The 116,531-nt window shown below is 43.6% G+C and overlaps 1 protein-coding gene across 1 annotated transcript; it reads right to left on the reverse strand.

Annotated features, from left to right (window-relative positions):
* Window positions 1–27,434: 27,434 nt before the first annotated feature.
* On the reverse strand, window positions 27,435–105,801 carry LOC146782704 (extracellular calcium-sensing receptor-like). Its single transcript, XM_085637193.1, has 6 exons — window positions 105,614–105,801; window positions 85,678–85,969; window positions 83,716–84,546; window positions 73,522–73,749; window positions 28,463–28,586; window positions 27,435–28,348 (listed from the first exon to the last, which is right to left on the reverse strand). The coding sequence occupies exons 1-6, from the start codon at window positions 105,799–105,801 to the stop codon at window positions 27,435–27,437; spliced, it is 2,577 nt and encodes an 858-aa protein (XP_085493319.1).
* Window positions 105,802–116,531: the final 10,730 nt, after the last annotated feature.

Consider the following 116,531-nt stretch of genomic DNA (forward strand, 5'->3'; position numbering starts at 1 on the left):
GAAATCACCAGAGCAAGACGCAATAAATCTCTGCCTATAATTCTTCTATGCACACAGAGTCATGTTTTCACATTAGTGCCAAAACGAAATTTCTTTGCCAATTTGAAAGCACACTTACTGCTCTTTTTTTTTCGGGCCAAGTGAAAATCACTTTTACAGACTGACACATTATGAAACCACCATGTGTAACTACAACAAAAACAATTCCCATTTCTATTATTCATTTCTTAAGTTACCACATACATCCCCTCTCAAACTGTAAACTCACCTTTAAAATTAGTTAGTTGTGAAAGAAATGTGACACTCAAACAGCAGAATATCAGAGCCAGGATCTCTGTTGTGTTCACCTCTCTCCTCTCAGCAGAACCAGATAATGGCAAACTTTCCCTCTATTTTTCCACACATATACATGTAAGTTTCAAATCTCAGTGCTTCCCCCTTTTTTTCAAATGTAATGACACATTTCTATTGGTTGAAAACCAACCCTTTTCCAAAAGTACCCTGCCCCCAACTTGACTTCTGCCTAGTACCCTTCCCCCAACTTGACTTCTGCCTGCTACCATAGCAACAGCTCATGGAACACTGCTGTGTGCAGTTAGGTCAGAAGTTCGACACACAATGTTTCAATTCCACAGAGCAAGAGTGCTTGACTTTTCAAACCTAACAGCAAATCCATAGTACTGTTCTTTGGTTACACATTTTTTTGTACCAATACAAAACATGCTTCTATTAATTTTCACATACAGCCTAGTTTTTTTTCTAGAATGGTATGAAACAGCCAATCAGTTCTTTTTGTTTTGTAAAAAATATGTATGCCTCCATTTCCAAACTGTCTTTCTTTTCATATTGCCATTCTACTGAAAGACACCTCCTGAGTGCATCCAGTTCTCCTTTGAAGATGTTCACAGTGTGGATTGTAGGGCACAGCTATGTCTTCTGGAGTGAAAAGTTTGCAGAGAAAACAGATATGGTGAGAGACCTTGCTTTGCCAAATGTAGACATTAAATGGATTGGTCAGAGAGGGTTAAAGTGGCACCAATTGATGCCATTGGTGAAATCCTTCATTCAAATCCAACACCCTGACCTCATAATAGTGCACTGTGGTGGCAATGACCTAGGCACTTTGACTGGGGTAGGTCTGGAAATGCTTATGAAGGACACCTTTGCACAACTGTTTACACTTTTCCCTAAAACTGCCTTTGTGTTTTCCAACATATGCCAAAGGCAAAAATGGAACTGGTCCAATCATTTCTGTCCACAGATTGACAAAGCAAGAAAGCACGTCAACAAATCTGTTTCTGCTTTCCTCCGTGACTATGGTATGGGTGCCATTTACCACAACAACTTGCGTTACGACATGCAAGACATTTATAGAGGAGATGGTGTGCACTTCAATGATGAAGGGAACAGAGTCTTCCTCTTGAACCTTAGACTCTGCATCGGTACTTACTTGTAGGTACCACTAAAAAAATGACTCCATAAACACAACAGCTCTTTTTAGAGCTCCCTAATTTCTAAACTCTTAAATCTGCTTTTCATTTATTTATTTTTATTTTTTTTACCGTACGCTTACCGTAAGCTTACCGTACGCGTACCCCGTGATTTTTTTTAAAATCAATAAATGTTTTTTTTGTACTTTTCTGTCCTTCTTTGACCCCCTTACAATTGTTAGGGGGTCTGTAACTCTCCTCATTGCCCCCTTTCCTTGTTTTCACTCTTTTTTTTCAGAGTGAAATACACAAAATGGCGGCCGCCGCTTCCTGTTAGGCCGATTCGAATGTTTACTAAGATCTAAGAGCCAATCAGAATCGCGCTCGCGCACGCCACCGTACGCTTACCGTAAGCGTACGGTAAGCGTACCGTAAGCGGGCTCAGATATATATATTGATTTAAAGGCTATTTTCTCAGAATCTACTGAACAGATTTACACCAAACCTACAAAAGGCACTTCCTTGACCTAGGGACTACCTCTCTGCCAAATTTTGAGTAATTCTGTTCAGCCGTTCAGGCTGTAGCTCGTTCTAAAGGTCCTATGGAAAAATGCATGGGAAAAACGCGTTTTGGGACCCCCCTTTTATCTCAGCCCCCGCTTGACGGATCCCCCCGAGACTTTCAGGGTAGGAGCGGAGCGTAGCGCCCCACCTATTTTGAGAAATTCGCGAGGATTCGTCGACCGGCGCCAAAGTTATTCAAAATAGAATGTTGAGGTTTTCCTATGGAAACGTGGTCCTAACTATAACTACCTACTGGCGACCGCCAGTAGGTAATATATATATATATATATATATATATATATTATCTACTGGCGGTCGCCAGTAGATAGTTATAGTTAGGACCGAGTTCCCATAGGAAATCTGAAAATTCTATTTTGAATAACTTTGGCGCCGGTTGACTTATCTTCATGAAATTTTCAAAACTAATGGAGCGCTCCGCTCAGCTCCTACCCTGAAAGTCTCGGGCTGATTCGTCAAGCGGGGGCTGAGAAAAAAGGGGGGGTCCCAAAACACGTTTTCCCCATGCATTTTCCCATAGGACATTTAGTCGAAGGTACAGCCCGAACGGCTGAACAGAATTACTTGAAATTTGGCAAAGAGGTAGTCCTCAGGACAGGGATGTGCCTTTTGCATATATGTTGTCAATCTGTTCAGTAGTTCCTGAGAAAATTGCAGTTAAAAGTACATAAATATCTATATGCGCGCACCGTGCGAGCACCGTGCGCACGCCGTGTGCGAGCGTAATTCTGATTGGTGGTTAGATGTCAGTCAACATTCGAATCGGTCGAAATCAGGAAGTGTCGGACGCCATTTTGTGTGTGGCAGTGAAAAAGAAAGGTGGAGAACGTGAAAAGGGGGCAGGGTAGTGAGTCCCTGATACCCTAGGCCTTCTCAGGGGAACCATGAAAGACCTCTAAGGTCCCCCCCCCAAAAAAAAATGTTATAAATATTGCACGGTGTGCGCACGGTGCACGCATGGCGGCAAAAAATTCATAAAAAAAATAGAATCAAAAATCAAGTTTAAGTGTTTAGATGTTGGTTGGCTCCAAAAAGAGCCGTTGTGTTCATTGAGTGTTTTTTTGTACCTACAAGTAAGTACCGATGCAGAGTCTAAAGTTCAAGAGGAAGACTCTGTTCCCTTCATCTGTGAAATGAAAACCGTCTCCTCTATAAATGCCTTGCATGTTGTAACGCAAGTTGTTGTGGCATATAGAACCCATACCATAGTCTCTGAGGAAAGCAGAAACAGACTTATTGACGTGCTTTTTTGCTTTCTCAAACTGCGGACAATATTGGTTGGACCAGTTCCACTTTTGCCTTTGGCATATATTAGAATATACAAAGGTAGTTTGTGGAAAAAGTGACATCAATTGCACAAAGTTGTCCTTAACAAGCATTTCCAGACCTACCCCAGTTAAAGTGCCTAGGTTATTTCCACCACAGTGCACAATTATAAGGTCAGGCTGTGGGAGATGTAGAAAGGATTTCACCAAAGGCATTAATTGGTGCCACTTTAACCCTCTCTGACCAATCCATTTAATGTCTACATTTGGCAAAGCAAGGTCTTTCACAATACCTCTTTTTTCTGCATACTTTTCACTCCAGTAGACATAGCTATGACCTACAATCCACACTGTGAACATCTTTCAAGGAGATCTGAATGCACTCAGAAGGTGTCTTTCAGTAGAATGGCAATATGAAAAGAAAGACAGTTGTAAAATGGAGGCTTACATACTTTTTTTTAATGAAAAGAGCTCATTGGCTGTTTCAGACCATTCAACACTAAAAACTAGGCTGAATGTTTAAATTTTTAAAAGCATGTTTTGTATTGGTTCAGAAAAATGTGTTCCCACAGAAGATTACTTTGGATATGCTGTTAGGTTTGAAAAGTCAAGCAATCTTGCTCTTTGGATTAGAAACATTGTGTGCTGAACTTCTGACCTCTCTGCTCACACCAGTGTTCCATGATCTGTTGCTATGGTAGCAGGCAGAAGTCATGTTGGGGGTAGGAATCATTTGGAAAGGGTTGAAATTTGCAACCAATAGAAATGTGTGTTTCCATTTAAAAAAATGTGGGAAGCAATGTGATTTGAAGTTAACATGTATATGTGTGAAAAAAGAGAGGGAAATTTTGCCATTTAGTGGTTTTGGTGAGAGGAGTACAGCTGGCCCTGATAATCTGCTGTGTGAGTGGCACATTTCTTTCTCAACTAACTACTTTTAAATGTGAGTTCTGAATTTGAGAGGGGATGTATGTGGTGTATTTTGATATAAATAATAGAAATGTGTTTCTTCTTTTAAAGTTGTGTTTTACATTTTATGTTTCGGAAGATATTTAACTGCCTTGAACTTGTAAGATATTATGGAGTATGTCTTCACCATAAGTTAAGGTGTACTGGTATCACCCAGGAATACTGTTTTGTGCCTAGAATCACACCATGAGTCTGTGTGCACACAGGAATTGTTGTCAGAGATTTAATTTGTGTTGCTCTTGTTCTGTAAGACTTGCACTCGTAGGAAAGGGGCAGCTTGTTTTCTTGAACTGTGATGGTTAGCATTCAGCACAAATCACTATCTCACAGATGGGAGACAAATGCTAACACATTTGTAAACAACAGGGTAGATTTTCCTTCCACTCCTGCAATGGGTGAGGTAGTTCCTACATGTTCAAAACTTCAATTAACCCTTACCACAGGTGATCTTACATACATCTCTGCAGTCTTCATGCAGTTGTGCAAGCGTCCATGCAGATCTCTCTTGCACCTGACAATACACAGTCTCCAGAAACACACTCTTAGCACACAGCCAGCTGCTTCTCCTGCACTCCCATGCTTACTATTCAGCACTGTGTGGTATTTCAGATAGCAGTGTGTAACGCTAACACATTCAACATCACCAAGGCTCATTTCCTTTGCTCTAGTCTAATCACTCACCCAGGTTCCACATGCTCATGGTCTCAAGTAGCTGTTAGGACATGTGCTCTTTTCTGCCTCTCTAAACTATAAGGAAAATGTGTCAGGCTGTTACAGTAATTATCAATTGCTCTACCACAGTAGTAAATGTGCTTTGAAATTGCCAATCAAATATTGTTTTCTGCCTAGAATCACACCATGAGTCTGTGTGCACACAGGAATTGTTGTCAGAGATTTAATTTGTGTTGCTCTTGTTCTGTAAGACTTGCACTCGTAGGAAAGGGGCAGCTTGTTTTCTTGAACTGTGATGGTTACCATACAGCACACATCACCATCTCACAGATGAGAGGCAAATGCTAACACATTTGAAAACAACAGGGTAGATTTTCCTTGCAGTACTGTAATGAGTGAGGTAGTTCCTACATGTTCATAAGCCCAATTAACCTTTACCACATGTGCTCTTACAGACATCTCTGCAGTCTTCATGTAGTTGTGCAAGCGTCCAGGTAGATCTCTCTTGCACCTGACAATACACAGTCTCAAAAAACACACTCTTAGCACACAGGCAGCTGCTTCTCCTGCACCCCCATGTTTACTATTCAGCTCTGTGTGGTATTTCAGATAGCAGTGTGTAACGCTAACACATTCAACATCACCAAGGCTCATTTCCTTTGCTCTAGTCTAATCCCTCACCCAGGTTCCACATGCTCATGGTCTCAAGTAGCTGTTAGGACATGTGGTCTTTTCTGCCTCTCTAAACTATAAGGAAAATGTGTCAGGCTGTTACAGTAATTATCACTTGCTCTACCACAGTAGTAAATGTGCTTTGAAATTGCCAATCAAATATCGTTTTCTGCCTAGAATCACACCATGAGTCTGTGTGCACACAGGAATTGTTGTCAGAGATTTAATTCGTGTTGCTCTTGTTCTGTAAGACTTACACTCGTAGGAAAGGGGCAGCTTGTTTTCTTGAACTGTGATGGTTAGCATTCAGCACAAATCACTATCTCACAGATGAGAGGCAAATGGTAACACATTTGAAAACAACAGGGTAGATTTTCCTTCCACTCCTGCAATGTGTGAGGTAGTTCCTACATGTTCAAAACTCCAATTAACCCTTACCACAGGTGATCTTACATACATCTCTGCAGTCTTCATGCAGTTGTGCAAGCGTCCATGCAGATCTCTCTTGCACCTGGCAATACACAGTCTCTAGAAACACACTCTTAGCACACAGGCAGCTGCTTCTCCTGCATTCCCATGCTTACTATTCAGCACTGTGTGGTATTGCAGATAGCAGTGTGTAACGCTAACACATTCAACATCACCAAGGCTCATTTCCTTTGCTCTAGTCTAATCACTCACCCAGGTTCCACATGCTCATGGTCTCAAGTAGCTGTTAGGACATGTGCTCTTTTCTGCCTCTCTAAACTATAAGGAACATGTGTCAGGCTGTTACAGTAATTATGACTTGCTCTACCACAGTAGTAAATGTGCTTTGGAATTGCCAATCAAAGATCGTTTTCTGCCTAGAATCACACCATGAGTCTGTCTGCACACAGGAATTGTTGTCAGAGATTTAATTCGTGTTGCTCTTGTTCTGTAAGACTTGCACTCGTAGGAAAGGGGGAGCTCATATGAAAGGATTTGAAAAGCTCAAAAAAAATATAGTAATATATTTCAATTACATAACGGTATTTTATATTAGTTTCCTTTAGGTATTGCTGAACAACACTGAAATAAATTAAACATGCCTATAAAATCAAGAAAGAGAAAAGAACAGAAAAAACATCTATATTTGAAGACAACTGGACAACAGAAATTAGTTGAAGAACCTCATTATGAAATCTGTTAATTGGCATTTTGTAGATATAATCACAGTACCTAGTACATTTGAGCAACCTGATGGCTAATGATTGAAATAAGACCATTGATACATCGTTATGCATGAGCATGGCAACAAACAGGATCAAGTGCTACACGCACTTACTAGGGAAAATGAGCATTATGGCCCTCCCAGCCAGCACCATTATCTCAGCATTCCCCTTTGCTCTCACGTCGCTGGGGGGCTTCCCCTAGAAGAGCCACTCATAATGCACCCGTACTTCCCTATTGCATTCCTCTAAACAGTTCACTTAAACAGCAAGAAGAGAGGGCAGAACAACAAGTGCCTCAACATAACAACAGCAGCAACTTCGGCATTCACTGTAACATCCCCATGTTCCGCCCCCCGGCCTGACCCCCCCACATCAACCCCGCATCCCCTTGTGCAGACAGCTCTATTGATAGTATCTTTCTGCTCTCCGGTACCACACCTAGTCAGCTAAGGCCCTTAAGACACCTTTCATGCCTGACTCCCGCTCCGACCTCCACCCCCTTCCTCCTCAATAAGTGGATCCCCAGTGTGCATCTCACAGGGTCCCAGGGTGTCCCCGTCTAGTTGTGTCAGGGTCTGCAAGAGTGCGTTCCACTGGTTCGCTATGGGTGTTCGCCTGAGGCCCATCGTTTCCTCCCTCAAGAGGGCCACGCCCTCCGCTCCCGCCCACACCAGCATTGAACTCCGCCATTCTCGTGCTCGGGGGGGTTCCGCTGCCTTCCAACGTTTGGTAAGCAACCGCTTCGCCACCACCAGGCCCAGGTCGAAAAATCGAGAGGCGACCTTCGTGGGAGGGGTTCTGCGAAACAGGTGTAGCAGGCAGACCGACCACTCCAGCGACCCCAGCCGACCCGTGCAGGTACTTAATGCTTCGTGCACCACCCGCCAGTACACATCCAGCATGGGGCAGCTCCAAAACATGTGAACCAGTCCAGCGTCCAGCACCTTGCAGCGTGGACAACTTGCGTCTGCGCGATGGAAATACCTAATTATAGAGTCGGGTGTGAGATATGCTCTGTATAGAATAAACTATTGGATTTGGCGGAACCGCATGTTTCTGGGAATCCGCGTGGGACCTTGCAGCGCTCTGCTCCATTCCTTGTCAGCCATTGGACGGTCCAGGTCTGCCTCCCATTTACGGCGCAGCGGGGACAATTCGGTCGCCGCATGCGTGCGCAGGGAAGCTGCGAACCAACGTATCATATGTCTCCCCCGCCCCATGACATGCAGATATTGCATTGTGAGTTGCTGTTCTGGTTCCTCTTTAAGATCTCCCCACCGGCTCGCCAGCGTCGAGATAAGTGAGAGGTGACAGAGAAATTGGCCAGTTGGTAAACCCGTCTCCTCCGCCAACAAGGCGAATTGGACAAGAGCACCATCTCGGTAGAGGTCCCCCAATGTGTAAATATCCGCCGCATGCCAGTCTGCGAGCTCAGTCGAGCGCAGCACCCTCCGCCCACTAGGGGAGCCCTCTATCGGTATGGCAGGGGCATAAGGGATACATTTCCGGGTTTGGTGAAGAGCACGGCGGTAGCATTTATAGGCCACTTTAACGAGGAGGGGCCTCGGCTTAAACACCTTTGCGGTCGGATGGAACGACGCAACGATGTCAGCCAGAGGGATAGGGGTCTCCGCGGACGCCATGTCATCTCGCTCTCTGTCTGCCAGCCACCTGGTCACCCATTGTAGTTGCGCTGCTAGATAATAATGTGCGAAGCATGGCATCGCGAGACCCCCTTGGCCTGTGGGGAGGTATAACTTGGGTAGTGCCACTCTGTGGCATGCATTACCCCACACAAAATCCCGGGGCGAACGCTCCAAGGTTGCAAAGAAGGATGCCGGAATATAAATCGGCAGGTTAACAAAATAGTATAAGAGCCTGGGCAGAACCACCATTTTAACTAAAGCGATGCCCCCCGTGACCGGGAGAGGAAGTGTACCCCAAAACCGCATCTGGGTTCTGACCGCTGTTACTGCCCTACCCAAATTGCCCTCTTCTAGATCAGCTGGTTGCCTATATATTTGGATGCCCAAATAACGGAAGGTGTCTGGTTGCCACTTGACTGGCACACCCCCCAAGCAGTACTGCGGATCCAGAATATCAGCCCGGAACGCATAAAGGCACGACTTAGCTGCGTTTACCCGTAGCACGGAGAGCGCAGCAAAGTCAGTAAGGACTCGCTCCAGGTCCCCGGAGATGTGCGCCACATCTTTGATGAAGAACAGGAGGTCATCCGCATATAGGGAAACCTGATGAGTCGCGTCGCCCATGGGAATGCCGTCTGCCAATACCCTCCGTAGGGTAGCAGCTAAAGGCTCTATTGCGAGCGCAAAAAGGAGGGGCGAGAGAGGGCACCCCTGTCTAGTACCACGACCAACCGGGATCGCGCCAGAAATGTATGGGCCGGTTCTCACCCGCACCACAGGGTTTTATAGAGGAGCGCCGCCATTTGGAGGAACCCGAGGCCTAGCCCATAATGCGACAGCGCCGCCACCAGATACCCCCACTCAAGGCAATCAAAGGCCTTTTCAAGGTCCAATACCAAACAGCCTGCCCTTGGCCAATGCTGCGCTCCCTCCGTGGCTACTCGGAAAAACCATCGCAGGTTAAGAGAGGTGTTGCGTTTGGGCACAAACCCATTTTGGTCCTTGTGCACCAACACTGGCACCGTTGGGGTCAGCCGCTCCGCCAGGACCTTGGCCAGAATTTTGTAGTCAGCGTTGAGAAGGGCAAGGGGGCGATAGGACCCCAAGTTGGTAGGGTCACGCCCTGGCTTGAGTAAGGAGATCAGGTAGGCCTCCCTCATAGAGGCAGGCAGGGTAGCCTCCTCAAGGGCCGTGAGATATAGCGCATGCAGCCTAGGCACTAAGGACTCCCGATAGGCCTTATAATACTCCGCCCGAAGTCCGTCTGGCCCAGGCACCTTTCCAGAGGCCATTGAAGCTACCGCCTCCAATGAAGACGCTAGAGGCCCCTCCAATGTGAGCGGGGCCTCTAGCGTCTTCTGATGGGCACCCGGAACCGTGGGCAGACAGGTGGCCTCCAAAAACTGATCCAGATCCTGTGCTTGTCTGCGCCCTGTCGAGGTGTATAGGGCCGCGTAATGTGCTGTCAGTATTTGGTGGATCTCCCGCTGCGTATGTACCAGTGTCCCGTCCGGCCCACGAATAGATTCTATTGGTGCATGTACCGTCTCCTGTCTAATCAACCAGGCCAGTAACCGCCCGCCCTATCGGATGTAGCATGGACCCGAGCCGAATGAGCAGCGTAATTGTGGCATCGTAGTCGCTCCATCAGCTCAGCATGTCGCTTCCGGAGTTGCGCCAGCCGGGTCGAGTCCCGACCTCCTCCTTCACCATGGCGTTCACACGACAGAAGGCGCGACTCCAAGGTAGCGAGCAATAACATGAGCTGCTTACGAATATTCCCCGTCGCCCCCAGGCAGTGTCCTTGCATTGTGGATTTGTGCGCATCCCATTCCGTCAGCGCATCTGTCAGCGCATTTCCTGCCGTTCCCTCGTTTAGGTCGAAGAACTGCTCGATCGCCGTGCCTTGCGAGGCACGAAACTCCGCGTCCTCGAGAGCGGCCGGCTGCAGTCGCCACGTCGGAACAGGGGGTCTTCCCGGGTCCCAGCATAGCCTCAGCTGAAGCGGATTATGATCTGAATGGGTCCGGCCCAAGTATTCTGCCTGAGCTATCAGAGGGGTCAATGAGGGAGAGCCCACCACCCTGTCGAGGCGGACATGAAGGTCGTGCACCGCCGAGTAGTACGAGTAGAGACGGTTGCTAGGATGCAGGGTACGCCATATATCATATAATGTCCAGCGCGTCAACCAGTCTGTTAGATTCCTTGCGTTCGAGACTGCCTGTGTGCTACGGAGTGGTGGGTATGACCTGTCGAGGTGTGTGTCGAGCACTGCGTTAAAGTCCCCACCCAGTAGCCATGGAAGACCCACATACGGTGTTAACGCCACCGAAAGTTGATCCAAGAACGATGGTTGGTCGACGTTCGGGGCATAGAGTAAGCCCAGAAGTATAGGTTGTCTATTGAGTTTCCCCCTAACCAGCGTGTATCACCCAGCGGGATCAACCACCGCGTCTGTGCATGTAAAAGGTGTACCCACTCTTACCCAGATCAGTGTGCCACGGGCATGTGCAGAGTATGTGGTCCCGAAAAGCTGCCCCCTCCATCGAGCACGCAGTTTATCTAGTTCTGGTTGGTTCATATGGGTCACTTGGAGAAGGGCTATGGCCACCCTATGCCGTTGCAGGTAGGCGAAAACAGAGTAGCGGCGCGCTGGCGTGTGCATACCTCTTATGTTCCATGTAACTAACGCAGTGTCTGCCATCGAGGATGAGTAAGGACTGTATGAGGCTCAAGGCCAGGAGCGGGCCAGTCAAGGGGAGGGACTGCAATTACGGTTGTCATGCCTGCCTGTTGCAAGAACATAATGAACAAGAAAACTACAGTGCGTTGCTGAGTGCACCTAACTAAAATCAAAAACTGCAGAACTGTGAGGGCAAACCCCAGAACGGGCATTCGTCCAAACTTATAACTCAGTCGCCTATGAAATACTAGGCCAGGTGTTTGCTAGTGGGTGCTAAGGGCAGAGTGATTGGTCCCGAGTTATTAGAGCCCAATGTTACCCCCGTCTGCGCCTTGTGTGTCTTCTGAGTTGCTAGCTGTGTCAAACACAAACCAGGAGTGCGAATGTGTCCACTACCGCCGCCCTTCGTCTATTGGTTGAATCATGTATATTCCTCACCTCCCACTCCGTGGGCGGGGAAATCCCTGCTGTCCCCCAACCCCCGGGCCATCAGCGAAGCCCCATCCAGCCCGCATGCACCAGCACAAGGGGCCGCACTACATCAAAGAAGAAGGCAGCAAGGTCCACAACCCCGTCTCCCAAAGGTGTTCGGCGATACTCACTTCACCTCCTCCCATCGCCAGTACTTATCATTGTCCCAACGAGCCAGTGTTCACACAATAATGTCAGCTGTTTGAGGCGTCACCACTGGCAACATTTGGTCCTCTGAGAGCATGGCAGCTGGAGAGGAAGATCTGTCAGTCTCAGTATCACTATGTTCGCGGGCTGCCACATCCCCCTGACTGCTCACAGATCCTAGTGTTGCCACCGCCTCAAGGGCTTCCTGGCGTTCCAGACGCATCTTCTCTGGGCTAGGTGCTGCAGGAAGGCTCAGTCCTGCCCCTCCATGCCTTTCCCTCTGCTGCCGTCGTGTCGGCCGCCGCTCTCGTCGCCCTCCAGTGCCCGAGTCCGAGGGTTTCGGGCCACTGTGTTGTCCCGTTTCCTCCAGCCAGTCTCAAACATCAGACGGGGCGTCGAAAAAGTGTGTCCCCTCCTTCGTGACCACCCGAAGGCGCGAGGGGAACAACAGCGAATATGGGATCTGTAATTCGCGTAGCCGGCGCTTCACCTCTAGGTAATTTCTTCTCTGCTTCTGGACCGTCGCTGTATAGTCCGGAAATAGCATGACCGGGCCACCCCCTACCGTCAGGGCATCCATCTTCCTTGTTTCATGGAGTATCACGTCCCTGTTGCGGTAGTTGAGGAGTCTGAACAGAAAGGGACGTGGCCGCGCCCCAGGGACAGGCCTCCACCCCGGCACTCTGTGCGCCCGTTCCACTACAAACTGTGGGGAGAGCACACCAGAGGGGAGTATGTCCCGTAGCCACCCCTCAACGAACTGCTCCAGATGCCGACCCTCCTCACCTTCCAGTAGTCCCACCACACGTATGTTCTGGCGCCGAGAGCGGCCTTCTGCGTCCTCAGCATGGTCTTCCAGAGTGTTAACCCGATCGATCAAGTCCTGTAAAGTTGCAGAGTGGCTGCGCACTACTGGTTGGACATCCTGTAGCAGCTGACACTGGCTAGCAACGGTGTCCGCTAATTTACGATGGTCAGCATGAAGTAAGGTAAAATCCACTGTGACTTTGTCAATACGGGATTCTAATGAAGCTCTAGTTTGTTCCACGGTGTTGCCCAGTCGGTCCACCGCCGCCAGCATGGCGTCCATTTTGGCCGCCAATGTCGACACTGGTGGTTCCGTATCTCCATCAGAGCGACCCGATGCCGGACCAGGGCCCTCCACTCGAAGCCGGCTCTCATTCTGCTTGTTCCGCAGCCGCCCCATGGCCAATTGCTGAGCTGACGACATTCGCGAATCCCAACGAGGTGTTTCAGGTAGGTGTGACCGCGGGCACCACTGTATTCAGGTAGCAAGGGGCCAACTTCCCACCTCCACAACCAGCTTCGGGGAAGGGAAGGGGTCACAGAGTGCTCCTAATCACTATTGTCACCCCTGTAGAGTCGGCTACATCCGATTGGCTCCCCCCGTGGATCGAGAGTGTCGTGCCCTGGTCACATTGGGTGCAGCCCGCGACAGAATCGCCCACCGCTTATCTCTTCCCGGGCCCAGCGATTGCGCCACTCACCAGCAGTGAGTCCAATGACGCTCCACCTCGGTTGTCAGCGCCTAGCGCTTAGGGGCCATCAACAGGGGCGTCTCAGTCCGTTGGGCAGCGCTGGTATCACAGTCTGGGCAGCGCTCAAGGTTCTTCCGCGCCGTGTTCCCCTGACCTTTTACCATCGTCAGGGATCACTCCTCCACTCACCGCCGACCTTGGCCTGTCCCCACCAACCTGTGCCGGTAGGCTTACCGGCGTCTCAGCGCCTCCTGCGGGTGTCAGGCGTGAAGGGAATGGGGTCCATCCGCAGCTATGTGCCTCCCGGGGGTCGGGGCTCCAGGCAGCCGCTCCGTCGCGTAAATGTCCGCAGCTCCTCGTGTCTCTACCGCCATCCAGCTCTAGGACTGCTCCCGGGTGCCAGGTCCCAATCCGCTACGTTTCTGGGATCTGGTTCACAACAGCGCCGTTGAGAGCGTCAGGGCGGCCTGACTCCCCATATTTACATTCGAGGACGCCCAGCTGGACCGCTCTTTCCGCGCTGCACACAGCCTCACCTTCACAGTCTCAGCGGTCCCCCCCCACTTCAGACGACGGTCCCACACTCCTCATCCGGTCACTCCATCAGGCGATTACTGAGGTCTCACCCAGGAGATCTCAGTCGGAGAGGGAGATCTCCTCTGCCCACACGCTGGCCGCCTTAGATCCTCTCCTCCGGTGCCAGCTCCGCCATCTGCAATGCACGTCGCCGCTTTCTGGCGGGGATAACCACCACAGCGAGTCCCACAGCTCCGGTACTTCTCACTTGTGGTGCCGTAGCGTAGTCTACCGCCAGCTCCCCCGAGCCCCGTTGTCTTTTGGGGTGCACGGCTTGTGCGGCCTGGGCCCTTGGTGTCAAGCCGCGGTCTGCAGTATTCCCCTCGGCCGGTCGTCACCGACAGCACGCTTCGTGCGTCGTGCCGGGATAGCCGTCAGAGCTGAAATCTTCGGCGGGGAGCCGACCCCACTTCTTGTTTTTCCCTCCCAGGGCCGCCGGAGTCCCTCAGCCGATAGCGGGCGGCAGCAGCAGCCCAGGTGCATGCCACAGGCAGGAGAAGTGCAGGATAACGGCTCTAGGCTGCGGGAGCCTTACAGGTTTGCAGCCATCTTGTCCGCGCGCCCTCTAGCGCCCCATTAGTTGAAGAACCTCATGTTGGAAAAAAGAAAAAGTCTTCTGGTAAGCAGACTAAGGATTTTAAAAAAAATATCCTGAAACATAGAAAAAATTTACATACTATATCCACTGCAAATAGTGTTTCAAGAAGAAAACAACAAGACAATAGAAAGAAATTACTAAATGCTAATGTAGAATCAGAAGCAAGAAAGAATGACTTAAAAAGAAAAACAGAATTTCTAAACATTTGTAAAAAAATGTTTCAGAGAAGAGTGGTGTTCAATTTGCTAAAGGATGTGAAAAAATATAGGAAGAAAGCAATATTTTATAAGAAAAAGAAACATATTGAATCAACTGTTGCAAAGGCTTTGGAATTAAAAAGAAAACTATTCATTTTAATTCTGAACAGGATCCGTACATTAGATAAAATAGTCAATGTAATGAAGTCAAAAAGCAAACGGAAAAGAGTAGTGAAAAAAAATAACTTTTGTAATGTGTTCTTAGGAGAATGGAAGCATAGTTCAAGTACTGAACCATTTTGTAATGAAGAGAGTTATCTTCAAAGTAATAGTTTGCTGCATGCAGTTGACACCAGTGGTCGAAGTTATGAAGTTAAAGATGGTTGTGTAATGGAAAAGGAGAAAATGGTTCCAAGAAATGAGGAAGAAGTGTTAGCTGATGAGGTTATGGGGAAACATCCTAAAGCCCCAGTGTACACTTGGAATTGTAGTAGTATTTGTACTGTACGACAAGAATCTATTGATAAATTACGTGACTTTCTAAGAGAATATAGTAAAAAAAAGTGTTAAACAGAAGAATAAGGTGCTTCAAAGACTATGTCCATGCAGAGTGAGAAAGAATACTGGTTTGCAAGGACATTCTCTGGCTTGTCTTTCTAGGAAAGTTTGTCAAAGTGTTTTTCACCATTTTAGGATGCTGGCAGTACATCATACTGAAATGAGAAAGTTTGTGAGAAGATTGTATTTTGCTAAAAGTCCAGCACTAAAGTTAAATGAGTTGAATAGTGCTTTGTTGCGTGGATCTGTATCAGATGTAGAGAAGGTTACTGATGATATTCAGTTTTGTTACTTTGGTCCAGAACAAGAAAGTACAGGAAATGACACAGTTATTGAAGAAAATGTGGAAGAGAATGTAGAACCCACTGTTAGTAAAAATTTTGAAGATCAAATGACAAAATTTACTATCATCTCTAATGAAAGACCAAATATTACTTTTATTTGTTGCCGGAGAAGCCATTATAAAACTCAAACAAGGAATGTTGATCTCTATAAAAAAAGTGAAAAAGAAAATAATTATGAGTGGAAGGATTTTGCTACATATTTGTTTCTGGAAAATTGTTTTGATTTGGGTGAATATCAGCGTATTTGTAAATACTGTTATAACAAGTTAGAAGAAAATAAAATGCCAGCTAGAGCTGTATATAATAATTTAGAATTGGTTGATATTCCTGCAGAACTTAGTGATTTAAATACGTATGAGTCTATACTCATTCAATGTGTCCATCCGTTTCAGACTATAGTTCGTATGGAGCCCAAAACAGGTAAATTACCTCCTTCAGATTTACAAAGAGGTTTACAAGGAAGAGTTGTCTATTTGCCATTAGATTTGAAAAAAAATATTGAAAAAATTGATGCAGATAGTTTGGAAACTGAACCATTAGTTATTCGGGTTAATGGTGTACCTACAAAGAATAAGAAAATTTGGCAGGAGCTAGTAGATGTACGAAAAGTACAAAGAGCAAATTTATATTTGAAAATAAATAATAAGTACTATGAATCAATTTATATGGATGAAGATGAAGACGTTTTACTAGCAGACACAGGAATACCATCTGGGCAAATTGAAAAAGTGGATAAGTCAAAAGAAGAAGAAATTTATGAACATTTCAGCATACATCGTCTTCATTCTAAAGAAGTTATGGGAAACACTATTGATCTGTTTCAGATGAAAAAAGCAAAAGGAACTCCCGTGAGTGTATGGGGGAGAGCTTGGAAGCTCGTTGTTTCCCCCAGCTGTTTCCTACAGGAAAAGGTGGACGATATGATGAACGTCCAGTACAGATTCCTGCTTCTGAGTATCGGACTACAAGATTATATGCAGAAGATCCAAGATTTCGTCAAAGTATTCCTTATTTGTTCCATCTTTTATTTGAAAGTGACTTGTCCGCACTATCTTATGCAGTAAATCACATTTTAAAAACTGGAGTACATCTACATAATGTGTCTGCAAAGGATTTTATGAACAAAGTGCAACAGCGAGATGATCATTTGGAATCTCAATTGATTAATCTGATGGCTTGTCAGCGTGGAACTAATGAATATTGGTACCGACGCCATGGAGAATTTAAATGTATGTTACGGAATTTAGGAACTCCTACATGGTTCCTTACCCTAAGCTGTGCTGAGTACGCTTGGGATGATTTACTGGATTTTCTTCGAGAGGCAAATTCAAATATTGAAAACATCCAATACAAGACAGCAGGAGAATTGTGCTCATTGGATCCGGTTAATGTTTGCAGATATTTCAATCATAGATTTGAGGCTATGATGTCCTTCATCTGCAATAAAAAAAATCCACCTCTTGGAGAAGTTGTGGATTTCTTTTGGAGAAAAGAGTACCAAGCAAGAGGTGCTCCTCATATTCATATGCTGTTGTGGATCAAGGATGCAGTTTTATCTTTCATTGAAGAATATGCAACATGTGCTATACCTAAAAGCACAGAAGAAAAAAACTTAAAAGAGCAAGTTTTACGTTTCCAAAGTAATCGGTCTGAAAAATACTGTCGACGAAAGTACAAGAGTAAAGATAAATTCTACACAAAATGTCGATTTGGATTTCCACGACCTGTTCTTTCAAAAGGAAGAGTAAACAGTTTTATGTCAGCTGTGCGACATACCATTACAAGAAAATCTCAGAAAAATAGCTATAACCTAAGATGAAAAGAAGAGTCAAAATATATAAATGACTACAACCCAGTCATTTTATCCATGTGGAATGCTAACATGGATATTCAGTATGTAGCTGACAATTCTATTGCTGTTGCTCGGTATGTCACATCTTACATCACTAAATCTGAGAAAACGGAATTGAAAGAAATGTGGGAAGAGATTTCACACGAGAAGACTGTCAGTAAAAAGATATACAGTTTCAGTTTAAAGATGTTATCTCATCGAGAAATTGGGTCATACGAATGCTCAGATAGGTGATCATCTGCAAGTCTGTACTCCAAATCCAGAAGAATAATTTTGGTAAGTTTAGGCCTTGCAGGAATGCGAAATCGGGTACTGAAATCTATTCGAGAAATTGAATATTTAGCAGAGAACGAACCAGAAAGTACAGACATTTTGAAAACAAATATGTTGGACACATATTACCCAAACAGAAGTCATCATCTTGAGAACATGTGTCTCTATGAAGTGCTGCAGAACTACATTTTTACACGGAATGCCACAGAAGACATCAACAATGGAAAATATAAAGTCATTGGTGAGGAAGGATGTTTGGTGAAACAAACAAAAGGAAGTTTGATTAATCACAGGAAGCTGAGTTGCGACACTACTGACAAAAAGGAATTTTACTACTTAGCACTTTTACGGCTGTTTAAACCATGGCATTCAGAGGATGAATTACTTGGAGATTTTCAGAGCTATGAAGATTCTTTTAATGCATGTAAAGATAGCATAGAATACAGTACTTTCACAAATTATGTACAAATGTTAAATGAAGAAAATGAACAAGAAGCTATAACTGCAGCTGAAGTAGCTAGAGACAGTTCTCAAGACAGTCAAAGTTCTGGTACGCTCAGTCAAGATCCCCTAGGACAACCAATCGTAGAAAATGAAGCTGCAATAGCCATGACTGAAGTGGAAACAGCTATGAATCAAGCTCAGGAAGATTTAATAGACTTACCAAATTTGGAACAACAACTGAATGATGAACAACAACAAATTTATGAAGAAGTCACTAAACAAATTGATCATGGATTACTACATGAAAATAAAGAGTGCTCATGCACATCATTTGAACCAATCAGAATGTATGTGAGTGGACAAGCTGGAACTGGAAAAAGTTTCTTAATTAAAGTAATTAGAAGCTACCTACAGAAAAAAACTGATTCAACTTTGTCTTGTGTTGTTACTGCTCCATCTGGGTTAGCAGCATATAACATAAAAAGGAATTACCTTACATTGTTTGCTAATGTTACCAGTAGAGCATGAGAACAAAATAGAATACCACAAGCTAACAGGAGAAGCATGTTTTGAAGTTTCAAGAGTGTTGAAGAAAATGAAAGTTCTCATTATTTATGAGGTAAGCATGGTATCAAACTTAATGCTTGCCTTTGTGCATTTAAGAATGCAGCAAATTCTTAAGACAGACTATGACGTGTTATTTGGAGGAAAACATGTTATAGTTTTTGGGGATCTACTGCAGCTCACTCCAGTTAAAGGACAACCAGTATTTAATACTCTTGCACATGAAGACACGAAAAAGTCATTAGGAAGTATAGCTAATGTGAACATTTGGTCAAACTTTGAGTACAAAGAACTCATTACCAATATGCCGCAAGCAAATGATGATGATTATGCAAGTATTCTCAAAAATATCAGAATTGGACTACTCACAGAACATGGCAAAAAAGCTTTACAGAGTCGATTGCTATGTAATTTGTTTCCAACAGAACAAATAGTTCCAGAGAAAATATACAAGGAAATTGCAGAAAAAAATACTGTAATCTGCTTAATGCCAACACTACATGAATGCTCTATATTCAATGAAGAACTTTTGAAATTGGAAAATGAAGAGATTATGAAAATGGAAGCCGTGGATAAAATACAGCATGAAGGAATAACTATTATATTGACAGGCAAATTGAAAACTAAATTGGATTCTCTAGAGAAAAACATATCGAAAACAGCTGGTTTAGAAAAGAATCTTTATGTATGTATGAACTGTCGAGTAATTTTAAGACGTAATTTGAATGTAGAAAAAGATTTAGTGAATGGAGCTATGGGTAAAGTTGTGGGTTTTGTTAATTACCAGAAAAAAGATGGAATTGAATTTTTAAAAATAAAATTTGATCAGATTGAAGAGGTTAAAGACATTAGTCGTTGTTCAGTTCGTTTTTTGCTTGTGAAAGACTTATATGTACGTAGGAAGCAGTTTCCATTTTCTCTAGCATATGCTGTGACTATTCACAAATCTCAAGGATTAACTGTAGATAGTGCTTTTGTAAACATTGGATCTAGTGTGTTTAAAGAAGGTATGGCATATGTTGCTTTGTCACGAGTGAAAACATTATCTGGTTTATTCATGATAGAATTTGATGACTCAAAAGTTAGTGCTGATGCAAATTGTGTAAAGGAGTATAATAGATTAAGAAGAAGCTATGCTCCTCATTTAGGTCAGTATCCTGTGTTTGAAAAACGTGTTGTTTGTCGGAAAAGGAGAATTGAGAATATCTGTAATGAGGATGTACAGAAGAGAAAACAAAAGGAGAGTGATGTGATTGCAAGCAAAAAGAAAAAGGACAATGTTGAAGAGGTTGTTGGTTGTCATTTTGAAAATAGCTCTGGTGTCAACTGCTACGCTAATGTAGTGCTGAATGTTGTATTTTATCTTGAAAGTTTGCAAGAGCAGATAATACTAAATCATGAAAAAAGATTTTGTTCTCTGCTGAGTTTCCTTTATGAGAAGTTGAGTAATGATAAAACTAAAATAGAAAGTGCTTCTGATCTTAGAAATCTTTTAGATGTATGTTCTGGATGTACACAGTTTACTCAAAATGTCCAGCAAGATGCACAGGAATTCTTAATGTATATGCTTATGGTACTGGAAGATGAAGGGGTAGAAATAGAAAATATGTTTGGTCTCTCTTATAAATAGGAACATTGTTGTGAAAACTGTATGAACACATGCAGCACTAATGTTGATTATGAAAGGTTCATACATTTAACATTACCAGAGAGTAAATCAGTGACTTTTAGTAAATTAGTTAAAGATGCAAATCACAACATAGAATGTTCTCAATGTAAATCAGAAATGTTATCAACGTTTATTTTTAAAGAAATATGGACGGTATATCATTTTAATGATGCAACGTTGTAGAGCTGATGGAACAAAATTGGACACTTTAATAAAGAAGTTTGTAGGAAATCAATTATCAATATCGGGAAAGACTTTTGTTGCAGTTGCAATAATTTTCCATGATGGACCTTCTATAACTTCTGGTTATTACACAGTTTATCTAAAATGTGAAAAAGGCTGGACACTGTATAATGATTCTCAATTGATTTTCAAGCAACGTTTGCCTGCAGAATTACCAAATTCCTACTTAATTTTTCTAAAACCAAAATTTTAGATACAAATTGCAGCATCTGAAAAAAACATTATTTCGATTTTATAGGATTACCATTGGATATTTCACCTAAAAAGGATTTAAAAATTACCATTTGGCTTCATGGAAAGGTAAATGTTTCTATTGTGGACTTCTTTGACAGATATTATTTTGGTGTATGTGCTTAAGCAACAAGATTTACAGACGTTATTTATTGCAAATAGTTATTGTTCTTAGAAGATATTTTTAATATATATGTTACATTTCTATGAAGGTATGTTTTACTGAGGATAGATTCAGGGCTTTTTTAAACAATCTTTCAGATTGTTTATTTTTTTGCCCGCTGTTAAGTGATGAATGCGATTGATATCACTATTTTCAGTGAAATTCAATATATTCTGAAAACAGCAAAAAAAGGGCAAAAAATTACTTTTTTAAGTATGAAAATATGTGTATTGTATTCTAAAATGTATTGTTAAATATTACTACTTTTTTTCTTTTTTTTCAGATCCAGAAAGAAAATTTAGGAAATTGAATCCATTTTTCTTGTAATTAAAAAAAAACATTTATTTCTAATTAAGTTATTTTGTTGGTCAGGTAAGTTTAAAATATCTGTATTTCTCACCCCTTCACTTTCATGCTCCCTTTTCTTCACTTCTCCTCACTCTGCTTTTCTCATTCCCCTTCCCTTTCTCTTCTTCCTTTACTGCTCTTTCGCAACTCCCTCACTCCTTCTCTACTACTCCCCTAGGTTTACTGCCTCCATCACTATTTTTTCAACCATGTTTCTCTCCCTGTTTTCATATGTCTCAGTCATTCTAACTGCCTTACTCCTTCTCAGTTCCTTGCTCTCTATCTCTGTTTCTGTCTCTCCCTTTGTCTGTCTTACCCTTCATTTCCTTAATATCTCTGTTTCTACCACTCCTCCTCTCTCCATCACTCATTTTCCATCTATGTTAATTTTTTAACCTTCTCCGTCATTCTCCTTCCCTCACCTTCCCTAACTGTCACTATCCTTTACTCATAGTCACTCCTATTCTCCTACTTCACTTCCTCCTGTCTGTATCTCACACTCCTTCATCTTTTCGCATTCTTTCCTTCACTCTCCCTCACTCTCCTTTGCTCATTGAAATCCTGACTCCCTTTCTCTCACTCCAGTTTCCTAAATCCCTCCATCCCCTCACTACCCATCTCTCACTTTCCCTTACCCCCTTTTCTAATCCTCATACCCCTTATCTCACCGTCACTCCACTTCTCTTACTTTCAATCCCTTTACCCTGCTGTACTTCATCCTCTTCATCTGTTACACCCTTTTCCTATCTCCGTCCCTTACTCCCCTTTTCTCACTCCCCCTCCATCACTCTCCATTACTCACTGCCATTCCCTTACTCATTCACTCTTCTTACCTGTATCCTCTACCCTTAGTCCTTTTGTTGCAGTCAGTCTTTCACTTCCCTTTCATGACTGATCATACTTTCCTTTTCTCACTCATTCTGTCTGTCCTTTCCTCCTCTTCACTCAGTCATTTCAATCATTCGTGTATACACTACACATTCATTCAATAAAATTACAACACAGTATATTAGGAATATAGTTCTTTATGGAGAAGTGAAGTGAGCTCTGAAAAGAACTGCTTTTTTGTTTTGTATTTTTTTGTTTTTTTTTTAACAATTTTGTATTTTTTTTTAAAAAAATTTAGAGCACCAAAAAAAAACTGGTAATGAAAAACTGTTCAACAGGAACAAAAAAAAAATGAAAAAAATTATGGGCTGGAGCATGTGTGCTGCTGTATTGTGTTTCAATCAAGTTTATACTGCTCTCACCGTAGCAAATAACAGCATTGCACACATTGCAATGTATGTGCACCTTCTGGAAAAGTGGGCGGATGTCCAGTGGCCTGGTACACGGTGAATCTGCGGCTGCTGATGATGTGCTCGGCTGAGCAGGTGGAGGGTTGTCCCTTAGGGCTCTAGTTGTTTCACGGGCATAACGTACAGGATGCACTGTTTTGAAGTGTCTCAGCATAGAATAAATACTAAAGGAGTATTTTTTGCTGGATCTCCTCTAGATAAGACACTTCCACAAATAGTGCATTTCACCTTCGGCGCATTCACCTTCTTTTGGCCCTCTGGAAAGGTGAAATAATTCCAGATGAAAGAGTGTTTTTGTTTGCTCTTCCTTGGTGGTTCCACAAAGTTCTCCTCCTCACTCCCTGAAGTTGACTGCTGTTCTGCCATTTTCAAGTAAGATTTCACTCGAGTAGCTGTTCAGCTCCTTCTCCCAGGAAATAAGAAGAAATAGTGAGGGGAGTGGGTGTGGTGTTTGAAGATTCTGGAACAGAAACTACTATGAACCAATGAAAAGTGTTGTTTTGTAATCACATGACTTGCCGTGCACGCACGTGCTCGCACGTATGCGCGCACTGAGCGCGCACCATGCGCGCACGGTGCTCGCACGAATGCACGCACTGTGCACGCACGGATCGGAAATGAATTACTTTTAACCCAATTTCTAAAACATGAAAAGGAGGCAGGGAAGACACTCCCTGACCCCCTAGACCTTCTCAGGGGGTCCCTAGAGGACCTCGTAAATAAAATAAAAACATTTCCTTTAATAAAAAAAATTGCCGGTGCGCGCATCGTGAAAAACACTTTAAAAAAAAAACATTTTAAACTGTTTATAAGTTTATAGAAGATATTAACTATGCTGTTCAACTTTATCTAAATTCAAAAAAAAGAGCTGAGCCATTCCATATTACAGGATACAGTCAATCTATAACTATCTACATAGGTAGTTTATTGTAAAATAAATATATAAAAAATATAATAATAAATAGATAAATTAGCATTTAAAAAACCTTTCAAATTCACTAAAAAAAACATAGGTTTCACACACGTTATAGTTAGAAATTAGCATTTAAAAAACCTTGCAAATTCACTTAAAAAACCATAGGTTTCACACACGTTATAATTAGGAATTAGCATTTAAAAAACCTTGCAAATTCACTGAAAAAACCATAGGTTTCACACACGTTATATTTAGGAATTAGCATTTAAAAAACCTTGCAAATTCACTGAAAATACCATAGGTTTCACACACGTTATAGCTAGGAATTAGCATTTAAAAAACCTTGCAAATTCACTGAAAAAACCATAGGTTTCACACATGTTATATTTAGCTGGACATTTCACTCGTACAAAACCATTGAAATTCCCCCGTTATAGTTAGTTCAGCTAACTATAACTCGCGTGACCGCAATCCACTGCTGATGACGGATGTCACATATTACATCACTCATGACATGGTCGGTGACATCACTGATGACATCACTGATGACATCTCAAATGACATCACTGATGACATCACTGATGACATCATCCTTGTGTAAGAGTGGCAGACCTCCTCTTATCCGAATATAAACTTTGATACACACATTGAAAAATACAAACTAAAGTTTTGAAAACTATAGAGATACCAATACCAGTTAGAACAACCTATTCAGTAATTCCAAAATCTACATACGCATCCACTCATTCATCAACACTTCTATATAGTCACTCATACATGTACTCAGTCATATGTACTCATACACCTATACATCCTGTTACACACCTACACTCATACATAGAGTTACTCACACACATACTCACACATGCAAATAAACATCCATTTACTTGCATATACAGCTATACACACACCAGTACACTTACTTCTACAGAAACGTACACATACTTACTCTCTTAAACAATCACTTATAGAAACACATACTTCTTTATACAGGAACTCTTCCAATCTCTCACTCTCATATATCCTCACTTATATACATCAATACTCACATATACTAGTTCAAAACATATGGACTTACTCATAAAGACACTATTGAGACAGTCATTCACTCTCTTACTCACCCATGCACACACTCATCCACCCATACTGTCCTGCTCACATACTGTCTTCAAAATACATACAAACAGTGAGTCACTCATTCATGCATCCATATGCTAAGTAACATCCCTCACTGAACCATACAGACACTCATACTGCTACTCTAAAAACGAACTAATAACCCATATACACACTCATGTAGCTACTCACCAACCCATGCAGCCACTTATACACAAAGTGAGACACTGATACAGATATTTAAATATTTAAACATTACTCACTAATACTTGTATTCACTAAGATACTGTTAATAAGTCAGTTATACAATTAATTTTACCAAAAAAACCATCCATTTAGACGCTTATTTACCCATTTATTCTTCCATTAACCTTTAGATATACATATATAAAAAATATTTATTTTTCAGAAAGACACATATTCACTGGATGATGTCATCAGTGATGTCATCAGTGATGTCATTTGAGATGTCATCAGTGATGTCATGAGTGATGTCACTGACCATGTCATGAGTGATGTAATATGTGACGTCATCAGCAGTGGATTGCGGTCGCGCGAGTTATAGTTAGCTGAACTAACTATAAAGGGGGAATGTTAATGGTTTTGTACGAGTGAAATGTCCAGCTAACTATAACATGTGTGAAACCTATGGTTTTTTCAGTGAATTTGCAAGGTTTTTTAAATGCTAATTTCTAACTATAACGTGTGTGAAACCTATGGTTTTTTCAGTGAATATATATATATATATAACTACCAGGGTCATGTATTGACATTGAGCTTCCTTCACTAAGACAAAAGAAAGAGAAAGAAAAGAAAAGAGAAAGAGCTAGGCACATCCCAAGTAGAAAGGATGTTTTAAGATTTCAACACCCAAGTGCCATAGATGAATAATTTATAGGAAAACCTTATATATCTAATTTTTAATTAAAACCCATCTCAAATAGAGAGGAATATCACCAATTCATGCTCATGTGACCAAAGCCTTTAAATCAAATTATACCTAGTTCAAAAAGTATGACCAAAACATTTATTTGTACCTAAATTGAGCAAACACTCCAGCGTTGTTTCATGAAACATTTAGTAAACAACGTATGAAATGTATATGGGCACCAACTGCAATATAAAATAAATCAAGTCAACAGTTACCAACTGCCCCGTATTCATAGGCAGAAAAGACACTAGTCCTACTTTTAAAGGGCACTTATTAGAAATAAATGGTGTCTGGACATGGTGTAATTAATCCATGTAGGGAAGATTCCTAAGGCGTGCTACATCTATGGCACAACAATTCTAAAATCACTTAATCCAGTCGGTACTTTAAATTGCCGATCTATCGATGCTGCCCGTTACCTGGAAAAAAGGCAATGCATCTAGTGAAACCATGTACATAAAAAAGAAAGAGAGAGTCCATAGCTATAACAGATATTCCATTACTTTCCTTAGCAATGACCCGTTAAAAACATAGAGTGTTATCGAGCAATAATAATGTGCTTATCTGCGTTAGAAAAAACGAGTCCAATTGTATTTCTGATACATGTTCTAAATAGCCCGCAACTACAAGGGACGTACACGCGACTTCGCAAACTGACATAATATCGGTTTACCGATGTAATTATCGAGTGTCATTAATACAGTATTCGTATTGCGCATACACATTATTTAAGTAAGATAGAGTCAAAACGCCCTTCTGCGCCTAAACCGGTATCAGACAGCTTACGTGCAGACGTGTTATAAAAACATTGAATTGATACGTTGTCCCCAAAGAGGAGGAACTATTGCCAATATCTTAAATAAAATGGAGTGTCGCTGGATCCTCCGCTGTGACAGCATAAATAATGGCCTTAACTCTTTGGAAGAATGCCAATCAATAATATTCCGTAGAAAACCGATGTATAATTAATAATGATTACATGATAATATGATGATACTAAGAGCTGTATCACGTTTTTAGGGCCACTATATAGTCTTTATTATTGTTGTGGATCAGTCAATTCCTCACCAACGCTGGAGAAGAAGCAGCAATGCACCGTATCTGATACGGCACATTCCTGCCCTTTTTTCTTGTAGGGCAGCGCAGCAAGAAGGCTTGTAGTGCTGTCCTAAAGCAAAAGTTAGTAAATTAGGTCCTGAGAGTTCTAGGAGCTTAGTGTCTGGCATGTGAACTGACGTCATTGCAACAGAGGCATCAATTGCTTTTTGGCTAAATTTTCCTCAAGGTACAGTCCCCGGTTTACTCAGAATTTAGCTTTCCTCACATTAGAGACCCTTACTGTGGTTGTCACTTAGGAAGAGAATCATTTTAAAGCTCTGGTCATTGTTCACTACCTTATTCATTTCACTCTCCCCACTTTTATTGCAGAAAGGTTATGCATCTATACCCTGACACATTATTTATGTTCTACTTCTTACGGCAAATTACTGTACTTCCTACAGTGTTAAGGGAGTGGTACAGCTTTTCCTTGACCTTCCTTCTTTGAATTATTTATTTCTGAAGGAAATTGAAGACATTTCATTTCTAAATTTTCCGCTTTTTTGTCTGGCTCTGTTGGTTTAGGATTTCAACTTACAAATAGAATATGACATAACATAGCATAGCATAAATAGATTGCCTGCTGTTGCGTATGCACCTTGCTCATTCTCAAGGAACACCACTGTATCTATAGTATTGATGGCAAACTGAATCTCCATAAACCCATGTTCCCAGCTGGTAAAACTGTCTTGTAAATACAACGAATAAGCAGTAAGCTGGCAGGACGCATGTAGACCTTTGTAGAATGGATGCATCACACTACATTTATACTGACATCCAGTTTGCCTAAATCCTTCGGGCTTTTTCTCTGCCCAACAGATGATGCTTTGTGTTAGTCTCTGGTCGCAGAAGAATGATGTAACACTTAGTGAAAAATATGCAAAAAACCATAGACCAACTGGAAGTCAAGATGGCAAATGTCTCCATGGCTGCCATGTACCTGCCACGAGTGCTCAGATAAGCTGGAATAAATGAAAGCCAGACACTGAGAAAGGCGAGCATGCTGAAGGTTATAAATTTAGCCTCATTGAAGCTGTCAGGTAGTTTTCTGGCTAGGAAAGCTACAATGAAACTGATGGCGGCCAGAATTCCAAGATATCCCAGCATGCACCAGAAAGCAACAGGTGACCCCTCATTACATTCAAGTATTATCTTTCCAGGTTGACTGTAGGTGTTATATTCTGACATAGGGGGAGCAATAAGTAGCCAGGTGACACATATTAGAGTTGGAATGAGCGTTCCGATGCAGATAACCATGTAAGATAATTTGGGTCCAGCCCATGCCCTTAAGTCACTGTTGGGTTTGGTGGCATTGAAGGCAATAACCACTGTAATCGTCTTGGCCAAGACACAGGAAACACATAAGGAAAAAGTAATGCCAAAAGCCACCTGTCGGAGAAGGCATTTCTCTGGGGATGGATAACCAATGAAAGCCAGTGAGCAGAGAAAGCACAATGTAAGAGACACAAGTAAGAGGTAGCTGAGAGAGCAGTTGTTGGCCCGCACAATAGGAGTATTTCTGTAGTGGATAAAGAGTCCCAGAATGACTAAAGGGATGGCGGAGGAGGATATACTCATAGTAGCTAGAGTGGCTCCAAGAGAATCTTCATAGGAGAAGAACTCAATAGTCTTTTGGATGCACCGTTCTCTTCTTTCATTGGGCCACTGATCCCAGGGGCATCTTGAGCACTCACTTGAACCTGAAAAATAAAGAATCAATCACTTTGCCAAAGAGTTACAGGTGTTTTTAATTTATTGTCTTCCTCTCTACAAATCAATTACAAGTCCCACACAACTTATGCTGGTCATCTTACCTGTTTCATTGGTAATCTCTCCTGGTGGACAGGTGATGCAGTTAAAGCAGCACAATTGCTCTCCTGGGATGGCTACTTTTCTGAACCCTGGTTGACAGCTCGGACTGCATACCGAAACAGGTATCTGAGAAGGAGATGGCAGGATATCAAGATGCAATGTGTTGTTCATATGGCGAAGAACGAAATGAAGTTAACCCATACATATTCTTGATCTGCTAATTGGCAATAAGTGTATGTTCTAACACTGATAGTATAGAGCTGAACTAACCATATGCAATGATGTTCTATTTTGCTAAGCCTGTAAAAGCAATTGGCTGAAGGAACAGAGCAATTCTACTTCTGTGTTCAGTATCCCTCCATTTGCCAAACTATGGAAAGATATGCAATATTCATGAATCTCAACTGCTTCTCCTCCAGAGGATCATCATGGAATAATGTCAAGGCCTCATCCATCTACCGAAGTCTCCTGCAATTCACTAAGAGTAAACAGAAACATGCTAGGAAGTATAGTAGATACTGACGTGCTTCTGATTGTGTCTCACACAGGACACTTTACTGACCACCAACTTGGAAGTTGGTAAATATACACAAAATAAAATAAGCTCCCTAATAATAGTCTGATTTATATATATGAATGAAAGTATAAAAGCAAGACTTACTTTTATTGAATACATGTCAGATTACCTCACATAACTCAGCATGGGTTTCTCTATCATTTGATATCTTTTTAGTATTGTTTCTGAAAAAGATTAATACAAATGTTGGTGTCTGTGTAAAATGTGTATCTATTTCTATTTTAGAAAATCAAATGTGAAATCTTGTTTGAACACAAACCTTTTGTAACAGGAGTGGCAACAAGAACACACCAAACTTCCAATTGTAAATGAAGAGTTACATCGTTTACAAGGGAAGTCTTAAAAAAACTTGCTTCAGAGCCTAATTTAGCTGTCTAAGACATGAGTTCCTGAACTGTTAATCTCCAGCTTTTGCTACACTTCATGTCACATAAACCTTTCAGCAGATTAGGAAAGCAATTAAACAAAATACAATGGTTTCATCACTTGAAGAAAAATAATTATCTCAAACTCCAAATAGAGCTTCCATAACTTGGGTGTTTTCAAAGCAAGAAATGCCTGTATACAAGCTACTTAAATATCTGGAAGTGCAATGAAGTGAGTATTTTTTCTCCTTGGAAGACGTCTCTGTGGTATATCTTCAAAGAGCTCTACAGAGGCTATGTAATGAGTCAAACTCTCTGTTTGTATATTTGGCTGATGGGAGAGCAAGTTATTGTTTTAAACCTAATTGATATTTCCGAACCTGCCCTGTGCCACAGCCTGTATGCTTGTCTTAGCTGGCTTTATATTGTTGCAAAACCTCATCTTTTATCTTGTACAACATCATTCTGCAATGTTTGACAATTTTTCCCCATGACACTACGAGCCTGATGTAGATCTCGGCTAACGGCTACTCTGTCACAACAATGAGGGGTATCTCGTCCACCGAAATATAAATCGTATAGGATATAATGGAATTTGTTTTTCCGGAAATGGGATATCCATCACCGTTGTGACAGAGTAACCTGTCCACCGAGATCTTAATCAGGCCCTAAGTTTGCTAAAATGTTTTTCCTGCCCTATTCTCTTGATTAACCTGGAAGTTGTTGTTGATGTGTCTGTGACTCTAATAGCTATCACATGAAAAGTAATTGCGAAGGAAATGCTGCAGAATAGGGTAGCCATTGACAAAGGTCAATCACATGCCTTGGGAATTCTTGAATAAAGTGTTTGTCTCTCCCCCAGGAAGCATCAAGCCAGTAGTTTTAACAGACTGTGTTTTACTAATAATGCCTCAGAAAGACACTGCCAGTAGGACACCAAACATGTTACATTAGCAATGCTTAAATGTGCTCGGATTTGTAAAAGGTTGTACAGGTTGTAATCTTTCTTGAAATGGTGACCATGTAGTCTGGCTATCCAGTTGCTCATTCTCCTTGGTGACCGAAATATAAAATAAGATGCATTGTTCAAACATAAACAAATAAAGAGCCTCAGTTCTATATTGTGCAGGCCTTGCTTGACCAAGGAATTGAACAGGTGAAGGAAGAAAACAGATCTATTCATTGAGATTGAATTATACTAATTCCTCATGATTCATGTTTGTAGACTACATACTACCATATTTTCCTAATTAATAATTAACATATATTTCACAGGTATAAAAAGGATTTAAGCATTCTTATGTGCCTGGTTGAAGAGTGAACAGTCAACAAACTTCCATGAGCGGACTTTGAGTTGGCAGCAAGCCACTGATTTAAAGGATTTGTACATGTGACATGACAGTCAAGGGACCCGATAAGAACTCACCGATGAACTATGAAAGGGATGAACAACAAGTTAACATTTACTATCCTTGCTAGAGATGGTGTTTGAATGTACTAATCTATTTCTGCAAGCACCAAATGCCCCTATAATGAACATTTTGTCCTGGCTGGATGTTTTCACACTATATCACAACATAAAGTGAACAATTGTGGGGGTTGCAAATTTTGTCCAAAAACCTGTTGCCAAATCACATTTATTCAGTGTCCCACTTGTCTCTAGAGGATTTTCTGGCTGTCATTAAAATATGCATGTTTTCATTTTAAAGTCCCAGGTAAACATAGGCCAGTTCATCCAAGGCTGAGCGCTCAAGCTGAAAATGTGTGTGAGGGAGAGAAGTATTTTTTCTGTCTCTTATTAGTAGTTTATGTACCTCAAGTAGAAGAATGACACTTCTTGAACAGTGGTCAAGAAAACTCAATTAAGGATGGTCCATGGCTGGAATAATTCAGAAGAGAGAGCAGCAAATGCTTTCCATGATATTGGTTGGTGCCTTGGACATCTGATGACCTCAGAATTTTCAGAGAAATTTCTGCCAACCTGTGTATCTCGGGCCATTTTTCCAAGAAGCATATTTTCTATATTTGATGTTCAGACAGGTCAGTCGCAGGGTGACCCAAGGAGGCAAAATTGAATTTGACACATCTGGTTCAATTCCTACTTTCTTTAGTATGGCTTCTTCTGCTTTTATGTCACAATGAAATGCACCAGGAGGAAAATGCCACGGTGAGCCACCCACTCCCATACCCCCAACATTACCCTTATGTAGAAGGGAGGCCAGGAAAAGCCTTCACAGCAACAACACTTCACTTTGCTCCAAAATGTTCACGCAGCCAAAAAGAATATTGAGGCTTATTTATAAGCCCCTTGCGCCATTGGTGCGTCACGTTGCATGACGCACCGACAGCGCAACCTGCTGCGTAAAATTTACAAGCACTCCTAAACCCACCCGGCATGGCTTTACTTGTGCTCGTAAATTTCGCCCCATTTCACACAACACAATGCATGTTAGGGGCATGACATGGGTGTTGCTGTGGGTGTTCCCATGCAACACCCATATACACTGATGCATTTCCAGATTTACGAGCAATCAGGGGTGGCGTAGCGAGGTGCAACAAGGAGAAATGTTTTCATTTCGTTCTTTCCTCTTTCAATGCATGCTGCCTTCTACGGCACACATTGGAAGAGGAAATGACCTCAAGTGATTGTTTTTGTGCAGGAAGATTCCTGTTTCTGCACAAAAACAATCTTCCCACAATGCAGGCATCCTTGCACCATGGTGCAAGGGTGCCTGCACCTGGGAAACAGCAGCAGTGTGTGAGCCAGCACAGGGAAATGCACATAGATACAATATGTTGCTGTAAATATGTCACATCCCTGTGCCTTGAAACTAACGCAGAGTGGCGCAGCAAAATAACTTGTGGCACTGCACTGTATTAGTTTCCCTTAAATAAGTCCCATTGATTTTTCCATAGGAGCTTTTGGAACGGTCTCGACAAACAACCCCTCAGTCACACTCAGATGAATAATTTTACTGCGTCACAAGTTCACGAGGGGCAAGAGGAATTTATTTTCATCAGGCTAAAACAAAGCATTTGTGCCACGTATATTTTGCACTGTGCTTTCCTTAGTTCCTTATTCCCGTGCAATGAGGAGACTGGTGCTCTACTAGCATTTCATGACCACCAAAATCAGAGAAATAACAGTTATGTAACTGTGCACACTGTACAAATGTATCTACGTTAATTAATGTTCTAATCTATCAGTGATTACTATATTGGCAATTCAATAAATATGATCATCCACATTGTGAATTCAATTTTTGCAAAAATGGGATGAGCAGCATTGCTGACTCCTAATAGTGATAATGGCCGATTGCCCACGTGCGATGTAATGCTCTTAGATTCTTCACAAAGGCCCTCATTATGAGTACTTTGAAAATCAGTGAGGAGACACTTGGGCACTAAAATATCCAAGTCTGGCTGTTACCCCTCCACCCACCAAATTCCCAGCAGTTACAACTGTTCTCCCTGGAAAGTGGAACAACCGTACTGATGGTTCCTTTCCATGCAATTTATCCTGATTCAGACGTAAAGAACTTGACATTTCTGCCAGCTCACAGTAGGTAGAAATCAGTCTTAATGATCAGCATGCGGGGTGTTGGGCCTAGGGCACGGTACATTGGAGTTTAGATCAGGGCAGGCTTGAGCCTATCCAGAGGGAGAACTGTCTGCTCCCACTAGACTGCAGCAGGGACATCACCACAGTCACTGTCTCTTCACTATGTACACCAAGGCCCTTTTTCTCTGGACTTGGAATTATGTGGTCTGTAGTTTGGAGAAACAATAATTCTGGGCCTGTATACACTCGGTGTTGGGACCGAAATGAGCCCTTAATGATGTACAGTTGTGTTGCTCTGCCCTGAGTGCTCAATTGCATGTATCTGGTATCCTGTTTTTTTGGGTCCTAGCCACACGCTAATCTATTGTGTGTCCAGAGACCTAGGCTTGTCCCTTCCAAAGAGTTAAGTCCAGGACCTGTCCTGTGATCTGGAAGGACACACCTAGCGCAGTGTCCTTATGCGAACAGTGGACTACTGTCTTTATAGTGGACTTTGCATATAGAGCAGTTGTGACAGTTAATTGTCCTTTGTGAATCCACAGTTGTGGTCAGTCTTATTTACCTGTTTCACCGGAGTTGATGCCTGCTAGCTCACCTGTTTAAAGTTCTGTTTCTAGGTGCTACCCAGATCTTTCTGTTACCATCCAAAGCATATGTTGTGCTTGCTTGTGTGTGCAGCCTATATGGTACATGCATAGTGTGTGTGTGTGTGAACCAGCATAATGGAGGGCTGTTGGATCCATTTTGAATGAGTTTGGCCAGGCCTTTTCCACAAGATGGGGATAGGATGTTTTGCCAGACAGTAGAAATGTTTTGCAGACATTCCTGAAGCTGGATGGAGGACACTAAAGTGATGGGAGAGGAAACAAGGCTCCTTTCAATCTGACTTTTTTCAGGGGAGCTGCTGATTGGTCTTACTACCATTTGGTAGAAGGTAGGGGTAACATTTGGGACTAGAGCCTTTATTCTTCAAGGTGCAAAGGACACCATAGGTGAGGTTAGCATGTTATCTTTTCCTGATCACTCTTCAATGTGCTTGATGACAGGTGGAGAAAGCTTACAGCTCTCTATTTCTCTTTTGTGGGTGCTCCAGACTGGAGACTACCCTGTTTTGGGGAACATGGCTCCACACAAGGGCTGTATCTAGAAAGCAGCATGAAGAGGACACTTAAAAGAAGAACCATCCTAAACCGGTTGTAAAAGTACAGACAGTGGATCTGCATCTCCTGCTTGGTAAGACTATATATTTTGGAAGCCACATACCAAATTGTTGTTTATGCTCCAAGTTATCTTTGACCAAGGAAGGTACTCAGCCTATTGTACCACTGGAGCTAGTGTCTGCATAACACCCAGCTTTGGGAGGGTAAGGAAACATCACCTGAAGTCCACCCCTTGCTGCAAGACCTGATCACCAGTCCTGGTTGTCTAGAAGACAAACTTCCAGCTGAGAGTGGGAGGAACCCTGCCAGCGTTGCTGGAGGAATTACTATCAAAGAGGAGCTAGGTGCATAGTGACTCCTGTTCGGTGGGCCACCAGGAACAGAGGACTATGCTACTCCTTAGAGCAATCTGTTCACTTCGGTATCAGCAGACTCTCCTGTGATTCTTGGTCAGAACTGCAAATACATGGTATGGGCTAGCTGCAGTGCCTAAAGTTGGTGGTGATGTGACGTGAGCCACTGTGCCAAGTGATTGCATGTGGCATGACCAGTGATTCTGCGAGAAGAAGCACCCAACCACTTTATGACTGACACCCCACTCACTCTGTAATGCTAACTGTTACCTCACTTGCTGACCCGTTGCTGCAACCTTCCAGACTGCAAAGCTGGGCAATGCTGCATCATGCACAACTGTTACCTTGGAGACCCAGTGCCCTCTGGAGGAGTCTTTGATCAATTGAGCAGCCATGAATGCAACCATGAGGATGACCCAACAAGAGCAACCTGCTTGCTGTCAACCACAGAAGCATGGGAGCGGCAAAGCCAGCAGTTCAGCTGCCAAGATTCTGCCCATTCTGTAGGCCTAGCCTCTGTTTCTGGGTGAAGGACTGTTCAAAGACAGAAGCATTGCTATCAAGCGTGCAGCAGTAACATTACACCTGCACTTCTTGCTAGTTTAGGCCTAAGGGGGAATTGACCCACCTAAGTCACAAGAGGGCCACATCAGGGAGAAGCACCAATGTACTCTTTAATAAATGCTGAATATATCTGTATGTAGTATTTAGTCCTAGTTAATCATGAACTAGGGATGTACACAATTCAAATAATTTGATTTTGCATAAAAACGCCTAGTTACTGGAACTGCAAATCTGTCATTTCTTGCTATAATTTACACAAAATGCGTCCTCACATCATATTTTGATGCAAGGATGTATTTAAACAGGACCAGGAACAACAAATGCTCACCTTATGCTGCTCCTGTGCATTTCACCTAAATATTTAGCACAAATAGAGCCATTCGCTGTCAATTTTTACTGCAAACATTCTGTAATCATGCAAAGTGGTGTCAGGGCATCATTTTGGGAATATCATGTAACAAGCATAATGCAAATTTTGAAATTACGTGAAATGTGCTGACATGACTTCAATTTGCCTGTAATAAACATACTTTCTTTCTGAAAGTCAAGTACTGGGTTGGACAATCCTTTCTAATATAGATGTGAATGTCTGAGTGCTGAGCTTCATATTTGCGTGCCAAGCACGAGCATCTCCAAACTATGTATGTGAGAAGTATGTGACTCTTTACCATCGCTATCACTCGGAGTCAAGTGTAGACACAGTTGTACTTGGCACACTTTGCAGTTCCACATTAGAATAGAACTATATTGGTTTATATTTTATGAATTTACATTGATTTATTTTCAATCAGAAATCTTTTGGCTATAGTAACGCGAAGTATGTTTTTTAATGTTCATGAACACTGATGTCTATTTCTAAAGGAATTTGATGTATAGGTAGTTAATCGAAAAAGGCTACACGCCGAAAGGGGTCGTCCTTGATCTCAGTGCACAATAAAATATTTGTGCAGTCTCCTGGTGTGCCGCTCCTTGTCTTCTGCATTTGGAGAATTGTTGAGGAATATATATATATATATAAATAAATATGTATATATATATATATATATATTCCTCGACAATTCTCCAAATATATATCAAAAATCCAGGTTGCCGTATGCGAGATGCCACACAAGTAGAAGTATCTCCTTTCATTTATTGAGGGAGCAGGAGTCAACGTGTTCATCCCTGCCACACAGATTGACATACCGGTTTCGGGCAACACGCCCTTGCTCACTGGCCATGCTCGCCGTTTACAGCTGATTGAACGTAACCTTCAATGTCCCGCCTTTGTAGGTTTACTGATAAGTTGCCTTCTGGATAAGGTAGTTTGTTATTTCCACAGTGGGTGCTGCTACACTGCGTGCATGTATTTCATTCCCCTTAGTGGGTGGCATGGAGAAACAAAACAATGTCATCATGCATTTAAAGTCCCACAATAGTGGAACTGCCACTTCCACATGGCCCCAGTGGTCCGGAGCCGTGGTCCGCTGTTATAGCGGCAGAGCGTCCTAGAGGCAAGGCACACCGCTTACAAATTCCAAAAATCCAGGTTGCCCTATGAGAGACGCCACACAAGTAGAAGAATCTCCTTTCATTTATTGAGGGAACAGGTGTCAACGTGTTCATTCCCCCAACACAGATTGCCATACCGGTTTCGGGCAACACGCCCTTGCTCACTGGCCATGCGCGCCGTTTACAGCTGATTGAACTTAACCTTCAATGCCCCGCCTTTGTAGGTTTACTGGTAAGTTGCCTTCTGGGTAAGGTAGTTTGTTATTTCCACAGTGGGCGCTGCTACACTGCGTGCATGTATTTCATTCCCCTTAGTGGGTGGCATGGAGGAACAAAACAACGTCATCATGCATTTAAAGTCCCGTAATAGTGGAACTGCCACTTCCACATGGCCCCAGGGATCCGGAGCCGTGGTCCGCTGTTATCACGGCAGAGCGTCTCAGCAGCAAGGCACGCTGCTTACAAATTCCACAAATCCAGGTTGCCCTTTGCGAGATGCCACACAAGTAGAAGTATCTCCTTTCATTTATTGAGGGAGCAGGAGTCAATGTGTTCTTTCCCCCAACACACATTGCCATACCGGTTTCGGGCAACACGCCCTTGCTCACTGGCCATGCGTGCCGTTTACAGCTGATTGAACTTAACCTTCAATGTCCCACCTTTGTAGGTTTACTGGTAAGTTGACTTCTGGGTAAGATAGTTCGTTATTTCCACAGTGGGTGCTGCTACACTGCGTGCATGTATTTTATTCCCTTAGTGGGTTGCATGGAGGAACAAAACAACACCGTCATGCATTTAAAGTCCCGCAATAGTGGAACTGCCACTTCCACATGGCACCAGGGATCCGGAGCCGTGGTCCGCTGTTATCACAGCAGAGCTTTTCAGCAGCAAGGCACGTCGCTTACAAATTCCAAAACTCCAGGTTGCCATATGCGAGACCTCACACAAGTAGAAGTATCTCCTTTCATTTATTGAGGGAGCAGGAGTCAACATATTCATCCCTGCAACACAGATTGACATACCGGTTTCGGGCAACACACCCTTGCTCACTGGCCATGCTCGCCGTTTACAGCTGATTGAACGTAACCTTCATTGTCCCGTCTTTGTAGGTTTACTGATAAGTTGCCTTCTGGGTAAGGTAGTTTGTTATTTCCACAGTGGGTGCTGCTACACTGCGTGCATGTATTTCATTCCCCTTAGTGGGTGGCATGGAGGAACAAAACAACGTCATCATGCATTTAAAGTCCCACAATAGTGGAACTGCCACTTCCACATGGCCCCAGTGGTCCGGAGCCGTGGTCCGCTGTTATCGCGGCAGAGCGTCCTAGAGGCAAGGCACACCGCTTACAAATTCCAAAAATCCAGGTTGCCCTATGAGAGACGCCACACAAGTAGAAGAATCTCCTTTCATTTATTGAGGGAACAGGAGTCAACGTGTTCATTCCCCCAACACAGATTGCCATACCGGTTTCTGGAAACACGCCCTTGCTCACTGGCCATGCGCGCCGTTTACAGCTGATTGAACTTAACCTTCAATGTCCCGCCTTTGTAGGTTTACTGGTAAGTTGCCTTCTGGGTAAGGTAGTTCGTTATTTCCACAGTGGGCGCTGCTACACTGCGTGCATGTATTTCAATCCCCTTAGTGGGTGGCATGGAGGAACAAAACAACGTCATCATGCATTTAAAGTCCCGCAATAGTGGAACTGCCCCTTACACATGGCCCCAGGGATCCGGAGCCGTGGTCCGCTGTTATCACGGCAGAGAGTCTCAGCAGCAAGGCACGCTGCTTACAAATTCCAAAAATCCAGGTTGCCCTTTGCGAGATGCCACACAAGTAGAAGTATCTCCTTTCATTTATTGAGGGAGCAGGAGTCAATGTGTTCTTTCCCCCAACACACATTGCCATACCGGTTTCGGGCAACACGCCCTTGCTCACTGGCCATGCGCGCCGTTTACAGCTGATTGAACTTAACCTTCAATGTCCCGCCTTTGTAGGTTTACTAGTAAGTTGCCTTCTGGGTAAGATAGTTCGTTATTTCCACAGTGGGTGCTGCTACACTGCGTGCATGTATTTTATTCCCTTAGTGGGTTGCATGGAGGAACAAAACAACGCCGTCATGCATTTAAAGTTGCGCAATAGTGGATCTGCCACTTCCACATGGCCCCAGTGATCCGGAGCTGTGGTCCGCTGTTATCGCGGCAGAGCTTTCCAGCGGCAAGGCACATCGCTTACAAATTCCAATACTCCAGGTTGCCCTATGTGAGACGCCACACAAGTAGAAGTATCTCCTTTCATTTATTGAGGGAGCAGGAGTCAACGTGTTCATCCCGCAACACAGATTGCCATACAGGTTTCGGGCAACACGCCCTTGCTCACTGGCCATGCTCGCCATTTACAGCTGATTGAACTTAACCTTCAATGTCCCGCCTTTGTAGGTTTACTGGTAAGTTGCCTTCTGGGTGAGGTAGTTTGTTATTTCCACAGTGGGTGCTGCTACACTGCGTGCATGTATTTCATTCCCCTTAGTGGGTTGCATGGAGGAACAAAACAATGCCATCATGCATTTAAAGTCCCGCAATAGTGGAATTGCCCCTTCCAAATGGCCTCAGGGATCCGGAGCCGTGGTCCGCTGTAATCGCGGCAGAGCGTCTCAGCGGCAAGGCACGCCGCTTACAAATTACAAAAATCCAGGTTGCCCTATGCGAGACGCCACACAAGTAGAAGTATCTCCTTTCATTTATTGAGGGAACAGGAGTCAACATGTTCATTCCCCCAACACAGATTGCCATACCGGTTTCGGGCAACACGCCCTTGCTCACTGGCCATTCGCGCCGTTTACAGGTGATTGAACTTAACCGTCAATGTCCCGCCTTTGTAGGTTTACTGGTAAGTTGCCTTCTGGGTGAGGTAGTTTGTTATTTCCACAGTGGGTGCTGCTTCACTGCGTGCATGTATTTCATTCCCCTTAGTGGGTAGCATGGAGGAACAAAACAATGTCATGATGCATTTAAAGTCCCGCAATAGTGGAACTGCCACTTCCACATGGACCAAGTGGTCCGGAGCCGTGGTCCGCTGTTATCGCGGCAGAGCGTCCTAGAGGCAAGGCACACCGCTTACAAATTCCAAAAATCCAGGTTGCCCTATGAGAGACGCCACACAAGTAGAAGAATCTCCTTTCATTTATTGAGGGAACAGGAGTCAACGTGTTCATTCCCCCAACACAGATTGCCATACCGGTTTCGGGCAACACGCCCTTGCTCACTGGCCATGCGCGCCATTTACAGCTGATTGAACTTAACCTTCAATGTCCCGCCTTTGTAGGTTTACTGGTAAGTTGCCTTCTGGGTAAGGTAGTTCGTTATTTCCACAGTGGGCGCTGCTACACTGCGTGCATGTATTTCATTCCCCTTAGTGGGTGGCATGGAGGAACAAAACAACGTCATCATGCATTTAAAGTCCCGCAATAGTGGAACTGCCACTTCCACATGGCCCCAGGGATCCGGAGCCGTGGTCCGCTGTTATCACGGCAGAGCGTCTCAGCAGCAAGGCACGCTGCTTACAAATTCCAAAAATCCAGGTTGCCCTTTGCGAGATGCCACACAAGTAGAAGTATCTCCTTTCATTTATTGAGGGAGCAGGAGTCAATGTGTTCTTTCCCCCAACACACATTGCCATACCGGTTTCGGGCAACATGCCCTTGCTCACTGGCCATGCGTGCCGTTTACAGCTGATTGAACTTAACCTTCAATGTCCCACCTTTGTAGGTTTACTGGTAAGTTGCCTTCTGGGTAAGATAGTTCGTTATTTCCACAGTGGGTGCTGCTACACTGCGTGCATGTATTTTATTCCCTTAGTGGGTTGCATGGAGGAACAAAACAACACCGTCATGCATTTAAAGTCCCGCAATAGTGGAACTGCCACTTCCACATGGCACCAGGGATCCGGAGCCGTGGTCCGCTGTTATCACAGCAGAGCTTTTCAGCAGCAAGGCACGTCGCTTACAAATTCCAAAACTCCAGGTTGCCCTATGCGAGACCTCACACAAGTAGAAGTATCTCCTTTCATTTATTGAAGGAGCAGGAGTCAACGTGTTCATCCCTGCAACACAGATTGACATACCGGTTTCGGGCAACACGCCCTTGCTCACTGGCCATGCTCGCCGTTTACAGCTGATTGAACGTAACCTTCAATGTCCCGCCTTTGTAGGTTTACTGATAAGTTGCCTTCTGGGTAAGGTAGTTTGTTATTTCCACAGTGGGTGCTGCTACACTGCGTGCATGTATTTCATTCCCCTTAGTGGGTGGCATGGAAGAACAAAACAACGTCATCATGCATTTAAAGTCCCACAATAGTGGAACTGCCACTTCCACATGGCCCCAGTGGTCCGGAGCCGTGGTCCGCTGTTATCGCGGCTGAGCATCCTAGAGGCAAGGCACACCGCTTACAAATTCCAAAAATCCAGGTTGCCCTATGAGAGACGCCACACAAGTAGAAGAATCTCCTTTCATTTATTGAGGGAGCAGGAGTCAATGTGTTCTTTCCCCCAACACACATTGCCATACCGGTTTCGGGCAACACGCCCTTGCTCACTGGCCATGCGCGTCGTTTACAGCTGATTGAACTTATTCTTCAATGTCCCACCTTTGTATGTTTACTAGTAAGTTGCCTTCTGGGTAAGATAGTTCGTTATTTCCACAGTGGGTACTGCTACACTGCGTGCATGTATTTTATTCCCTTAGTGGGTTGCATGGAGGAACAAAACAACGCCGTCATGCATTTAAAGTTACGCAATAGTGGATCTGCCACTTCCACATGGTCCCAGTGATCCGGAGCTGTGGTCCGCTGTTATCGCGGCAGAGCTTTCCAGCGGCAAGGCACGTCGCTTACAAATTCCAATACTCCAGGTTGCCCTATGTGAGACGCCACACAAGTAGAAGTATCTCCTTTCATTTATTGAGGGAGCAGGAGTCAACGTGTTCATCCCGCAACACAGATTGCCATACCGGTTTCGGGCAACACGCCCTTGCTCACTGGCCATGCTCGCCGTTTACAGCTGATTGAACTTAACCTTCAATGTCCCGCCTTTGTAGGTTTACTGGTAAGTTGCCTTCTGGGTGAGGTAGTTTGTTATTTCCACAGTGGGTGCTGCTACACTGCGTGCATGTATTTCATTCCCCTTAGAGGGTTGCATGGAGGAACAAAACAATGCCATCATGCATTTAAAGTCCCGCAATAGTGGAATTGCCCCTTCCAAATGGCCTCAGGGATCCGGAGCCGTGGTCCGCTGTTATCGCGGCAGAGCGTCTCAGCGGCAAGGCACGCCGCTTACAAATTACAAAAATCCAGGTTGCCCTATGCGAGACGCCACACAAGTAGAAGTATCTCCTTTCATTTATTGAGGGAACAGGAGTCAACATGTTCATTCCCCCAACACTGATTGCCATACCGGTTTCGGGCAACACGCCCTTGCTCACTGGCCATTCGCGCCGTTTACAGGTGATTGAACTTAACCGTCAATGTCCCGCCTTTGTAGGTTTACTGGTAAGTTGCCTTCTGGGTGAGGTAGTTTGTTATTTCCACAGTGGGTGCTGCTTCACTGCGTGCATGTATTTCATTCCCCTTAGTGGGTAGCATGGAGGAACAAAACAACGTCATGATGCATTTAAAGTCCCGCAATAGTGGAACTGCCACTTCCACATGGACCAAGTGGTCCGGAGCCGTGGTCCGCTGTTATCGCGGCAGAGCGTCCTAGAGGCAAGGCACACCGCTTACAAATTCCAAAAATCCAGGTTGCCCTATGAGAGACGCCACACAAGTAGAAGAATCTCCTTTCATTTATTGAGGGAACAGGAGTCAACGTGTTCATTCCCCCAACACAGATTGCCATACCGGTTTCGGGCAACACGCCCTTGCTCACTGGCCATGCGCGCCGTTTACAGCTGATTGAACTTAACCTTCAATGTCCCGCCTTTGTAGGTTTACTGGTAAGTTGCCTTCTGGGTAAGGTAGTTCGTTATTTCCACAGTGGGCGCTGCTACACTGCGTGCATGTATTTCATTCCCCTTAGTGGGTGGCATGGAGGAACAAAACAACGTCATCATGCATTTAAAGTCCCGCAATAGTGGAACTGCCACTTCCACATGGCCCCAGGGATCCGGAGCCGTGGTCCGCTGTTATCACGGCAGAGCGTCTCAGCAGCAAGGCACGCTGCTTACAAATTCCAAAAATCCAGGTTGCCCTTTGCGAGATGCCACACAAGTAGAAGTATCTCCTTTCATTTTTTGAGGGAGCAGGAGTCAATGTGTTCTTTCCCCCAACACACATTGCCATACCGGTTTCGGGCAACATGCCCTTGCTCACTGGCCATGCGTGCCGTTTACAGCTGATTGAACTTAACCTTCAATGTCCCACCTTTGTAGGTTTACTGGTAAGTTGCCTTCTGGGTAAGATAGTTCGTTATTTCCACAGTGGGTGCTGCTACACTGCGTGCATGTATTTTATTCCCTTAGTGGGTTGCATGGAGGAACAAAACAACACCGTCATGCATTTAAAGTCCCGCAATAGTGGAACTGCCACTTCCACATGGCACCAGGGATCCGGAGCCGTGGTCCGCTGTTATCACAGCAGAGCTTTTCAGAAGCAAGGCACGTCGCTTACAAATTCCAAAACTCCAGGTTGCCCTATGCGAGACCTCACACAAGTAGAAGTATCTCCTTTCATTTATTGAAGGAGCAGGAGTCAACGTGTTCATCCCTGCAACACAGATTGACATACCGGTTTCGGGCAACACGCCCTTGCTCACTGGCCATGCTCGCCGTTTACAGCTGATTGAACGTAACCTTCAATGTCCCGCCTTTGTAGGTTTACTGATAAGTTGCCTTCTGGGTAAGGTAGTTTGTTATTTCCACAGTGGGTGCTGCTACACTGCGTGCATGTATTTCATTCCCCTTAGTGGGTGGCATGGAAGAACAAAACAACGTCATCATGCATTTAAAGTCCCACAATAGTGGAACTGCCACTTCCACATGGCCCCAGTGGTCCGGAGCCGTGGTCCGCTGTTATCGCGGCTGAGCATCCTAGAGGCAAGGCACACCGCTTACAAATTCCAAAAATCCAGGTTGCCCTATGAGAGACGCCACACAAGTAGAAGAATCTCCTTTCATTTATTGAGGGAGCAGGAGTCAATGTGTTCTTTCCCCCAACACACATTGCCATACCGGTTTCGGGCAACACGCCCTTGCTCACTGGCCATGCGCGTCGTTTACAGCTGATTGAACTTATTCTTCAATGTCCCACCTTTGTATGTTTACTAGTAAGTTGCCTTCTGGGTAAGATAGTTCGTTATTTCCACAGTGGGTGCTGCTACACTGCGTGCATGTATTTTATTCCCTTAGTGGGTTGCATGGAGGAACAAAACAACGCCGTCATGCATTTAAAGTTACGCAATAGTGGATCTGCCACTTCCACATGGCCCCAGTGATCCGGAGCTGTGGTCCGCTGTTATCGCGGAAGAGCTTTCCAGCGGCAAGGCAAGTCGCTTACAAATTCCAATACTCCAGGTTGCCCTATGTGAGACGCCACACAAGTAGAAGTATCTCCTTTCATTTATTGAGGGAGCAGGAATCAACGTGTTCATCCCGCAACACAGATTGCCATACCGGTTTCGGGCAACACGCCCTTGCTCACTGGCCATGCTCGCCGTTTACAGCTGATTGAACTTAACCTTCAATGTCCCGCCTTTGTAGGTTTACTGGTAAGTTGCCTTCTGGGTGAGGTAGTTTGTTATTTCCACAGTGGGTGCTGCTACACTGCGTGCATGTATTTCATTCCCCTTAGTGGGTTGCATGGAGGAACAAAACAATGCCATCATGCATTTAAAGTCCCGCAATAGTGGAATTGCCCCTTCCAAATGGCCTCAGGGATCCGGAACCGTGGTCCGCTGTTATCGCGGCAGAGCGTCTCAGCGGCAAGGCACGCCGCTTACAAATTACAAAAATCCAGGTTGCCCTATGCGAGACGCCACACAAGTAGAAGTATCTCCTTTCATTTATTGAGGGAACAGGAGTCAACATGTTCATTCCCCCAACACAGATTGCCATACCGGTTTCGGGCAACACGCCCTTGCTCACTGGCCATTCGCGCCGTTTACAGGTGATTGAACTTAACCGTCAATGTCCCGCCTTTGTAGGTTTACTGGTAAGTTGCCTTCTGGGTGAGGTAGTTTGTTATTTCCACAGTGGGTGCTGCTTCACTGCGTGCATGTATTTCATTCCCCTTAGTGGGTAGCATGGAGGAACAAAACAACGTCATGATGCATTTAAAGTCCCGCAATAGTGGAACTGCCACTTCCACATGGCCCCAGTGGTCCGGAGCCGTGGTCCGCTGTTATCGCGGCAGAGCGTCCTAGAGGCAAGGCACATTGCTTACAAATTCCAAAAATCCAGGTTGCCCTATGCGAGACGCCACACAAGTAGAAGTATCTCCTTTCATTCATTGAGGGAACAGGAGTCAACGTGTGCCTCGGTAGAACCGAGGCACAAGAAAAATAAAAAACAAATGCGCAAAACACGAAAAGGGGGCAGGGTATAAACACCCTGACCCCCTAGGCCTGCTCAGGGGGTGCCTCAAGGGACTTTTTAAAAAAAAAAACGCGGGATGCACAGAGGATCCGTGGATCCGGCCGCGAAAATGAAAAAAAACGAAGCGCGGACTCCTGCGCTTTGTTTTTAATTAGCCCCCAGGTGGGCTAGGTGGGCTAGGTCCCGGGGGCAATGTTGAGATTATAATGGGGGGCCCAAAGGGGCCCCCCCGGGTACTGCCCCCACACTCCCAGTAGAATGCCACCCCCCGGGCCTTTTGTATAAAATTGGCGGGGGCACATAGCCCACCCAGGGTTTGTTTTGAAAAAAAATTAACTATCTGTGTGGGGGGCTTGTACCCCCCCACATGCCCCGGGGACTGCCACCTCCCCGCGGATCTAATTATTAAAAATGGGGGTCCGTGACGGACACCCAAGCCCCTGGGACCACCACTCCCGGGGCTTTGCAAATGTTGGGAGGGGGGCCGCGTGGCCCCCCTCCTGGAGCCCTTGATGGCCCTGGGGACTGTCACCCCCCAGGGCTGGCTCTTGCAGTGTCTCGGGGTGCCCACCCCCAGGACACTGCTGTTTGCTATGGCATAGTGGGAGCCTCGCGGCTGCTCTCGGAAACCTGCTCTCTCTTCCAAAAAACAAAGCCGATTGCTTTTCCACATGGGGAGCTGCATCTTAGCAGCTCCCCATGTGGAAAAGCAATGCCGGCTTCCGTAGGAGGCGGGGAGCTGGCGGGACCGTGGGAGGATTGGGGACCCCTCCATGGTCCCCAACGGAGAGGGCCAGCCCCGGGGGATGGGTTCCTCAGGCTAGAATTGGCCCGGGAGGGGGACCACGCGGCCCCCTCCTCAAAAATGTGAAAAAATAAAAATAAAAAATTAAATAAAACAAAGGGGGCCATAAATGAGTTAAGGAGGGGGGTAATGCAGCCCCCCTCCTATTAATTTGAATAAAAAATGGCCATGCCTCGGGGATGGGGTCCCTGAGGCCGATTATGGCCTCTGGAGGGGGGCCACGCGGCCCCCTTCCAAATTAAAAAATGAATAAAAATAAAATAGTAGTCAGGCCCTGGGGGATGGGGTCCCCAGGGCCAATAAAAGAGGAAAAGAAGGGGTTCTACAAAGTCCCCGTTCTTAAAAAAGAAATAAAAAAAAGACCGGGATCGCGCCGGAGGCCCCTCCCACTCCCTGCAGCACTCTGCAAACGCGCCAGGGGGCACGTTTGCAGATGGGCAACTAATTCCCCTTGAATACTGGGGTCCCTGGGGGTCAACTAGCCCACCAGGAACCTCCAGTATGCACCAGGGAGCTACGTTGCAGAGAGGTGTTCAGAGGCCATGCCCCTTTTTACACCTTTCTGCAAGGCAGCTCTGTGGTGCTTAATGAAGGTACATGGTGGGCTAGTTGCACCCCAGGGACCCTCAGGATTCAAGGGGAGTTAATCCCCCAACTTAAAATGCGCCACGGGACGTGTTTGCTTAGTGGTGAATGGAGGGGGCGGGGCCTGATGTAACATGTGTGCAAACATGCTCTGTGGCATGTTTTAAATTGGGGAACTAATTCCTCTTCAATCTTGAGGTCCCCTGGGGGCCAACTAGCCCACCAGGTACCTTCAGTAAGCATCACGGAGCTGCGTTGCAGAGTGTTGTAAAAAGGGGCGTGGCCTCTGAACACCTCTCTGCAACGCAGCTCCTTGGCGTATACTGGAGGTACCTGGTGGGCTAGTTGGCCCCCAGGGACCCTCAGGATTGAAGAATAATTAATTCCCCAATTTAAAACGCGCTACAGGGCGTGTTTGCAGACATGTCACCTCAAGCCCCGCCCCTTCCTTCACCATTGTTGCAAACGCGCCCCCTGGAGAGTTGTAAGTTGGGAAATGAATTACCCTTCAATACTGAGGGTCCCTGAGGGCCAACTAGCCCACCAGGTACCTCCAATATGCTCCAGGGAGCTGCGTTGCAGAGAGGTGTTCAGAGGCCACGCCCCTTTTTACACCTCTCTGCAACGCAGCTCTGTGGCGCTTACTGGAGGGACCTAGAGGGCTAGTTGGATTTAAGGGGACTTAATCTCCCAACTTAAAAAGGCCTCAGGGTGTGTTTACACAGTGGTGAAGGGAGGGAATGGGGCCTGAGGTGATGTGTGCAAACATGCCCTGTGGCGCATTTTAAGTTAGGGAAATAATTCCCCTGCAATCCTGAGGGCCCCTGGGGGCTAACTAGTCCACCAGGTGCTTCCAGTAAGCGCCACTGCTCTACGTTGCAGAGAGGCTGTCCAGGCTGTGCCCCTTTTTACACCTCTCTGCAACACAGCTCTATGGCGCTTACTGGAGGTACCTAGAGGGCTAGTTGGACCCTAGAGACCCTCAGGATTTAAGGGGAGTTAATCTCCCAACTTAAAACGGCCACAGGGCGTGTTTACTGTTTACACAGTGGTGAAGGGAGGGGATGGGGCCTAAGGTGACGTGTGCAAACACGCTCTGTGGAGTGTTTTAAGTTGGGGAAATAATTACCCTTCAATCCTGAGGGCCCCTGGGGGCCAACTAGCCCACCAGTTGCTTCCAATAAGCACCACTGCGCTGTGTTGCAGAGAGGTGGTCCAGGCCGTGCACCTTTTTACACCTCTCTGCAAGGCAGCTCAGTGGTGCTTAATGAAGGTACATGGTGGGCTAGTTGCACCCCAGGGACCCTCAGGATTCAAGGGGAGTTAATCTCCCAACTTAAAATGCGCCACGGGACGTGTTTGCTTAGTGGTGAATGGAGGGGGCGGGGCCTGATGTAACATGTGTGCAAACATGCTCTGTGGCATGTTTTAAGTTGGTGAAATAATTCCTCTTCAATCTTGAGGTCCCCTGGGGGCCAACTAGCCCACCAGGTACCTCCAGTAAGCATCACGGAGCTGCGTTGCAGAGTGTTGTAAAAAGGGGCGTGGCCTCTGAACACCTCTCTGCAACGCAGCTCCTTGGCGCATACTGGAGGTACCTGGTGGGCTAGTTGGCGCCCAGGGATCCTCAGGATTGAAGAATAATTAATTCCCCAATTTAAAACGCGCTACAGGGCGTGTTTGCAGATATGTCACCTCAAGCCCCGCCCCTTCCTTCACCATTGTTGCAAACGCGCCCCCTGGCGAGTTGTAAGTTGGGAAATTAATTCCCCTTCAATACTGAGGGTCCCTGAGGGCCAACTAGCCCACCAGGTACCTTCAGTATGCTCCAGGGAGCTGCGTTGCAGAGAGGTGTTCAGAGGCCACGCCCCTTTTTACACCTCTCTGCAACGCAGCTCTGTGGCGCTTACTGGAGGTACCTAGAGGGCTAGTTGGACCCTAGGGACCCTCTGGATTTAACTTAAAAAGGCCTCAGGGCGTGTTTACACAGTGGTGAAGGGAGGGAACGGGGCCTGAGGTGATGTGTGCAAACATGCCCTGTGGCGCATTTTAAGTTAGGGAAATAATTCCCCTGCAATCCTGAGGGCCCCTGGGGGCTAACTAGTCCACCAGGTGCTTCCAGTAAGCGCCACTGCTCTACGTTGCAGAGAGGCTGTCCAGGCTGTGCCCCTTTTTACACCTCTCTGCAACGCAGCTGTATGGCACTTACTGGCGGTACCTAGAGGGCTAGTTGGACCATTGAGACCCTCAGGATTTAAGGGGAGTTAATCTGCCAACTTAAAACGGCCACAGAGCGTGTTTACTGTTTACACAGTGGTGAAGGGAGGGGATGGGGCCTGAGGTGACGTGTGCAAACACGCTCTGTGGAGTGTTTTAAGTTGGGGAAATAATTACCCTTCAATCCTGAGGGCCCCTGGGGGCCAACTAGCCCACAAGTTGCTTCCAGTAAGCACCACTGCGCTGTGTTGCAGAGAGGTGGTCCAGGCCGTGCACCTTTTTACACCTCTCTGCAACGCAGCTCTGTGGTGCTTACTGGAGATACCTGGTGCGCTAGTTGGACCCAAGGGACACTCAGGATTCAAGGGGACTTTATCCCCCAAATTAAAATGGCCACAGGGCGTTTGCACACATGTCACCTCAGGCACCCTCCTCCCTTCACCAAGGTGCAAACGCGCCCTGTGGCGCGTTTTAAGAGGTAGTTTTCCCCCTGCCCTATTATGTACTGGGGTCTTAAAGAGGAGGTCATGGTAATCACAGGGGTACCCTAACGCATAGTGTTCCCTAGTGTATGTAGGTGTTTTCACTGTATTCTAGGTGTCTTTTTGCATAGCACTGGCTCTAGGGCTGGTTAGTCAGATTCAGTTACCACCTGTACCCATCTGAAAAAGTTGTGGGCACAGGAGGACTTTCTGCTCCTCTGTTGGTTCTTTCTGCACATTTCTTCTTCTTGCACTTTTCTTCGTCTTTGTGGACTTCTGTTACTTCTTTCTGCATTTCTTTTTTTTCTTTCTGTGAGTTGTTTCTTCTTTCATCACATGTCCTACCTCTGTGGCCATAGTTAGAAACTAGCATTTAAAAAACCTTTGGAATTCATTGAAAAAACCATAGGGTTCAGGCACGTTATAGTGAGAAATTAGCATTTAAAAAACCATAGAAATTCACTGAAAAAACCATAGGTTTCAGAGACGTTATAGTTAGGAATTAGCATTTAAAAAACCTTAGAAATTCACTGAAAAAACCATAGGTTTTAGAGAAAGTTATATTTAGCTGGACATTTCACTCGTACAAAACCCATGAAATTCCCCCCGTTATAGTTAGTTCAGCTAACTATAACTCGCGCCCCCGCAATGCACTGCTGATGACATCACGTATTATATCACTCATGACATGGTCATTGACATCACTGATGACATCACTGATGGCATCTCAAATGACATCACTGATGAAAACACTGATGACATCATCCATGTGATAAATTGATGCATCTTCTCACACCCTAATATAACCTTTGATACACCCAATCAAAATTACAGACGGCCATTCTCAAAACCATAGATACTCCAATACCAATAACTACATACCCACTCATTGATTCTTAGGTCTACACACTCATCCACTCACTCACCTGTACAGTCACTCATACTTACAGTCACTCAGTACAGGACTATAATATGCATTTCTACACCTATATAGACACTCACACACCGCCACTCATCCATAGAGGTACTCACACACCTAGTTAGTCATGCAAATAATTAATCACACTCCCATTTACTCACATATACAGTTATACACACACCAGCTCACTTACCCCCCAAAATACTATCACATTCTTATGCTCTTATACAATCACTGATACAAGCACACACTCATCCATACAGCCACTCTCACAATCACACACTCTCACATATAGCCATTTATGTACTCTAACACACATATATACTGCCTTTCACATGTGTAGTTACTCACACATGTACCACTGAGATATCCATTCAATCACTAACATACCCATACATACACTCACCCACCCATACAGTCCATCACAGATGCACTCTTAAAACCATGCACCCAGTGAATCACCCACTCACACATCTATGCGCAGAGTCACACACAACCCACCCACACAAACACTAAGGCACCCATACAGAAACTCAGACAACCAATCAATAACCCATATCAACACTCATGCAGCTATTCTCAAACCCATGCAGCCGCTTATACACTAACAGACAGACGGATACAGACATTCACACACTTTAGTCACTAACCCATGCATTCAGTAAGTTATGTTTAATCACTCACATATAGGGGCAGATTTATGACGACTGGCACATCCCTGCATATCAGCAGGGATGGGCCAGTTATTATGCGCCACAGCTGCGCCACCATGGATGCGCCGCATTTGTAATGTGGCGCACCATGGGGCAAAAACGGCACAGATGCGTGACGCATCTGTGCCGAAAAGTGGCGCATTGCTGGAGTTGCGTCGCAAGCGCGACGCAGCTCCAGCAATGATCTGGGGGGCCCTATCTTTACAATGCTGCGTCAATCCTTACGCCTGCTTGAAGCAGGCGCAGGGTTTTGACGCAGCATGGGCCTAAAAGTGACTGAGTGAAATCTTGTAGATTTCACTCAGCCACTTTTAGGAGGCGTTCCTGCGCCGGAACGCCCCCACCTGCCCTGGAACGCCTACATGTGGCGCAGGGCTTTACAACGTGACGCATCTCCCAGATGCGTCACGTTGTAAATACCCCGCACCATGGCGCAGGATTTGCGCCACTGCTGCGTCACAAAAGTGATGCAACGGCGGCGCAAAAGTGGCGCAAGTGCAACAGAAATCTGCCCCTTAGAGTCAGTCACACATCTAGTAAATCATCCATTCAGACACTTATATACCCACTCATTCTTCAACACTCCTTTCCCTATATATATTAAAACGTATTTAAACTTTAGAGAAACACACAGTCACTGATTTATGATATCCAATATTTGATCAATTTGCAACCTATAACTGCAGCCTATCCTATTGCACATCCTTATCTGAAAGTTAATGTAGGAAGTGCTGTGCAACCTCTTAAAGATAAAATTTTAGAACAGAATAGGTCAATAAAATATGTGATCCAAAATATCCTCTGATCGTGAACCGTAATAAGGCATTGTAGGAAAGTGGATTATTAGTAGGTTGGGGTAGTCACAGTCAGCTAGTGATAATACCAAAATCACTATTAGGTCCAGTCAAGTCTCAATAAATTAATCCTTACTCAACCCTTGTTGGCTTGCCAAACGAGCAATCAGGCTTAAATGATATGTGTAAAACATTAATATCACCAAAACAGTGAATTAGTAAAAGACACAACACAATTGTGAGAGGCTGACTCAGTACATGATGTTCACTTATGTAAGTGGACACCTTGCACTGATCCAGATGACCTTTATGGTGATTTTAGTGGTCTTAGACAACCATAGCAAGTTCTCTAAATGGTAGATGTGGAGAGCAGCTTTCAGCCCTTAGTCCAGAAGCAGCTTGTTTCACCAGTACATAATCTTATATGTATAGATTAAATGAAAAAGAACCACACAGTGTAGTTATTAAAATATGTAATTATTATAAGACACTCACTAACACATTTAGATATCTCCTAGCCATATACACAATATACACATCACTTTTCAATAGAAACAGATAAGTAGAACAGAATACACAGTATTCACCAGGGGGGATCAAATCATATACAAAAATAATGGTTTGCGAACCACAACTCAAGTCAAGACAACAGTCCGAGAATGTAGAAGTGCCGGGTAGACAAGGAACAACCCAAGCTGAGTATCTAGGAGCCCCACGGAGGTCATGTGCAGTGTGGGAACACAACTGCGTTTTCCCGTACAAATAAACGTGTAAGTCAGGGTTGCAATTTTAAAGAAGAAGGACCCTTCCCAGGGAAAATTGAAGAAGTCCCGCGGAAGACAGAAGGTTGCAGAGCCACCCCCCCATGGATACCTTACGAAGCAGGATACCTGCCCCAGGGGAGCCGGGTGCACAGGTGTGAAGTGGCATCGGAAACCGCTGTCAAACCCAATGGAGGACTGCAGGAAGATACCGCTGCTGGAGAAGGTGAGAGTGTCCAGTGGAACCCAAAGGTGGATTCAAGTCGAGAAGTACCTGAAAACAGAGGGGACAAAGTCAATGCCACTAAGAAGACGAATGCCCATCTATGTCAGTGCTGTTAAAGAGTTGACCTTGACCTTGGAACTGCAGCTGTGTATGGACCAGGCAATGCTGTGGAAGACCAGGAGCTGTACACAAGCTGTCCCACATTGGATGCCGAGAATTGAGGGGTCAGTGTATGGCGGGAGCACCAACAAGCCTTGGCAACTGCAAACAATGTGGAAGTAGATGAAAGTGCAATGTCGGGATAAGCAAGGTCCAGGAGACTCACAACAAGCAGGGGAGTCAGGGCAGGCCCGAGCAATCAGGGGAGCCCAAAGGATTTCAAAGATGACCCTCAAGAGGACCTACAGGACGGCGGCACTGGAGTCGCAGAGGACTTCGAGCAGCTCACCAAAGATGCAAGCCCATGGTGCACGGGATGTGGTGAGGATGAAGATCTTGCTCCCTGGTGAAGCTTGAGGTTGGGGCTATTTGGAGCCTGAAGATCTTGGTGGAATGAAGGGAACAAACCTTTGCAACTGCAAGTCAATGCTGTGCACAGGGGTTCGATTCATGTAGTTTTGACGAAGGATACTGGCCTCAAACTCGGTGAGTGGCCAGGGCAGGCCTCGTGGGATGTGGAGAACCATCACCTGTGATGCTCAGCCTTCTGGAGTCTGCAATCACCCAAGAACAACAGACAGGCAGATTAGTTGTGGTGCCTGCAGATGCAGGGAAGTGACTCCTTCCCTTCAAGGGAGATTCCTTCAGGTGTCTTGGATGTCCACAGGCCCTGGACGGGTTCCAGTATGGAGCACAGGCACAGACTTTTCAGCAGACGAGCAGGGCAAAGGGATCAGGAGCAGCTGGTTGTATTGTGTCCCACTATGAATCTAGGGACCCACCCACAGGTAAGCTCTTAAATATACTAAGGAAAGGGTTGGGACGATACAGGGGTCCCTCCCTAAGAAGGGGCTGGACAAGGGGAGGATATATCCTTTACCCAGTTTCATGCCAGAGCGGGAGCCAATGGTCACCTGAACTGGTTTGAGCTGGGCTATACATGGAGGGCATCACATGTGCCCTGCACACAAACTATGTTGTGCTGGCAAGCGTTTCCACCCTGCCCCAATAAACGAAACCATGTCTGGGAGGTGGTCACACCTCCCTGTGATAGGATGCTCATTGTTCTGCCTTCCTCTGCTTGAGCTTGGCTCTGCAGCAGAAGGGCATAACTGTGTCTCTGGTCGGCAGCAGCCATGTTGTGCTGTTCAGGCCTAGAAGACTGGTACCGGGAGCACTGAGGACCTAACAGAGGGCCTTTATAGTTCATGGAAGCATACCTCCCACACCGTTTACAGTGTGGGGGTATGATTCCAACATGTTTGATACCAAACATGACAGGGTTCGTTATAGCCAGTTTCGAGATGGTCATCACGTCATGACGCGGTGCCCCTCTATATGTTATATGGCTGTCTCACTCACAACCCAGGAGAATGGACTCCAAAGGCTGTAGGGGTGTCCTGCTCATGTAGGGGCACCCTCACACTTAGAAACAAGCACCCTGCCTTCAGGATTAGACAGGCCTGCTGTAGGGGTGACTTATAATACAGTGACCTTAGATATTGGGAAACCTATATCTTTCTTAAGTGGTGCTAGCACCAGCTTACACCAGATGCAATGGCAGGCATGTTAAGATACTTTGAATGGTCTCCCATAGGTGGCATAATACATGCTTCCGCCCATGGGGGACCCCTGGGGTACCTATGCCCTTGGTACCTTAGTACCATATACTAGGGACTGATAAGGGTACCCCAGTATCCAATCTGGGATGTACCTAAGTACTTACCATAACAGTTTGGGGGAGAAAGCAGAGACTGGTGTCCTGATTAGTAGGATCCCAGTCAGACCAGTCAGAAACGGCATTACATCAAGCAAAAAGTGGGGGTAACCATAGAAGCAGATCCTACTTTCCTACAACAATGAAAATCCAACACCAATTAATAACAATAGAGCATATGTTTATCTTTAAAAATTACACCAAAATGACAACAATCCAATGCAGGGAACTGGAGATATGAATTTCTAAATATTTAAAAGAAAATGTAGATTCTAGTGTCAAAAACCTTAAAGCGCCACTCACGGCTATCTGGTTGCACTGGACCAGGACAAACTCAAAGTCTTAGGATGATCCCCATGGAGCATGGTTGTATAGGTTGAGCGCTAGGTCCCGGTCAGAAGTTTCCCTTTGGACTTAGTCTTTTTCTTGGGGCTTTACTGTCGATATTGAGTCCTCGGGTTCCTCAGGTCCGGAGCTTTATTCGACGACCATGGCCTGCTGCAGCATGCTGCCTCGGTGAGCCTCTGGTAGTCTTTGTCATCAGCGCCACTGCTGAGGAGTTCGTGAACTTTCAGAGAGGCAAACCAGGGTGGTCAGGCCAATTCAAGGTTCGGCTCGGCGGCTCGACTCTCTTGGAGCTTTACAGCAAAGCTGTGTAGAAAGTTGCAAAACTTTCAAATCTTGTTCCTTGTTGGTTACTTTGGTGAGAGAAGTGTCCAGTAGCAACAAGCTAAGGGTTCAGAGACTCTGAATTGCATCTTGGGGACTATGACTCATTCTCCCACAATGTGCCTGCACAGTGTAGGAAAGATCCAGTTGCAACTGGTAAGCTGGGGGTGATCACCTCTTTGGATTTGTAGGTGACTTCAACCAGCTCTGTTGACCACTCATTTTCCTTTAAATCAGGCACAGTCCTGGAGCCTTGATAGATCAGCAAGTGCAGTATTTTTGAGTGTAAGCCTTATGTGGTGTAGTCCAAGGGTACAGCAGGGCAGTCCTTCTTCTTTTGCCCCAGGCAGTTTTCTTAGGAGCTTCTGCTGCTCTCCCAAATTTACTCTCCATTCTGTGCTGGAAAGAAGGGGAACACCCCAACCAATAGGAGTAAAGTGAACTCCCTCTTCCATGACCCCTTTCTGTGAAGTGTGGCATATATATGACTCAGAATGTACTGTTCTTAGAAAAACCAAAATGGAGAAAATCTCTCTTTGGTGTGTGTGTCTGTGTAACCCAACCCAAAGGTGTGGCTAACCACTCACTACACTCCCCTTCCAGCCCCTCTCCTAATCTAATTTGGGGGGCTTCCATCTGGATGAGAATCAAGAAAGAGGGGCCTGGCTCAGTCCTGTGGCATCTAATTTCCTGCCTTTGAAGTACAGCTTATCTCCCTAGCCCCTTCCTCTCCCTGGCTTATCTAGGAAGCAAATCTCCTACCACTAAATCGCTCTATTTCTTCACACCTACTCAGGTAGAAGCTAGGGTGTCACCTGACATGGAGGAAAATTCTGCACAGGACTGTAAAGAATTCAGGACAAAGGGTAAGAATTCTGTACAAAAACTCATAGCGCTATTTATTCACTATGGTTCTTATGTGATTGCCTCTAGGTATGCGACATTCAGGCGGCACATTATGTCCCTTTTCATTAGTAAATCAATGGCCTTGAGCACTGTGTAAAGGGCATCACCCCTGTCTAAATTTACCCAAACTTTCTTGGAGAGAAAGCCACAGATTTTATTTATTATGTTTCTAAACATTTTAAAACCTTTGGCAAACAGTTGGGAAAACATGAAGGTAAGTGACCGTCTGCTAGTTTAGACAAGTTGAACAACAAATTCAGACTCACCTCAACCGCCAGTCAACGTTTAACCTAAAAAACATTAATGCGGCACAGCAGATGGTGTTGGTGACTGTCTCACACCTAATGTAAGGATGTGAGGAACACACAACTTGTCGGTAGTCTCACAGTACTAGAGTGTGCTTTCGAGGCTCTACATTTAGCTCTGAACTGGGAGCCCGGAATAACAGATAAATAGAATTAAGGAGCAGGATGAAATGGAGATCAGATGGGATATCCACAGCAACTGATTCAAAGGATTGTTGCTAAGAATCTGACAAATAAGGAAGAGAAGAACAAGGTGGGACAATTCCTAAAATCAGATGAAGGGCCCGCAATGAGTATCGGAAAGTACTATGTCCCTGTGGACAGGGCTGGCTGTAAGGTGGTGCGATCAGTGCACAGTACTGGGCGCTGACTTAAGGGGCACCGTGTTTTCAAATACATTATGTATTTAAAAGCGCCTGCTGAAGTGTTCCTTACCTCCAGAAATTGTCAGGCAACAATAAAAATGTCAAGATAAATGTTCTCGCAGGAGAGAAATCGGAGGTATGTTTAGTGGAAGATTTGACTCATAAAGTAGAGCAGAGGGTTAATATGTCTGCTGCAAAGAACCTGCACCTGCAGTTCACAGAAGTGCATAAGTAATGTAAATAACTTTAGTCAGTGAGATCCTTTTGTTACTTGCAGTTTATAAGTTAAAATCCAGTTTGGAACAGAGAGCAATTAACTGTCATCGAAGAGCTGCATACAAACTGCAAGGTATAGGTTAGGGTGTTTTAGTTTTTTCCCCCAGTCTTTCATTATACTAATGTTAAAAAAATGGTAATTTTGGTAGAAACTAATTCTTATTAGTAAAACAACCCCAAACCATTGTGTTGCGTTATGAATTCTAAGCTTGTGCTTCACCAGAGCAAGCACTCAAACTATATTGCCTACCATTATGGAAGATGTGACTCCTACACCTTGTTGACCTGTGTCTTATATAATATTTCGTATTCTCCGATTTGCCACATATGACCAGGGCCATTGGAATTATGCGGGAAACAACCTTTACAACACAGTCATTACATCACACTACATTTACAACGCAGTCATTACATCGCAACATCCTTAACAACGCATGTCACTACAACGCAGACATTACATTGCATGTCACTACAACGCATGTCACTACAACGCATGTCACTACAACGCAGGCATTACATCGCATGTCATTACAACACATACCATTACAACGCATAGTACCCCTACACTATCCAACGCTTACCCTACTGTTGCACCCCCTGGAGTTAGAAAAGTAATTTTTACCCCTACACTATCAAACACTTACCCTACTGTTGCACCCCTGGAGTTAGAATAGTAATTTTTACCCCTACACTATCCAACACTTACTCTACTGTTGCACCCCCTGGAGTTAGAATAGTAATTTTTACCTCTACACTATCCAAAACGTACCTTCAATGCAATGTAATGGTATGCATTGTAAAGGTATAATGTGATGTACTGGAATGCGTTGTAAATGTAGTTAAAAAAAATTAGTTGAAGTGGCATGCAATGTAAATGCATGTGTTGTAATGTCATGCATTCCAATTATGCAGCAGGGGAGGGCCAAATTATTCTGCAACTTTAAGTTAATTATGCGACAAGGAAGACAAATGATGTTATGTTATGTTATGTTATTCCGTTTTATAGAGCACGGCTAATACCCGAGGGTGTCCTGGCGCTGTAGAACAGAAGATCATCCTGAATAATGGCAGTGCAAAGGTATTAAGAGGTAAAAAGGCTGGTCTTGAGCACCTTCCTGAATTCTAGATGATTGGTTATGTGTCTCAGGTATAGCGGCAGTGCGTTCCAGGCCTTGGTGGCTTTTACCGGGAAGCTGCGTCCTCCCCAGTTGGCTTTGTTTACTTTGGGGACTGCAACTAAATTAGCCTTAGAAGACCTCAGAGTTCTTCCAGGAGAATACCATTGGAAGAGCCTAATTAGATGGAGAGGACCATTATTATGAAGAGCTCTGTGGGCCATGCACAGTGCTTTGAACAGAATTCGCTTGTTTATTGGAAGCCAGTGTAGTTTTTTTATTTCGGCCGAGATCGAGGCATATTTCTGAATGCCAGATATCAGTCTTGCCGCCACATTTTGCAGTAGCTGCAGCTTTTTCTGTAGTCCTTCCTGCATAGTGAGGTAGAGACTATTGCAGTAATCGAGTCTGGATAAGGCAAGGGCAGAGATGACCGTCCTATGTGATTCTTTGGGGAGCAGTGGAAGTATCTTCCTGCATGATTTTAGGATAAAAGAAGTAGAGGAGATAACTGAATTGACCTGGTCCTTGAACAAGAGTTTATCATCTATGATTATGCCCAGGTTCTTGACTTTCCTACAGGGCGTGGGTAGTGGACCCAGTGAGTCTGGCCACCAGGTGGGTGTCCAGAAACTAACGTCATTTCCAAACAAGACCACCTCTGTTTTGTTGGAGTTCAGTTTGAGGTAATTTTGAGTCATCCATCTGCCTACTGCTGACATACACTCTTTAAAGTCTTCCGCTACATTGGTAAGGGCCGCAGGTAGTAAAGATACCACAATCTGGGTATCGTCTGCGTAGGATGTAAGGTTGAATCCAAAGGATTCTACCAATGAAGCAAGATGTTTTACATATACGTTAAAAAGTGTGGGACTGATGGAGGATCCCTGTGGCACCCCGCATGGTAGGGAGAAGGCTTTAGCAGTGAAGTCTCCCAGCGAGACCGCCTGTATTCTGTCTGCTAGGAAGATCTTAATAAGACTCCACGCTTTGTCTTTAACCCCCATTTCTTGTAGCCGGTCCATCAATAAACCATGATGGACCGTGTCAAAGGCAGCAGATAGATCCAACATGATCATTACCGCCTTTCCACCCTGATCTAAAGTAGCTCTAATTTCTTCTGTTGATTTGACTAGCGCCGATTCGGTGCTATGTCCTGATCTAAATCCATACTGCGTGGGATCTAATCCCTGGGCCTCATCTAAGAATCTGCTAAATTGTATGTTCATGATTTTTTCAATTAGTTTGGCAGGATGAGGCAGCCTTGATATAGGTCTGAAGTTGTTTGGGTCCAGGGGATCTAGCTGGGTTTTTTTTAATAGCGGTAGGATAGAAGCTGTTTTCCAGATCCTAGGAAAATAACCCTTGACGAATATAGCATTAAAAATAGATGTAAGGGTTTCCGTGACTGGCTCAGGGGCTAGCTTGAGTACTGAAAGGGGACAGGGGTCCATCAGGGAGCTTGATCTAGTCGAATCTAAAAGTTTAAGAACCTCAGCAGAGGAGATGGGTGAAAAAGTGGATGTGGAATAATGTGGCACATTTTGTGATAATATTACTTTATTATTTTGACATTTTACTTGTTAATATGGTCTGGGAATTGTTTGCACATCATTAGTATCATTTTACCACCCACATATAGTGATAAGCAACAGAAAGGTGACCAGTCAACCTTTGCAAATGGACTTCCTTTGCACAGCCACACATGTTGCTGCATTTTTAGTGACTTTTGAACCGTTTGGAGCTAGAAATATTTGTTGTTAAAATCATCTGCAGATTGCATATCAACTCTATGTAACATTGCCAAATTGCATGATTCCAGTGGTTTTGCAAATGATTTATCATCTCTGTGTAATGTGTGTGTGATGTAAAGTGCTCTGACACCTTACACTGGTATGAGTGGTGCTATAAAACATAAGAAATGCATGTGATAATGAGTGGGTATGGAGACTTGAGGGGCACTGTTAATGGGTGGTACTGAGGGAATCTGTGGAGAATGGGGCCACTGAGGAACGCCAATAAACATTGTTGGACCAGGTTCCACAGCTCTAATGCCAGCCCTGCCTGGGAGTTGTCTTAACAGATAGCAGAGAAACAGAAGAGGCACTGTCAAGTGGTTAAACAAACGGCACGTACCCACACTGGAAAACTCAGCTGATATAACAGTCTGCTGCTTGTGCTTGTGAAGGGTGAGCAGGGCCCAGACCTCTTGGAAGGTTGGGTCCTGGGCAATTGCCCACTCTGTCCAAGTCTTAAAGTGATTCTACAGGTCGAGCTAAGGCTGAAGCAGTGATCTGGCTCATCCGTATGTGCCAAAGTGCATGCACCATTTTCAAAATATTTGGGATGTAAATTGCACTAGCAAGCTCTAGGAACTTGATAAAGATGTTATAATGGAAGAAGTATTTCTTTAACATATGGCAGTGTTTTCCCCTTTATATGCAATTAGACCCCAGATTGAACTGGGAATCAGTTACCTTTTAATATCAAGGGATTAATATCTATAATTCACCCACTGATTTGCAAGATGGCAATCTAGACAGAGTGCCACAGACCTTTCGAGCCCAATTTGCTTTTGGTCTTTTCTTCCACTTTCAGTAATGGACCATGTCGCACCAGTGTAGATTGTGGTGCTGTAGCTCTTTCCACTCTAACGTTACCTATGTCTGTGGGTGAATTAGCCTTTCTGGACTTAGAACGTCATTATTTAGCTGCATAGTGCCAATGGGTGTTCCACTGGCTGCGTAAAGACTTTAAGGAAGGCTTACTGAACTACTCATTGTTTCCTACTGCCCATTCTACACAACACCACCCAGGTTTATTCCGTCTTGCTTTCTCTTACCGTTCTAGAAACCATAAACTCACTAACATGAATACACCCTGTGCTCCTACAATAGCTTTGCTAGCTCTCCCCAATTGCACAGGATGGCTTCAGTCAGGCCAAATTCATCAGTGGCATGCTGCAGGCCTTTCAGAATTGGGAAATTTTGTTGTTGACGGCGAGCTACTAGATTTTCAAACCCTTATGGCAGACTGAAATTTGCAGGTTCCAGTACAAGATTCATGGCTGAATAAGAAATTCGTAGACAATTACATTCCAACAGCTTTATCCACAATTAATTAATTTTATTTTTTCAGTTTTCATACCATAAACCATTCTTGTCCAAAGAAATGCGGTGTTTAAACTATATTTAATGAATGCCATTTCAGGCTTTTCAATACAACATGAGGGGATCCCCCTTCCTCATCGCATGACGTTGATTTGTTTAAAAACCCAATGCATTTCAGGCATTGATTGCACTTTCTGTGTGGTAACTGCAATAAAACAAAAGCATATAATTGATCAATGTCCATCCCATTCTTGATTGTATTGTTTTCACATGATGCACGTCTACACAATTGTGATTTATCCTCAACTGTCATGCATCCTGTGCAGCAGAAATAGAAAGTGAAAAATGAAACTCAGTCAAAAAATAAGATACAAAAACTGGGCCGAAAATGTTGTGCTGGCTTTGTTGGGTCTGCCTATTAGAGTGAGGACTGACCATAAGCCGCTGGTGCACCTGTTCAAAGGTGCCATGGGATTGGAAGGAGGAGTTACAACTAGGATTTCTAGTTGGATGTTATCTGTCCTGGAGTTCAATTTTGAAATGAAGTATCTGAAAGGGTTGAGGAATGTGGTGGCAGATTGCCTATCCCGTTTGCCTACCGAGTGAATTGTGATGGACGAGTAAATTGATGTGAATGACGCAAGTGATATCCAAGAGGGTATGGTATTGAAAAAAGAAGAATGGGACATTGCTATGGATGAAGATTTAGTTTTGAAAAAAGTGAAAGAGAACATTAGGCAAGGCTGGTCACTGGAGCTGCGTCATGATGTGGAGGAATATTGGGATGTTAGACAGGAGCTAAGCATTTTCTGTGACAAAGTGATGAGAAGGGATCATATTATTCCTCCTGTAGTACTTTGTGATCGGATTATTCAATTGGCACACACTGAACGTCCTGGGAGGAGCATGACTAAGAGGAGGATAAGACAGACATATTGGTGGCCAAAACTGGACAGCATGGTGGAAGATGTGGTGAGATATTGTTGTGCTTGTGCCAACAGGCCTCTATATCAGATAAAAATATGTCTGCTGGAATGCCACCTGGGCCAGCCGCATGGCCACATATGACAGCATTAAGGGACTGTAGAATATTAACCATTTTAAACAGAGGCACAGCTTTAATGTTCATCTAGGAGACAGTAGAAACTATTGTCTCTGTTCTATCAATGGAATCATCAGAATAAATATTGTTAAAGTAGTTGACCCTGTCATTAACAACAAGATTATTAGTAGGATCCATTACAGCTGCAGGACATCCCCGTGAGACTAATGACCAACATTTAGATAACTCACTGGTTGAACATGCACCCAGAAGAGCCATCCACATCTGTTTCTCCCGGTCTTTTTTGGCTTGAGTGAAGGCCTTTTCGGATTTCCTTTTTAGGAACAGAATACTTGCCATATCTTTGTTTTGTATAGCTTTAACTAACAAGCAGCTTATTGTACAGTATTTTTTGTTGTACTAAGACTGATGTTTACTCCTTTTATTCCAATTACGTACATTTGAAATAGTAAAAAAAGATAGAATTTGCTTAAAGAATGCCCTATGCAAAAGCCCCAATTGGTCAGGAGAACTATCTTGGACTTCCACAATGTGGGTAAGAACTGCGTTAAGGTCCTCATGAATAGAAACCAAAATATCTGGGCGCCCAACATTTTGCCACCACTTCAGATGGTGTTTGTCTGTGGACAGAGTAACTTCCCTAGAATAAGGTGGAAGGCAAGGATCTGTGGGGATAGTCTCACAAAAAGCTTGAAAGGTTGCACATACAGGATTGTGGTCACTTTCAGTTATATCTAACATGGTCATGTCGATGACTGCTGGCCATAGTCTCAAATCAAGAAGAATGTAATCTATGAGTCTTGTATGGAAAGGCTTGTTAAAAGTGTGGGTGCCATTAGAATCAGATTTGGTACGGCCATTGAGAGCCCTCAAACAATACTCAACTGTGAGTGCCTTTAAGTGAACTACTGAACGAGAGCAGCTATAGATTGGTGGATTGTCTAAGAGGAGAACTGGCCATGCGGCATTCTCCTCCTTAGTTAAACGAACATCCTCAGCATCTAGATACTCAAATGTGAGGTTAAAGTTCCCCATTAGAATAAGGAAGTATTGATTAGAATGTTGATTGATGAAATTCCAAAGTGCTTGTAGAGTATGTGCAACTGATCCATTCCTTGCCTCTATATTAAGGATAGGTACTTGGTAAGCGCCACCAATGTCCAACTGGATGCCAAATATGTCAGGGGAGTCAATTTTGAGCTGATGGACTTTGCAGTTTAGTGAGGTAGGAGGCCAACTGATCAAACCCCCAGCTTGGAATAGAAGGAACAAAGAAATTAAGACATCCCATTCTATGGACAGGATCCAGGGACCAGGTTTCTTAAAAGAGGCAGATGTCATATTTGTCCATTACAGTGTTTCAACTAAGGAGGCAATGTACTACTGGGTGCCATGGAAAGCAAAGTATTGCCAGCATTAGAAGAAGGATCGTTATCAGGCAAACAATTAAAACAAAAAACACTTGAGTAGTAGCTCCCAGTGAACCTGAGATTGGGCCGTCCTTTATCCATTAAAGGACCTGTTACAATAGAAATTGGTGGCTGCACAGAAGGTGGACAGCAAGGTGAAACAGTCATCTCTCCAAGTCAATCTATGTAGTTAAACATCAAGTCGGAATCATCAGATCTCATGCTAGTAACTTTAGAAATATGGTGATATGGCGGGGGTATTTAAATTGACCAAGAGTGGCAAGGGGGACTAGTCCTAACGTCCATGGCCACCAAGCTGTCAACTAGGATCTTTGAAGTAAGAATTAGTTTTCTAGTGTATCATAGTAGGAGAGCTGGATCTTTTAACACTATGGATGTCATCATGAACAAAGGAGTGGCAGACTCTAACGTGGCATATCCAGTGGGCCACTTTGTTCTTCAATGATTCTTCCCATTTGTACCTCCCTGTCATAGTCAACCTATTGAGGTTTATCATCAAAATACTAGTAGCCCTTGGGATCCCACTTTGCACTTTGTGTGCATTGATATTAGAGGTAGAACTGAAATGATGCTGAGTGGAATGGGAGAAACGGGGGCTGATCATAGCAGGGCATTTTTCCTGGCCTCTCAAAAAGTGGCCACCCAGAGAATTTCTTTTACAGGGTTTAAATGATGAAATTTAGTAGCCAAGAGCTTTGAAGGGACTGCTCTCAGTTAGTAGTCACAAGGTTACTCAAAGGTAGAAAAGGGCCCTCATGCACTGGTCCAAATGCCTTGGGACTTAGACTCGGCATGGAGGGAGTAAACTGAAAGGGTTGATGTTTGTTAAGGACTTGATGCTGACTCATGGTGTCCATCAGATATAGGACTAGTGATTTAAGTGCCCTGATTTCAGCCTTTAGGTCAAGAATGAGTGTGGCTTGCTGGTCCTGATCAGTTTGTGTACAAAAGGAAGCAACATTTGCAGTAGGAGTACAGACAAATTTGTCAATGGTGTTGTACTGGTCCCCACTAATTTCTGTTGGGGGTGCATAACGATTACTACACAATAAAACTCCCTCTAGTGAAAAGTTTAAGTCATTAGCAGCATCAGAGGCTACTAGACTCGAGGCTGGTAGAAAATGGACTATATCCTCAGTAGATTGCACCTGAGCTCTCTTGCTATAAAGCATGAATATACTGGGTATATTGTGTTGCTTCAAGGAGTGCTCAGTTATTGTGGGGGCTGTGAAAGGGGCTAAAGTGCTAGTGAGCGGACGAGACAGCAGGTGGGAGGGCAAGAATCACTGCACAATCACCTAGTGAATCATCAATACCATCTAGCACTCAGATCTTAGCTGAGTGCTCGGTGTTTATTTTATTTTATTTTTGGCCAAACCCGTCCCTCCTTCAAAAGCCTTCCTTTTCCCCATTTAAACATGAATTCACTGATATTAAATTTAACAAGATCCAAGTGAAGTTATATGAGGGCAAACACCACACTAAAGCCACCTGGTGTGTAATAACAAAGCTGATCACATCAAAACAGCCTACGGTTGAGCATAAAAGAGTACCTTCTAGTATTTCAAAAGGGGGGTGGCCCAGCCCAGCCTACTCCGAGCTCTGATGGGTGCAGACGGGCCCGTCCTTGGTCTGGGCAGGCCTGCGCACATCCCACACAGGGAAATTAAGTCTGCCCTCGAGAGGGCTACGGGGACCAGAAACTCTGCCTAGCCACCTCCTGGGGGATGCTGCAGTTAGGGCTGCTGGTAGGTGTAGTCTCCCCCTCACTCAGTGCTCCAAGATGCCGTGTCCCACGCCGCGGGATTAAGTCTGCCCTTAAGAGGGCTACAGGGGCTGGAAGCGCTGCCTAGTCGCCTCCTGGCAGACGTTGTAGCATGTAAGTGTAGTCCCCTCGCACTCAATGCTCCAAGATGCCATGTCATACTCAATTCAGGTCACTCAACTGACTTTCAGAGGAGCATACAGTCTTGTGAAAATATGAGGAAGGTTTCAATACTAGGTACAGTCACTGTAAATATTTGGTATTGACCTTATAAGGCCTGACTGCTATCCAGAATTTTGTTAATTACATCTTCCATTATCTTATGGTTGCTTACATAGTGGTCTACTTGGATGACAACCTAATATACTCTGACACATTACCACTCATAATATGAAATTCTTGCCAGACTTTGAAAACATTCTTTATAGCCTATAGCGATAAAATGTCTATTTGAAGTCACAAGAATCATATTTTTCTGAGGTCTCTGGGAGAAAGAATAAGTATGGATTGCTCCATGGTAAAAGAAGGACAACGTTTCATTTGGCTTGCTAATTTTCGTTGCCACTTATACAAGATGTTTCTACCATCATTTAACCCATTGTCTAGGTAAAATAAGAAATATTTTTTATTGTGTTGGAAATAGGAACAAGAACAAGCATCTCTAGAACTAAAAGCAGTCTCTACCTTTGCGCCATTATTGAGATTTCCTGATTTACTATTGCCTTTTGTAGTAGAAACAAATGAATTCTTGTTTGCGATATGAGCAATCCTATCACATGATTCCAAGACTCAAATATTGCTTCTTATATTGCTTACTGTAGCCTGCTATCCCTGCACCATGCTAGAAACTGAAAGAACCTGCACCCTCTACGATAGAGAATCTGTAGCAATAAACACACATACAGTAATTCTCCCACTGCAAGCGTTACCTGGAAGAGTACACCATAAGGTCATCGTGTGGACTGATGAAAAGATTAACATATCTGGTTGGCATGACGTGTGCCAATCCCAGACATACCCATGGACTAGGGAAGATCCACTAACTGCCATGTTAGATTCATGTGGGAGAAAGTAGTATCTTGAGATCATCTATACTGAGGGCCTTGGAGTAAAGAGAAGGCTTCCGTCACCACAGAGTGTGAAAGCTGAATATATTCTATGAGCATATGTGTTGGGAACATACTGTATAGTACAGCATCAGAAGTGAACTATGTTTCCCAGTTGGCCATCTTGCTAGGTAATTTGTGTTGTAATGTTGTTACAGCTCCATCTAGTTTGCTAAGGTTTCTATTATGAGCATTTCTGTTTGGATTAGATTATGGTCCCCGTGCCCTGAAAATAAATTACAAAAGTAAATGAGGGGACAAGGTGAGCACACCTGGATCCCCAAGGCATGTGATGGAGGATCCAAAGCGAATCACCATTGACTGGCTGGCCATAACATGTTGTGGCAGCCATTACAGGACTCAGAGACATGGTTCTCACTAAAATGCATTGGAGTGAAAGTCATGTTTTCAGTATCATAAAATGGACAACATATAAAGGCAGACAACAGATTTTAGTCACAATATATAACATTTGCTGGCGGTTCTATACTCATTTTTGAAATTACAGCAAGTTCCCAGGTGACTTTACACCCTGAAAAATACTGACCCTCTGCTTGGATTTGATGGACCAACAAACAAAATGAGTGTTTTTGTTTGTCATTGAAATTATGATTAGTACTCCAAAAAGCTAAAATGAGGGCGCATTTTTGCCAAGTTCTCAAATATCTTTCTCATCCACATCAGTATATTGAGTATAGTTAGGTATAGTAATACGATCTTAGCTTGCATTGCAAAAACTAGAAATTCACTGACAAAGCCAAAGGTTAAAATGATAATATAGTTAGGTTAAAAATTAAATAACACAGAGATTCACCAGTTATAGCTTATTGAGCTAATTATAACTTGCTCCACCATGGCATGTTAAATCATCACCAATTACATTTCAATTGACTTCATAGATAAGATCAAATCATTGATACAGCATCCTAATTTTACCTGAACAAAGAAACAGTCTTCAATGTGGCATAATGATTTAATCGCCAGCATTATGCATCACAAACGTAACCCAAAATACAAGAAATGATGCTAGAATATACAATCACAAACACAATTTCTCTGGGACTCCATTATAATAGTCTGTTGGTTCAATCTCGAACTGTCTTCATAAGAAACCATGCAAACAAGAAACTCACATTGTACCTTATCTTCGTACAGAAACCGTCTGTTTTCTCGTTCCATTAGTCCCGCCCATCAGTCCCGCGAGGGTCACAAGGCGCTGAAGGGAGGGGGGCCGCTACTGCTCGAATAGCCAGGTCTTGAGGTGTTTCCTGAAGGTGAGATGGTCCTGGGTCAGTCATAGGTGTGCAGGGAGGGAGTTCCATGTCTTGGCGGCCAGGTAGGAGAATGATCTTCCTCCCGTGGTGGTTCTGCGAATCCGTGGGACGGTGGCAAGGGCGAGGCTGGCAGAGTGGAGCTGGCGGGTAGGAATGTAGAACGAGAGGCGGTTGTTGTGGTATTCGGGGCCCATGTCGTGGAGTGCTTTGAGTGCGTGGGTGAGGAGCCTGAACGTGATCCTATTGCTGACGGGGAGCCAGTGCAGGTTTCTCAGGTGGGCAGATATGTGGCTGTGGCGAGGGATGTCGAGGATGAGTCGTGCGGAGGCGTCCTGTATGCGCTGAAGACGTTTTTGGCTGTGGTTCCTGCTCAAAGGGCGTTCCCGTAGTCCAGTTGGCTGGTGACGAGGGCCTGGGTGACCGTCTTTCTGGTTTCAGTGGGGATCCACCGGAAGGTCTTTCGGAGCAGGCACCGGGTGTTGAAGCATGAGGATGAGATGGCGTTGACTTGTTTGGTCATCATGATGGAGGAGTCCAGGATAAATCCCTGGTTGTGTGCGTGGTCCGTGGGTGTCGGTGCGGTGCCCGGCGCTGTGGGCCACCAGGAGTCGGCCCAGGCGGATGGGGTTTGTCCGAGGATGAGGACCTCCGTCTTGTCTGAGTTCAGTTTCAGCCGACTGAGCTTCATCCATTCTGCGATGTCTTTCATTCCTTCCTGGAGGTTGGTTTTGGCGGTGGCTGGGTCTTTGATGAGGGAGAGCATCAGCTGGGTGTCGTCGGCGTAGGAGATGATGTTGAGGTTGTGTTTGCATGCGATGGTGGCGAGGGGGCTCATGTAGATATTGAAGAGGGTTGGGCTGAGCTAGGAGCCTTGGGGTACGCCGCAGATGATCTTGGTGGCCGCGGAGCGGAACGGCAGGAGGCGGACTTTCTGGGTTCTGTTGGAGAGGAACGAGGTGATCCAGTCCAGGGCTTTTCCTTGGATCCCAGTGTTGTAGAGGCGGGTTATTAGGGTCCGGTGGCAGACGGTATCAGAGGCGGCTGAGAGGTCTAGGAGGATGAGGGCGGTTGTCTCCCCGTTGTCCATCAGGGTCCTGATGTCGTCGGTGGCTGCGATGAGGGCGGTCTCGGTGCTGTGGTTGGCTCGAAATCCAGACTGGGATGGGTCGAGCGAGTTGTTTGCCTCGAGGAATGCAGTCAGCTGTTTATTGACGGTCTTCTCAATGACTTTTGCCAGGAAGGGAAGAAGAGAGATGGGGCGGAAGTTCTTGAGGTCTTTAGGGTTGGCTGGTGCCGTTTGAGCAGAGGGACCCTATACATATGACAAAAAGTTGAACACTGCCAGACTCTAAGGCTGTGAGGTTAGCACTCTACCGGCCACCTTCCCACTCATTCACTCCCACCAGGCCTTACCTATTTAGGGCAGGAAAGGGCGCGGCTATGCAGCAGATCTGTGCAAAGGCGTGCCAGCGGTGTGCCGAAAGCAAGCCCGTCTGCTCCCGTCCGAATCTGGCCACTGCCAGACCGCTGCATGTTTTTCCCCCTACTGTGACCTAGTAATCACAGATTAACATCTATTCAATGGTACCTCACTGTATTCAAGCACAACACATAAACAAATAAAAGAGCAAAACAAATTAAAATGTACTTACAACACCAAAAACCCACTTAATCTCCCCCTGCACTATCAATAACCTTTTAACTGCAGCCAATGTAAGTTCACCCTTCCCTAAAGGCCATCAGCATCTACCATTGGTGGAACTAAGACAAGAGAACAGAACGGAGAGCTTTTGAGGCTTAATCTTAACACACGATCCATCCCTATACATGCTCTTGAGGTATGGAGTCTGCTAGATGCTGAAACACCCAACATCTGTTTCAGAACAGAGACCTGGCTACAATCCACAGCCCTCCCTGAAGTGGTAACTGCTCTTCTCCCATAATATAAATTATTAAGACTATTTACCGCTGACTGGATTGAACTGTGTATGTTTAGAATAGAAAAATTAGACAGGGGATCCTGGAGAGGTGCTCTTGTTTTTAGACCCCCAGGGCCTAAGACTAATTTTAGTACCAAACTGATTGAACGTATTGCCCCACACATTTTGGTAACAGAAATCTTTCTACTTGTCAGAGATTTCAACAATCATGCAGAACCCTCTTCAGACGTGGATACCAAGCAATTAACCTAATCTCTAAACCTTAGGGCTGGTTCAGAGGGTGATTGGTCCCCCATACTCGGCAGGGCACACCTTAGACCTGGTGTTCAATGAATCAAATATGAGGGTGAACCCTCCCATCCCGTTGTTCTGGTCACATCACAGTCAATAAAGTTCCACCTACAAGTAGCTCCAACCTGTGAAGGCACCATACCTGTTCCTGGTGGTCCCCAAACACCCTGTTAAAGTTTTGCAAATATGGCATTGGATTAGCGAACCTTAAGGTAGCTCAAAGGAAGGCCCACAAGTCTCTAAGGTGTCCTAAACCCCCAGAAATAAAATCTAGTGCATAAGGATGAAAATAAAATGAAAAATGGGGGCACAGCTGCAGCATCGGAAGGCCATTGTTAGACGTGGCATCCTTGGCATGATTCTCCCCTAAATTTTTGCCTTCAACCCTCCTGTTTCGCTGACTTCATTTTTGCTGGCTTTAAGACTCAACACACTTTACTACTGCTAAACAGTTCTAATGTGCTTTTGCTCTCTTATAAAAACATGCTGAAATTGTCTTACACCCAATTGGTCTATTGAATTTACGTGTAGGTCCCTATAAAAGTGGCACTACAGGTGCCCAGGGTCTTTAAATGAAATGCAACTAGTGGGACTGCAGCACTAATTGTGCTACCCACTTAGGTAGCCTTTTAAAAATGTCTCAAGCATGACACTGCAGCTTGTGTGTTCAGTTTTAAACTGTCATTTTGGAATGGCAAAATAAAGGGTTCCGGGCTTCACTGGAAAGGCTGTTGTTGCCCGATCAGCACGTGTGATTTAGGCACCACGATGCTTAATTGAAGAACTATATTTGACTGTATGTTTATATTCAAATGTGTATTTATTCATGAATTTAGTTATTTGTCTATTTTGAAAAGCCATACCTCTTTATTTAACAAAGCAGGAGATGTAGTGTCTTGTAAATAAACAAACACTGGAACTCTTTTGGCTCCCACTGTACATCGTAGGCCTGTGACGTAAGCGTTGGAGCGATGAGTTGAAGGCTTAGAATGTCTGACTTACACGCAGCATAATAAAGACGTGTACAACTACTCTCTGCGTGTGTCTTGGTTATTGGCGAGTACCCAGGGCTGGTAGGACACTACATATGGTAGTTGAAGAAGGGCACAAATAGGGATTTAGCAGGTATGGGTCTTATCAAAAAGGTAAACTTACACTTTTGGTGAAAGTTTACTCTTGTTTGGCTATTCACAAGTGCAGTATCTTTACAACTACGGAGACTGTAGTCCGCACAAAAAAGTTATGAAAAGTCTATATTTTTGTGGGCAGAGGTTTCCACCCCAACTGTGGAGTCTCCGTAGTCATAAAGATACTTCACTTAAAACTACACTTGTAAATTGTGAATAGCAAAAGAATAGCAAACTTACACCAAAAGAGTAAGTTTACCTCTGTGAATTTGTGAATTTGTCCCTCTATGTCTAAACATCTCAGTTCATGGTAGTGAAAGCAGGTCTAGCACTGAGTCATTACAGATGCACCAACAGTAAAAAGGGTATGATATAGGTTAGGAAGGGAGAAATTGAAAAAGGACTTATCTCCCCAGTTATTATAAGTATGCAACATGGTAAAGGATGCAATAAAAGGGACAGTTCACCTCAAAGTAAAGAAAGATAAAAAATCCCTGAAAATAGCTCACTACTTGCCTCAGAATTGAGATAAACATCAACACCAACAAAAATATCTTGACCAATGTAGTAAAAATATTCAAAGTAAATGTACAGTCAAGGTAGGGCACAAGAAATAGCAAAGAGAGTAATTTCTCTGTTGTGCTAGGAATGGTGAGGATTTTTGCGCATTTAGATTTTTGTGTATTAATACCAACATGTTTATACTCCAGTATATATGCACACACAGATATATTACTATTGCCTTTAAAAAAAAAACATGAAGTTTACAAGTGTGTTTTTTTTAGCTTTGTTAACTAGACCTAAATTTAGGCCTAGCAACCATCTTGTTTAAAATTAATTTCTACTCTGTCTTTTCCCCGCACATTTTAATGTTTTTCTTATTGTTGCAGCATACAGTCAAGCAAAGCCATGTTTGTTTATTTCCATTGTTCATGCTGTTCTTGAAGAATCTTCCCAGGCTTGGTCACGGAAACACAAGTTTACTCCAGGGTACTTCTGCTAGCTCACTGTACCCTATTCATTCATAATACCTTATTGTTGTTAATGTATCTAGTTTGCCCACCATTTCTGAGTGGCATTAGTATAGAATGGGTAGAATCAATACTCATGTATTGGGATAGTGCCTGGATGGTAAAGAAATATAACACAAATATATGGTTTACAAACCCTAGATTTTGGGGGTGAACCATAATACTTTCATGAAGCCTTAGCAGTTGCTAGGGGTGCTGTACTTTTCTCTCTTGATTTTACTTTCTACTTAGGTCTTAGAAATTTTTTGATTTGCACTTACCTGTAATGCCCTATTTGCTGAAAGACTTCATTGCATTGACTGCACACTACTTATCTTCTGAATGTTTGTGTAGATCCTTTAAACTATTCCACTGATTTAGAGTTATAGCGTGGGCCCTTGTACATACTTGACTGTTTTCATGATATTTTGATGCGTTGGTGGGTGACTAACCTCAGTGAAACATTGCCTAATAAAAGTGAGGTTTAACACTATCTTTGATTCATTAAATTATGGGTGGTCTGTTGAGGTAAAGTTTTGGGCTGTCAACATTGTGGAGTCCAGCAGCTTTGAAAATGAAAGGGGGCCTACTCATAATAACACCCAAACAAAAATAAGTAAAAGACCCAAAATGACAAGAAAGGAAGACCCATTATCAGCCTCAATTGTATGCAATGAGTTACATGAGATACAATACGAACAATCAAAAGAAGCCTTTAAGTAAAATGGTCAATGTCAACAGATAGGAACAATATGAAAAAACAACATTGTCAGCTAAATATAGGAGACAGCACTGACCATTCAAAAGCTTCATAAAGTCTATGTTGAAAAGGGACTTTGCACATAAAAAGAGAGGCCTTTCCAATCCTTTTATGAGTAGAGTTATCTGCTCTAAATTAGTCGTCTCTGCAATTGTAAAATTACTATTAGTAAAATGAAACTCGTAGATTGTGAATGCCAAAACAGTAGTAAACTTACACAAAAGTTGTTTATGTTTGTGAATCAGGCCCAACATAATTCCATGTAAGGGCAATTCTGGTGCATTCCAAGATGAATGCTGTGGGAACCTGCGTACAAACAGGTTTAAAGTCAAGCAGTGTTTCGATAAGTTTACGTACTTCAGCTTGGTAAATGCTTGTATGCAAATATTGTATATGCACACTAACCAAGAGTTCAGAGGTACAGGTCCTGTGTCTGTAAAAGCTCAGAAATACAAAATAAGCCTGATCTTTCAGTAGCTTCACTATAAATACCCTTTTTGAGATTTTGGCATCCCTTACCTCAGCGCTCCTTGAACTCCACATCATGGCGCTGGAATTGACAAAGAGCTTCATCCCCGGTGGTGCGCTACCATTGTAGCCACCCACTTTTGTATGTCTGAGGGTGCCTTTAGGTCCTTGCTGCCAGTTCAATATGTCATACCATGAAGGGGGTTTGCCGCTGCTGTCAAAGAACACCTCAGTGCCGCCCTGGGCTCGGAAATGTACTCTCTTGACATAGTAGAGTAGCTGGGAGGTAGAAAAGATGGGAGGTATTGAATTTTCTTACGTCAAATTCTCAGCTCTATTCCTGTGCATTATCGTCTGCTTCAGATGGGTTACACAACATACACAGAACTCCTTGTGGGCAATGTCCATGAAAAATGGTCGCGGCTCTTCTGTTCTGAGATAAGGTTGAATAATGCATCATGTCCATCTGATTAGGAGTACCTTTTTGTTTATAGATCACATTTAAAATGGCAAACGTAGAAGATCTCTGGGGCATATCAACAACAACCGGCGATAATTATCTCTAAACACACTTAGCGCTAGGATAATTATCGCCGGCTAGCGTGAATTTTTATCGCTGAGATAGCGTGCTATTAGCAACGCTTATCTCAAAAGCGATAAAAATCCTCACGCTAACAGGCTCACGTGAGATTATCGCTGGAAACCCAGCGATAATCTCACGTTACCTTGTTGATAGGGACAGGCAAACTTAGCCATGATATCCTCCTCCCATAGGATATCATGGCTAAGTCAGAAAAATACCAGACGTAAAAAAGCAGCGTTAACCGCGGTTAGCGCTGCTTTTTTTGTCTCTAACAGGGTTAGCGATATTCTTGATAATAGGAGAAATGTCGCTTAGCGACATTTCTCCTATTATTTTACTCTGGAACGCCCCCTTTGCATCTCATTAGAGATGCAAGGGGAAGCGTAGAGTAAAAGGGTGCCAACATGCGAATTTGCATGTTAGCACCCTGCTGTTGATAGGGCGCTAGTTTTATCTCTGCTTTTTTTGGCTTTTAAAGCCAAAATAGCAGAGATAAAGCCCTTGTTGATATGCCACTCTGTATTCTATGTATGTATGTATGTATGTATGTATGTATGTATGTATGTATGTATGGATGGATGTATGTATGTATGTATGTATGTATGTATGTATCTATCTATCTATCTATCTATCTATCTATCTATCTATCTATCTATCTATCTATCTATCTATCTGTTGTCTGTCTCTCTATGTGTGTTATACACTTTCTTTTTTGTGCTTGGTTTTGAGTGCTGTTTTCATACAATCAGTTGCAGCATGGTTTGGTGTGAAAGATTAAAGTAGGTAAAATGTGAAAATAATGTTGACAGGAAATGGCTCTTTGAAATTTCTTCAAAGATGAACCAAAACTTAATCATACTCAGTCTGTGTTCCATACACATGTTTGGTCCTTAGATCCTCTACAGTGTTAAGGACATCCAGTGAAGGCCCAGCCTGTGCCAGCAAACGCTAAAGACATTTCAATGCCTGAGTCCTAGAAACTTGCATTTTTGTGTGTCTTAAAGTTGGTGTATGTGCATCCTCCTATATCTCCCTGTGCAGGAAAAAGGTTTCTGCCACAGGAATCAAATGGGTGCATATCCCATAAACGTCCTGCTGTCCCCTCAGAAGGGCAGGAGTAAAGGAGTGCTTCCCACCTGCTCGTCGCTCTGTTAGACCAATGGCATCTGCCTGCGCAATCCTCAGAGCCAGATCCCAACTTCCCATCCAGTGTTCGCCCAGCCTCTAGGATTGGATAGTTCTGTTACAGATTTGAATACAAATTGTGAAAATGATGGTCTAAGCTGAAGGATTACTATGGCAGCGTCTTCCCTGGACCTGGATGGTCTGGAACCCCAGCCATGATACCTCTTCGTTCCAAGAGTGACTTGCTGCCATTGCCTTGGGCCAGCACCCTCCAAGCAATTATCTGAAGGACTAGCATGGGTGCTCAGGGCCAGGTAGAGGATTGGTGTCTTAATGGGGCATGCTTCTAATTTACTCTTCTCTCTGATGACCTGGAGCTTCTGTCATGAGCACTCCTCCTCTACTGACGGGGTTTGAGGTGCAGGATTCCTTAGGGCTTCTGCCCAGAGTCAATGCAGCCCTGATCGTCCACCTCTTAGCCCAGACAGACCTCAGAAACTCCATTCCACCTACCTAGTCCTACAGCAACATTAATATCAGTGCTGCAGGGGATGCATTAACACAGAGGCCCAGAAGCATGGGGGCTCGCTTCCCCCCAATTATCGCTATCTTATACTACTGAGCGGGAGTGTACCAGGGCCCTTTATCCTTGCCAGCAGTGTAGACTCTGGCACCCTATCTATGCCACGGTTATGAATCAAACTCATGCATCACCACATATGGAAGTACTCACCTTCCTGTTGGTGTGGGATGCCTTTTCAGTTACTCCACCCACTAGGCAGTGTGCATTTCACTGCCACCAAAGGGGAAAAACAATTACATGCTTCTGAATGAATGAATGAAGGAATGAATGAATTAAAAGTTTTATAAAGCATGTGAATGCCTTGATGTCTTAGCGGTGGAGTTTCCAGTATGATCGTAAGTGAGGGCACGTGCTAGCTTTGAAACTATGTAGCAATAGCCATCTTTTTAGGGATTTCCTGAATGTCTGTCTATTGGTTTGGGTCCTCAAAGTAAAAGGTAATGTGTTCCATAATTTACAGGCGAAGTGAAAGAAGCCTTTGCCCTACCCATGCCCTGGGATGTCCAGAAGGGAAGCCGAGGATGATCCAAGATTATGTCATGGGCTGTACCATCTGATAAATTTGTTAAATTGAGCATGGCCAACGCCATAGAGTGTCTTGTGGACAATGCACAAAGACTTGAATTGAACCCTCTCCTGAACAGGCAGTCAGTGCAGATCTCGAATACCTTTTGAAATGGGGCTGAACATAGGTATTTTAAGCAGTAAGCGTGCTGCTGCATTTTGAAGTGACTGTAGCTCTCGCAGAATACCTTTTTTTTACTCCCAGGTAGAAGGCATTACCGTAGTCTATCCTTCTGGGAAAGTTTGCCACAGATTATTCTATGATAAACCGCAAAGCAAATCACTGAGGATTGTATTGCCTAGCTTTGAATTTCCTCTCTCATTTGGCAGCATATATTTTTTTGTTAACATGTGCTTTTTCTAAAATAACTCTTATTTGGACATTGTATCCATGATGGTATACTAGCCTTTAACTTTTTGGAAGATGGAAGAAGTTTACATCATGAAAGTAATTCCTCAAATCCAGCGAATAGTAAGGCAGAATGTAAGTGAGGGCCTGAATTCCAAATGAGACGTGGGACCAACCAGGAAAATGGACACATTGAAATTAGTGTCCTTTGTGCTTACAGAGGTAATAGGGGAGCAGGATCATATGAGATATGTTATAGTACCATGATTAAAAAATGAAGGTCCTTAACCAAAACATTTTACCTAGCACCTAACTTTTCAAACAATAAGTTCAGGCGGTCCTAATTTTTTTATAAGCCCGCCGCCGATGCTGCCGAATGGCAGGATTATTTTTGATTCTTTCTCATTGCTTTTTCATCCACCACCTTCTACATCCTGTCTCCCTTATATAATCTCAGGGCTGTTTTTCATTCCTTCTTTACAAATTTTACACTGGTTGCCTGTCTGTTTTCCTCCTTCATTCTCCGCTCTTCTGCATTTCTCTCCCTTCCTCTTGGCCTAACTATAATGATGAAAACTAAGGGCCTAATTATGAGTTTGGCGGTCCCACAACAGATGGTGCAATGCGCCATCCGCTGTGGGACCACCAAACCCATGATGCGACCACCCATCAGATCAGGAGCTATTTCCTTATCTGGAGGGCGGTTCTGCGGTGGTCTGAGAGCAGCGGTCTGTCAGGCTCATAAAAGAGCTTAACAGGGAGACCGCTGCTCTCAGTGTGCTGACTGCACCTTTCTACACGAGGTGGCATACATGCCACACCATGCAGGAAGGAGGTATTCAAATCCAGGGATGCACTACATGTGCTCCCTGCATGCACCCCCATGGCCAAATCCAGATGGGGGCCCTGTAATGGCCTCCTTTGTTGCCATTCCACCACCCTTCTCATGGCAGCTTTACCGCCTTGAAAAGGGCAGTGAAATGGCAACTCAGAATATGTTCAATGGTGCCTGCTGCGGCGGTCTTGTGGTGGTCTGACCACCACAAGCATAATACTGTAGGTGGTCAGACCACCACCACGGATACGATGGTCCAATGGACCAATGTACTTGTAATGTGGCCCTAAGTTCTGTCTCATAAGAATGAGTGCTGAAGCCAACCAAGTTCAATCACCAGCACAGTACAATGGCTGATTTACCAATAATGTATTTTCTTAGAATAAAAAATGATATTCCCTGCAGGATCACAATTATTACCAATTGGTTGGAGGCTCTGACATGAAGATGCACAATCACTTCGGAGAGCTAGTTTATTTTTTTCCTGCTACATCTTCCACGACTTCATGAAAAAACACCATTAATTCAGTTTGAGATCTTGTTGCAGGCCTTATTAACTTCTCCTAACTTAGGAGAGATTTTGATGTCAAAAACTAGATCGTATATGAGCAGGAAGCGATTAGATGTTGTTATCTCGCTTTACCCTTTACTTTTAGAGTCTAGATAGACCTCTACTTAACGTCCTGCTAAATAAATGTACTTAAAACAAAATACGATAAACCCCCCAAAAAATTCCACCTACCATTCATGGAGTAAAACCACCTCCCTTTCAATGTTGTGCTTAGGTAAAGTTTAGATATTCCTCTAAGAACACAGCAGGCAACCATGCACAAAGTGAATGCCTTTATATACAACAAGCATTTGCAATGCAATAGGTCTCGCAGTTACGCAAGTTTAAGCTATTGGCATTGTAAATGACAATGCCTTTTATTTATGTTTTAAAAACGAAAAAATAAATAAAAGGCATTGTTATTTGCAATGTAAATAGCTCAAACCTGCGTGAATGCGAGACCTATTGCATTGCAAATGCTTGTTTCCCTGAGTAATTGACTCTTGCTCCACAGACAAATGTCACTTACTTTGGGGATTTTCGGACCAAGAAATACTTCTCAAAATACATTTAAAAAGTCATAAGAAAGTTTTGTTCATTATGCCTGAAAATGTAGAAATAAATTGCAACCAAAACAGGAAAAGACACACCCGCTCACAAAAAACAACCTATGTAAACTGGGACCTGAAAGAGCAATGCGACATTAGCACTCACTGGATAGCCTCACTGAAAGAAGACTGAGATGGGACAGTGACCAAAGCTCACTGGATTCCCTCACTGAAAGAAGACTGTGGTGGCACAGCAACCAGAGCTCACTGGATAGCCTCGCCGAGAGCACTGTGACATGAAATGGTAAAGTGGCCAGAACTGACTGAAAACCCTCACTGAGAGCACTGTGCCATGATATGGCACAGTGGCCAGAGCTCACTGGATACCCTTACTGAAAGAAGACAGAGATGGGACAGTTGCCAGAGCTCACTGGATAGCCTCATTGAAAGAAGATTGCGATGGGACAGTGACCAGAGCTCACTTGATAGCCTAGCTAAGATCACTGTGACATGAAATGGCAAATTGGTCAGAACTCACAGACTGTCATGGAACAATCACCAGAGCTTACTGGATAGCCTCACTGAGAGCAGTGTGACATGGAATGGTACAGTGACTAGGGCTCACTGAAAAACCTCAATGAGAGTGCTGTGACACAATATGGCACAGTGACTAGAGTTTGCTAGATAGCGTCACTGAGAGCACTGTGAGATGAAATGGCACAGTGACCAGAGCTCACTGGATAGCCTCACTGAAAGAAGACTGAGATGGGACACTGGTCAGAGCTCACTGGATACCCTCACTGAGAGCACTGTGACACAAAATGGTATATTGACCTGAGCTCACTGGATACCCACACTGAAAGAGGACTGCGATAGAACAGTGACCAGAGCTCACCGGATAGCCTCACTGAAAGCTCAATTAAATGGCACAGTGACCAGAGCTCACTGGATAGCTTCACTGAGAGCACTGTGATACGAAATCGCACAGTGACCAGAGGACACTGGATAGCCTCACTGTGACATGAAATGGTACAGTGACCAGAGTTCATTGAATATCCTCACAGAGAATACTTTGACACGAAATGGCACAGTGACTAGAGCTCACTGGATAGCCTCACTGAGAGTACTGTAGCACGAAATGCCACAGTGATCAGAGCTCACTGGATAGCCTTACTGTGACACAAAATGGCACAGTGACCAGAGTTCATTGAATAGCCTCACTGAGAGTACTTTGACACGAAATGGCACAGTGAAAAGAGCTCACTGAATAGCCTCGCAGAGAGTACTGTGGCACGAAATGTCACAGTGATGGGAGCTCACTGGATATTCTCACTGATAGGAGACTGTGATAGAACAATCACCAGAGATTACTGGATAGCCTCACTGAGAGCAATGTGACATGGAATGGTACAGTTACTAGGGCTCACTGAAAACCCTCAGTGAGAGTGCTGTGACACAAAATGGCACAGTGACCAGTTTCACTAGAAAGCCTCACTCACTGAGAGCACTGTGAAACGAAACAGCACAGTGACCAGAACTCACTGGATAGCCTCACTGAGAGCACTGTGACACGAAATGTCATAGTGACCAGAGCTCACTGGATAGACTCAGTGAGAGCAGTGTGACACAAAATGGCACAGTGACCAGAGCTCATTGGATATTCTTACCGAAAACACTGTGGCATGAAATGGTACTGTGACCAGAGCTCACTGGATAGCCTCACTGAAAGAGGACTGCGATGGAACAGTGAACAGAGCTCACTTGATAGCCTCACTGAGAGCACTGTGGCATGGAAAGGTACAGTGACTGGAGCTCACTGGATACCCTCACTGAAAGAGCAATGTGACCAGAGCTCACTGGATACCCTCATTGGATACACTCACTGAAAGAGGACTGCAATGGAACAGTAACCAGAGATCAGTAGATAGCCTCACTGAGAGGACTTTGACACAAAATGTTACAGTGACCAGAGCTCACTGGATAGCCTCACTGAGAGCACTGTGAAACGAAATGGCACAGATACCAGAGCTCACTGGATATTCTTACTGAAACTGCGGCCTGAAATCACAAGTCACAAGAAACCCTTACTAAGTGAGCCCTGTGATGTCAACGTCAGAGTGCACTCTAAGTGTCATTAGACACTATCCTGTGGCAGCTCTATGCTAAAACTGCAATGTGGCCTCAAAGCTCACTGAGTATCAAGAATGAAACTTCCCCGTGATGCAAATGTTTACTGGGTATCCTTGCGTAAACTAACCTGTGACATCAGAGCCAGTGTTAACTGAGTATTCTGCTGTAAACTGCCTTGTAAAGTCAGAGCTCAAGTGACAACTTCACTGAAACTGTTGTGTGGTAACAGAATTTATTGGAAATGCTCACTGCTCCTTAGTTCTGCAAATCTTTACAACACCTACGCTAACTAACATCACAGCATTAAACACGGACAAAAATTGTCCTCACTCCATTTGACTATGACATGAGATCACAAGGTCAGATCACAAACGCGCTTTACAATATCAAGCCATCTGCTGTTACAGTCTATTGATTGTCAGCGGTGTTGACAGGAGGACGGAAAAGAGAGCACAGCAACACTTGATTAAAGGTGGGGTGAGGAGGGCTTAATACCTGCATGATTGCCCTTGCATGGTGGTGGAGGCTTTGAGTCTCTGGCATACCTTAACACAAGAGCCCACTCAGCCCACGTGCAATTTCAACAAAAGCAGCTTTCGACCACTTGAAGTGAGTCTCGGTGCATCAAAACGTGACATCCGGCCAGTAGATAACAAACAGTGCAAGATCACATGCACCTAAGTGAGCGTCTGGGAAACAGCGAGTGACATACCCCGGGACTGCATCTCCGTCACGCCACTGATGTCAAAGCAGTTCAAAGCAAATCCCTCTTACCTTACTTTCATCTGCGCTCCCCCTTTCACCTTTCTAATGCTGACAAGTCCCCTGCCTGGGTATTGTTGATAGATGATGAAGTGTCGTCTGGCTGCCTATCTCGGTGTTGTGAGGGAGTGATTTAGGAGGGCTATTTTTACCTCAACCCATCGCATAGATCCAGAACTTATTTTCACTGGAGAAAAAGTTGTCGCCATTGCGCAAAGGCAGCCGCTTGTTTATATTCGCATTGCGTTTTCACTTTAAAAATAGCTGCCGCCTCACACAGAACTCGTGGGTGGGGCAGCAGCGTTTGCTAAAGTGAAAGCGCAATGCAAAAATAAACATGCAGCCACCATTGCCAAAGCAACTGAAAGAAAATAGTGCTCACCCACTTATGAAGGAGACCGTGTAACGCCACAAGTAAAAGATCCAATCCTGATGGGCAGTCACAAATGGAGACAGGGCTGTAACAAGGAGGGACTAAGAAGCCTCATTATCAATTGGAAGCCAGGATTTACCATGGACAATGACACCAGCCAATGAAAAATATGGGCGGAGCTTCCACAGCACTACCACATCTCTCCCTACTACAATATGCCTCGTTGCGCATGTGCTGCAAATGCTAGGCTCGACCTAAAAACAACAGTCAACAGCAGTGAAAATGGTGTAAACCACATGTCAGGGCAGATGTTACTGGCTTCAAACAAAATCCTACAAGAAAGATTTTTTGAGGGCCAAATCAGATTTTGTGTACAACTGCACCACCCTTTCTTTCATTCTTACTTGTGATCTATTTCAAAGCCTCAAAACCTTTCTCCGACCAATCTGTGCTCTCTCTACAACACATAATTCCCAACATTAATGTGACAAACTAGCTCTCTATTTTAACAGCAACATTAAAAGACATGCATGCAATACACAAAACTGACTGCCTACATCTGCAAATACACCCCCTTTTACATTACTCAATCCTCCAACTAACTCCTGAACTAGTTTGTGTCGTTTTAAGGCTGAGGAATTTTTCTTGGCTCTCAACCATGTTTGCTTGATCCTTGGCAACAGGGATTCAGACCAAGGATAGGTACTGAGAATGCTTTTTTCTGCTGTTCGGGATCTAAGACTATTTCTAGATCAAGGAGATTCACCGCCCTGATCCTCTTAGACCTCCCGACTGCACTTGAAGCAGTGGACCCGTCCGTTCTACTGAGATGGCTAACTGAGCTGGGAATACTGGGACTATTTTTTCCTGGTTTGCTTCTGCATAAATTAGTCCCCCTCGGTTAATCAGATCTCATGCTGGTCTTACAGTATCTTATGACAATAACACAAGTTGAATATTCTGCCAGACAATTCATCACCCAGTTGTATCAACAATTTGTCGAAGCACTTGAAGGGAGCGCAGGCTTTTTTGTCCATACACTTATTCCCAATAAATGCTAATATGAAGAAGCTTTTGGTGGCCAGGAACAATTTAAATAGCTGTCAAAATACTAACTGGCCTTTGTCCTTGGGTGACCACCATTCCCCAGCTGTAAGTCAAGTCACTAGGAGTTCATTCGAACAGCTATCTTCTCCTCAAATCTCAGATAAATGCTGTGACATAAGTCTGTTTCTATAGATTCAAATTCCAAGAGAAATACATTTTTCATGCTCAATTTGATTCTGCATTTACCAAGAATAGACTATTGTGGTATGTTATATCTGGATCTTTCCACAGACAAGTTTACGTAAACTATACAGGTCGAAAAGGGCCTCATCTTAAAATACCAGATCATGTCTGCAAGCAGGAATCCAACTACAATGGCTCTAAGATAAGCAAAGAGTATATTTTAAAACTCTTTGCTTTATGTGCAATATTTACTACAACATTGAGAAATGATATCTACAGCAATGCTTCATTTGCTACTTTTTGGGTAGAAATATATGCTCCAGCTCAAGTTTCCCCTTGTTCCACTCTGGGTACCAGGCCTGGTGGGTGGTCTCCTAACTATTTGGGCCGCCACCTTTGGATCAATCTCCATCTCTGTATACACTCCATTGAGCTGTTTTTCTTTTGTACACTAATATTCATCGTACAGTTATTGCTGATGGTCCTTAGCAGAAAGATGCATCTCAGATTTAACAGGCGCTCTATAAATAATACATCAAATTGAATGAAAACACATGAAATGACGCTGGTTCACTCTATGCACCTGTAAGGTTAAATTAAAGCTGAAATTTACCTGCCATGGTTGGAAATCCCAAATGTCTACAGAGGTTGCATGAAAAAATTGACCATTTGTTGAAGTAGCGGTGTTCAGGTCATGCAGCGCCAAAGCCAAGGCGGAGCTTGCACTGTAGACATTGTAGGTCACTCGAGGATTGATTAGTTCATTAAAGATGCCGTCAAGCATTGTCAGTTTCTCATCACCTGTACATTGTCTATTTCCACTCTGTGATAAACCTGGGAGAGTGACGTTGTCTAACCAATTGCAGTTGAAAATTGTTTCCCAAAATTCTTTCATAAAAAGGCCCTCTGAGAACTTAGATGGATGGATGCTAGCGAGATGCTCTTCAAAGCCTGGCATCTCCCCACTGTAGGTTGCAAACCCAATTAAACCAGTCAGAATCTTCTGGTACCTCTCTGTGGATAAAAGGGCAGATGTTGACCAGGCCTCGCTGGCTATCCAGGTCTTCCCTGTCACATTCTGCCTCACCATCTCATCCATAACTGGGACTAGGCTTGCTTCACTAGAGAAGACAACGATGACCATAGCCGAAGAGGCTTTTGTCACCTTCGCAATGTGAAAGGCGTTCCTGTCAAGGCGATCTGTGATGATGCTCTCGGAGAAGGCAACACATGCCCCGGCCTTCAAGAGCTCTTGCTTTATGATCTGCACACCAAGCTTACCATAGTCATTGTCTGTAGCAAGAAGACCCACCCAGGTCCACCCAAAGCGAACCAGCAGCTGGGCCAGCCCACGCGACTGGAAGTCATCACTTGGAATGGTCCGGAAGAAGGAAGGGAACTGGTTGCGGTCACTTAGGAGAGGACTCGTTGAAAAGTAGCTGATCTGATCAAAGAAATGGAGACACATTTTATTTCTACAAACAGCAGCAGGGAGCTGAAGAAAGTTTATCACCAACCACCGGGGTTCAAGGCTATATGGAGTGGTATATTTGAAAAACGTAAACAAATACACGTTTTTGAAATGTTGAAATTTAAGTTGATTTCACATCGTTTAAATTTTTTTACTTGAACACTAATTCGGTTAGTTTAAAATTTGGTTTAGCTATTTCAGGTCATCCACTGTTAACTGAAAGTCATGTATAAAAACGTGACTTGCATTAATAAATATAATAATGTATATTTTCAAAACAGTGCTAAATTGTGTTTGATTTGTGATTTGTCAAGATTTTACAGTTTCTATTCACTCTTTTTATCGGAAGCAAAGCAAATGAATGATTGCTATTATGTCCCAAACTTAAGTTTACGGAATAAATGTCTTTAGTAAACTATTGCTTTTTGTAGATGCATTCAACTAGTGTAAAACAGCATGTTGCAATGTTTGTGTGTGGTTCCCATTCTTACATATTAGCTCAGAATGTTTAAGATAAGTCTAAAAGCTATTCAGGGGGCAGCTAATAAAGTTTACTTATCAGTAACATAGTATTTTATGATAGTGCTTACAACAGTATATTGCCGCGTTATAAGACCTTGTGTAAAAGTCTGCTACTTTTACAAAAGTTACACAAGTCAATAGAACTTGTGAAGATAACGGAGTAGTACCTTCTGGCCATAGGCATGGGTCTGGATAAGCTAGATGTGCCTGGATTTTCTTCTTGGCTGCTCGATTAAGGTCTTCTAGCTAAAGATTGCTACCTGTTTGATGAACACATTGGGGCAGATTTATGAGCCCCTTGCGCCACTTTTGCGTCACTTTTAACATGGGAAAAGTGACGCAAAAGTGGCGCAAGGGGCTCATAAATCTGCCCCATTGTTCAAAGGGTGCTTTGCGTCAAAAATATTTATAAATTAATCTGTGTTGTTATAAAGTCTATCTGTATATGCCAGATACTCCACATACATGCTACATGTTGGTCCTGGTGCCCAGTGGAGTCAGACACCTACTAGTGGTATTCTATCGAGCCACAAATCTAAGAATGCAGATCTGACTGAAACACACCCTCCTTCAGGCACTCACCTGTGGGTAGCCATAGAGACCCAGCACACGTGCCATTAGGATTGAGTTCGAAGAGCCTGCGTCCCCCACGATTCCTGCAAGTGGAACATCCCGCTGGCACCGGTAGTTGGGAAGGAATTCTTCTTTCCCTGTAAGAATCTGGAGGGTCTCCTGCAGTACCAACTGGAGCATTGTACAGGAGTCATAGATTTGGAATCCCAGGGTGATATTGGGTAAGATGTCAGGGGTTCCATTAATTTGCTCAATGGTAAAAACCATCGCCTGGAGCCACTGGAAATTTTGCAGACTGAACCTTGAAAGAAGAGCAGTGTAAAACCACCTACACATCTATAGAACATGATGTCATCATCATTTAATTGTTTCAGTCAACACCATTACCCCTGAAGAACATTGCAATCTGAAATACCCTCCCACTTCCTGAAAGCCCAGTAACATTATGTATCACAGAACACAAACAGTGGCACTTTAAGTGGGTCATTAAAAGGTGAGGAATGGGGCTTTCCAGGATTGTCTAATATGCTGGTGTTGTGTAGAAATCCTTAATATGATTAAATGGATTGCGTATTTGCCCTTGTTTAAACTTTGACAGAAATGTTGCAATGTAACATTTATCATTTGAGCATTGCACTTTCTTTCCAAATATGTTCAATAGCTTTAGAACATGTGCTCAACTTCAATATGCTGAAATGTAGTGACTAATACCAGCGTACTGAAATGTAAAGGTATGCTATGTTTACTGTTCAACAGAGGTTTCTAAAAATTCCATTATATTATTAATCCCATTCACCTCACAATAACAGCATCTCATCCTTTGATCCTTATCTTTTCTAAAAACAATAATTGTATGTGGAAATAATCTTGCAAAAATCTCTGTTTTTGTGACATCTCATTTGGTTACGTTTTAAGGGATTTTCAGGGTGACATACATATTCAAATTAGAGACTCTTTGAAACTATGGGCAATCTTTTATTAGGCTTTTTAGACTTAAATTACATAATTGTATCCCTCTGATAGCATCCAAGGTAAACTCATTTCTAAGACAAAACTTAAATTCAGAACATCTCAAGTTCTTCCAACTCTCAGTTGAATGCAAGAACCACAATATTTTAGCTTGGTTTGATCTCACCTCAGTTTGAGGACCCCTTAAGAATTTATTTAGAACTTTGCTGTCACTGTCTTCCTAAGAGAATAAGAGTGGGACACTCATGCTATATTGTAGCAGGAGACCGCTGTGCAAGAAAGGAAAATGGACACTCATATCTTCTGGTTGACTGCTGAAAAGCAGCCACAAGCGGGCTGCCGTAGGCCCGTTAGACCACTGGCTCACTATCGTTAGCAATGCCCCTGCAATCACGCCACTCATAAGGGATTACAAATGGATCAAAAAAGCAGGCTATAATCAACTTGGTAATATGCTGTAATTAGTAGGGATGTGCATCATTTTTATTACACAAGCAAAATCATGACTAGATTCCACATTCTGGCATTCCTCCACCTGTGATATTTCTAGGCCTGGGCTGAATTTTAACTGTGCTTGAGTAATCAGAGTAATTTTGTTAAATTTGCCTTGCTCATTGCGAAATTAAACATTTTGCAATTATGCCCGGTCGCATAATTAGGAGTAATTTGGATGGAAAAAAGGAACAGAAAAAATGAAGCTGGGTAGAGTGAGTTGCTGCTCACACTGCTGTTTGTGTTGTTTTGAATTTAGTGCTGCTGTATTAGTACAAAATGGATCCTCACTCTGATTTTAGACGCAAGGGCGTATTGTGCACTAAGAAAATAGGACTTTATGCCTAAAGTAAGTTGGGGTATTCAAATCAAATTCAAATCAAAGACAAGCTTTATTCGATTGTTGTATCACACAACCATAAAAGCACTTAAAAACATGTTAATTCATTACACAGCAAAAAAAGGTTTAACATTTTTCAAATAAACAATTAAACATGATTCCATTAAAAGACTGTATCCTTTGCCTCATTACACATGCATAATTATGTTACAATACTTTTCCTATGACTGTAAAAACATGGCAACCCTCCATATTATATGTTTATTTTCCAGGTGCTGTAGTACAATGAACGCAGGGCGGCATTGTCTGATCCCCATAGATTTCAGAATTTTACGATCCACATTAATTCATTATAAAATTTACAAAATAAAACAACGTGCATGGTGGAGTGTTCTGAATGATTGTCACAAGGGCACAGTTGCATATCTCTACCCCAATTGTTCATTTTAGGGAAGCTTACCAATTTATGAAAGATCCCAAATCTAAACCTTGTTAATTAGAGCCGGTCATAGCACCCGGGAACCATTTTCAGATAAGGTTGAATACTATAGCCTTATAGCCCGCCGTAGCGGGCTATACCGGCTGTTAAAGGCCCGCTGCAGCGTTAAAGGCCCGAGCCGAAGGCGAGGGACTTTAACAAAGCAGAGGGACTTTAAAAGCCAGTATAGCCCAGCTACAAAGGGCTATAAGGCTATTAGAACATTCTGCCACTAGAGGGCAGAATGTTCTAACAAAACAAAGCCTTCAGGGAGCGCGAGGGGATTAAAATCCCCTCAGGCTCCCTGAAGTCTTTGTTCACAGCCAGAGCTGTGAACAAAGACACATTGGAATGTTGGTGCTCCGGGCTTATAGCAGCCATTATAAGCCCGGAGCCCTCCATTGTTTACAATGGAGCTCCCAACATTCCAATGTTCTAATAATGGTTGTTAAGATCATTTGGTTGTCCCGCACGGTAGGCTTTATGATCTCTTGTGTTAATCTACAAGTATCTAATAGTAAAAGACACTCTTTTTTTTTAGCTCTTTCTCAACATAGTGCTAGGATCTATAAAATATTCTAGGTGGCCAATGTCACGCATGAAATCTCTCACACACCTTAGCCAGGTAATTGACAGAGCTCCCTCTAGTGTTAAACTTATTCGATAAAATGGCCTGAGTGAGTACAGTTTTTGGTGATGTCCAGATCCTGTTCCATAAAAGAATGGGTTCCATTTTTATACGATCAGCTATGTACAGTATACCCAATTCAGAAATACAGACAAACGAGGATGTACAACTTGATACAGCTAAAATATAAGGTAAAAATGCATTTTCCACAGTTTGCAAAGAATACACATCTACAAAACCCCAAATCCCAGCCCCATAGATGGCCGTGGCACTGCACTTTGCCTTATATACCTGAATAAGTTCAACAGGTGGCCTCCTGCCTAACTTTCTTGAAAAATTTAGGAGAGCGCCCGTAGACTTTAAAAACCCCAATTTCTTTGCATGGACTGCTTGAGCCCAGTGGTCATTCTCAGAGAAAAGTACACCAAGGTATGAAAAACTTTTGGTAAATGCAATCTTCTGTCTGTCTATATACATATTCCTGCATTTACAGCTACCGTGGCCACACCGCATTAAAAACGTTTTGTGGTGTTTACTCTAAGGCCAAGGTGACACATGAAGGCTACAAAGGAGTTTAACAACTTTTGCAAACCAACCTGATTATGTGACATCAGAACTGCGTCATCCGCATATAAAAGCGCAGGTATTGGACGTCCAGCTATGTGGGGGTGGTCTAGTTGGTCTTTTATCAGTGCCTCGCCAAGGCCATTAATATAAAGATTAAAAAGGAAGGGGGTAAGAACACAACCTTGTCTGACCCCCCTCCTAATCGGAAACAGAACAGAGCACTCACCAGTGATACTATATTGTACTTTTGCCCTTGCATCAATATATAACCATCTCAGAAAATGTATTATGTTTATGTCCACTCCCATACCCTCAAGAATCTCCCACAAAAAAAAGAATAGCCTTTAAGGTCTGCTGCCTGGTTTTTAAAGCCCAGACTGGTACCTCTCCGGCTTTTGTGAAGTCCTTGGTTACCCCTTACCGTCCCTCTCGTATCCTGAGGTCTACTAATCTCCAGCTTTTGGTCATCCCTCGCTTCAAATTTTCTAGGTTAGGCGGACGCAGCTTCTCCCACCTGGCACCTAAGCTGTGGAATTCTCTCCCACTTTCCCTTAAGACTGAGTCCTGTCTTCTGCCTTTTAGGAAATCCCTGAAAACCCTGCTCTTCTCACACTCTCGTTAAGTTTCTTCTGTCCTACCTTGGTAGTCTATCAGCGCCAGGAAACTTATGGTGACAGTGCGCTCAATAAATTCCCCTTAACATTAACATTAACATTAACAACCTGTCATGCCTAATGCAGTCAAAAGCTGCGATAAGATCCACGAAGGCTAGGAACAGTCTTCCCTGCTTTGCTTGTGTGTATTTTCCTATACTAATGGTCAAATTTAGGCTCTGTTCAACTGTCCCTAAGCCCTCAAGGAAACCATATTGGATATCGGACATAGCATTGTTGGCCTTGGCCCAGTCTTGTAGATGTTCCAGGATAACACGGCCTGCCACTTTTATCAAAGAGTCCAACAATGATATTGGCCTATAGCAACCCAGATCCTGGCGGTCCCCTTTTTTAAATATTGGCACTATGATCGATTCAGTCCACGTAGTCAACGAAGGTGAAACACAACTTGCTCTAATTACCTGCGTTATGAATGGTCCCCATGGCAACACATTCAACTTGAATAGATCTCCAGGGACCCTGTCAGGCCCAGGAGCTTTACCGCCTAGGCTCATGTCGATTGCCCGGTTGATTTTGTCCAGGTTAAAATGCAGATCAGAGTGTTGAGAAATAGATTCCAAAGCTGTTTCCCCGTGGTAATAAATATCTGACGCATCCCCCCTTTCCCCACCATTATACACCTTATCAAAGTGCTCTACCCATTGTTTTTCTGTTATTGCTATTTCTATTGAATGGCCATCACCAGGGGTCAGATATGGGGATTTCACTGCTCTCCAAAAAGCAGAGCTGTCTTTCGATAAGGAGGCCTCATGCAGGGACTCCCTTGCCTCATTTCTAAGAGATGCTTTTCGATCTTTGAGTGCTAGCCTATATGCCACTCTAGCCTGCCTAACATTACCCGGATTCCTTGGAACCTTATGTAATTTACTCTTCAAGTTAGCGTACGCATAAGTGCATTTCGAATCCAACCACCCATGATTTTTCTTTTTATTTCTGCTCTGCACGAATAGAGCCTACGTTACAGCTTCTGACATTTTCTGAAAGAAAGAGAGGACACAATCGCGAGTAGCTGTTTTGTTTAGGCAAATGTCGACCACTGATTTACTCTTAGTTACTACATGTTTAGTAATATCCATGGGGTTCACCTTCGCCCATCGCAGGAAATAACCATTTCACTTATTTAATATTTAAGGTGCGATTTTGCAGAGCCCGATTTGTTTTGTCCCTTTTACCAGAAGATCTTACCGCCATTGATATAAACACAATTAGTGGGAAGTGGTCACTAAGATAGTTACTAAGGATATGGAATGATTGAAGCCTATTTGCATAGATGTTTGATACTAATATATAATCTATGGTGGGGTGCAGGCCTCTACCATTGAAGGTCTGACTCATTGGAACAGGCCTAACACATAGTTCATTTGCAAACCCTAGATCAAGGTAAAACATCATCTCATTATACAGTTCCCCCAATTTTGAATGTCGGAAATGTGTGTAACTAGACCCATCATCATTCATGAACCGACATTGTTTACCGAATGTATCAGGACACAGGACAAAATTAAAATCCCCGCCCAAAATCAGAAATGAATCCTTTGCATAGTCATTATATACACGTTTCAGATCATTAACCATTTTTTCCATAACTTCCCCCGTTTGTTCAGGTGGCAAATTATTGTAAAAATGTGTCAATACAATACAATGTCTCCTGTCCAAATACATTTTTATCAGTTGGTAGTTAATCTTCTCGCTATACATCTCTATCTTGTTTATATTTAACCTGTTTGAAATGTATATGCACAGCCCCCCTTTTGATTACTGCATGCTACCTCGACAGCTGGGGTGTGAAAGGTTTTAAATCCATTTACATAGAATGCATCAATCGCCCATGTTTGCTTAAGACATAATATGTCAAAATTAGGTATGTAATCACACCATACAGGGTTGTTTAACTTTGACCGCAGGCCTGCTAAATTCCAAAATGCAAGGTTGCATGTAGTGCAAATGGTACTATCAGCATTAACTGAGGGCCCTAATATTCTATAATTATTAGGAGGCGGTTCTTGGATAATGAGCGATGGATCATTTTCGTCTAGATATATGTTAGAGTTTGTGGATGTTGTGCAGGTCAAACCACTAGCTCCTAAGTTTTCATTTCTGCACCCATTTGGGACAGGCATTAGAGAATAGTTATTCATTTAGTTTTTCCTGTAATCAAGGGAGGTAGTATGCCAGTGATATAGCCACCAAGGCTGTGCTTGTGGGTGAAGTAGATGTTTCTAGAGTGAGTTAGTCAGTCTATGTCATCTAAGTAATTAAAGATGTCAAATCTGTTTCTGACTGGGACCCTGAACCAGTGCTGCATGCTGCTTGTATGATTCACCTCCGGGCAGTTATTCCACGTGGCCTTAGCTGGTCTATAGAAGTACCCTAGTGGTACGATGTTAATCCCCTGGGTCATACTAAATCAGTTGCCCGCCCTACCAAGAATGGACTGCACCAGGTACAGGGATCTAAACGTCAAGACAACACAGTTACCTGCCAGTTGTTTATTTGATTTGCCGACCCAGCCAATTCTTCTCACCATGTTGAATTCTGAGAAGAGAGTATTGGTTAGGCCAGTTCTGGCACTCAGTTGGTGCAGCGCTTTGTTTCTCAGAGTTATACAGTGCTCGGGGGCACAAGGGGGCAGAGCAGGGACATTTGTCAGCACTATAGTGTAGGCTGTTGCTTCTGGCGGGAGGTGCAAGGTCTCATTTAAGTTTGTTTTGTATCTAAGGTTAGATCTTTGAGGGCTTGGTAAATTAAAGTCACTCCCATCATTAGCCAGTGTGGACATCCCTGTTGCAGCTAATTCTGCATTAGGAGTATTCAGTGCTTGTGCATGGGAAGCGCCTGGGCCTGCTGTCCCATGGCCCCTCTGTTCTGCTGGGAGGGTACTCTCGGTTGTAAAACAGGTCCCGAATGGGCTGTTACACCATGGAGACTACCCTGAGCACTGTTGTAGTGTGCTATGCCGGTGTCCAAAATAGTGACAGTTTGGTTTACCTCCGGCCTCCCTCCCAGATTTAACATTGTGTCAGAGTCTCTACCCAAATGTAGCTCCCGAAGAACCGGGCCATTATTTACAAATCTTCCCTCTAAATTACTAAGTCTTTCTTCAATTTTTAACAATCTTTCTAATACAAGGTCAATTAAAACAGATACAATGGTTTCTAGTCTTTTCCAGAAGTCTTCCTCCTTTGTCCCCAAGGGTAATCTAATGGATCCATCAGCTTCCCACCTTAAGCAGGAACCCTGCACACTATTTCTGTCTGGGGTTGTTTTATCAGTTACTATTTCGCTTCTTGTTGCCTCTAAGGTTTTCTGTTTCTGGGGTCCCGCCCCCTTGACTTTTTAGATAACGGCTCACTGCTACAATCTCGTCTCATTTTAATTTTTGTTCTTCCGGCCCCTCGTAGTCGTATTCGGCCTAGTTTTGCCATTCACGTGCTCAGAAAGTATCTTGATCAAGTTACTTATTTAATGACTGTATTGCCTGTACTGAGGAGTCTTGAGAGCTGTTTTGTGAAGGACAGTCAATAAAGTCCCTGTGGAATCTGCGGTTTCAATGAAAGCCGACACTCGGTTAGTTAAATTTCATGAGGCAGATTCAGCCCTCAACAAAAAGGCGTTAAGTGTCCCCGCAACACCCTGGCCCCTCTGATCCTTGGCAATTTTACGTCTACTCATTTTCACACCCGTTAGTAGCTATGTATTCGATGGTGAAATCAAACAGTACCTTTTCGAATTGATGGTCCATCAACTCAGGTAACAGTTGTTAGGAGGGTTGCCCAGCCCGGCCTCCTCCAGCCGCGGATGGGCTCAGACGGGCCTGCCCTTGGCTCTGGGTGCAAAGAGTGGCGTCAGTGCCTCCTGGCGTGGGAGCAAAGCAGTCTGGGGGCTGCAGTCCCCCTGGGAGGAAGGTAAGACAAGTGCCGGTCTCGGTGCTCAGTTAAGGTGGGGTAAAATCATGCTGATATGCATGTTCTGTGCATTTAGAACTATTTCTTAGCACAAAATGCATCCTGTATTTATTTTGGATGGGAGGGGGCATTTTTGTGCCAAAAAAATAGCCCTTAATGCTGAACTACTCTTGTCACATTATTACGCATAATCCTGCGTAACTGTTTGATAAATCTGTATAATTATGCTACAGAATATTATGTGAGTGACATCCATCCATAGATGTTTCCATTTTTTTTTGTATTTTCTCGCTCATGTACTTTATCATTAAAAACTGTCAATTTTTACTCACAACTATTAATTGATACTGTTTTTCTTGCAATTTAACTCTATCATAATTTTCCCTGTGACTTTGCATAAAAACCGTCATGCAGAAAACTGCAAAATATGGCTAGTAACTGGTGTTTATAAATCAAAATATGGTTACTTCCAGTCATCGTGCACTGAATGTTTACAATACCTTAGTCTAATGGACTTTTGATGCACAATCCAAAGAGCTTTTTTACTGAATGATTTTTTAATAAAGTTTCATATTTGTTTTCAAATCTATTAGATCAATTATTTAATTCATGTATTCTTTTGTGTTGTGTATTAATTCGTACAGCTATTTCATTGCTCTTCTGATCTCCCTCCAACATAAGAAGGATCTCATATTCTCAAATTCACATCTGTCCTGTTATGTAGAGGCTTCTTCCTCTGATATCTTAGCCCGTCAACTGTAATCTTACATTGTGGTGCTATGTTACCTTCCTGTTGTAGACACTACACCATCCTGCATCCCAATGCATGGGTGAACAAATTAGCATGTATCACCAAAAAGCCTTACTTCTGGGAGCAGTTGTTCCCTTCGAAGCTCTGAATCGATTCTCCAGAAATCATTTTAATTCAAGAAACAAAAAAACAGTTCTCAATATTTTTTAAGAAGGGCTTCTGACATTTGCCAGTCAGTTTTCCATTTGATTACCACAAGCTCATCTTCTCAACATTCAAATGGAGCAAAAACAATCTCATACACAAATGAGTCATCCAAGGATGGCTCGATGCCTAAAAAGAGCCCATCAAATGTTTCCTCCTTCTCAAAGCTTTATTTATTGTCACATCTATGGGTTAAAATGCACTAAGAGACAGGTTGCAAAAATTTGTTGTAAGATTGCCATCAACTTTTCGCAACCCTTCTTGGATTATGCAACAGGACCAATATAGTTATAGGTTGCATCACAAAATCTCTGGTCACATGGGTCACAGAACAACCTGTCTAATACATATTAACTCAAAGGATCGCTATTTTTGGACCAATATGTTTGGCTACTAAATACAGGGAACGTGGCCAGCAAGAAGAACACTACCATCTATTTCTTTGCATGTTTTCTTTTTTAAACCAGCCAGAGTTCCTTGAAGAAATCAGTAATATATATTTTTTTAAGTTTCCCATTTGGGAATTTATGGTGAGGAGAAGGTAGTGGTCCCCATTGCCAGCTTCTGCCGAGGTCATTTGACATGATCCAGAAAGAGAAGGTGTGTCTAGGGAATGCTTTCCCCTTTGAGAACTGATTTACACTTCCTTTTAGGTGTCTGCAGCAGATCAATGGTTTGCAACTGCAGTAAAAAACATTGATATAAACAATTGTGACTTACAATTTAGAGGGAACACCCCTTTCACATTCCATACTAATTGTGATACAGAACAGTTTCAGCATGATATGGAACTCCTGTGGAGGTTGACATAATATAACCACATAATAAAACAAAAGTACATAACATGAATTAAAATCAATATGTTATGTTAGAGAGTATTTGTAGAGCGCAACTATCACTCCGAGAAGTATCATGGCACTGTAGCAGATTAGTTTGCGGGCAGAGAGAAATTGAGAGCTGAGAAAGGGAAGAATTTAGATGAGTCCTCTGCATAGTGTGTCTGTCGTGGTGAAAATCCAAGTTTTCAATGTCTTCCTAAAGAGGGTTTCTGGTTGAATACTACGGAGGTTATTGGGGAGTTTGTTCCAGGCTTTTGTGCACAACATTACGATAGATTTCCCTCCTTTGGAGATACATCTGAATGCTGGAGGTTTCAAGAGGTTTGCATTGAAGGATTTAACAGTGTGGCATGGCGAATGAACATGGACCGAAGATACTGAGGGCCGGAGGAGTGAAAGCTTCTGTAGGTAATTATCAAGATTTTGAACAGGATTCTTTCATCGACAGGTAACCAGTGAGCGCTTCCAGAGCAGCTGATACGGAAGATTTCCTAGGCCATTTTAATAGTAGTCAGGCTGCAGCATGTTGAACCATCTGGAGTTTGTATAGTACTGACTTGTTAGCTCCTGCATAAAGGCTGTTGCAATAGTTGATTCTGGATGTAATTAAGGCTGTTGCAACTGTCTGCCTTACTGTGATAGGGAGTAGATCGAATAACTTTTTTAATGATTTGACCGGGTGGAAGCAGGTGCCTGCCACAGATAGCGCTTGCTGGTGGAAGGCCAAATCTGAATCAAATCTGACACCCAGGTTTCTGGCTGCTGTTACTGTGTTGGGGGGGGGGGGGTATCAGCTGCCCACCATAGACTGTGCCCGAAATCATTCCCTTTCCCAATTGCATGATTTGAGTTGCATCTCAGGTGGTTGGTTTTCATCCAATAAAAAACCGCTGTGAGGCATTGACGGAGGTTTTCCTCAGCCAGTGTGGTGTTTTTGTCTAAGACCATGACTAGCTATGTGTCGTCTGCATATGAGATGGTCTCAATGTTGAAGGGCGATATCAAGCCGGTCAGTGGGGCCATATAGACATGAAAAAGCACTGGACTTAGGATATACCCTTGAGGGACTCCAGAGAGCATAGGCTTTTCTGCAGACTGGTATTGTCCAAGGGGGATGACGTGCCTTCGGTTTTGGAAGAATTATTTTAACCAAGCCAGGGCAAGGTGGGAAATACCATAGAATTCGAGGCAGTCAAGAAGAATATCATGCAAAACTGTGTCGAAAGCAGCTGACAGGTCCAATGGGACCAACACAGATCTCTTTCCTTGGTCAAGGGCGGCTTTGAGGGAATCGGCCATGTGCAGGAGGGCTGATTCCGTAGAATGCTGTGGCCTGAAACCAGATTGATTTGGGTGTAGGATATTTGCTCTTTCCAGATAGGTCATAAGTTGTAGGTTTACCAGTTTTTCCTTGATCCTACGTAGGAAGGGTAGAAGAGAGATGACACGGAGGTTAGTGAGGGTGGCGGGGTTGGCGAGCTGTTTCTTTTGCAGAGCTTTGACTGCCGCAAGTTTCCACTCTTTGGGAACCTCTGCTGAGGATAAGGAAGCATTTATTGTATTTTTGATGATTGGATTGACAGTGTCAATCAAAGCATGTAAAATCAGGGGGGAAAGGGGTCAAAAGGTGATCTCTCCGCTGCCTTCGATACGGTCCACCATGGAGTATTGATGGACCGTTTGTTGGCTTGCGGAGTAACGGATAAAGCCTGCACTCTCCTTAAATCCTTCCTTTCAGACAGATGTCAGACAGTCTCATTGGGTGAGTTTGTATCCAAGCCTTTTTCGCTTCCATGTGGGGTTCCACAGGGGTCTTCCCTGAGCCCTACGCTCTTTAATGTTGAAGTATCCTCTTTGGCTCCTTTGATTGAGTCTTTCGGCTTTTGTTTAACATCTTATGCCGATGATACTCAAATTGTGATCTCCCTCCAACCAGGGCAGGAGAAGGCATCGGGTGACAGGCTATATGATTGTATGGGAGCAGTGGGAGGCTGGGTGGTGCAAAACTGCTTAAAGCTGAATGCTAGTAAAACAGAGGTGATCCTGTTTGGGAATAATGTTAATCTTTGGACCCCTAGTTGGTGGCCAGAGGCTATGGGGACCCTTCCTGTACCATCAAGGAAAGTTAAGAACCTGGGTGTAGTACTGGATGAACATCTTGATATGCGTGACCAAGTGAATGCCGTTGTCTCTGCTACCACCTGTATCCTCAGAACCATGAGGAAAATGTTACCTCTTTTACCGGCAGACTGTAAGCGTACAGTGGTTATGGCCTTGATTATGTCAAGGCTAGACTATTGTAACAGTCGTTATTTAAATATGCAGGAGCGCAACCTAGAAAAACTTCAGATGCTCCAGAATTCAGCAGCCAGGCTGCTTACTGGAACTTCGAAATTTGCATCTATCTCGAGCTCAATAAAAAAACTTCACTGTTTGCCTGTAAAAAAGCGAATCCTTTTTAAATCCCTCTGCTTAGTTTTCCGAGCGCTCCAGGAGATAGACCCACTTCATCTGAAACAACAATTTCAGTGGTATGTGCCAGGAAGATCGTTACGCTCTTTAGGAGCAAAACTAACTGAAGTACCCATTACAAAGAGAGCTAGATGGGGAGGCAGAAGTTTTTCTTCTGGGGCAGCTGAGGCCTGGAATGAGCTTCCTTTTAGCTTGAGAAACTCTAAGGACTTATTTGCATTTAGGAAAGCGCTCAAAACATGGCTGTTTTAATTCTTCTGGCCGGAACCGTTAGTTGGGAGGACTGTGGCAAGCGCCAGGACACCTTAGGGTAACCGTGTGCTATATAAGTTTTACTGACATAACATCTATATTCGACAGCCACGGTTACCTGATGGGTTTGATCTGGACTGATGTTTTGAAAAACTCAGAAGGTGGGTCTGTTTCTGTCAGAGATGATCTTGGTGTGTGTAGGGGGCAGGGGGACGAGGGATATCTTTTTGCAGCAATTGGACCTTTTGCTCCAAAAAGTCTGCGATGCGGTCGCAGAGAGGTTGTGAGGGAGGAATATCCTGTTTAAGCAACATGGGATTTAAGAATGAACTCACAGTCTTAAAGATAGTTTTCTGATTAGAGTTAGCCAGTTTAAGCATTTCGTAAAAGTAGGATTTCTTGGTGGTCTTTATGTTTTGATAGTAATTTTTAAGGGCAACCTTGAAATGAGTTAGTTCTGTCTGATTGTAATTTAGTCACCATCTACGTTCCAGTTTCCTGCAGTGGCTGTGCATTTCTTTCAAGTTTTGAGTATACCATGGGGCCGAGGGTTTCTTTAGCAAGCGGTTCTTTTGAGGGCCGTGGGGTGCAAAATGGCCCTTTAGGGTGGATATCCTTAGCGTGAAATGTTTGTTGTCTTCAGTTGGGTTCCCTGATAGTCTGGCCCTGCATACTGAGGCTAGTAAATTAAGGTCAGGGTGGGCTGCCATATCCTTCCACCTGGGTTTTAAACTTTGGTTGGTAGAAATGTTGCTTATGTGTTTTGTCAAGTGCTCATACCTAATTTCCAGATGTGTGAGCTTATGATCAGACCAGGTGAGGTTAACTGGGTCCTTAACGGTGAGGGCCGTGAGATTTGACCAAATACCATCCAATGTATGGCTGGCGTTGTAGGTAGACATCAGTCTGTGCTGTTTTAGGGCACGAGTGGCCATGATTTCGAGGAACTGTGTTGCCTCAGGATCACTTTGGATGTCTAGGTGAATGTTAGAGTCTCCTAGTAGGGTGAAATGAGCAAATCTGAGAGTGAGTGCACCCACAATATCTCCTATGCATTCTAAACACATGTTATTGGGGCTGGCGGGCGATAGACCAAGGCTCCTGAGAAGGCAAAAGAGTCCTCTAGTTGGAAACGGAAACCGATACCCTCTGCTCCTCTGAGGTCAGAAATTTAAAATACAGAGCATTTCACTGAACTGCAGTAGATAATTGCCAGACCTCCTCCCCATTGTTCGGGTCTGTCCTGTCTGTGAATAAGGTTGTCCAGGGGGAGGGCACAAATTATATCAGGATTCACCAGGATTGGAGCCAGGTTTCTGTTATAAAAAGACAGTCTAGGTTGTCATTTAAAATATTATCATTAATATGGTGGGCATGTTTACATAGTGATCGGGCATTGATGAGACCTCCTCATAGGTAGGTCGATTTAAAATTGTATCCCATCGGATCGGTGTAACTTGCATAGGTTCAAGAACTGTTTTACAGTTCCTACAAAAGAATGGACCCCTCCATTTAGCCACATCGATGGAGTCTTTACAGTTATGAGGGCTGTTTTTAAGTGCCAAAAGAGATTCTCTAGAAGAAATTGTACCTTGTATGAATTGGGCAGCATTTCTGGCCCTGGACACATTCCGTACGCGGACGGGCGCAGACGGGCTTCCCTTTGGTGCACCTTAGGTGTGGCAGCGGTTCTCCCACTTCACGCGTCCGCTGCGTGCGTCTGCTGCACGTCAGCGCCATCCCTTGAATAAATACCAGAAGGGAGGGGCTCAGGGAAAAAGACTGGACCGTCTTCTTCCCAATAAGGCAAATGCCAATGGCCACCCGGAAGTGAGGAGAAGTTGGGGGTATCGTCTTCCCTCCACTCAAACAGCACGGAAATGCTGCAGTGGACTGGGGAAGCTAGCACGAAAGAAAACAGTACAAGAACTCGGTAGGTAAAAAGGAAGGAGAGAATTGTGCTACAGTTTAGCTAAGATATAAAAGCAAGCAGCAATTACTTAAAATGCTGTATTCAGCGGGATTAAAATTCGGTGCAAGGAATAAGTTAAGAGAGAAATGGACCGGTTCCCAAAAAGGTCCCTGTCTGCAAATTATCTTCTACACGTCAGCGACATCCCTTATATAAATACCGGAAAGGAGGGGCTCAGGGAAAATGACTGGACCGTTTTCTTCCTTATATGGTGAATGCCAATGGCCACCCGAAAGTGAGGAGCAGTTGGGGATATCATCTTCCCTCCACTCAAACAGCATGGAAATGCTTTGGTGGACCGGGAAAGCTAGCACAAAAGAAAACAGTACGAGAACCCCGGTAGGTGCGTGGAATCTAATCGGGATCTCACAGTTGGGGGACGTCTGGAGAGGGGGCAGCATGCGCACCTTTCAGGATCTTCAAAACCTGTACTCCCTACATGCCTCACAGTTTAACCGCTACCTGCAATTGCGCCACGCTCTCCGCTCACACATCCCAGAGGGTACGTCTGATCCTGAATACAGTCCACCGGAGGCCCAGGTGATGACTGGCAATCTGGGTAAGGGATGGATCTCCCGTATTTATCACTCCCTCACTAATAACAGCCCCAACACACTCTCACAGCTCAGGGACGGATGGGAGGGATGGCTTGGGCCCTTAAAAGATGCAGATTGTCGAGACGCGCTAGTGGCCCCTAAACTAATCACAGTATCAGCACGGTTTCGCTTGATCCAAACATACTATCTACACACTGCGTATCTCACACCGCTGCACCTTCAACGCGCCGGGCTTCGTCCCGAAGCATCTTGCCCATGCGGCCAACACCCTCAGGCTGACTTCTTCCATATCGTATGGCAGTGCTCTGTCATCACACGCTTTTGGGAACTGGTAACAGGGGAACTTACTGAGGTCCTAGGCTGAAAGGTACCTCTTATTCCCACAACTGCGCTACTGGGACTTACCGATGGGCTGGATGGCTCTAGAGTGGACAAACGTTTCCTGAATACAGCCTTGATGGTAGCTAAAAGAGACATTGCGACAAACTGGCTGGCCTTGTATGCTCCTACCATGACACACTGGCGCAGGGTGGTGGACTGGTGCGCAGCATAGGAGCAGCCCTTGTACGAGACCAGGGGATGCCCGAAGAAATATTGTAGGGTGTGGGGCAAATGGGTTGGAGCAATAGATGACTAATGTTTTTGTTTGACCATTGCGGGATGTGGTGGGTGTTCTTCTACTTCTGTTGCTTGCTAAGGGCATGTACACTGTCTTATGGATGCTATGTTTCTCAAATGCGATGGGATCCGAGCTGGCTGTTGATCTCTTGTCTTACTGCATATGTTTCTGAAAAATCAATAAAATTGGTTATAAAAAAAAAGAACTGGGTAGGTAAAAAAAATGGAGAGAAATGTGCTACACTTTAGCTAAGATTTTAAAGCAAGCAGCAATTACTTTAACTTCTGTATTCAGCAGGATTAAAATTTGGTGCGGGTAATTAGTTAAGAGAGAAATGGACTGGTTCCCAAAAAGGTCCCTGTGTGCGACTTATCTAACATAACACAACATAACATGTCTTTACACTCTGTTTAACATGTAGTACATAGAAATGATTAAACTGTTTCCATTTGATCTGAGTGTACATACTTTCTTGACAATTAGCAATACTTCATAATGTGCACTTCTGCAGTATTTTTAATGTTAATTACACAGTTCCAATGTGAAGTTCTTCTATAGCTCAGGTTCTGATACATTTTATCTAAGACTCCAGATAAAAAATAAATTAATTAATAAATGCACAAAACAACATAGATTTCTTGAGTAATTGTAAAATCTTCTAAACATCCCACCTGCTTCTTGGCTTTCAGTCGATGAAGATTTAGGGGCATATGCATCAACATTGCGTTTTGCAATTCCCAAATAGTGAATTTTACAGATTCGCTTTTTGGGAATCGCAAAATGCTATGCATGTAGGAATCGCAAAACAAATTGCGATTCCTACACATTCCGTATTTGCGACTTGCAAATTGCGAATTACAAATAAGGAAAGGCCCAAAGGAATCAATGGGAATTGTATGCGCAATTTGCGAGAACAAGATAGGTACTCGCAAATTGCGCATGCAATTTCAAGGGTGCAAGGGTGACAAAAGGACACCCTGATGCACCCCTGAAAGTGCAATTAAAAAACATGTTGCCACACACATGCCCCAAGAGCATGTTTGTGTGCAACATGGAACTTTGAAAATGCAGTTTGTTGCATTTTTCAAAGTTTTCGCAAACTACCATCAACTTAAGTTGATGGTAATTTGCTTTTTTTAAAATCGAAATCGCTATTTTCCTTTTGTTGCATTCCATTTAGGGAATCGCAATTTCCGATTCCCTAAATGCAATCACAATTTAAGTAATCACAAATTTTGCGATTACTTAAATAGCAATTTTTGCATTTGGGATGATGCATACCAAATGCAAAAATTGCAGTTGCAAAAAACAATGATGCATGTGCCCCTTAAGTCCCTTCGCTTCTCTTCCTAGGATTTCTGATGCAAATCTTTCACCATATCCACAGCTCTTCTCTAGATTTTCCATATTAACCAACACCAGGTGATACCTTCAGAGCTGGATACATTGTACTTTGAAATACTGACAAGAGGTTTTAGAGAGTGCGATAAAGCTCTGCGAGTTTTGAAATATGACACCCATCCCCCAATTGTTTTTGCAGTTTCACATTTTTTTAAATGCTATGTGGTTAAAACGTAGGAAATTCTGCACTAACTATTAATTATTTGGTTTAAGCTTAATTTTAACTCTTCTTTTGATTTCGGTAGTTTTTATATTTGTGACTTGATCTTGATGTGATCTTTTTTTTTTTATCTCTTTCATTATTAACACTGTTTGTAAAATGTTGTCACTTTTATGGCCCTAGTGGCCGAAATAAAGTTTATGATGATGATGATGACAAGAGGTGAACATCATACTTTAAATACCATGAGAAGGTTGATGTGTCGTTTGATAAAATGAGCCCCTTCTCCAACAATCTCCTTCAACACTTCTATCAGTAAACCTCACATTAAACAATATCTAACGTTTTCTCCTAAAGCCTCCCGCCTACATATACTTCTTTCAGTCCCTCTTTATTCTAATCAAAATCTAAGATTGAGCTTCAAAAGGAGAGGGATTTCGATTTTACCCGGTCAATTACTTGGTGACCTTATTGAGGAGAACTGCCAAGGGGTTTGGACCTGGCATCCTTGGTGTGGTTCCCCAGACTTTTTGGCCTCAGATCTCTTGCTTTGCTGAATTCATTTTGCTGGCTTTAGGATTCTGTGCACTTCACCACTGTTGACGAATGCACAAGTGCACAAGGTACAAGGTAACAAGGTGACAATGTAACATCAACATGTCCTCAATTGGAATATTGAATGTATTTATAAATCCCTAGTAAAGTGCATATGCCCAGTCCCTGTACATTAAATGCTTCTAGTGGGCCTGCAGCACTCATTGTTCAGTAGCCCTTTAAACCTGTCTCAGACCTGCCATTGCAGAGCCTGTGTGCGCAGCTCAAACTGCATTTTACATATGTTACCCCTAAGGTATGTGCTAGACAACCCCAGGGCAGGATGCAGTGTATTTAAAACATTGGAAATGTACTTTTTAGTTTTATATGTCCAGGTAGTGAAAAAGTTCGAGTTTGGTGTCTCTGGACTCACAATTTAAAAATGAGTTATGATGAAGTCGGATTTCAAATTGTAAGTCTGAAAATATCACAGCTAGACTGTTGGCATTTTCTTACTTTAACCATTTTGTGCCTCTGACTATCTCTGAATACTCTTCTGGGGTGGGTAACAGCTGGGCTTTGTGCATTCTCTCTGGACAGTCACACACAAAGGGAGCTGAGATGTGTCATTCACATCCTGATGGCCGATCACCTGAGCAAGATGGGAGGGACAAGATTTCACTTGCACCTGAATAGGAATGTGCCTGTCCCCACACAAAGAGCTGCATACCACTTTTAGTGAATCTGCAGCCGGGGCAGGAAAGAAAGGGACCTCATGCACTTTAAAGCCTTCCCTGTGAAGTCTCCCCCACTTTTAAGGCACACCCAGGTATACGTACTGGAACCCTAATACCATCAACTCAACACACTCTGGACCTGAGGACATTGTGCCAGGAAGAAGGACTGCTGGGCTGCTGAAAGGACTGATACTCTGCTGGTGTCTGCTGGATTTCTCGACACTGCCTTCTGTGCGTCTTACCCTGCCAAAAGGTGCCAATACAGCCCTGGGACCTTGAAGGTGAGTTTTCCGGTAGTGTTCTGCATGAACCCATGCATCTCGTGATTCACACTGGTCGGAACCAATGCATTCGCCTTTGATGCCGACTCATCGATTTTTCAAGGACTCCACAGCATTGATAGCACGACTTGATGATGATGCATTACCTTCATATCCCAGGGCATCTACAATGACACAGGATCTGGATTTCTGATTCAGAACCAACTCATTTGACTACAATCCTTCGGATCGACAATGATGATGCATGCTCCTCGCAGCTGTTCCTCGACACAGTGGTTTGTGCTGAAGGTACTGTTTCAGCAGGTCTGTGTGGCTTCTATATCCGACCCACGCTCCATCATGGTCAAGTTGACTTTACAGATTTGATCTGGTCTAGCTTGACCAGATAGCCTCATTTGGAACTGTATAACTCTAAGCTCTATAATTCAAGATATTCTTTAAAAATGAATAACTCTGGTTCTACTTATTAGATTTTTGGTGCTTTGGTCTTGTTGTGTTCTTTATATTAAGCTCCATTTGTCTAACCTGGTGTGGATTTTCTTTTGATTGGAGTTTGTCACTGTTTTATTGTAATAGGTGCTGCACAAATACTTTATACATTGCTTCTTAAATTAAGCCTAACTGTTCTGTGCCAAGCTACCGGAAGGCGAGCACAGGTTAATTTAGGGTGTGTATGTGCTGGTTCCTACTTGGACAGGGTGCATAGCTCTTCCAACTAGAGACCCCATTTCTAACACTGTCATTAGAGAAACATTTTGGTTTCCAAGAACAACCTTTTTGAATAATGTCTCTAAAACGACTTTATGCATATCTACTGTTTCTGCTGAGAATTATCAACCACCTTGAATTTCTCTGACCTCAATTTCTTAAATTAGTTAGAGTGATTTACCCTTAATTTTTTATGCCTGGTCACCTCATCTTCTTATCTCCATTTCTAATTCCTGATTTTCACACTTACCTTTTGTCCGTCATATTTTCTTCTACTTCTCTCTCTCTCATTCTTTTTTTCTCTCTATTATTTCTCCTTTCTTAATCATTGCCTTTGCTGTTGCCTTTGTATTGCACCTCATTGTTTAAGTAAACATTTTTTAAACTGAAAAACATATATCTTACTTTTGACAAGTGAGACGCGGGGGCATTGTGTGGAATGTTTTGGCTGAGGAGTCTGGGAGGTACACCCTGTCCACATGAACTGGAAAGATACCACCAATCAAGATATCTCCTGCTCTGAAGTGCCCAGTGGGATGGAATCCATGCAGATGGCAACCTGGTGCTATCCTCTGGTCTACTACTGCAGGCATGGTCAGCCACATCACCAGGCAGCACAAGGTTTTCCGATGGTGGAGGAATGTAGAGTACCTTATGGAAGACTTCCAAAGATATGCTTCTGTACACCATCTTGATGAGCAGATATCAGAAGTCTGACAGTTCAACTTCCCCATTTTGATAAATGTGAGAAATTCCAACGCGTTTCATCTAAAACCAGCATAAATATTACGAAACAGTTCAGGTAAAAGCCAAAAAGGAACAAGACATAAATATACTACAGTTACATCACTATAAAAAGCCGAACCCAGGAAATTAAACCAACACTTTTTAAAGCATTTTTATTAGAGTTATATAATCACACACCATCATCCAATGTCATGAAAATAGTAATTTGCCTCTAATTAAAGAATAGTCAATGATATGGAAGAAAAGACCAATGGTACAGGTATCAGAGTGTCTTTTACCAATATGTTGGCACTGTAATAATTAGCATTGCCAGGTATGGATTAAAAATGGGGAACAACAAGAAAGTAAGCCACAGTCAAGGATGAGGATGGCAAACTGGAAAACAAAGAGGCGGGGATGGGGAAGGAAAATAGAAGGCTGTTATTGTTTATCTTCATACACTGCAAATTATAAGAATCCCAGTTTTCAAGTAACATCTTGTGAATTTGAATACATTAGGGTCTCTTAGCAGGAATTACACTGATCTTTTAAATGGTCAAATACTTTTCATCACAAACATAAATCATTACTGTGGACTGGGAAAATAATAGGATTTAATATGAAATATTTGGGGGCTTGGTGAACTTTTTTTCCTAATTCAATTCATGTGGCTCAATGATCTCTCGGATAAAACCATCTGCAACTGCCCATAATATATAGAACCCTGTGGAAGTAATTCATGTTACAGCTAAATTTCCCCTTAAATTAATCTTTGAATCCCACCCTATGTAAGCAATTCCTGTTTCGCTACAAAAATCCCCTAAATAATAATATTTGAATCCCAAATTGTGGAAGTAATTCCTGTTATAAGAACATCTCCCGGAAAAGAAATATTTCATATATGCTGGTCTACATATACCTATGGAAGTAAATCCTGCTTTGAGAATTTCTCCAAGATCAGATCATCTCCACAGAGTCCCTGCCTGTCCTTACCCATGGAGGTGATTCCATTAGTAGGAAAATTGCACAACTATTAGTCTTTACAATAATAAATGTTGCCAAACACACTGTAAGGACAACTTCTCTACAAATGCCCAATGGCTCCTTTGTGTGAGTGTACCTCCTATCTTTGTGAATGCATCAGGTGCTCACTTGCCCCTTACAACACAGTATAGCACGGTAGGCAGGTTAGAGCACAATGCAACAGGGTAGAGCACAGTCCTGCATGGTGGAGCACAGTACAGCAGAGTCCAGCACACTACCTCGGCATAGAGCACAGTACAAAACAAGATTGAACCCAATGCAGCTTGGTAGATTAAAGTACATCAGAGAACTGCACAGTGCAGCAAGATAGAGCACAGTGGATCAGTAAAGCACATTGCAGAAGACTAGAGTGCATTACAGCAGGGGAGAACTCATTGCAGCATGGTAGAGCAAAGTACAGCAGAGTAGAGCAAATTACTGAAGAATACAGCACAGTACAGGATGGCAAAGGACAGTGGAGCAGACTAGTGCACAGTGTAGCAGGGTATAACCCATATTAGTTTGATAGAGCACAGTGCAGCATGGTAGAGTACAGTACAGCAGGGTAGAACAAGCTGCATCTGGTTTGAGCAGAGTAGAACAGGGCAGAGGACTTTAAAGCATAGCAGAGCACAGTACAGCATTATAGAGTGCAAGAGAGCAGGATAGAGCCCTGTGTACCACGATAGAGTAGAGAACAGCATGGTAGAGCAACAGACAGTGGAGAGGAGTACAGTGCACAGGGAATAGCATAGTACCGCATGGTAGAGCAAAGTACAGCAAGGTAGAAGACACTGCATATGGGCAGAGTACCGTACATCATGATAGAGCACCATACAGCAGGACAGAGTACAGTACTGCAAGATATAGCACTTGCCAGTGGGATACAGCACAGGAAAGCAGGACTGAGCGCATTGCAGCAGGGTAAAGCACAGAACAGCATGGTAGAACACAGGACAGCAGGATAGAGCATAGGCAACAGATTGGATCACAGTGCAGCGTCAGAGAGCACAGTAAAGCTGGGGAGAGCACAGTACAGCACGGAAGAGGTCAGTATAAGAGGGTAGAGCACAGCAGGTTAGAGCACAATGCATTATAGTAAAGCACAGTGCAGCAGGGAGGAGCACAGTACAGTAGGGTATAGAACAGTACAGCTTGTTAGAGCACAGTACAGCTTGTTATAGCACAGTACTGCATGGTAGAGCACAGTGCATCAGGGTAGAGCCCAGGACAGCAGGGTAAAGCATAGTACATTATGATAGAGCACAATGCATCATGGTGGGACACAGTGCATCAGGGAAAAGCACAGTACAGCAGAGTAGAGTAGAGTGCAGTACCTAGTATGTCCTGGAGCTGGATGTTCAAGGTTGGACACAGACTGGGATCAGTAATACAGTGGCAGCCTCTTGTCCTGAGTTGGAAGATGATTTCTCATACTGTGCTTTACTACCTTTACATCTCATTTTCTAACCATTCTGCTAGGTTCACTTTTATACCAGCGTGTGCCCCTGTGGAATAAAGTAGTGAAGGAGATACAGGAAAAGGAGAAGAGCAGCTCATTTAAATAATTATATAATTGTGGATATCTAAGGAATACACCAATTATACTGGGTTCCTTTTCTATTATATTTTCTTGAATTGAAACTGTTACATGAGTCTATCAAATAATAAACCCACAGCAGTGTAGATAGGTGTTGGATTGTGTTTTTCAAGCAAAACGTAATGGCATAGGTATTGCTTAGTTACAAATGTGTTTTTTTGTTGTTGCAGAGATTGTATTTTTTTAACATCTTTAACCTATTGGGGGTTCTAAGTTTACACACTGAGTAAGCTTTGTAGGGGTCACCAGGTGATGTGACCATCAACTTTGCCTGCTTTAGAACAATCAGTCAATATGTGCGGTGAGTTTGAAATTTGGTCACACCTGTGAGTCTGTTTTTTAGTACGTTTTTGATCCATAGCATCATCCAAATAGGAGTATGTGTATAGGGATACTGTGTGTGTGTATGTGTGTGTGGGTCTTCATTGTGTGTGTGCATGATGAGCCAGTGTACATAATGTCGAAGGAACCGGCCCAAGCTTACTAGTGTGAGAGTGCTCTGGGAGTTTTTGAATTTCTGTTTATATTGACTAGTTTTTCTATCATCGTATACTTCTCTGTTGTGCTGTTATTCTTTGTAGTTTTTCTTACTCAGAATGCTTTACCTTTGATCCTGTGGCTATTCCTATAAACTTGCTCAACTTAGCTTGCCCCCTTGTGTGTTTCTCTTTGCCCTGTTTTCCTGTTCTCTACCTTTATGTTTGCAAACACTGCCCAGAAGCATGTAGTCAGGCTGGCGTGCTTTTGTTCAGTTCCCACGTTATTAAAATAATTGTAATGACAAAAGACACATTGTGCACCTGTGCCTTACTGGTATTCCTTTAATTTGTGTCTGAAACTCCTTCTGTATGTTTTTGTCAATAATTTGTAAAGTGCCTCATACGTAGGAACCCTTGAAACTCTAGACTGAGGATTCTCAGGTTTGCCTTTTCCATAGCCCCTGACAGGGAAGGTCTCCATTGGTCTTCCCCCTTTTGGTGTAAATGAAGAAGCCACATTGGCCTCATCAGCATGTGACCTGACATTTGGCTGCAAAATGTGTAGTTTTGAGCCACCTGTTAGCACCTGGATCTACCTACAGGAATCTCCTTTTAAATATAGTACAAGGGTTCAGGTTAATGGGGCCCCCATTCATCATATTTATATAATCCCCTCACTGCCAGGGTGTTTAAAGAGGTCAGTGTCGGAAACTGCTCTGTTTGCAGGGTTGCCCCAAACTTTTTGCCTTCCTCCTACTCTTTTTTACTGACACTCTTTTTGTTGGCTTTATGACTCTGGGCACTTCACCACTGCTGACCATTGCTAAAGTGCATGTGCTCTCTCCACTAAACATGGTATTATCGGTCTACACCTGTTTGGCATATTTAGCTTACTTGTAAGTTCCTTGTAAAGTGGTATACCATATAACCAGGGCCTGTAATCTAAATGCTACTAGTAGACCTTTAGCACTGATTTTGCTACCCACACATATAGGGGCATATTATCAAGGACGATGTTAAAATTATCGCCGGTTTAGCGGCAGAAAACTGCCGCTAAAGTGGCGATAATGGGCTTGATAATATGCCCTGGAGAATTCCAATAGAAGCCCATGTTCACACACTAGAACATGGACTTCTATTGGAATTCTCAAGGGCATATTATCAAGCCCATTATCACCGCTTTAGCGGCAGTTTTCTGCTGCTAAACCGGCAATAATTTTTAACGCCGTCCTTGATAATATGCCCCGTAGTCTTTCTAACCTGTCTCAGGCCTGCCATTACAAGGCCTTTGGGTGCAGTTTGCTGCCACTTTGACTTGTCATTTAAAACCACATACCAATCCTTAAACTCCCATTTTATTACACATAGGCCACCCCTAAGGTAGACCCTAGGTTGCCCTATGGGCAGGTGTGTTTTGACTAAAAGGTAGGATATGTACTTTTAAGTTTTACATACACTGGTATTGACAAGCACCTAAATTCGTTTTTCACTACTGTGAGGCCTACTCCTCTCATAGGCTAGGATTTGGTATCCCTTAAAACACTTTTAAGCTGTCATTTCTAATTGGAAAGGAATAGCCAAATCATGTTTCATATTTTTGGAATGGTAATGATAAATCCTCTTTAGTGGTAGAGGTAGATTTGACATTACTATTTTAGAAATGCCACTTTCAGAAAGTAAATATTTATCTGCTCCTAACTTTGCTCTGTGCCTGCAGCCTGTCTCTAATAAACACCTGGGCTGGGTGACAGTTATACTTGCATTCATCTGCATTCTTATGGGTCTTGCTGGGCAGGGAGGACTGGGAGGGACTGACACTTACACTTCAATAGGTAGTGTCCTGTCAACTCACAAAGCACTGATTTATCCCCCACATATAGCCTTCAAGACAGGATTGGGTTGGAAGGGATATGTGCACTTCAGAGAGTTCCTTTGAAGTCACCCCCTAAAACCAAGGGACTTTTGGGTATAAGTGCTGGGTCTTTGACCCCTAAAGGTAGACAGTTTTGGATCTTGAACTGAACCTCTGTCAGAAGAACTGCTGTGCTGCTTAGAGGACTTAACTTAACTTCTGGAGGGACTGCTTTCCTGCTTGTCACCCTGCCGCCTGCTCCTCCCTGACTCTGCTGGAAGGACTCTGCCTTCCCTTCAAGTGATCTCCAAGGGCTTGCTGGCTTGCCTTGTGTGTCAAGGACACAAAAGACTTCCTGAAATTCTGCTGGTGAATTTGGACTCTACCTTCTGGGAGTCCTACCCTTGCTTAAGGTACCCCCACCAAGTTCTAGAGTTCTAGGCCTCAGAAGTTGGTTCACCAACTGATTTCTGCAAAAACTGACACATTGCATCAACTGCATCAGAAATTCCACCACATCGCCCTTTGATGCCGATGCAGAGGCTGTTTGGTGACAGTGGATCCACAGCCTGCATGGCTTGATAATGATGCTCTGCGTGGCTCGATGATGATGCATTGCATTCACTTCAACAGAGCTTGACAATGATGCAGGACCCCCTTTGCGTGCCTCAAAGATGATGCAGTAGACCCTCGATGCTGACAAAATCAAGGTGTTTCTTCAGTGGGACCTGTGCGGGTCTTATTGCTGGCCTGCCGGTGACCGCGGATTGCCTGAACTTTGGATGTACATTGGTCCCTCGTGACCTCTAGTAACCTTTTGACTGCTGGTGACTTCCACGCACTATTTTTGCATTTAATCCTTAAAATTCATATCTCAATTTCTATTGATTGGACTTTCGTTGTTTTGGTTGTATTTTGCTCAGATAAATAGTATATATTTTTCTAAACCTTTTTGTTGTGTACTCATTGTGTTACTGTACTGGGTGTGTATGTGTTGCACAAATACTTTACACATTGCCTCTTTAAATAAGCCTGACTGTCCTATGCCAAGCTACCAGAGGTTGATCACAGGTTATGTTTTAGTTTGTATCTAGCTTACCCTGACAAGAGTGGTGGTTCCTGCCTGGCCTGGATGCATACCTCAGCCAACGAAGAATCCCATTTCCAACAGTGAGTCTTCAACTCTTTCCTAAATTGGAGGATCCCTGGGGCAGTTCTGATGGATACAGGGATATTGGTCCAGATAATGGGTGCATTGATAGAAAAGGTCTGCTGCTTTTGTTTTCTTCTTTACACTTCTTCATCTCCAGTCTACTGGCGACCTGGCTGCGGGTTTGATAAGATCTGCCTGAGATGGTGAGCTTGCCTGAAAGATATGCAGGTGTGCTTTTTGTGATGGCTTTGTAAATAATGCAGCTGGTTTTAAAGATGATGTGCTCCCTTAAGAGTTGCCGATGAAGGTCTGTCAGGATGGGGGTGTGTTCAGTGTTTTCAAAGATTTCAATTCACATATGGATACAACATGCACACAGCTTTTCATAGTGTGCCTACAGCAGAAAAAGAAGTGTGAATCATCTACAGGAAAACACTTTTTATAATCAGTGGCACATCTACTGCACAGAACAACTGAACTGGTAAAATCTATATTTATTTGCTCATTCACATTCATTGAGCTATTTCCTCACTAACTCATCCATTAATTTATAAATAAAATCATTGATTTACCCACTCATGCATTCATCCATACATTAATAGACTCATTAATCCATCCATCCATCTATCCACCCATCCATCCATCCATCCATCCTTCCTTCCATCCATCCATTGATACATGTATTGACATTATACATTTGTAATGAAATCACTAATATGAAAACGTTTGCAAAACAATACCACTGCAGATCTATAACGTGGCATACGCAGTTTATCAAGCCGTTATGTATTGTACTAATGTATTAATTGCGTGTTACAAGATGGCGCCGGACTTTATGTGATTCTAAGTCCTTTAACACTGTCAATCCCATGTGGGGATACCGGTGAAACTGACAGAAATATTGTCCGTTTCCGAAACGCGCCTGGTTGTGTTTGTGAGGCCGTAAAAAAACACATTTTGGACTCGCCCCCGTGAGTTGGGAGCGGTCATTTATGTGGATACACCTTCCGATGGAAAGCATCCATTCTTTGAGTGCACGGAGTGGGCGTAAAGTCTGGAGCTAAGAGATATATATATATATATTATCTACTGGCGGTCGCCAGTAGATAGTTATAGTTAGGACCGTGTTTCCATAGGAAATCTGAAAATTCTATTTTGAATACCTTTGGCGCCGGTTGATGAATCCTCGCAAAGTTTTCAAAATAGGTGGGGCGCTCCGCTCCGCTCCTACCCTGAAAGTCTCGGGGTGATTAGTCAAGCGGGAGCCGAGAAAAAAGGGGGTCCCAAAACGCGTTTTCCCCATGCATTTTTCCATAGGGACCTTTAGTCCAAGGTACAGCCCGAACGGCTGAACAGAATTACTTGAAATTTGGCAGAGAGGTAGTCCTCAGGTCAGGGATGTGCCTTTTGAATATCTGGAGTCAATCTGTTCAGTAGTTCCTGAGAAAATTTCAGTTAAAAGTACACATATATCTATAAGCGCTCACCGTGCGCGTACCGTGTGCGCACGGTGACGTGCGCGAGCGCAATTCTGATTGGTTGTTAGATGTCAGTAAACATTCGACTCGGTCGAAATCAGGAAGTGTCGTCCGCCATTTTGTCTCTCGCAGTCTGAGGCAGTGAAAAACAAAGGTGGAGAACGTGAAAAGGGGGCAGGGTGGACAGGTCCTGACCCCTAGCCTTTGTCAGGGGGTCACTGAAGGACCCCCAAGGGTGAAAAAAACATTTATTTTTTTTACGAAAAAGCGTGGGGTGCGCACACCGTGCGCGCACGGCACGCACAACGCATCGTGGGGGCTCGGTGCGCAAAGCGCACCGAGTGCCCACAGCGCACGGTGAAAAACCTGAAAAAAAAAAATGATAAATACATAACTTAGCATTTAAAAAACCGTACAAATTCACTTAAAAAACAATAGGTTTCACACACGTTATAGTTAGGAATTAGCATTTAAAAAACCTTGCAAATTCACTTAAAAAGCCATAGGTTTCACACATGTTATAGTTAGCTGGACATTTCCCTCGTAAAAAACCAATGAAATTCCCCCGTTATAGTTAGTGCAGGCAACTATAACTCACGCGACCGCAATCCTCTGCTGATGACGTCAGATATTACATCACTGTATTTAGACACCTATTTACCGATGTCTTCTTCCATTAATCTTTAGCTATACATATATTACAAATATTTATTTTTCAGAAAGACACATATTTAATCAGTGATGTAATATCTGACGTCATCAGCAGAGGATTGCGGTCGCGTGAGTTATAGTTGCCTGCAGTAACTATAACGGGGGAATTTCATTGTTTTTTTACGAGGGAAATGTCCAGCTAACTATAACATGTGTGAAACCTATGGTTTTTTAAGTGAATTTGCAAGGTTTTTTAAATGCTAATTCCTAACTATAACATGTGTGAAACATATGGTTTTTTAAGTGAATATATATATATGCAAAACTCCTAGTTACTGCCTCGTAGCAAAGGATGACGATGCCGTGTTCTGGCCAAAAATATCTTATTGAAGTTGACTGGTAGGACGCGTTTCGCCTGTCCAGCAGGCTTGTTCACCAACAACTTAACCATTTAAATCAGCCATTTTTAAATACAATGTTCACGTCATGTCACATGACCGAACTACAAAAACAGTGCATTTGACGAAAGAATAGTAGTTTCTCACATCAAATTAACGCGGACTCGTTCGCATTCTAAATTCATAAAAAAACATGTCATTTACATTGAAATTATGTATAATTCTTTTGCGATGATCAATAACAGATTTATTTTTAAAAACAAGCGCGTTCTGTTTTTTGACCTCCTTGTCCAGATATCCACTAAGAGAGCCATTCAAATAATTATTGGCTCCCCACCTTTTGAATTAAAAACTGCGCTGCAGCTGCTAGAAATGGCAAGCGCCTATTAGGCATACTGAAAAAAAATGCATTTATAATGCACATTTGAAATAGATTAAACCCAAGTGGGTTAGCATATCATATTTGGATTATATTCATTTATTTCGCACATTTAGACATGTAAACTTGTACCGCCCAAGTGGGCTTATAACCATTGATGCTTGATTTCATTCTCTTCACCCCTATATACCACCCTGTGAAAAATGAATACAGTTAAAAACGGTACAGAGAAGTCACCATCGCTATAACCAATTTACACTTAAAGCTTATCAAAACTGGAATTGTTATAAATGTGTAATCAGGTCTTCTTCAATATTCAATCCCGAAGGGAATCGTGTATTCAATTCCAGAATGTAACAGGACTCCAGCTTACGCAGCTGTTTTTCCCGATTGCCACCCCCTATACTTGGTGGAACACAGTCTATTACAAAATACACAAGGCCTTGTGTGTTTTTGTTATGGTGTGTCTCGAAGTGATGTGCAACAGGTTAGGTTCTATCCCCATTATGTATCACCCTGAGATGCTGTAGCACCCTTTTATGGACTCGATGGATCGTGCAGCCCACATACCACAGGCCACATGAGCACTGGAGGACGTAGACAGCAAAGTCCGTTTACAGGTGAAGTACCCTTTGATCTTTTTCGTTCGTTTAGACAATCCCAAAGTGTATGACAGAGTATTTTTACCAAAGCCACACGCTTTGCATTTTGTGCATTTAAAAAACCCCTGTTGGGGTTTGAGCAGTTCGTGGGTTGCCTGCCTGGCTGCTGTTTCGTGACCACATTGCTCACCAGCATATGTTTAAAAGAACGTGCTCTTCTAAACGTAATTGCTGGCCTTTTCTGAACTGTTTTTCCCAGAACCGGATCATTTCATATTAAGTGCCAATGCTTAGTAAGAATACTCCTAATTTGGCCGTGTTGCCGATTATATGTAGTGATCATTCTTGCTTGGTTCTGACCATCACTCTCTCGCTTGATTTTACTCTGGCTAGGATTGAAGAGAATTTCTTCTCTGGTTCTCTTCCTGGCTTTACTTGTTGCTGCTTGCACATTGGTCTCTGAATATCTTCTGGCTCTGAACCTGGATCTCAATTTCACCAATTCTTCCTCTAAGACTGACTTTTCACTGCAATTCTGCATTGTTCTCAAGCATACACCATATGGAATGCTTTTGATCAAATTCTGCGGGTGAAAACTCGCTGCATGTAGCAGCGTGTTTCCTCGCTGTGGGCTTTCTAAAGAGTTTTGTCTGTAGCTTGGAGTCTTTAACATAGATGGTTAAATCTAGGAAGTTTACTGATGTCTTGCTGATTGTGCTTGTGAAATTCAGATTTAAATTGTTCGCTTGTAGATTTTTAATAACGTTTCTCACTGACTCCTCAGACCCCTTCCAAACGACGAACAAGTCGTCGATAAATCGACTCCACTGTAACACATTTTCGTCCCACTCAATTTGATATGCGACTCGGACCACCTGCTCCTCCCACCAGCCCATATGCGAATTCGCATAGCTGGGGGCGAAGCAGGTGCCCATCGCTGTCCCACAGATCTGATGAAATAACTCATTACTGAAGAGAAAAT

Source organism: Triturus cristatus, chromosome 12 (assembly GCF_964204655.1).
Source record: "Triturus cristatus chromosome 12, aTriCri1.1, whole genome shotgun sequence".
Classification (NCBI taxonomy): domain Eukaryota; kingdom Metazoa; phylum Chordata; class Amphibia; order Caudata; family Salamandridae; genus Triturus; species Triturus cristatus.

Excerpts from the sequence above, each read along its gene's own strand:
- LOC146782704 (XM_085637193.1), bottom strand. The coding sequence starts at position 105,801 with ATGCCTGCAGTAGTAGACCAGAGGATAGCACCAGGTTGCCATCTGCAT. Across the intron at positions 28,587-73,521 it reads GGAGTTCAAGGAGCGCTGAG|ATACCTGTTTCGGTATGCAG; the intron begins GTAAGGGATGCC and ends TCTCCTTCTCAG. Across the intron at positions 28,349-28,462 it reads AGAGATTACCAATGAAACAG|GTTCAAGTGAGTGCTCAAGA; the intron begins GTAAGATGACCA and ends TTTATTTTTCAG.